This window comes from Rhinoderma darwinii, chromosome 3 (assembly GCF_050947455.1).
Source record: "Rhinoderma darwinii isolate aRhiDar2 chromosome 3, aRhiDar2.hap1, whole genome shotgun sequence".
In the NCBI taxonomy this organism is placed as follows: domain Eukaryota; kingdom Metazoa; phylum Chordata; class Amphibia; order Anura; family Rhinodermatidae; genus Rhinoderma; species Rhinoderma darwinii.
The window spans coordinates 291,268,347-291,412,525 of NC_134689.1; the positions used below are offsets into that span (position 1 = coordinate 291,268,347).

At 42.9% G+C, this 144,179-nt stretch overlaps 2 protein-coding genes across 2 annotated transcripts; one reads left to right on the forward strand and one right to left on the reverse strand.

Moving 5' to 3' along the window:
- Positions 1-417: 417 nt before the first annotated feature.
- On the forward strand, positions 418-20,449 carry HDC (histidine decarboxylase). Its single transcript, XM_075855230.1, has 12 exons — positions 418-481; positions 1,797-1,969; positions 4,385-4,498; positions 6,132-6,254; positions 7,768-7,902; positions 8,829-8,972; positions 9,201-9,267; positions 9,441-9,603; positions 10,454-10,544; positions 12,659-12,757; positions 17,050-17,151; positions 19,200-20,449. Exons 1-12 carry the CDS (start codon positions 454-456, stop codon positions 19,896-19,898), a joined length of 1,938 nt encoding a protein of 645 aa, XP_075711345.1. The 5' UTR covers positions 418-453; the 3' UTR covers positions 19,899-20,449.
- Positions 20,450-37,896: 17,447 nt separating this feature from the next.
- Positions 37,897-111,741, reverse strand: SLC27A2 (solute carrier family 27 member 2). Its single transcript, XM_075858059.1, has 10 exons — positions 111,196-111,741; positions 63,350-63,559; positions 58,862-59,020; positions 57,961-58,085; positions 56,437-56,631; positions 55,414-55,504; positions 54,113-54,311; positions 52,930-53,027; positions 41,638-41,768; positions 37,897-40,697 (listed from the first exon to the last, which is right to left on the reverse strand). The coding sequence occupies exons 1-10, from the start codon at positions 111,671-111,673 to the stop codon at positions 40,521-40,523; spliced, it is 1,863 nt and encodes a 620-aa protein (XP_075714174.1). The 5' UTR covers positions 111,674-111,741; the 3' UTR covers positions 37,897-40,520.
- Positions 111,742-144,179: the final 32,438 nt, after the last annotated feature.

Sequence of the window (144,179 nt, forward strand, 5' to 3'; positions counted from 1 at the left end):
ATTATAATCTATCCTAACTGGATAATTAATCTATTATACTGTATAGGTCAACTTGTATTTTTGCTAACCTTGTTTGTACAGTGAGTACTAATTCATATTTAACTATTATCACAACTGGTTTTATGTGATTCCAGAAGTGAGTGGGCAAAAAAATCGGTCCTCAAGCAACCAGTGAGCTGATTATGAATGGGGCTGGTTGTGTAGATACAGCTGAAGACATCAAAGATAACAGGCAAAGCAAACAGTGCTCAAGAGTTTCTTTTATTTCGAATCAACATGATGGAGTGGCAGCTGAAATAAATGGAATAAGATAAAGTGTTTACGTAGGCAGAAATACATGTATATGACGTATGACTGAGAGATAACTGGGGTATATAATCTGAGGTTTGAAAGGAAGAGACAGACAGACGGCTCTTTCACAGCCAGATTTCACAACTTTATATACATTCTGCCATGGAATCTGAAGAATACAGAAAAAGAGGTATGTTATACAGAATTCTATCTATCACAGGGAGATTTGCTGCCGACTAGAAATATTTTTTTTTAGCTACATAAAAGATGTGATCTGCCGATGAATAAGTGTTTGCTTGTTCATCGGCTGATCGTTGCCCTATTTACACAGGGCAATGATCGTGAACGAGCGTTCTTATGAACGTTAGTTTGCTCAATCATTGCTCCTATAAAAGATCCTTAACACAATTCACTTAGGACAATCAATTGATAATCAGTAACATGTACAAACATTTTTAAATACCCGATTAAAAAAATCCTGTGAATAGAGGGGATCCCCTTTTCAGATCCCTCATCTATTAGCCAGAGCAGGGAGCGGCTACTAAGAGTGTATCTGGACATCCCATTGACTGCGCTGCGGAATGTTTGATTCCCCCTGCGAAGGTGCTTAAGGAAAATTGAACACTTGCTGCCATGTTCGTACACAGATTACAGCTGAATGCTGGGGGTCCTAGCAATAGGAAGCCCTGGGATCAGCTTATCCTCAGGGGGCCCTTATAACACAAAGGAATTGTCCAAAGCAGAAACCCCTTTAAAGAAAAAAAGCAACATCAACACTAAAATAATATGTATGGAAGAGGAATACTCTATCTATCTATCTATCTATCTATCTATCTATCTATCTATCTATCTATCTATCTATCTATCTATCTATCTATCTATCTATCTATCTATCTATCTATCTATCTATCTATCTATCTATCTATCTATCTATCTATCGTCTTTATTTTAAGCTTTGCAGTCTTTCTTTATTAAATTACATTATCTTTTATTGCACTGAATTTCATTGTATTCCATGAACATATTACAAATAAATCAGATAAATCATACCATTATAATGATTAATCATAAGATTAGATTTTTTATTTTGCTAATTATAAATGTAGTGTAGGACTAGGGACATATTTGTTAATGTATCAAAGTGAAACATGAGCTATATTTATTTTCTTAAAGTATTCTAAATATTCTTATTATAAGAATAGTAGTACATCCAAATGTACAATTAAAGAGTGTTCTTCACTGACACATTAAAATACCTACTTGACTTGGCTTTAACGCAGTTGTTAGAATATGATTTTGACAAGTGCTAGAATTTTTGATTATTTGACTAATGTATATGTCAACTTAAGATTAAATGTATAAATCATGCATCAGAGTATGCGAGCGAGACGACTAGGATTTAGTACATTTAGATGAAGAGTTTGTGTCCACACAGATAAACTAGCTAGCTGGAGTGTTTTAGCAGTCTGTGATTTTCATGGCCTTCATGTTCTTTCTATATACAGGTAAAGAACTGGTGGATTATATCTGTCAGTATCTCAGCACCGTAAGAGACAGGCGGGTAAATCCAGATGTACAGCCTGGTTATATGAGAGCCCTTTTGCCTGACAGTGCCCCTGTGGAATCGGAGAGTTGGGACAACATATTCAGAGACATTGAGGACATCATCATGCCTGGGGTAAAATGGATTCTACTATTTATATGAAGCCTCTAAATATTAGATAATAGCAATAAATTACAGTCTTAGGGTATGTGCACACGATAACGTCAATTACGGCTGAAATTACGGAGCTGTTTTCAGGAGAAAACAGCTCCTGCATTTCAGACGTAATTGCTCGTACTCGCGTTTTGCGAGGCGTCAATTACGGTCGTAATTTGGAGCTGTTCTTCATTGGATTCAATGAAAAACGGCTCCAATTATGTCCCAAGAAGTGTCCTGTACTTCTTTGACGAGGCTGTCATTTTACGCGCCGTCTTTTGACAGTGACGCGTAAAATTACAGGTCGTCGGCACAGTACATCGGCAAACCCATTGAAATGAATGGGCAGATGTTTGCCGACGTATTGGAGCCGTGTTTTCAGGCGTAAATCGAGGCGTAAAACGCCTCATTTACGCCTGAAAATAGGTCGTGTGAACCCAGCCTAACTCTCCTCAAAACCCAGAAACTCAAGTTTTAGAGAAGTTAAATGAAGGGTGTCGTGAAATTTTTTTTTTTTATATCAATTTGCTTTTAGTGTTTTATTAAAAAATGTTTTATTTATTTGTGTATTTGTGTTTTACTTTTTTTTATTTTTGAACTTTTTCTTGTCTATGGTGGCTGCCATTTTTTTTTTCATCTCTGTATGTGTCGATTAACGACACATACAGACATGGAATATGGCACATACAGCCCCATAGTGAATGCGAACGGGACCCGTTCCATTCAATATGCTGTACGCCGTCTGTGTGGGAACGGCGCATGCGCCGCTCCCACACAGTCCAAATGGAAGTTCTTCGGCCGAGCGACGTCCGGCACGATTTTCTTGTGGACCAGAAGCCGCGGCCGGACAGTAAGATTACTACTTCCGGTCGTGGCTTCCGGACTTGTGTTCTAATGCAAGCACTTGGAGCGGAGGGAGCAGACGGACCGGAGTGAGCGGCGGCGGCAGGAGCAGGTAAGTTATTTCTGTGTATGTACGTGTTTTAGTGTGTGATTACTACTGTATGTAAACCTACTACACTGTGTATTCGCTCAAAAAATGGCGACACACAGTATACACAGTCTTCTCAAATTTTGCAGCATAAAGCAATGTGGTTGCTTTACCACATGCCAATGCTGCAATTTTGGGAATTGCTCCATCTAGTTACCAGCACTGGGAAATGTTATAAATTAGAATCTAATTTATAATATTTCCTGACTCGTGAAAAAAAAAAAAAAATTAGAACAATGTTTAATCATTTATACACTAACTGTTTAACTAAAAACGTTTGGATTAATTTGTGTGTTTGTGTGTTACTTTTTTTTATTTTTACACTTTTTCTTCCCTATGGGGGCTGCCATTTTTTTTTCCATTTCTGTATGTGTCGATTAACGACACATACAGACATGGAATACAGCAGCCCCAGTCCCATAGGGACTGCGAACGGGGCCCGTTCCATCCACTATCGTGTACGCCGCTGTGTGGGAACGGCGCATGCGCCGCTCCCACACAGTCCAATTTGAAATGCGCGCCGTCCGGCACCATTTTCCTGTGGACCGGAAGTCGCGGCCGGACAGTAAGATTACTACTTCCGGTCGCGGCTTCCGGACTTGTGCACATGGAGCAGCGGCAGCAGACGGAGCGGATGGACCGGAGGGAGCGGCAGCGACTGGAGCAGGTAAGTGATTTCTATGTATGTTCGTGTTTTACTGTGTGTTTACTACTGTATGTAAACCTACTACACTGTGTGTTAGCTCAAAAAATGGCGACACACAGTGTAGGAGGTTAGACCGTTCAAACCCCTCGTTTCTCCCGGCACTAGCCAGGATAAAGGAGGGGGGGATTCTGGGAGCTCACTAGAGCGAGGGATTTTTACCCAATTTTGCAGCATAAAGCAATGTGGTTGCTTTACCACATGCAATGCTGCAATTTTGGGAATGGCTCCATCTTGTGACCAGTGCTGGGAAATATTATAAATTGAATCCAATTTATAATATTTCCTGACTCGTGAAGAAAAAATAAAAAATTGGAACAATGTTTAATCACCTACACACTAATTGTTTATCTAAAAAAAACAAAACATGTTTTGCTGGCAACACATTCCCTTTAAAGAAAAAAAGCAACATCAACACTAAAAGAATATGTATGGAAGAGGAATAATCTCTGTATCTATCTATCTATCTATCTATCTATCTATCTATCTATCTATCTATCTATCTATCTATCTATCTATCATCTATCTATCTATCTATCTATCTATCTATCTATCTATCTATCTATCTATCTATCTATCTATCTATCTATCTATCTATCTATCTATCTATCTATCTATCTATCTATGTGTGATTTCAGTTTACATTGTAGCAATTTAACAAATAATGCAACACCCACTTATGTCCTGTGTGTTCCTACAGGTTGTCCATTGGCAGAGTCCTCATATGCATGCATACTTCCCAGCACTGACATCCTGGCCTTCCTTGCTTGGAGACATGCTTGCAGATGCTATAAACTGCCTAGGATTTACATGGGTAGGTTGTACCCTTACATGGGTGTATTTTAGCACGTATTTTGAATTTATGAACCTGCTGTTTCATTAATATCTACTTTAATGTGGTTTGAAATCCACGTGAAATCCACTCACAAACCGCCTACCATTCTCTTCAATGGGAATTCTGCATAAATGTTTAAATGACAACAGAAATTTCCAATGCTGATTTTAAATCTATGTCAATAAGTAACAAGTCACTTATTGACGCATATTTCGCACGGGAAAGCCTAGTGGATTTCCATACACGGATTAACAGCTGGGCGGATTCGCGGCGCTTAAATAGAAATCTGCATAAAAAATCCACGTATAACATGCGGATTTCTAACACAGTTCTCCCTTAAAAACTGCGTCAGATGTGTCCGCCTCTCGAATCCGTCGTGTGGACATGGCCATAGATTGACTTACAGGGGTTCTATAGTAAAATATTTCTCATCTTATATCTCCATTACCATTACCTAATTGTTTGTGTTGTTGTATTTTTTCACTACTAAAACTTTTTTTTTACACAATCTATTAGTCCCCATAGGGAACTTAAACCAGCGATTGTTAAAACGCTGGTACAATACACTGCAATACTAATGTATTGCACTGTACAGTAATTTTTACCGGCCACAGGCACGGCTTAGCAGAGGCAGAGTGAAGGCAGTCCTGGGGGCCTTCATTAATCAACTGGGCTGCCATGACAACTATCGGCACCCCATGATGGCATTGTGGAGGCGCCGATGAGCTGTCAGAGTGGGCCGCCCTCTTCTCTATAACGCCTGAGATGCGATTGACCGCAGCATTTTATGGGTTAAACGACCAGGAACAGCGCGATCGCTGTTCCTGGCAGTTAGTGCCGGATGTCAGCTGTAACACACAGCTGACACCTGCAGCGTATGGTGCATTCTCAATGCGTCAGCGCTCTCCATACTTCTCGCCCTGCACCTTGACGTGCACTTATGTCAAAGTGCGTTAAGGGATTAAAGTGAATGAGGCTGAGTTGGAATACCACACATAACATGTGAACAGGTGTGAGGCTGTTTCTAAAAGAAAGCAGACATGTTTTTCTAGTCCTGTACAACCCCTTTAATACTAGATTCACACATAGATTTTTTTGTTCCAGATTTTGATGCAGTTTATTGAGCCAAATCCAGAAGTGGATTCACAAGGAATGGGAAATATAAAGGAAAAATGTATACTTCTCCTTCCTCCTGGATCCACTTCTGGCTTTGGGTAAAAAAACTGAATCAAAATCTGCAACAAAAACTCAATGTGCGTTTCCAACCTTACACTCCTCTGTAGCCTTACTTATCAACAGAGGAACGGCACAAAACAGAGTTCTAAGAAAATATTTTCCAGGATTGATTTTTTTATGGGGAATACAAATATTTACTAAAACAGACATATCAGGAAAGGTGATCGCTCCTCTTTTATTATATATGTCCACACAGGCTGCTCTGGATAAGTACATTGATTATTGTGTATATTATTTGCATGTTATGTTCCAGTTACTTCCAGATTTTGATTTTTACCTAACAAAGCTTTATTAATTAGAAAGATATCCAGTTAATGGAATAAACATGTCTGATCTCCTTGTACTGACTCCAATTTATGTTTTATTTTATGATAAGGCTTCTAGTCCAGCGTGCACTGAACTAGAAATGAATGTGCTGGACTGGTTGGCTAAAATGTTGGGCCTTCCTTGTCATTTTCTTCATCATTACCCAGAGAGCAAAGGTGGAGGGGTACTGCAGGTAAGTTATCATATGTTTATAGATTGTACAGAATGATTAAAGGGTTTTTCCCATCTCAGACATTTATGGCATATCTACATGACATTCCATAAATGTCTGATAGATGTGGGTCCCAGCACAGCACGAGTCTCTCCCCATTATGTTCTATGGGAGCCGAAAACAGCCGAGCAGCTCTACCCCAACACATTAGACTCTCTCCCGCCATCGAAACATTCAAAATCAACCTGAAAACCCAACTCTTCAGAAAAGCTTATAACCTACAACACAGATGCCTCTACTCTACTGGGTGAGCTTCTACCCTCATGTACCGTCTCCTTCCCCCTTTCCTTGTAGATTGTAAGCTCTTGGGCGTGGTCCTCTATCCTTCTGTACAAGTCCTTCCTTAAAAGGGTTGTTCACGTTTAGTAAAACGTGCCTGCTTTCTTCCAATAAAGTGCCATACCTGTCTACAGGTTGTGTGTAGTACTTTAATGAGGCTGAGATGCAATACCAAACAAACCCATGTACATGGGTGGCGCTGTTTCTGGAAGAAAGCAGCCATGTTTTTTTGTTTCGGAATAACCCTTTAAAGCTCAGGTTTATTGTATTGGTTGTTTTTATTGTCTCATGTCATGTATTTAAACCTTTTTTTCATATTTACAGCGCTCTGAAATTAATGGTGCTTTAAAATTAACAATAAAAATAATAATAATACTAGTAATATAGTATAATGCTCCATCTGCACAGACATCCTTCTGATGGACCAATCTCAAATGACAGAGATGCAGCTCCCAGTGTTCTAACACTATGGGCACTACAATCAGTTTGGCACTGTGGGAACTGTTAGCATTATGGGCATTACTATGGACACTTGTATGAGTATTGTCATTATTATTTTGTGGATATAACCAGGGGTTGCTTAGATGGTGTGTTTGGGGTTTACATCTAAAAGCACTTGGGGAGAAGGGAAGCACCATTTTGCTTTCTACCTCAGGCAACAGAAAGGGTACAATTGACCCTGTGACTAAGTGCCTTTCTATTAGCAAAAAGTGACAATAGACAAGTTGGTGACAACCTAGTGGTTGGACTGACTACAGTCTATTGCTAGACCAAAATCACATTCTTAATCCAGAAGCAACAGTTCAATCCTTTCTTGTTCTTAGTCTGTTTCAATGCTGCTGGGACTAAGTTTGTAAGGGTATGTCTAGGGCCTCATGCACAAGGGAAAGCTTTCTTGTGGAGCTTCGCACTACGGAAACGCAAGGACTCCATGTCCCGCCAGACTACACTTTATCAGGTGCCGTATTACAGCATCCAATGGAGGATACCACAATTTCTTTCTGTCATTTTCGTACAGAACCCTGTATGCCCCTGTATGAAATTGGAGGCATATAGAGGTATAGTTAGGGCCCGGTAAAACAACATACTACAAAATAGGATAGAAATAATTGATATGCAGACAAGACTAGATGTTCATGTCCTGCTAGGCTCCAACTCTTTACTATTATATTAAAATACGTCTTTACAATTGCAGAGTACTGTGAGTGAGTCAACACTTATAGCTTTACTGGCTGCCAGAAAGGACAAAATCCTGGATATGAAAACTTCTGAACCTGATTCAGATGATTCAAGCCTCAATTCTCGACTCATTGCTTATGCCTCAAATCAGGTAAGTCAGTTACTGTAACTTACATACATTACCAGAACCAATCAACTGACATGTTTCAGACATTTATGTTTGCATGGCTGTATATGCCTCAGATTTTACCCTGGCCGAGTCGCCTGACAGATGCCCTTTAACAGTGAGGCACAGTAGATGTACAACTATGGAGATACATTGCTCATATACATGTATCTGTATCCTAAATGTATTTCTTAGGCTCTTTTCACGCTGCTCTTGGCTAAATACTTTAATAACCAAACGTATGCCAAAAGAGTGTCCATTTGGTATTTCCTTTGTTGGTTTACTGTTTTTTACTGTATTGAAAAGGAAAGTCAACCGTACTAAAGGGGCATACAGATTACACAATCTGAGAGTCACTTTGTGTTGGAAGAGGGGATAGACAACATGATCTTTATGCTGCATATTCATGGTATTGCCCCCAAAACAGACCTGGGGCGTTGACTATTTGGTTTCAACTGTGTTTTTATTGAACATTTTTCAAAAATATACATATAACTTAGAGCAGCATGAAGGGCCATGCAATTCACATAGTAAGACAGTAACTTTCAATAGACAGACAAAACATCTGGGAAAAAACACAGGGGTTTAAGGGGGTGAGGGGGGGGGGGGATAGTCGGAGCTCCACCGGCGTTGACTATTTGAATGTATGAAAGCTTGATATTTCGAATGGTACCCCTAACAGCCTAAGCTGGATAACAAATATACCATACAGCTACCTCCCCCCAACTCTGGCTTTGAGAACTGTATTGCTTTTAGAACAATATTTTAGTCCTTTCTGGCAAATTATAGATGTATAAAATGTCTCTATTTCATGATCTCATATCTCCAATATCATATTAAAATAGTTCTAGTGGTCATTTGCTAGTGTATACTTATTTTTTTGTAATAAAACTCATATTTCATATATGCAGGCTCACTCTTCGGTAGAAAAGGCTGGTCTGATTTCTCTAGTAAAGGTCCGATTTCTTCCAGTGGATGAAAATTTTTCTCTTAGAGGAGAGACATTAAAAACTGCAGTGGAAGAAGATAGAAAACGTGGACTTGTTCCTGTCTTTGTGAGTTAGAAAATTTATTTGATTAATTTCTGTAAAACAATGTTGTTCAATGACAATGTCCTCCTGAATTATAAGGAAGTCATTAATATCATCTAAATCTATCCTCACTATGATACCTGGCCATCTAACTAGTAGCAATATCACAGCAGATTGACATTTGACTTTAGAATCAAGGATCTAGTATCCAGCGCCAAAATACTAAGTCACTTATACATTTCATCCTTATAGGTCTGTGCAACACTAGGAACAACTGGGGTGTGTGCCTTTGATAATCTTGCAGAATTGGGCTCAATATGTAAGTTAGTACATTTGTAAATAGAATATATACATATATATATGTGTGTATATATATATATATATATATATATATATATATATATATATATATATATATATATATATATATAAAAATCAAAATATATTTTTTTCTATTGATTTCTAACACTAATGTTTTACTTTACTGTACAGGTGCCAGAGAAGGATTGTGGCTCCATATAGATGCAGCATATGCTGGCACTGCCTTCCTTTGCCCAGAATTCAGAACACTATTCAATGGAGTGGAATATGCTGATTCCTTTACATTCAATCCATCAAAGTGGATGATGGTGCATTTTGACTGCACCGCTTTCTGGTGAGAAACTATATGGATATAACTCGGCATGATATCTCAGTTTATTACCAGTGGTCTTATACAGGTTTTCCAAGTCTGAAAGAGTTAAATAGAGAATCGGAAATTGATCACCTAGGGACAGACGACCGACCGAATTTTATTGTACAAAAATAATGTAAATGTATGATCAGACCTCAGAGTTTCTGTTTTAGAAAATTCTGTAGTATTAGAGACTTGTATCATGAACCATGTGACATTTTATTAACTATTTTGCAAGAAATTAATAGCAGTTTACACAGAACTACAATCTGTCCCTACATGAGTAATAATAAATCTATCCCATTGTGTTTCCGGTATGTAATGTACGCTATATGATTATATATAGATGATATATTGGCTTAAAAGGAAGGAACCTATAAAAAGTGTTAGGTCCCTTGATTTGGGCAATACAGACCAACTACATTGCCTAAATCAGTACACTTTGAGGGTAGATTTATTTTACAAGTATGAAGATGAAGAAACAGGATTATTGGGGCAGATTTATTATTTTTGTCTAAAATAAAGGCACCGTAAACCTAGAAGAGACAGGCAAAAGATACATTTGTCTTATCACAGTGGTGCATTCTGTGTGATAGATTTAGAACATCTTGATAGAAATGGTAGAAACTTTTCTCTAATTTACGCCACCTCTTGGTTAAGTTACTTCAGACCAGTATTGTGCGCCAAAATTGAGGCGCACGTCAATAATAAAGTTGGTGCATTCAAGGGCTCCACTTAGCCATGCCCGCTTTTCTAGACACTTTTGAATAGTGTTTTGTTACTACCAACCTCATAGCCAAAACTTTGGGTTAACATTGTTTTATTTCTTTAGGGTGAAAGACAAATACAAACTGCAGCAAACATTTAGTGTCAACCCCATCTACCTCCGGCATGCCAACAGTGGAGCTGCAACGGATTTCATGGTGAGCGACAATACTAAGAAAATATTTTAACTTTTGTCTTTTTATGGTAATATTGTAACTGCTAAATAATCTAGATAATTGTAACTCAATACTAAAGTATATACCAAAGCTAGAGTTTAGTATAATCCCACCTGAGTCAACCTCTGAGACCCCCGGAAAATAGCTTATTTTGTAGAGGGAAGTTCTGTCTGCTGCCCACTTCTTGGGCAACGGCCACTCAAATGGAAGGCCATCCATATAATACATGGCAGATCCAGGTCTGCCAGAGCAAGAGCAGCTGCTTGTTGGCAGTCCTCATATTGGGGTGTCCTGAGTGAGGAATCCCCCTCTATAGCTCTTAATAGGGCATATGGAAAGGGGTTTCCAAATGTGACAGCCCCCATAACTAACATCATGAATAATCATGCTGGTAGAGACGGGATATTGTGGACAACTTGATGCCTTTTCTTTTTATTTACTAGTGTTATCAGTGACTAATTCTCCTGCCATCATTGACAGAAGAAATACACATTAAGGCGGTATCCGTTGTGCAAATATCTGGGTAGGGGCATGTGTACAAATAAGCAGGTTATAGAGGAGTCTTATACAAAGACACATTTTTCTTTTTAAGTTTCTAAAAACATTAAATGGAAATATTTCTTTAGTTTGAAACCGGTAACAAACATGTTATTAGATGCTTTATTTTAAAGTGGACCTGCCATCATTAGACGTCTTCAGTAATTTTACCTGAAAAAACTCACATAAAATTAGTGTAATAGGATATTGAACAAACAGGACAACCTAGAAAAATGTAAGAAATATAGTAGGCAGGTACTAGTGGCATAATTCTATCAGTTACAGAGGTAGCAAACACAAACAACCGCCAGCGCCTTAAGGGTCCATAGTCCTCCAATGCACGTAAAAAAGATACAGGATAAGAAGGTGAAGAAATGACGCTATGAACATTTATGTGATCATATATAGAGCTATCTCAGTATATACATATTATAATATATATAGAGGCAATAGAGCATGTCATCATTAGATACAGGATATGTTAAGACATTAAAAATAAGGTGGAGGTCACATGTATAACTTTTTCCACTGGCACCCAAGACATCCAAGTTATGGTAGCCATTAAACCATTAGGAACCTATGCAAAGTAAGGTACATAATATATTGAACCCTAACCAAAAAAATATTATCCTTGTGAAAATAAGGCTAACAATTGTTAGAGAACAGGAAAAGGAGGAAAGAAATAAAACAATATAAAAAAGTGGTAGGTAGGTAGGTGGGTATTAAAGAAGGGAAGTTTTTCTGTCGTTGACCCTACTTCCCTGATGAGAAGGTATCAGAGACATGTGAGAAGACTTTAGTTAAGGTTGGGGTGTGTGTAGCCCGCACACTTCGAAAATTTTGATATGGAATCATTCAGGATTCTAGTTAATACTTGATCAACTATGAAATCGTTCCAGGCTATCCTCAAGGTTATGTTAACATAGGGCGGATACAATACGCTTACAGTAGCAGCAAAGTAGATGAGGTTTGAATCAATCTCATCCACACTCTGCGGAAAAAGTCTGATCAGAATACATGGGTAAAATGACATGCATGTGCATTTAGGTTGGGAATTCGCCGCAGATTAGTTGCAGATTTTTCCCATTGAGTTCAATGGCTGGGCTCTATACAGGCAGTCTCCTATGAGAACGTTTCATCACATGTGACTACAGCAGCCAATCATAGGCTGCAGTAGAGACATCTGACGACGTCATCGCAGGAGGCCTACATTCTTACAGAATCTGCAAGCATTTTGCCAGCAATGCATGTGAAAAGGTTATATAATACGCCATTCACATGCTGTGAGTATAAATCTACGCAGAATAATGACCGCAGTTTGGATTTGCAACAATCTGCAACATGTGGATTAGCATACCTAGTAAAAAATTCTGACCTTGTAAATATATCCTTAATGTGCAGGCTGGTAAAATATGATCCAATATGTCTGAAGATAGTGAGTAAGGAGGATAGTCCTTCACATCTAAAATAACGATTAATGCTTTAACTGGATTGTATTGTGTTTGTTCTATCAGAAAATGCAATTGCACAGAGCTCATTTTGTTGTTTCATAATTGTAGCACTGGCAAATTCCACTAAGTCGGCGCTTCCGCTCCCTAAAACTTTGGTTTGTAATCCGTTCATTTGGGATTAAAAATCTTCAAGCACACATCAGACATGTGAGTATTTTGCAGAATTTTACCATGGATTTCACCTTTTCGAAATCTTGCAGAGAACCCGAGAGTTAATTTCCTTCTGATCCCTTCCATTTTCATCTGGCAGATATCTGGTGAAGGCGAAAACTTAATAAGGGGACAGAGCTCTCCTATTGTAGACAGAGCAGTGAGGGAAGGCTCCTGCTGCAGCCTGTTGCCTTGCAGCTAGAGAGAGGTGTGGTCTGAAGTTTGTTAGAAAAATGTCTGATCTCCTTGGACACATAAAAAACTTCTTTCTCACAGTTTTTTTCTTTCATATTTCTCACAGTTTTGATTGCAATGAGAGACAGAATAGGATCAAAGGAAAGGAGGATATTTAGGGAGAGCTTTCTGGGATTGTTTTGTGAATATTTTGTACACATAGCCTAGGGGAAATTAATCATGCTGTTTGTACCAGTCTGTTATGCACAAAAATGTGCAACTTTTTTTCACTTTTATTCCGCTCTAGCCCCTTTTATGCCAATTGGCCCAAAAAATGTACCAATTAGCATAAATTTTAGAGGAAATCTATACCAGCTAATAGTATGTGCCTCCTAATAAATTTGTTGCATCTTAGGGCGGGTTCACACATGGCGGAATTTCACTTAAATTCCGCTGCGGACACTCCGCAGCGTTAATCCGCAGCGGAGCCGTTTCTACATTGACTTTCACTTTAATTTAGCAGTGTTCGTTTACACGATGCGTACAATTCCGCTGCGGAGCATAGGCTGCGGAGCGGAATTTGGTGTCCGCAGCATGCTCTGTCTGTTGCGGAGCAGTGGCGGACTCATGGCGGAATTTCTCCATTGACTTCAATGGAGATTCAAAGTTCCGCAATGAAGTCCGCAGCTGTCATGCACATGTCATGTGTGCTGCGGATGCGTCTTGCTTTTTTTACTTGACATTTCTTCATTCTGGCTGGACCTATGTATTTCTAGGTCTACAGCCAGACTGAGGAAGTCAATGGGGCTCCCGTAATGACGGGAGCGTTGCTAGGAGACGTCAGTAAATAGTCACTGTCCAGGGTGCTGAAAGAGTTAAGCGATCGGCAGTAACTGTTTCTGCACCCGGGACAGTGACTACCGATCCCAATATACATGTATCTGTAAAAAAAAATGAAGTTCGTACTTACCGAGAACTCCCTGTTTCTGTCTCCAGTCCGGCCTCCCAGGATGACGTTTCAGTGTAAGTGACGGCTGCAGCCAATCACAGGCCAAGCACAGGCTGCAGCGGTCACATGGACTGGCGCGTCATCCAGGGAGGTCGGGCTGGATGCCGAAGGAGGGACGCGTCATAAAGACAACGGGCGGTAAGTATGAATTTCTTTTACTTTCACTAGGGAAAGTGCTGTCCCTTCTCTCTATCCTGCACTGATAGGGAGAAGGGAAGCACTTTTCCCGCAGTCCGCAGCAGCTAGTCCGCATCAATTTTCTGCACATTTTGTGCAGATCCGCAGCCGTAATCCGCAACCCGGATTAGGTGCGGCATTGATGCGGACAGTTGCGGAGGAATTCCGCCATGTGTGGTCATGCCCTTACTCCAGCGGGTTTCAGCCTTAGACTGGCGTTTAAAATGCCAGTCTTAGTAGATCTCGAAGCATTCACTCGTGCAGGCTTTAATCTGGTTTTGTACCGTTTTTTTTCATACAGTTTTTGAAGCCAAAACCAGAAGTGGATTTACGTAAGGGAAGAAGTAGTATCTGTCCTTTATATAGTCTCTACCTTTATGATCCTCACATGGTTTTGATTTTAAAAACTGCATAAAAAAAAGCTGCACAAAACCTGCACATGTGAATACACCCTTAGTGTTCCTTTAACATGTCTACTTCCGCATTGTTTAGTGCAGGAGCTTGTGGTACTTTGAGTCATATGCACAGGCATCATTCCAAATTGAGATTTGCTTCTCAGTTGGTTTGCGTCTTGGATTGAGCAGCAGTTACCTAATGACTACTCAACCATACCGTATTAATGTGGAACTGTATGCATGTATGTATGGTTATCAGGGACTATTGGAGAAAAATTGAGTGCTGTAACTTTTGATCTGGATTTCCTCCATTGTAAATAAAGATTTACAGAGTTTCTGCCTTTTTAGGCTAAGACTATGTGTAAACAACGCATAAAAATTACGCTGTCTAACCGGCATAAATATCTGTACGAAAATCTACAATGAAAAAACGTATTTCATTGTTGATTTTGGTGCGGAAGCTAGCTACAGTTTTGCATTACTTGTATTGCAATGAATGAAATCTGTGGTGATAATCTGCAACATTTCCGCAACAGATAAGGCAAGACGCAGATTTGAAAATCCGCAGCATGCCTACAATCTGCAGAAAATTGTTTACGCTGTGATTGAATTGGTTATGTTAAAACCCTATTTATTGACATTGTACTGCACTTTGTTGCAAAATTTTGGGTGCGGATTCCGCAACCAAACAGTTGGCCGCAAATACACGATGTGTGAACATAGCCTAAAGCTCTCCAGATCACAATTTCAGGACAAACATCCAGTTTCTTCAAATAACCCAGGAAAGTGAAGTGGCCATTGCCGCCTGCTGTTATGGTTAGATGATAGCCACATATTACAGTGCATTTAGAAAGTCTTCAGACCCTTTCACTTTGTCTTACATTTTATGTTGAGACCTTGTGCTAAAATAAAAAAATCACGTTTTTCCCGCCTTGTGCTAAAATAAAAAAATCAAGTTTTCCCCCATCATTCTGTACTCAATGACAAAGTGAAAACACAATTTTAAATTTTTTTGCAAATTTATTAAAATGGAAAAATTCAAATTTTGCATGGACATAAGTATTCAGACCCTTTGCTATGACACTTGAAATTTAGCTCTGGGGCCTCCCGTTTCTCTAGATCATCTTTGAAATATTTCTACACCTTGATTGCAGTCCACCTGTGGTAAATTCATTTGATTGGACATGATTTGGAAAGACACACTCCTGTCTATAGAAGGTCTCACAGATGACAATGCATATCAGAGCAAAAACCAAGCATGTGGAGGAAAGAACTGGAAGAAACCAGGCACTGCTCATCACCATCCCAATGCCATCCCTACAGTGAAGCAGCATCATGCTGCGGGGGTGTTTTTTTAACAGCTGGGACAGGGAGACTGGTCGGGGTTGAGGAAAAGATGAATGGAGCAAAGTATAGAGATATTCTTAATGAATACCTGATCCAGAGTTCTCGGGACCACAGACTGGGCCAAAGGTTCACCTTCCAACAAGACAATGACCCTAAACACACATCCAAGACAACACAGGAGTAGCTTAGGGACAACTCTGAATGTCCTTGAGCAGCCCAGCCAGAGCCCTGACTTGAACCCAATCCAATATCTTTGAGAGACCAGAAAATGACTGTCCACAGACCATTCTCATCCAACCTGACAGAGCTTGAGAGGATCTGCAGAGAAGAAAGGCAGAAAATCTCCAAATCCAGATGTGCAAACCTTGTGGCATCATATCCAAGAAGACTGGAGGCTGTTATCACTGCCAAAGGTGCTTCAACTAAGTACTGAGTAAGGGGTCTGAATACTTATATCAATGCAATAGTTTAGTTTTTCCTTTTCAATAAATTGTTAGTAATCTTTGCTATTCTGTTTTCACTTTGTCATTATGGGGTATTTTTTATTTTAGCACAAGGCCTCAAGATAAGAAAATGTGAAAAAATGTAAATGGTCTGAAGACTTTCCGAATGCATTGTATGTACTGATGGAAAGGGGCAAACCACAATCAAATTAGCGTCTGCTGGTCTAGTCTGATTTTTATTGCGATCTTAAAGATATATAATGTGTAATGCAAAACTTTTATTCTCATATTTATCTCATATTGCACATTGGTAAATGTGAAAAACATTTGTCTATTCTGTTAATTAGAAATTGTATATTAATTCTAGTAGACACCACAAGATGGTGCTAGAACATCTTTTTTGCTTGATACCAGACTTGCCCAGGACATCTAAGGCTGGGGGCACACTGCCTTTAGAGGCTCACTTTGGTCGCCAGTACCGCCAAAATTGACAGGAAGAATAGCACTGTCAGTGGGCTCCGTCGGTCGCTGGTGATATTCATCGTACGAAGGATCCTGCAATGCGTTGTGATTTCCGTTATAAACAAAAACCACTACGCAAGTGTGAACGTAGGCTTGTCAACATTTTATTTAATATGGAAAAAAAACAAAAATATGTACATAGTATATGCTGTGTATATATTGAGAGCTGATTTATCACCACACTGTATCTCTTGGATATGTTTATCTCTGTTCTACTTTTAGGGCACAGAGATGGCCAGGTATTTTGAGTCATTGGTTAAAGCGGACCAGATGTTTGAAGTTCCTGCAAAGAGACACCTTGGTCTGGTTGTCTTCCGGCTAAAGGTAATCTGATGTTTTTTTTCCCTTCCAGTAAGACTCTGCATTGTTTTTCCAGTGGTTTTGATACATTTCTTCTTCCCCTTGCAATGATTATTTTGTAAGGATTCATGAATATCCTGCTGCTTGATCGGATGGTCAAAACACAGTATTACAAATGGAGTTTAATCAGAGCCCATTACGTTGGATGCGGTACCTTCTGTTGGCAGCCCCATATGGAGTACTGTCATACAGTGTACAAACAATCAGGCAACAATGGCTAATTGAGTATAGTGCCCAAATAACAGTGCCATATGTTGGCCTAATGACACTTCCTTACAGTTGTCTAAATAACAATCCAGTGCCGCCACCACCACCATACTGCAATAATAATATACTGTACAGTGACTAAACACACACAATCAATATGGAGGACAACCTAAATACCCCTTTAAGTGGAATGACTTTCATCTATTGATTGTATCATGTTTACGGGGAAAAAGGGCATATAATAATGCCTATGACTGTAAATAACATCAGCAATGACTCCTAAAATATCTAGAACAAAAACCTAAAAAATGGAGTCAACACAAAGCTATAGCTGATAAAAGGATAATTTTTATTGATACAAAACATAAAACATGAAAAACTCACATATTAAAATCAGAGATGACTGCCACAGTGTGGAACAAATGGAAGCCAGACAGATATACATAACAGGAAAAATGGCAATGTGTATGTTAAAGAGTATGATACACAAGTAAGTAACACCAAGAAGGACTTAGAGAAATGTTCATTACTCGAAATTATGTGTAAGGTCCCAGGTCAAGTAAACAGTTGTAAGCATGAGTGCATTAAAGGACCTAACCCACCCACATGATTATGTGAGAAGGTGCATGTAACTTGATGTTAATACCTTACCCATGGTATATTATCCTGCTGTCTGGCGTCACACCCGACGCGCGTTTCGGCCCATTTGTTCCACACTGTGGCAGTCATCTCTGATTTTAATATGTGAGTTTTTCATGTTTTATGTTTTGTATCAATAAAAATTATCTTTTTATCAGCTATAGCTTTGTGTTGACTCCATTTTTTAGGTTTTTGTACAGTGACTAAGCAGCATTGCCACAAAATACCACCATACAGTGCTCAAATAATACTGACAGTGCCCAAATGAAAGCTGAATAAATACAGTAATCTATTATCAGTGCGATACAATGGCTAAATAATATATTTATGGCATATCCACATCATCTACCTGGTAAGGAAACTGCTGGCCTCTGCATCCAGGTTGAGCATTGCCCTCTCTATTCTGTTCTATGGGGGTTGCGAAAAATGCTGCTTGCTCGGCTGTATCCGCAACTCCCATAAAGGTGAATGGAGAGGCCTCCTTTCCAATCATCCTCCGCCTGAATGCGGCAGTCTGCGACCTCCTCACCAGAAAGGATGGGGGGGGGTGTCGGATGACCCCCTTTCTGGGCATAGAAGCGGGTTCAAGGGACCTGCATCTATCAGGCATTTCTGGCAGTCAGCGCATGTGCACCACAGGCCTCAGTGTAAAACAGCGGGATCGTGTGCAGTCCCTGTCTCAATTTAATATACCCTTACTTCTCTGCATGATTATACAGAATAGAGGGGCTGTTATCTGACAGCTTCTCTGTCCTCTCTTTCCTGCATCAGTACTAGGAGTCCTAGTTTTGGCTAAACATGATATGTGGCCCTCTGATGAAGTTAAGGGACACATTTGAGGTCAATACAATGTAGATAATAAAAGCCATTATAATTCTTTAGAGAATAGACTAATAATAATAATAATAATTTATGAGTTTCTTGTCTATACAATCAGCTTGCCACAAAAGTCTATTGAACTACAAAGTATGTGAGTAAACCACATTTTTTGGGGGTATTTTTACTGCTTTGGATACTGAAAAACACGATACACGCAAATGCGATGAACGAGTGTTTACACCTTAATTGTTGTCACATCTGGAAGTAAACTATGTATTTGTATTGTAGACTGTATTTTGCACGTCCCATGATCTATATCAACGCCATGTTCTCTTTTCTTAAACCAGGGTCCAAATTTTCTGACGGAACAAGTGCTGGCAGAACTGACCAGATCTGGGAACATGTTTCTAGTTCCAGCCACCATATATGACAAGTTTATCATCCGTTTCACCGTCACCTCTCAGTTCACCACAAGGGAAGACATTCAGCGTGACTGGAACCTTATTAGAGAAGCTGCAATAAACGTCACCAATCTGCATCATAGCTCCATAGCCAATGACTGCACTAAATTACTGAACCCCCAAACAACGGAAGGTGAGGACGAAGAAGACAACTTCCAGAAGATCACCGTACAACCCAAGCAAGCAGATTTCAGCCCTAAGGATTGGGTTGGGCAGATATCTGAAGATAACATGGATCCCTTTGATGACTGTTTCCCCGAGAACGTGCCTGTGGCTAGTAAACATAGACAAGTGTCTTCTATATATCGATACTGGTCTGCCCAAGACAAGAAAAAGAATGCTCGTTCTCTTAGTTGTAACAGTGTTCCCGCACATAATAGGGAAGCAATTGTAGAAAAGATGGTGCCACAATTTGAACTTCAGAAAGATGGCAGCATACTCTCCAAGCTCCCAGGGAAGGTTATGATTCTAGAGAAAAATGCCTTCCGGAAATTAATCAAGTTTTACAGTGTGCCCAGCTTCCCAGAAATTAGCATTCAGTGTGGGCTTAAACTGCCCTGCTGCCCGCTCCAAGCACTAGTGTGATCTACTCAGCTACACGCGCAGCCATTTTATTTTGGCTAACCCAATACTATATTGATACATTGAGAACTGATGACATCACTGTGTGTCTTTAACCCAGTTTAAGCATGTAGCCAATTGTAATGATGGTTCAGTCTACGCAATGGCTGCCTGAGCTGTGAGAACGTGACAGATCTACTTTGATATTCCAGTCAGCTGGATTTCCAGTGTAGGGATATTATATTATAGACAATTGCACATTTCATAAGCAACAATGAATGATAACGTCATATGCAATCTAATTTCTTATCATGTCTCAGGTGAGACATCATTTAATCTATGTATTACTATTTATATATTTAAGAATAGCATTAATATCTCTAATTATTCACCAACACCACCAGAGTTCATTCTGTACCCCAGCTTGCCTCTACGCTCACCAAAAACCAATGGTAAATTGAGCAGGACTATCAATCAACACCTTTATATAATTTCAATTGGAACGGATCTATATTTTCTGTCCATGTTTAAATAACCAGATTTAACACTGATTTCTAAATGTGACAATAAACACTTTCTATGATGCAAGTCTAAATTGGGTTTTCTATGTTGTTCTTATTTTGATAAAGAGGTTACCTTTCATATGGTAGACTATCTACTTCAGACTGGTTGTTAATCATCCCGGTTACCATCTAACTTCACCCAGAAATTGTGTTTTTTTTTACAGGCAGTGCAATGAAAAAAAGTAAAAAATAAAGAGCATACATGGCACAACATGCAATTCGCAACATAGATAGGCCAGATTCACACGAGCGTAGGGAAACACGGGCGTAAAAAATGTGACGTTTTTCACATCTGATGTGCCCGATTGCGGGTCCCGTTTTCACTGATCCCCATGGACTTGAGCCTTTGAAGGGATCCGTGAAAACGGAAGATAATAGGACAGGTTCTATTTTTCAACGGACCCTTCACACGGTACATTGAAACAACGTGTGAACGGCCCCATTGAAAAACATGCGTCCGTGTGACTGCCGTTTTAACAGCGATCACACGCACGTATTCAACGCTCATATGAATAAGGCCATACACCTGAGCAGATACCAAATGTACACAAAAAGGCACAATCAAAAGAAAAGGCTGTTGCAAATACTACATGAGGGTATGCTACATGACTATCTGCACATGACCTGTTTTTGGCCGTTTTTTGGGCCGTAAACGTCCCGAAAAATGGCTGAAAAATCAGAAGCAGAACGCCTCCAATCATCTGCCCATTGATTTCAATGGGAAATACGGCGTTCTGTTCCGACGTGGCTTTTCTTGTAAAAAGACGCCTGCGAAAAGAAGTGCATGTCACTTCTTGAGACGTAATTGGAGCCGTTTTTCATTGACTCCATTGAAAAACAGCTCCAATTATGTCCGTAATTGTCGCCGCGAAAAACGCGAGTACGAGCAATTACGTCTGAAATTCAGGAGCTGTATTCGCCTGAAAACAGCTCCGTAATTTCAGGCGTATTGGACGCTGCCGTGTGAACATATCCTAAATGAAGCCTAGAAACGACATGTTTGATTCCAGCCTAAATCTAGCCGATTTAAATAAAAATAAAAAAAGCTGCAAAAAAGCAGGGTGTGATTGTTTGGGATATTTTTCCCATTCACTAACGTTCTAGAAGATGTTTTTTAGGCAAAACACCACAAAAACCACCAGTGTGAACCTGGCCTAAAGAGGAGGGTTTGCTATTCAAAAGAGTCTCTAATTTCTAGAAGCTCCAGCACACGGTAAAACATTGTCCATGGAGCCTCATAACAAAATACGAAACAAGAACGGATACAATATGGAATCTATGCTGCAGGTTCTGTGTTGAGATTCTACGTGTTTGGACCATAGACTTGATTGGGAAGCATAAATTCTGCACTAAAATACTAAAGTTGAGTTTTGGACAGCGTTTAGCCAGTAAACGCTGGAAATGCCCCACATATAGACCCCCCCTGTAGATAGTGGCCCACATATAGACCCCCCTGTATATAGTGGCCCACATCCCCACATATAGACCCTCCTGTAGCTAGTGCCCCACAGTCCCACATATAGACCCCCCCTGTATATAGTGGCCCACATCCCCACATATAGACCCTCCTGTAGCTAGTGCCCCACAGCCCCACATATAGACCCCCCCTGTATATAGTGGCCCACATATAGACGATCCACCTGTAGATAAAGCCCCCACTATAGATAATGCCATTAACAGTTTAATTAGAGAAAAAAAACAAGAAAACTTTACATACTCACATGATCCCGTTCCTGTTCGCTGGCGATGCTGATCTGCTCTCTTCTGAGCGGGTCTGCAGGAGCTGAATGAGCGTTGTCCAATGACGCTGATTGGCGTGGCAGAATGACTTGCCCCGTCAATCAGGGCCTTTCAAGCATGGAAGCGGCGTGATGACGTCATCGCGCCGCTAGCCAATCAGCGTAATTGTAAGGCGCTGAATGGTCGGAACATGCCCGGCCATTCAGCGCTAGTGCATGTATTTGGCTGTCGCTAGCACCAGGGCCACCGGTGCTAGCGACGCCTAACAGGCATGAGAGGGCCTGTGTCGCCCGGCCCATACTTGTTGGAGGCTCGGAGGCGCGGGCCCCATAGTAGCGGCGCTACTGCTTTAGCAGCCATAGCGGCTGCTAGCGGCGCCACCGGCCATATGGGGGGGGCATGTCATAGGCTGCAGCGTCACATGGCCTGCAACGTCATTATAGGAGGCCGGACTACATGCAGAAAAGGGGGAGGGGGTACGTTTTTTAGCGCTGCTTTTCGCAGCCAAAATTCCCTCCGACTGCGCTATTGATTTTGTCCAAAAAAGTGAACCCTTTCACAATGGTGACAAACGGAAACCATTAGCAAAGTATCCGTCACCATTGAAATCAATGGTGATGTAAACGGAAGCTATGGTTTCCGTTTGCTTTCCGGTGAGGGGTTCCCCTGACGGAAAGCTCATGCAGAACCCATCAACGGAAAGACAACACTAATGTGAACAGGCCCTTACCTAGCTTTATGTTCATGTTCCTAAGGCCTCATGCACACGAACGTATTTTTGTCCTCCCGTAAATACTGGCGTAAATACGGGTCCTTGGTCACACGTATTCGACCCGTATTGCACCAGTATTTACGGACCCGTGCCCGTAAATATGAGACCGGTGTCACCAGTATTCCACCCGTATTTACGGGCATGTTTTCGCTGCAAAATTGCACTGCAGTAATTGGCAGCCCTTCTCTCTATCCGTGCAGGATAGAGAGAAGGGACAGCCCTTTCCGCAGTAAAAGTAAAAGAAATTCATACTTACCCGGCCGTTGTCTTGGTGACGCGTCCCTCTCTTGACATCCAGCCCGACCTCCCTGGATGACGCGGCAGTCCATGTGACCGCTGCAGCCTGTGATTGGCTGCAGCGGTCACATGGGCTGAAACGTCATCCCGGGAGGCCGGACTGGAGGAAGAAGCAGGGAGTTCTGGGTAAGTATAAACTATAAACTTCTATTTTTTTTACACGTTGATTTATAGTGTGATAGGAAGTCACTGTCCAGGGTGCTGAAAGAGTTACTGCCGATCAGTTAACTCTTTCAGCACCCTGGATAGTGACTATCCACTGACGTCGCCTAGCAACGCTCCCGTAATTACGGGTGCACACACGTAGTCACCCGTAATTATGGGAGCTCCATAGACTTCTATGGGCCTGCCCGTGCCGTGATTACGGCCTAAAATAGGACATGTTCTATATTTTTCAACGGCACGGGCACCTTCCCGTAAGCATACGGGGAGGTACCCGTGGCCAATAGAAGTCTATGGGCCCGTAATTACGGCCCGTGATTCTGGGCGTTTTTACGTTCGTGTGCATGGGGCCTAAGGCTATGTTCACACTGATTTTTTTGCAGGTAGATTTTGATCTGCCTGCACGCAGTTTGCCGCGCCCATTGAGCGCCACGGGCAAAAACGCCACAAAATACGCTTTCTCTGCCTCCAATTGATGTCAATGGGAGGTCAGAGACGTAAACGCCGAAGATAGTTCATGTCGCTTCTTTTTCCGCTCAATGGGAGGCATTTTCGGACGTTTTTTGGCCGGTTTCCGCGTAAAAAAACCTCAGTGTGAACTGGGCCTTAATGACCAGACACATTCATAAAATTTTGCACACATAGAGAGATTTACTAAGCAAAATGTTATGCATCAGATTTATTATGTATTTTAGACACTTCTTAACCCTTTATTCACAGTTTTGTGTGTCTACAAAAAGGAGCCTGGCACCCCATGCACACGACCGTATATTTCATCCGTAATTACGAACCCATTAATTTTTATTGGCCTTGAACACCTTTCAGTATTTTTACGGATGGGTGTCTGTGCTGAAAAAATAATAGAAGCTGTCATATTCTTGTCCGTAATTACAGAACGGACTTCCCCATAGAAGCCTATGGGCGCTTCCATAAATACGGATGGCTACGGATATGCATCTGTAAACCATCCGTACTTACGGAAGCGTTGCTATGCAACATGTTGGTGACATCATTTGCAGCCTCCCTCTTTTTTACGGATCCGTATATACTGATCTAATACGGATGCAATACGGAACGTATTTACGGATAGATGAAAATACGGTTGTGTGCTTGGGGCCTAAAAGGGGTCGTAAACTGCACCAGATTTGTTAATGGTGTGTGCCATTTTGTGGTGCAATATATTGATATAAAGTACGCCATTAGGTGGTATAAAGAAAAGTGTCTAACATGTCTAGCAAGATGCGCTAACGGACCTATGTTATTCAATGTGGCCGTTCACATAGACTCTCAACTATGGTGGATGCGTGACATCGTGTCCCGCAGCGCTGAGCACGGATGCACCTCGGACATGAAAAACTGCAGGTTTTCACGTCCGAGATGCGCAGCGCTCGTGTGAATCAGGCCTAAATCTGTCACATCTCTCCGCTGGCCGTGCGCCACCCATCCCCTCCATCGGGTTTCCTCAGTATGCTGCAGCTTATACAAATTCCTGACACCGAGTAGCGTCAGGATCTTATATGCACCGCAACACAGAACGTCCTGAGTGCTGCGCCACATACAACATCCTGATGCTGCCCGACGTCAGTGCGTTGTATCAGCTGCAGCATGCTGAAGGGACCTTGAGCGGAGAAGAGGAGCGGTGAGTTTAGTGGAGGGGCACAGGCATGTACCGTGCTATGCTGCACAGAGTGAAATCTACGCCATATTTCCGCTATGAATTACATTTTCTGCCGTAAGTTATAATAAATTTGTCGGACTGTGGTGATGACGCACCCATTTTTATAAGCCACACCCATTTTTTTAAAAGTGGCAAGGGCGGCATAAAAGACCCAAAAGCTACAAACTTTCAACGCAAATTGCGACTTTTAGGCCTTTTGTCGGCCGCTGTGCCAATCTGTATGGCTGACCTCACTCGTCTTCCTGACACCATCAGTCTCTCCATAGCAGTGCACACTCTGCTACTTCTTAAAGGGACAGGCATGTTAATTAGTCAGTTCTCATTCTGTGACTGATCACCTCTAATTATTAATAGGGGTTGTACAGGATTAGAAAATATGGCTGCTTTCTTACAAAAAGAGTGCTACACCAGTTTACAGGTTGTGTGTTATTGCTGCCTAGCCCCATTCACTTGAATGGAGCTGAGCTGCAATACCAGACACAACCCATGGACAGATGTGGCGCTGTTTCTGGAAGAAAGCAGCCATGTATTTCTAATCCAGTAAAATCCCTTTTAACCTGCTAAGGCTATTGTTACATCTAGACTTTTTATCACTCACTACATAAAAGTAGCAGCTACCAGGGGTGCACCTAGCCATTCCGCTGCTTGGATCAAACCAAATGGTGGGTGTGGGATATATAGGACAGGTAGCAAAGAAAAAAACAACTATATAATTTTATGTTCACTCGTTATGGTAATATGTTTAATACAAGTGTATAGGATATCTAAAAATCCTGATCACATGCTGCAAAAAAATATTACCTACATGCAAATAAATTACATATCTAGCTACCTACACTTACTATATAAATGATTATATTTTGTAAACCGCGGTAAAAACGCATGTGTTTTTCAGTGCACTTTTCGGCCACGCTGTCAATACCGTGACAAAACCACACCGTGTAAATACACCCTTTAAGGGCATAGCCAGACGTGGCGGAATTGCTCTGGAATTCCGCTGCGGTCAGTCCGCTGCGGAAATCCGCAGCGGACATTTTCTCCATTGGTTTCCACACCTTTTTAGTTAGGTTCGTGAAAACTCCGCTGCGGACCATAGGCTGCGGTGTGGAATTTGGTGTCCGCAGCATACACTGGCTGTTGCGGACGTGTAGCAGACTTGTTGCGGACTTATTGCGGAATTTCTCCATTGACTTCAAATTTCCGCAATGAAATCCGTAGATGTTATGTGTGTTGCATTGCGGATTGGTTTTACGAACAGGATATTTCTTCATTCTGGCTGGACCTACACTACCGTTCAAAAGTTTAGCGGCACTTAGAAATATCCTTATTTTTGAAAGAACAGTTTTTTTCAATGAAGATAACATTAAATTAATCAGAAATACACTCTATACATTTTTTATGTGCTAAATGACTATTCTAGCTGCAAACGTCTGGTTTTTAATGCAATATCTACATAGGTGTATAGAGGCCCATTTCCAGCAACCATCACTCCAGTGTTCTAATGGTACATTGTGTTTGCTAACTGTGTTAGAAGGCTAATGGATGATTAGAAAACACTTGAAAACCCTTTTGAAAACAGTTTTGCTGTTTAGAGGAGCTATAAAACTGACCTTCCTTTGAGCTAGTTGAGAATCTGGAGCATTACATTTGTGGGTTCGATTAAACTCTCAAAATGGCTAGAAAAAGAGAGCTTTCATGTGAAACTCGACAGTCTATTCTTGTTCTTAGAAATGAAAGCTATGCCATGCGAGAAATTGCCAAGAAACTGAAGATTTCCTACAACAGTGTGTACTACTCCCTTCAGAGGACAGCACACACAGGCTCTAACCAGAGTAGAAAGAGAAGTGGGAGGCCCCGCTGCACAACTGAGCAACAAGACAAGTACATTAGAGTCTCTAGTTTGAGAAATAGACGCCTCACAGGTCCTCAATTGGCAGCTTCATTAAATAGTACCCGCAAAACGCCAGTGTCAACGTCTACAGTGAAGAGGCGACTCCGGGATGCTGGCCTTCAGGGCAGAGTGGCAAAGAAAAAGCCATATCTGAGACTGGCTAATAAAAGGAAAAGATTAATATGGGCAAAAACACACAGACATTGGACAGAGGAAGATTGGAAAAAAGTGTTATGGACAGACGAATCGAAGTTTGAGGTGTTTGGATCACACAGAAGAACATTTGTGAGACGCAGAATACATGAAAAGATGCTGTAAGAGTGCCTGACGCCATCTGTCAAGCATGGTGGAGGTAATGTGATGGTCTGGGGTTGCTTTGGTGCTGGTAAAGTGGGAGATTTGTACAAGGTAAAAGGGATTTTGAATAAGGAAGGCTATCACTCCATTTTGCAACGCCATGCCATACCCTGTGGACAGCGCTTGATTGGAGCCAATTTCATCCTACAACAGGACAATGACCCAAAGCACACCTCCAAATTATGCAAGAACTATTTAGGGAAGAAGCAGGCAGCTGGTATTCTATCTGTAATGGAGTGGCCAGCGCAGTCACCAGATCTCAACCCCATAGAGCTGTTGTGGGAGCAGCTTGACCGTATGGTACGCAAGAAGTGCCCATCAAGCCAATCCAACTTGTGGGAGGGCCTTCTGGGAGCATGGGGTGAAATTTCTCCTGATTACCTCAGCAAATTAACAGCTAGAATGCCAAAGGTCTGCAATGCTGTAATTGCTGCAAATGGAGCATTCCAAGACGAAAGCAAAGTTTGAAGGAGAAAATTATTATTTCAAATAAAAATCATTATTTCTAACCTTGTCAATGTCTTGACTATATTTTCCAGTCATTTTGCAACTCATTTGATAAATATGTGTGAGTTTTCATGGAAAACACAAAATTGTCTGGGTGACCCCAAACTTTTGAACGGTAGTGTATGTATTTCTAGGTCTATAGCCAGACTGAGGCCCCATGCACACGAACGTAAAAACGCCCATATGGGGCTCCCGTAATTACGGGTGACTACGTGTGTGCACCCGTAATTACGGGAGCGTTGCTAGGCGACGTCAGGAGATAGTCACTGTCCAGGGTGCTGAAAGAGTTAAACGATCGGTAGTTACTGTTTCAGCACCCTGGACAGTGACTACCGATCACAATATAGATCAACGTGTAAAAAGAATAGAAGTTCATACTTACCGAGAACTCCCTGCTTTTTCCTCCAGTCCGGCCTCCCGGGATGACGTTTCAGTCCATGTGATGGCTGCAGCCAATCACAGGCCAATCACAGGCTGCAGCGGTCACATGGACTGCCGCGTCATCCAGGGAAGTCGGACTGGATGTCGAAAGAGGGACGCGTCACCAAGACAACGGCCGGGTAAGTAGCAATTTCTTTTACTTTTACTACGGAAAGGGCTGTCCCTTCTCTCTATCCTGCATTGATAGAGAGAAGGGGCTGCCGATTAGTGCAGTGCATTTTTGCAGCGAAAACGTGCCCGTAAATACGGGTGGAATACTGGTGACACCGGACCTGCATTTACGGGCACGGTTCCGTAAATACTGGTGCAATACGGGTCGAATACGTGTGACCAATGACCCGTATTTACGTCAGTATTTATGGGAGGAAAAAAATACGTTCATGTGCATGAGGCCTGAGATTAAATGTTTTAAAAGACGGCAGGAAGTACTCTTCACCTGAATACGCAACGGCTAATCCGCATCAATTTACTGCACATTACTGCAGATTATGTGCGGCATTGATGCAGACAGTGTCTGCAAGAATAGGCCACGTCTGGCCATGCCCTTAGGCCACGTTCAGACGTGGCGGAATTGCTGTTGAATTCAGCTGTGGACAGTCCAAAGTGGAATTCTGCAGCAGCTGTTTTTTACATTTGTTTCTATACATTTTTAGGAAACTCCGTTCAGACGTTGCGGAAAATAACGATGCAGAAATTAGGATGCGGTGCAGAATTTTCCCTCCGCAGTTTGCTCATGACGTTGCGGAGAAAAAGCGGAATTTCACTGCGGATTTCAGCCTTTGCAATGCAAAAACTGAAATCTGTGGCAAGTCCGCTGTGATATCCGCAACGTCTGAATTACCTGTCAAAAATGCAAATGTTGGTGCAGATTCGTTGCGTAATTTCCCCGAATCTGCACCAACATTTGCAGCGGAAAAATTCTGCCACAGGTGAATGTGGCCTTACACTCATCATTGTAGACCTAGCTATCTTCACTCACTATATGAAAGTCATCCATTATACATACATATGTGAATATTCAGTATCATAGGTGTGCACTGTAAGAAGCAAGCTCATTACATAAATTCTGTATGAGAACCAAGGTAAATTCTCAAATATGGAACCAGAACTAAACTCAATATTTAAATACAGTATCAAAGCCAAGCACAATAAAAAAAATATGGAACTAGAACCAAGCTTATACTAAGTCCAATCTCCGTAGTCATGGCGAAACGTCCGTCTTTTGTTCATGCAGCCCAGCCTCCTGGGATGGTGTTTCATCCATGTGACCGCTGCAGCCTGTGATTGGCTGCAGAGATCACATGGGATGAAACGTCACCCCAGGAGGCCGGCCTGGATAAAGAGGTATAGACAAATGGGTAAGTATAAGCTTTTTTTTGTGAGTCGAGTCCCAACACTTGCTATTTGTCGCGGGTTTGATCTCCTCATTGAATTCAATGGGGAAAACCTGCAATGGAAAAGCAGCGATTCTGAAGTATAAATCGACATGCTGCGAATTAAAAAAAAAGCAGGTCAGTTTATGAACGTTTTTTTCAGCAGATTTTTTATGCAGCAGCAATAATAAGAATATGCTGGGAGTTGTCCTTTCCAAAAATGGTACCACCCGACCATACAGTGAATCCATTACAGATCAGGATATATCCATCCTAAGCAGGTGCTAGTTCCTGCATAGCGATGGATATATCCGTTGCTCTGATCTCGTGGGTACTGCCAGTGTACCTACAAGATCAGCGGCAGGAGGACAACTGTTATACACAGCCTGGCTCCTGCCCCAACTGCCGATATCGAATCGCTTTCTCAGATTCCGGCAGTTTAACCCATTAGATATCGCTGTCAATAGAGACAGCGGCATTTAATGTGTTTGGCACCCCGTGACTAGATCACGGGACGCCCCTGGGTTTCCATGGCAGACGGAGCCCTAACAAAGGCCAGAAGCATGGCCTAATAGATTGCCTCTCAGTTTTAGGCCTCATTTACACGAGCGTGTGCGTTTTGCGCGCGCAAAAAAACGCTGCGTTTTGCGTGCGCAAAAGGCAATTGACAGCTCCGTGTGTCATCCGTGTATGATGCGCGGCTGCGTGATTTTCGCGCAGCCGCCATCATAGAGATGAGGTAGTCGACGCCCGTCACTGTCCAAGGTGCTGAAAGAGCTAACTGATCGGCAGTAACTCTTTCAGCACCCTCGACAGTGAATGCCGATCACAATATACACCAACCTGTGAATAAAAAAAGACGTTCACACTTACCATGAACTGCCTGCTTCCTCCAGTCCGGTCTCCCGGCCGTTGCCTTGGTGACGCGTCCCTCTCTTGTCATCCGGCCCCACCTCCCAGGATGACGCGGCAGGCCATGAGACCGCTGCAGCCTGTGATTGGCTGCAGCCTGTGCTTGGCCTGTGATTGGCTGCAGCTGTCACTTGGCCTGAATTGTCATCCCGGGAGGTCGGACTGGAGGAAGGAGCCGGGACTTATCGGTAAGTCAGAACTTCTGGTTTTTTTTACACGTATATGTATATTGTGATCGAAAGTCACTGTCCATGGTGCTGAAACAGTTTAAGTCTTTCAGCACCGTGGGCAGTGACTGTCTCCTGACGTCGCGTACCCGAACATTTTTTGCCGGGTTCGGTTAAAACGAGTTCGGCCGAACCCGGTGAAGTTCGGTGCGCTCATCTCTAATTTGACACTCCGTTTGGATGTTTGTAACCAGAAAAGCACGTGGTGCTTTTCTGTTTACATTCATCCTTTTGACAGCTCTTGCGTGATTTTCGCGCATGCAACGCAGGACCGTCAGTGTGGCATGCGTTGTTTTCACGCACCCATTGAAGTCAATGGGTGCGTGTTGCGTGAAAAACGCAAGAATATAGAACATGTCGTGAGTTTTACGCAACGCACTCACGCAGCGCAAAATTCACGCATCGTCTAAACAGCCCCATAGACTATTATAGGTGCGTACGACACGCGTGAAAAGCACGCGCGTCGCACGCGCGTATAATACGCTCGTGTAAATGAGGCCTTATACTGACAGGCAATAATGCTTTGGTATGTACTAAGTATACCAAAGCATTATATCAGCGATCAGAAGATCGCAAAGTAAAGTCCCCTAGTGGGACAAAAATAAAAGTAAAATAGTTAAATAAAGTTTATGAAAAAATAAATAAAAAGATTACAGTGGTTTTATTTTGTAAAAGTGTAAAAAAATAAAATAACACATACACATATATGGTATGGCCACAATCATAATGGCTCGAACAATAAAGTAACACATTAATTAAACCGCTGGGTGAACGGCATCCCAAAAAAGTGCGGAAAAAAACAACGACAAAATTCCTTTTCTCCCATTCCCCCCATAAAAAATAAAATAAAAATGGATCAATAAGTACCCCAAAATACTACCGATAAAAACGACACCTTGTCCTAAAAAAACAAGCCCACATACGGCCACATCGACGGAAAAATAAAACGTTACGGCTCTTGGAATGCGGCGATGCAAAAACAAGTAATTTTTTTTAAAAAGGGTTTTTATTTTGCAAACGTAGGAAAACATATAAAACCTTTACATATTTGGTATCCCCGTAATCATGTCGACCCATAGACTAAAGGTAACATGTTATTTACGCCGCATAGTGAACTGTGTAAATTTATGTGAAAATCAATGCTGGAATAGATGTTTATTTTTAATTCTCTCCTAAATTAAAGTTAATAAAAGTTAATCAATATACTACATGCATCCAAAAATGGTGCAATTGAAAAATACGACCCGTCCCGCAAAAAACAAGCCCTTATACGGCTATGTCGACGGAATAATTTTTTTTTAAGACTCTTGGACTGCGACCGTGAAAAAACAAGAAATAATCCTTAGTCATTAATTCGCAAAAAGGCCTGGCCCAGATAATAAAAGTGAATATAGTAAGCTGCCCCTTGTGGTGGCTGCAGAATAGAATGGACTGTACAATATGTATTTTTCTCATGTAAATATGTAGTGGCGGCTGAAGAATATGTATTTATTTATTTATTTATTTTTTTTTGTGTGGCTGCTTTAGCTTTTCTTTTTTTATGTCATACAAATGCTGTCCTAAAAATAACAACTTTCATCTCCACCTTCCCAAGCAGAGATTTTCCCCAATGATGCCCTGAGTTTGCTAAATTTAGATCTGCCTCTAATTTGGAGTGTATACTTGTGCATTTTACACATGTACTGTATGTTTGTTTTGGTAACCTGGATCCCTGGTGTACAGCGAAGAAACCTTGAATAAATTAACTCCTGTGGGATCTGGAACATTCTCTGAGGGATCAATAATGCTTTGTTAGAAAAAGTGCACAGTGAGGACGGACAACGCTCCAGTTCCCAAGTACATTTGCCAGTGATTTGAGTAGCAATGTATCTTCTGTCCAGTAGAGGGGGCCCTTTTTTACTTGTCCAGCTATGTCTCCTACTGTATGTATGTACTCAGGGCCTATTGCCCACAGAGCTGGAATGTTTTATTGTTATAACCCAAACATTGGGTTGTATATTGAAGACACTTCACACAACATTTTAGGGATTTTTTTAAAAATTTTACCATGTCACACTGGAGCAAATTTTGGCCTTCATGATGTAGCTGATATTTTTGTCTTAGCTTCCAATAACTTTTTAGTTTATGTTTTAGATTATGCAGCTATATTATAGGTTGTTGTGTTTTTGTTTTGTTTTTTGGATTAAAAGGTGTTTTCCAGTCCCTAAAAATGTATGGCCTATATTCAGGATAGGCCATCAATAGCTGACCACTCGGGGTCCGTCTCCCGGGACCCCCGCCGATCAGCTGTTATGAATGAACGCTGCTTCCCCTTCATTTCTACTTGCTCACTGTGAATCGTCGACTTCTCTGTTACGCAACTTGCCCGACTGGGACAAAAAGTGTAATTACAATGCCCTCCCCATCCCTATATCGCATTGGTAGCAGTTTTCAAGTTTCAAAACTGCTGACAGATTCCCTTTAAATCCCATCTTTATTGCGATATATTATCATTATTGCTGATTTCTTTGCTTATGTTAGGGAATTGCAACAAAATACTTTGCCAGCATTTAATGTAATAAAGTGTTACTTACCCCTCCCTGTAGCAGCGCATGTCCCTGCTGCTCCATTTTTTCTAGGCAACCTGACTACCCTCTCCTCAGCTCCTGGCAGGTTATTTAAAGGGGACTTCAGCCTCACCATCACCAGCCTGCGGAAAAGGTATTTCCAACTACTTGAACGCACTCTTGTATCTGTATTTTACCTGAACTTGACCTTGATTCTTACCTTGGCCTTAATCCTGGATTTTACTATTGTCTGGCCTTTGAATTGTTTGCCTCGTACCTGCTGTTACACCCTTGGCTATCCCCTGACTATGTTCCCGTTTCATCCTCTGGCCTTTCACATCCCTGACCACTTCCCTGGAGACGACCCTTGGCTCCTTTCCTGAATACGCTACTGCTCCTTCAGAGATCCTGCCACCAAATGGGGACTATTCTGGGAACCACAACCTGGGAATCCGACTGGAAAACACCATACCTCCTTGCAAGGGTTAAGTGTGAATAACGGGGAGGTTCCTTAGACTTGGTACCCTAGTCTAGCCAGCGCCACTCCAATTGTGGCTTAGAGGATCCACATCTCTGGTGAGAAACGTAACAGAATCAGTAGACCATGGCTCCTAAAAGCTTCAGTGGCTACTACCCTGCCTGTAGATGTTTACAAACTTGCCAGTGGGCCAGCAGGTCTACTGCCAGCAAGAAATTATACAGGCCCCCCTTGGAATTTCTAATAGTCTGAACGTTTTGCAACCAACAGCCTTCGTTCCATCCACTGTTTCAGTGGTCCAGCAAACCTTAATTGTGACCACCCTATCTGCGCCTTCTACTTCGGTCCCTCTGCTTCATCTTCCTGCACCTCCACGGCTCAAAGGTGATCCTAGGCTCTGTCAAGGGTTTATCAACCAATGTAACATTCACTTCGAACTATGTTCTCAGCAATTCCACTCCAACAGAACCAAGGTGTACTACATGACATCATTTTTAGATCATAGATTTACTGCTATCTGGGTGGTCGTAGACCGGTTTTCTAAAACAGGGCTTCTGAATCTTTTTTTGATAGGGACTGACCAGCCAGAACATGGTGATGCCTGGGACTCACTAATGGATCAATGTCCCTGAAAAAATTGTAATTGTATTCTAGTTTTTTATCTTTCATTTGTCTCAGTATAACATTGCACTCTGTAGAACATTAAAATAGGCACAAATTATGTTGTTAAACCAATATTTAGTGCAGCTAATGATCACATTTGTCAAAATTGCCTCCTCATCTGTGTCTCACCAATAATTGGTGGGTGTCTCACCAGTGAGGCCTGCCTCACAGTAAAAGAAGCAATGTTCTAAAATGACCCACTTCGTACCCCTGCCTAGATTTCCATCGGCTCCACCGTTGGCTCCTATATTCTTCAAAGAAATATTTCATATTGATGGCCTCCCTTGTCACATTAGCTTTGATTTTGGAGTACCGTTTGAAAGATCTACCTGGATTTTGTCTCTGGTTATTAACCTTATAGTAAAAGTGAGATGGAACATATCCACCAGGTTCTCAAGCAGTTCCTTCGAATTAACGCCCATCCACTATAGCGTGTCTCCGCGTCATCTGGTAAATCTCCCTTTGGGACAGTCTATGGTCGATGTCCAGGCATTCCTCTTCTCATTACTACTCAGTCTCAGGTACCAGCTGTTGCGGAAGGCGGTAGAAATTTCCAGGATATCTGGACAGAGGTATATAAGGCTGGGTTCACACGACCTATTTTCAGACGTAATGGAGGCGTTTTACGCCTCGAATTACGTCTGAAAAAACGGCTCCAATACGTCGGCAAACATCTGCCCATTACTTTCAATGGGTTTTACGATGTACTGTGCTGACGACCTGTCATTTCACGCGTCGCTGTCAAAAGACGGCGCGTAAAATTACAGTCTCGTCAAAAGAAGTGCAGGACACTTCTTGGGATGTTTTTGGAGCCGTTTTCGAATAGACTCCAATGAAAACAGCTTAAAAAACAGCCGTAAAAAATGCCACGAAAACGCAGCGAAAAATGCGAGTTGCTCAAAAAACGTCTGAAAATCAGGGGCCGTTTTCCCTTGAAAACAGATCCGTATTTTCAGACGTTTTTTGTTAAGCGTGTGAACATACCCTAAGAGTTTACATTCTGTTGCTGCTAATACCAAGACAGCTTCTGACAAACATTGACACACTGGTACTAGAATACTTCTGGGGGACGAAGAATGTCCAGCTTAAAGAGAAGCTCTTGTTCCAGGTCCCTTTTCAGAATAAGCGGTCATGTGTGTGTGCGCATAAGGAAGAACACTATTTCTGGCTATTGTAGGACTTGTATATTGCATTTTTCACCAGTTTTCCTCTCTGTATGCTCACTCTCTAATTGTCAGTTTTCCCTGAGCTCAACTCAAGAGGGGGCAGAGGTATACACTGCACAAAAGAAAAAGAGTTCCTGCTTCCCTATCTCTCTCATACACTTAGAAACAGCAGCAGCATGGAAAACATTATGCAGCAGTAATAAACAGTGTAGCTGTGAATCCATTACTGGGGTGAAATAAAGTGCATTCTAGAAGCTGCAGCAGCTTCTCTATTTCTCACTGCCTCTGTCTCCCTCACCTTCTCCTCACCATAGAATTCTATGGGCAGCATGTAACCTGATCCTTTAGTGAGCTGATAATTTTAAGCAGTGAATTGAGAGTAAATGATCAGTGCAGGAGGCAGGAAGAAGAAGTGGCTCATAAGTGGAGAAAGACAATTTTCTGTAATAAGTTATATTACAATGTATCTTATATTCGCTTTGTTGAATATAGCTTGTTGAAACGACAGTGACCAATTTAAATTCCATCCTATAAACTTTCCTAGCACTAGCACTTGTATCGGTATTTTACCTGAAGAAAGAAAAGAAAGAAAGGTGAATGGAAACGTTGCTCACTTTGTGGTGAATAAACCAACATCTCTCCATCAACCTTGAAGTACTGGTGCTGTTACTTGCCCTCTACCTATATTATATATATATATATATATATATATATATATATATATATAAATTAATAAATAAGTAGCAGCTGCAGCTATATGGGGGAGATTGTACAGAACTACAGGGCAGTGTATCGGAGAATCCAACACTGGGGTGACATAATAGTCTTACCAGCAGCCTGTTTCTACTCTTCTCCCCCTTCCCCTCTCCATAGACTTCTATGGGAGCGTGTCTCTGTCTCCTCACTACTCCTGCTCTCTCCACCTGCCCCCTCCCGTCCATAGACTTCTATGGGCAGCGTGTCTGCGTCTACTCAATCTGCTTCTGCTCTCTCCACCTGCTTCCCCCTCCCCTCTACATGGACTTCTTTGGGCAGCGTGTCTGTATTTTTCTCCCTGCACCTCCTTCCCTCTCCAGAGTCTTCTATTGGCAGACTATAAATAGAAACTCCCCCACTTCCTGCAGTCTGTCTCCTCTGCTCTGTAACTAGAGACAGATTTTGGTTGACAACAGGGGGTGGACAGCAGATTACAGGAAGGGAGACACCCAGTGGCAGTAACTTCACACAGAATTTGCATGGACAAAACAACTAAATTTGAATAGTAAGAATATTACAAGTTGATATAGATCAGGTATACTATAAGATTAGAATAAGTTGTTTGAAAAGTTAGTGTCCATTTAAGGAGTCCATCTCAATATCTTTAAGAGCTAGGGCGCCAGGATATCATCAGGGTCGTCACTGGACATCCCAATTTGCTTTCATAATCATTGTAATCAGAAATCGACAGCAGTGTTTTATAGAGAAGACTGTGGAGATTTGATTTTCTCTGATAGGAATCTCTTACATGACATGAGTCCAATGTTTTTTAGAACAGTCCATTCTAGTGTATTAGTTATGGATGATATTGCAGCTTAGCCTCATTCACTTCAATGGAGCTGCACTATAATACAAAAAAGCCCATAAACATGCATGTCGCTGTTTTTAAAAGAAAGCCGCAATGTACAACCCCTTTAAACAGCTGCTTGTAACGTCCGTGGTCGCTGACCACGAACTCCTTCCATTCAGTTGACGCCCCTCTCTCCAGAGATGTCTGCACATGCGGTCGTCCTGTTCCGCAGTGACCACCAGGGTGCGTTCGCGAGCTCAGTCCAGACTTGAGAAGCCAAAGAGCACCCTGGGATATAAGACGGTCCCAGCCCTATACTTCCATGCCTGAGCGTTGTTTGTCGTATCCTTGTTTGTCTTGCAAATGGTCTCCCAGTGTTTTCCAGTTCCAGTGTTCCTGTATCCCGTGCTATCCTGCTCCAGTGCCGTGTTGTGCTGTGCTGTACCTACGCCTGTCCTGCTGATCTACGCCCGACGTCTACCTGCTACCTAGTCCCAGGCGAGCCTGCCTTGCTACTGTCCGAGCTGCTATTTCAAACCATAGATTGGTGCAGCCAGAGAAAAGTCTGTGTAGTTTATGATCATTTCTGTGCAATCTGTCACCGCAATATACCTCACAATATGAGATGCATTGATTTGGATTGTAATCTTCATTTGGGCAACGAAATGCAGTGTTATTTAAATAAAGGAAATAATAGCAGAAGTTTTGAGTTTACATATTTATTATTATTAATAATGTTATTTATTATTATCATCAATATTATTATAGATAAATATTACAAAAAGCAAATTATTCACTTCTATAAAAACAATCACTTTAATAGTGAACAGTAAACATTTGGTTTGAAAAAAAGAGGTTCAGGGTAAACCATCTTAAACTGCATTATCAGTCCCTGGGTTTTTAATTAAAAACGTTGTTTTGCCAATAGTAAAAATTACGGATATCTCTTCCTACTAATAAAATCACTACAGGTTTGTGCAGCCCTGAAAAGTTGGGGCCTGTTCGCATCACCATTTGGGTTCCGTTCATCCTTTCTGTCAGAGGAACCGATGAAGGGAAAGCCAAACGGAAACCATAGCTTCATGAAATCAATGCTAACGCTTTAGTTTGAATTTGTTTCTGTTCCGCGTAGCCAACTAGGCTATTGTTTCCGTGAAAAAAAACGTAAACTTTACGGAACCAAACTGAAACGGAAGCATTACTATTGAAATCGATGGTAATGCAAACGGAAGCGATAGTTTCTGTTCGGCTTTCCGTTCATCAGTTGCTCTGATGGAAAGGTTGAACGGAACCGATGAACGGAATTCGAACGGTGATGCCATCAGGCCCTTACTGAATGTAACCCTTTCTTCAACAATAGTTTTAGGCTTCATTACTCTTTTAGCATCATCTGCTATTTTATTTAAAATGCTATTATCTCTTACATTTTTGGAAAAATAATTGGCTATGACTTATTGTTTTTATAAAACTATCAAGAAAGAAAATTTTTAAAGTTGGTAACAATTGATCATATTATGGCTAAACTGTAAGGCCACATGAACAGGATGCGTATTAATCTCAGCTACACGTTGTAGAATTTCTCACGTAGCGTGACCTCCGGTGTGGATTTTAGGATCCACACCATGTCAATTTATCTTGTGCATCGGTCTCAAAATTGTATCTGACAAGTTTATAAAAAAAACTGCACCAAAATAGGTAGCATAAACTCTGCATCTGTTTCCACAGCAAAATGTAAACAACGCACCTAAAAACACATTAAAAAAATGCAATATTAAGTGCAGATTTTTTACTTGTGAAATTGGCTGCATTTATTTGCGGCTTTGATGCAAATTTTCCTGCGTCAAATTTCGCAATGTGTGCATGAAGCCTAAATGGTAAATATCTCAATCTGTCTAGCCAGGCCAACCTGGAGATACATGGTGGCATAACCCTCTTTAATGTGCACGTCAACAAATATTTCCATTAACGGACGACTAAGCAGCTTTTAGGCTGGATTCACACATGCAGTTTTGTGGCAATTTTTTTTATATAGTTGTTTGGGCCAAACACAGGAGTGGATACAAGAGAGAGGAGATATATTAGCTTTTCCTTTATACCTTTCTTTCTTTTTGGATCCACTCCTGTGTTTGGGTCAAAAAACTGCCACAAAAACTGAATGTGTGATCGCAGCCTTAGTAAGCTGTGCCAGTGACCACAGATATTACATTCTCCACAGACCATGCTGAAAATGGCCAACAAAAAACAAATATGAATTCCTAATTTACAGGTAATGGTACACAGGTAACTTTTCCCCTCTGCTTGTATAATAATGAGAGAAACTCCTATGTGGGCCTGAAAATTCACCCCAAAAAAATCTATTTATTATAGTAGTCAGAAATGTTATATAGTCATCTATTTTTTTTTTGCTAAGAATTAATAACGTATTTGTAGCCTGTGCAACATTAACCTTAATACTGCCACACATGACCATACAAGATGACACCTGGGAATATTGAGGCTTGAACCAGGTAAATCATTAATGCTTTTGGACGGTGACTTGTTCTTGTTTTGATCTTTTACATACATTTTCCAACATTTTTCAGAATGATTATCTTGACTTCAAGATGGGGTCAACGGGCCACAATCCTGCAATTATATCAAACTTTGTGGCAGGTATTACTGCTTTAAATGCTCAACCAACCTGCATAGATAATAATCATAGACATCAGTTACCGTATATAGTTCTAGTTAAAGGGGTATTCCCACCTTAGACATTCATGGCATATCCACGTGATATGCCATAAATGTCTGAGACATGCAGGTCCCAAGTATATGTCACCAGAACGGGAGTAACTATCCCGGTCCTGCCTGGTCAGGTGGAGAATGAATGGAGAGGTGGCCGTGCGGAGCGATAGACTGATATGCCATAAATGTTTAGGGTGGGAATATCCCTTTAAATCTACTTGGTAACTCTAGTCCTTCATGTTACACTGTGTTTGTTTTTCTAGTTTTTCTTTTAAAGGGCAAGCAGTATCATATTTTGTAATGTATTACAAAGATTGCTCTAAATGAGCAGTGCTGAGTATTGCAGCTGTATTACAACACATTCCCCTCATGTTGTTTATTTTTGTAACCAGTTCAGAGGGTCACCGCTTACAAATTGGCCCCAGTGGGGCGCTAAATATCATCCTGGTGGAATTGATGTTGTTACTAAGTAACCCTCTTAAGAAAAGTACAAACATAAACTTACATTACAGGTCCCTTTTATATAAACCAATCTAGCCACAGTGTCAACATCCAGGGTATGATGAATTCAGAGTAACCAAAGTTCCCCAGTCGTTCATAGCCTCACACTTTGATTCTTTTATTTCTTATATCTTCATAAATAGTCTGAGTCATGGGAACATATTTGTTTTCTCTCTCATCCAGGAAATAAAGGGGGTCAGGAATATTAGACGGATCGAACCCTTGTTTTACAAGATCCACTTTGCGTTGTTTGAAGGTTGCTGTGATCTCTAGTTCTTTCTAATAAACAAGAGAAACATCTGATGAGAACATAAAACTTTCATTGTGAAAGAGTCCATCTTCAAACACACAACTGTGCATAAGTACAAGCGCATATCCTAAGGCTACATTCACATGAGCGTATCAGATTCACGCCTGTGAAAAATGAACGTAAATCTGGTCCGTGTGCTGCGTTATGCATCATGTGCTTTGCGAGAGCGTGAAAAACGCATGCCACTCGCAAAGCACACTCTTTTTTCAAACTAATAGATACGCAAATCACGCACCACACACATATGTGCATCCGTGTGCGGTGCGTGGTTTTCAGGCACCCATTGGGTACATAGGTGCGTGAAAAACGAATCGATATAGGACATGGTGAGTTTCACGCCACAGACACACGCTGCGTGAAAACTCCTGCATGTGTGAACAGCCCCATTGAATTCAATGGTTCCATGTGCTGTGCGTGATTTTCACACGCAGAACACGGACGAGTTTTACGCTTGTCTGAATGAGCTCTATGTAGGGAAGAGCCTCATAGCATAATAAAAATGCTTCCACCCTCGTGGTGTGTATGTTGGAAAATATCTGGCTGTATCAACACTCATCCACCCTCAACCAGTCTGTTAGCACCTTCCCACCATCCCCAGACCATACATATATCTGCCACAATATTCACCATCTCCATGATCTGTTCATGTTCTCAGCCAACAGCCTGTATACATGCCCACCACCACTACTCCCATGTTCCTACTCGAACAGCAGCTCCTATATTACAGCTTTTCTGTACCCAACCCCTATCGGGTTCATCAGCGCTGCTGGTGCACAGGTAAGATAAGTATACACAGTGGAACACTTACAGTATTCCTGCCTTCAGAGACTGGCATGGTGCATTTTATAGTAATCCATTACATACAAATTACATATACTTAACGGTTTAGGAAAGAAATGTGCACTGTACCTGAATCCTAATGAAGCGTGGTCTTGCATAGTTTGGGAGGAAGTCTCGGACATGAGCGTATAACTTTCTACCATCAAAGTTCTCGTACTTTCTCAATTTAAGAGTGGCCATTCCTATTCTGCCTTCATGATCTGTTAAAGAAAGCAAATCATTCAGACTACAACCAAATACAAACTACTGACGATAATACCGTGTTAAAATATGAAGCCACTCATTGACAGGTTCATTCATCAGTACTCCATATTAAACATTAATCTACGTAGATGTACTCAAAATTAACAAAAAAAACAGTCCAAAACATTTTTTTATGTAAATGCATGCTGTGAAACGTTTGTAAAAGTCCAGTTATGCTCTAAATGTAGATTATAGCAGACCTCTACTAGGTCAAGGGCAGCACGGTGGCTCAGTGGTTAGCAGCGCTGGGGTCCTGGGTTCAAATCTACTTCAACCAAGGACAACATCTGCATGGAGTTTGTATGTTCTCCCTGTGTTGGGTTTTCTCCAGGTACTGTGGTTTAGTCCCACATCCCCAAAAAACATACAAATTGAGGACCTCTGTTGGCGCTATATAAGAAACTGAAATAAACCTTTCATCATACATATGACCACAGATAGTACTATGCATCTGCCACAGACGAAAACTTTATTCCTATGAAATGCCACTGAATATGGGCACTTGCAGTAGCACTACCAGAAGTTGCCCATTTAGCTCAAGGCTAAAGAATTTTCCAGCTCTATTTACACCATCATTCCCTTACTCAGTAAATATGTAACATAGCAGCCAATATCATGATGTAAAAGATTGAGGAAATAGCTGACCCCTAGTGGATATGTACATTAAGTACAAGTCGAGGAAAAAAAAGGATACATTTAAACGTATATATATATATATATATATATATATACACATACACACACACACACACACACACACACACACACACACACACACACACACACGTATATACATATACACACACACACACTGGATATAAAAAGTCTACACACCCCTGTAAGGGTATGTGCACACGATAACTGGCTTTTACGTCTGAAATTACAGACTGTTTTCAGGAGAAAACAGCTCCGTCGTTTCAGACGTAAAAGCTCCTCCTCGCATTTTGCGAGGCGTCATCGACGGACGTAAATTTGAACTGTTCTTCATTGAATTCAATGGCAAACGGCTCAAATTACGTTTCAAAGAAGTGTCCTGCACTTCTTTGACGAGGCAGTCATTTTACGCCTCGTCGTTTGACAGCTGTCAAACGACGACGCGTAAATGTCAGGTCGTCGGCACAGTACGTCGGCAAACCCATTCAAATGAATGGGCAGATGTTTGCCGACGTATTGGAGCCGTATTTTCAGACGTAAAACGAGGCATAATACGCCTCGTTTACGTCTGAAAATAGGTCGTGTGAACCCAGCCTTAAAATGCCAGGTTTTTGTCATGTTACAGAATCAGTACAAGATGAATAATTTCAGAATTTTTTCTTCTCTTTATGGTAGACTTGGATACTGATACACCTACTTCCAGGAGAGTGTTCTTCACTTGGGTAGATGTTGTGAAGGGGTTTCTTCACCATGGAAAGGATTCTGAAATCATCCACCACTGTTCTCTTCCGTGGACGTCCAGGCCTTTTGGAGTTCGAGATCTCCAGTGCGCTCTTTTTTTTCAAGAATGTACCAAACTGTTGATTTGGCCACTCCTAACATTTGTGCTATCTCTCTGATGGATTTCTTCATTTTTTTCAGCCTAACAATGGTCTCTTTCATTTGCATTGAGAGCTCCTTTGACCTCATGTTGTGGGTTCACAGCAACAGCTTCCAAATGCAAATGCCACCCCTGGAATCAACTCCAGACCTTTTACCTGCTTAATTGATGATGGATTAACGAGGCAATAGCCCATGCAGCCCATTAAATAGCCTTTGATATAATTGTCCAATTACTTTTGGTCCCTTGAAAAAGAGGCAACTACATATTAAATGTAGCTGTAATTCCTAAACCCTTCCTCCAAATTAGGATGTGAATACTCTCAAATTAATGCGGAGAGTCTGCACTTTAAGCCCATATTGATTATATAACTGTATATTCAATATATTTTGGTAAACCGCCAAAATGCCAAAACTTGTGTCACTGTCCAAATAATTCTGGTCCTAACTGTATGTGTGTGTAATATATATATAGAGATAGATAGATAGGGTATGTTCACACGAGGGCGTCCGTAACGGCTGAAATTACGGGGATGTTTCAGCCTGAAAACATTCCCGTAATTTCAGCCGTAACGGCATGTGCAGGCGCTTGAACGCCGCGTCCATTAGGGACGTAATTGGTGCTGCTATTCATTGGAGTCAATGAGTAACGGCTCCAATTACGGCCAAAGAAGTGACAGGTCACTTCTTTGACGCGGGCGTCTATTTACGCACCGTCATTTGACAGCGGCGCGTAAATATACGCCTCGTGTGAACAGACAAACGTCTGCCCATTGCTTTCAATGGGCAGATGTTTGTCAGCGCTATTGAGGCGCTATTTTCGGGTGTAATTCGGGGCAAAAACGCCCGATTTACGTCCGTAAATAGGCCGTGTGAACATACCCATATAGTAGACACCAGAATATTGTATCCTTATGTGCTTGTTAAACATAATTCCTGAACCAAGGTCATTAGTACAATGTTGCTCCACCGTTTGCTTCCTTCCACTATTTTGGGAAAGCTTTTTGCCACAGCGATTCATGTCCATTCAGTCACAAGAACATTAGTGAGGCCAGCACTTATAGCATTGTTTTCCTGTTAACTGCCAAACTCTGATTTGTTTGTGAGACTGATGAAATGTGATACACTCAGATAATGCATTTCCACTGTTCCTATTCCTTTACATCACTCCAGTCAACCCTTGGTATTATGCATGGTGTTCTCAGGCTCGTGTGTGGCTGCTTGGGCAAATAAATTAAACCCAAGATCTAACAATGGAGGAGGGAGGGGATTGTCGCGAGCAGCACAGGCAGTGGTTTCCTGATGACGTGCCTGTGCCACTTGCACTCTTAGTGTGGAATCAGGATAGCGCTGCAGTGTACAGTGACAGCCCAGCCCCAGGCAGGTATTAGTTATAACAGAATAGCCTGAAATAAAGGCACTAGAGTAGACACTAGTATTTTTTTGCAGCCAGCATTAAGGAACATTGGGGTTAATGTGACCCACATTAACCCCAATGTTGCAATTATGTGAGGGAAATGATGAAGTCACTTAATATTAATGTGAGGCACAGGGTGTTAAGAATTCAATGATGATGAGTCACGGCCTAGGATTAGAGTACAGGACAGTTTTCCCGCAGGGAGGCAGTGACTCCTAGCATCATAGATAGCTGATGCCAGGAGCCCGGCTTCTTAAACGGTGTTCGGTGCGGGAAATGCAGGCGACATACGATCCATATATCATGGACCAAACGCAGCCATGTGAATAAGCCCTAATAGTAATTAACCCCATCATTTCCCTCACAGATTAACCAATGTTGCCCATTAAAGTAAGAGATCCCATGAAGTACCTTGCTCAGTCATAATGGACAACATTGGGTTAATGTGTGAGGTACATGATTGGGTTAATTACTATTAATGTGAGGCACATGGAGGTTCAAAATTGATAAGACCCTGTGCCTCACATCAGAAAACGGAAGGACATTTTTGTTGGTTTTTTATTGTTGGCAAAGTATCTTTTGCGATCGAGTATCGCAATACTTCATGAAGTATAGGTATCGAAGTCCAAATTCTGGTATCATGACAACCCTGGTTGTTTAATGTAAATACTAATTGGTAGCTTAATATTCCTGACAGTATTTAATAATAGAAAAATGATGGATGAGAAAAGAGATCAATCTATTAAATGCCTTCTCCTCTACAGTATTTACACAGGAAGATACAATAAAAGGTCAAAAGAATAGAGATAAAGTCAATTCTCTATTAAATGTCACCTACTTAACACAGCAAGAAATGCAGTGATTTAAAAGTCTGCTTTAAAAACTCAAACTCTATCATGACTGGGTCTGTTTCACAGGACTGGCGCATAAAAAAAATGTAGTGACAATGATCAAAAAGGGGTCAAAGGCGGTCAGGAAACTATAGGCCTGTAAGTTTAACCTCCATTGTGGGTAAAATATCTGAGGTTTTCTAGGAGATGCTAGTCTCGAGTATCTAAATGGTCCTGTCAAACTAATCTCATCAGCTTCTATGAGGAGGGAAGTTCTAGACTGGACCTGGGTAACGCTGTGGATCTGGTGTATCTGGACTTTTCAAAGGCATTTGTTACTGTGTCACATAAAAGGTTGGTATATAAAATGAGAATGCTGGGACTGGGGGAAAATATGTCTAATTGGGGCAACAACTGGCTCAGTGATAGAAAACAGAGGGTGCTTATTAAAGGACCAGTGTCACGAAAAAAAAAATTTTTATATCAATTTGCTTTTAGTGTTTTATTAAAAAAAAAAATATTTATTTGTGTGTTTGTGTTTTACTTTTTTTTATTTCATCTCTGTATGTGTCGATTAACAACACATAGACATGGAATACGGTACATACAGTCCCATAGTGAATTCGAACGGGGCCCGTTCCATCCACTATGCTGTACGCCGTCTGTGTGGGAACGGCACATGCGCCGCTCCCACACAGTCCAAATTGAACTGTGCGACGTCCGGCGCCATTTTCTTGTGGACCGGAAGTCGCGGCCGGACAGTAAGATTACTACTTCCGGTCGCGGCTTCCGGACTTGTGCACTTGGAGCGGAGGTAGCAGACGGAGCGGACGGACCGGAGGGAGCGGCGGCGGCAGGAGCAGGTAAGTTAGGTCTGTGTATGTACGTGTTTTACTGTGTGTTTACTACTGTATGTTAACCTACTACACTGTGTGTTAGCTCAAAAAATGGCGATACACAGTGTAGGAGGTTTGACCGTTCAATCCCCTCGTTTCTCCCGGCACTAGCCAGGATAAAGGAGGGGGGGGGGGGTTCTGAGAGCTCACTAGAGCGAGTGAGTTTTCTCAAATTTTGCAGCATAAAGCAATGTGGTTGCTTTACCACATGCAATGCTGCAATTTTGGGAATTGCTCCATCTAGTGATCAGCGCTGGGAAATGTTATAAATTAGAATCTAATTCAGAATATTTCCTGACTCGTGAAAAAATTAAAAAAATTAGAACAATGTTTAATCAACTATACACTAACTGTTTAACTAAAAATAAATAATAATTTTTTCTAGCGACACATTCCCTTTAACCCCTTAAGGACGCAGCCTAGTTTGGGCCTTAAGGCTCAGAGCCCATTTTTCAAATCTGACATATTTCACTTTATGTGGTAATAACGTCGGAATGCTTAAACCTATCCAAGCGATTCTGAGATTGTTTTCTCGTGACACTTTGGGCTTCATGTTCGTGGTAAAATTTGGTCGATATATTCAGTCTTTATTTGTGAAAAATTGCAAAATTTAGAGAAAATTTACAAAAAATAGCATTTTTCAGAATTTAAATGCATCTGCTTGAAAAACAGACGGTTATACCACCCAAAATAGTTACTAGTTCACATTTCCCATATGTCTACTTTTGATTGGCATCGTTTTTTGAACATTCTTTTATTTTTCTTGGACGTTACAAGGCTTAGAACATAAACAGCAATTTCTCATATTCTTAAGAAAATTTCAAAAGCCTTTTTTTGAAGGTGCCAGTTCAGTTCTGAAGTGGATTTGAGGGGACTATGTGTTAGAAACCCCCATAAAACACCCCATTTTAAAAACTAGACCCCTCAAAGTATTCAAAACAGCATATAGAAAGTTTTTTAACCCTTCAGGCATTTCACAGGAATTAAAGCAAAGTGGAAATTAAATTTGCAAATTTCATTTTTTCTGCTGAATTTCAATTTTATTCAATTTTTTTTTAGTAACAGAGAAGGTTTTACCAGAGAAACACTACTAAATATGTATTGTCCAGATTCTGCAGTTTTTAGAAATGTCCCACATGTGGCCCTACTGCGCTCGTGGACTAAAACACAAGCCCTAGAAGCAAAGAAGCACCTAGTGCATTTTGAGGCCTCTTTTTTATTAGAATATATTTTAGGCAGCATGCCAGGTTTGAAGAGGCGTTGAGGTATCAAAACAATGGAAACCCACCAGAAGTGACCCCATTTTGGAAATTACACCCCTCAAGGAATTAATTTATGGTTTTTGTTATCATTTTGACCGCACAGTTTTTTCACAGCACCTATTTGAATTGGGCTGTGAAATGAAAAAAATGATATTTTTTCCAATAAAATGTCATTTTTGATCAAATTTTCTTATTTTCACAGGGAACAACATACCCCATTTTGTTGCCCAATTTGTCCTTAGTGCGGCAATACCCCATTTGTGGTGATAAACTGCCGTTTGGGCCCATGGGAGGGCTCAGAAGGAAAGGAGCGCTATGTGTTTGTTGGAGTCCAGATTTTGCTGGATTGGTTTTCGGGTGCCATGTCGCATTTGCAGAGCCCCAGAGGTATCAAAGCAATGGAAACCCACCAGAAGTGACCCCATTTTGGAAACTACACCCCTCAAGGAATTCATTTATGGTTTTTGTTATCATTTTGACCGCACAGGTTTTTCACAGCACCTATTTGAATTGGGCTGTGAAATGAAAAAAATTATATTTTTTCCAATAAGATGTCATTTTTGATCAAAATTTCTTATTTTCACAGGGAACAACATACCCCATTTTGTTGCCCAATTTGTCCTTAGTGCGGCAATACCCCATTTGTGGTGATAAACTGCCGTTTGGGCCCATGGGAGGGCTCAGACGGAAAGGAGCGCTATGTGTTTGTTGGAGTCCAGATTTTGCTGGATTGGTTTTCGGGTGCCATGTTGCATTTGCAGAGCCCCAGAGGTATCAAAGCAATGGAAACCCACCAGAAGTGACCCCATTTTGGAAACTACACCCCTCAAGGAATTCATTTATGGTTTTTGTTATCATTTTGACCGCACAGTTTTTTCACAGCACCTATTTGAATTGGGCTGTGAAATTAAAAAAATGATATTTTTTCCAATAAGATGTCATTTTTGATCAAAATTTCTTATTTTCACAAGGAACAACATACCCCATTTTGTTGCCCAATTTGTCCTTAGTGCGGCAATACCCCATTTGTGCTGATAAACTGCCCTTTGGGCCCATGGGAGGGCTCAGAAGGAAAGGACCACCATTTGGCCTACTGGAGCTTTTCTGGTGCTAAGTCATGTGTGCAGAAGCCCCTGAGGTACCAGTACAGTTGAAACCCCCGAGAAGTGACCCCATTTTAAAAACTACACCCCTTAAGACATTCATCTAGAGGTGTAGTGAGCATTTTGACCCCACAGGTACTGTGTAAAAGATAATGCGCAGCAGATGGTGCAGTGTGAGATTTGCAATTTTATATATGTATATGCCATTTCAGTGTCCAATATAGTGTGCCCAGCATGCGCCACCGGAGATATACACCCCTTAAATTGTAATGTGGGTTCTCCTGGGTACGACAATACCCTACATGTGGCTGTTATCAGCTGCCTGGGCATACGGCAGGGCTCAGAAGGGAAAGATGAGGGGGGTAAGCTGTGCGGAGTGCATCAGGGTAAATTGAAAATCAAGGGATGTATGATACATTTTAAAACAATCTTTTATACAGAGCCCTGGTTTTTCGGGACACGTGTCACATTGGTATATTGTGTTCTTCCTTATCCCCCTCTTATAGCAGACTCTGCACCTCTTTTGACTCTTTCCCTTTCCACCGGTTTGGGGACCTTCTCCTGGAAAGTGTTGCCCTGGTACGATGCGCCCCCCCTTCCTGGTCCCTAAAGATTAGATCTTGAAATTCCAGGAAAGTTCCCCTCTGGCCTGCACATCGACGTAGCACATACGCATTGTACAAAGCCATCTGTATGATGTGCCCGGCCAGCTTCTTATACCTCACCGCATGGCGCTGTAGGGCTTCAGGACTTGATTTGACAAGTCCATCCCTCCCATGTACCTATTGTAGTCCAGGATGCAGTCTGGTTTGGGGGTGGCCTTTCCTTCATATATCCTAAATCTGTAGGTATACCCTGATGCACTCTCGCAGCTTATACATCTTCACGCCATACCTTGCCCTCTTACCTGGCAGGTACTGGCGGAATTGAACCCTCCCTTTAAAATGTACCAGGGACTCATCAATAGAAAAACACTTCTCGGGGGTGTATGCTTGGGAAAACCGGGCACTGGAACGGTCTAATAGGGGTCTCCGTTTATACAAACGGTCAAAACTGGGGTCATCTCGGAGTGGGCACGGCTCATTATCAGTATAATGTAAGAAGCGAAGTATTGCCTCATTTATTTATTTTTTTAGGTTCCAGTTCATTTCTGAAGTTGCTTTGAGGGGCCCATATATTAGAAACCCCTATCAAACACCCCATTTTAGAAACTAGACCCCTCAAAGTATTCACAACAGCATTTAGAAAGTTTATGAACCCTTTAGGTGTTTCACAGAAATTTAGAGCAAAGTAGAGGTGACATTTACTCTTTTTATACCATTTTTTTTATAACACAAAAGGATTTATCAGAGAAACGCAACTCAATACTTATTGCCCAGATTCTGCAGTTTAGAGAAATATCCCACATGTGGCCCTCGGGCGGTAATGGACTGAAGCACCGGCCTCCGAAGCAAAGGAGCACCTAGCGGATTTTGAGCCCTCTTTTTTATTAGGCACCATGTCCGGTTTGAAGAGGTCTTGTGGTGCCAAAACATTGGAAACCCCCCAAAAGTGACCCCAATTTGGAAACTAGACCCCTTGAGGAATCCATTGTAGTTTTCATGGGGTGCATGCGGCTTTTTGATCAGTTTTTATTCCATTTTTAGGTGGCGTGGTGACTAATAAACAGCAATTCTACTATTGTTTTTGTATACTTTTTTTTTTACAGCGTTCACCGTGCGCTATAAATGATATATTAACTTTATTCGGCGGGGCGATACGATCACGGCGATACCAGATGTTTATAGTTTTTTTTTATGTCTTATGGCGTTTGCACAATAAAATACGTTTTGTAAACAATCATTCACTTTTTGTGTTACCTTATTCTAAGAGCCATAACGTTTTTATTTTTCAATCAATAAAGCCGTGCGAGGACTTATTTTTTGCGTAACGAACTGTATTTTCCATCAGTACCATTTTTAGGTACATGCGACTTTTTGATCTCTTTTTATTCCATTTTTTGGGAGGTGAAGTGACCAAACAATTGTGATTGTGGTACGGTTTATTAATATTTTTTTTTACGGCGTTCACCGTGCGGGATAAATAACAAAATAATTTTGTAGTTCAGGCCGTTACGGACGCGGCGATACCAATTATGTATAGTTTATTTGTTTGTTTATATATTTTTATTAATAATAAAGGCCTGATAAGGGAAAAAGTGGGACTTTTACTTTTATTACTTTTAAAACTTTTATTTTCTTATTTTTACACATCTTTTTTTAACTTTTTTTTTACTTTATTACTTTGTCCCACTAGGGGACATGAGGGCAGGAGGCCCTGATCGCTATTCTAATACACTGCACTACATGCGTAGTGCAGTGTATTAGAACTGTCAGCTACTCACTGACAGCAAGCATAGTGGGTCCTGACGTTGTCAGGACCCACTAGGCTTCCGTCTATGGCATAGCCGGACGCCATTGTTTGGTGTCCGGTTGCCATAGTCACCATCGCCGGCCGCTATCGCGTAGCAGGCCGGCGATGGCAGCTTAACCCCTAAAAAGCCGCGATCTCTATAGAACGCGGCTTTTAAGGGGTTAATCAGCGGGGACACAGCGATCGGTCCCCGCTGTAGGAGCTGTGACAGCTGCTGAACAAGACAGCAGCGTCACAGCTCCTGTATGTGTCGGGAGGACGGCCGAAACGGCCGTTACTCCCGAGACGTACTATTACGGCATGGAGCGCGAACGATACAGCTGCCATGACGTAATAGTACGTCAAGGAGCGGGAAGGGGTTAATGGTACATCCTCAGGGTGGGTCGCAGTTACCAGTGGGGTTCCACAGGGGTCAGTATTGGGCCCTCTTTTTAATATATTTATCAATGATCATGTAGAGAGATTACAGAGTATAATTTCAGTATTTGCAGATGATACTAAGCTCTGTAAAGTAATCAACACAGACAAGGAAAATGTAATACCACAGAGGGAATTGGGGAAGCTGGAGGTTTCGGCAGAGAAATGGCAAATAAAGTTTAATGTGGATAAATGTAAGGTTATGCACGGGCCTGGGAAACAACTTCTACAATCATGCATTAAATAATAAAACACTGGGTAAAACTGCCACTGAAAAAGACTCTGGAAAATTAGTGGACAGTAAATATTACTTTAGCAACTACTGCCAGGCAGCTGCTGTTCGCAACTGCCTCATAGGAATATTTGCCTTCTTCTGGATCAACACTGTATATTTATAGATTGAACTTGATGGACCAAAGATAGTGGAGATAGAGCAGAAGTTTACTTTTACAAACTTTGTAGCTTTGATGAGAACTTTGTGAGAACTATGCTACAAAATGTAGTTGCACTTGTCACAGGATACCTTTCTTAATGTTTAAAAGATACTCTCTATTCCTGATAAACTGACTAGTATAAGTCATAGGAATCAAGTATAAAACAGTTGGAATCAGGATTACTTAGAAGCTTTTCACAGGCAGCGCCATTTATTTGCCATGTATAAGTCTGCTCACCGCACACAGTTTTCCTGGAGGAGTCAGAGAAAGGCATATCATATTCCACCTGGTATACTGGTCAAACTTTCAGACAAAGGTGCGATCTATTTACTATGTGTTTATACTGTTCATTGGCATGGGAAATATGTCCCCTGGTAATTATAGGATTATCTTAAGCACTATGGAAAAGAAGTGATTGCCATAGTGTAATGTTGGCACTGGTACTGCTGTGTCATTTCATCTCACTGTAATGTAAACTGCTGGTATCACAATGACAACCTCAACTCTCAGGACTGATGAAATATAATGCTATACATTTGCAATATGTAATGAAATGCAATTTTAGTGCCAAACGCAGCCTCAAGAAAGTACACCAGACAGATCGAAAGAAAAACATAGCACGTATAAGATCACATTGACATTTAGAAGGTACTAGTCTACGCTTGTTTATATATATATATATATATATATATATATATATATATATATATATATATATATATATACACATACACATAGTATAATTATATATATAGCTAGTTTCTGTTATGTTAAATACCGAACACTATCATGTTCTAAACACAGTGCTCCTTACTTGGGACAGGTACTCCATACACATTCACTTCTTCAATGAAAACCACAAGACCAAGAATATCAGCAACCTCTGTGGTAGCGACATTTTCTCCTTTCCACCTGAAAAAGCAGATTTAAAATTAGAGCAATCTTGTTACTGCAGATAGTAGCAGTGGCAAAAAATATATATCAAATAACGCTTTATTTGATTTAAAAGTAATCAAAAAGCTTGTACTTACCCCGGCCATTGTCGTAGTCTGGCCTCCTGGGATGAACTTTCATCCCATGTGACTCCTGCAGCCAATCACAGGCTGCCTCGGTCACATGCACTTCACTCAGCAAAGACGGACGCATCACCATGACAACGACCGGGAGTAAGTATTTTATTTTTTTGCCGCGGAAATTCCGCTCAAATATTTACAGCACAATTTGGTGCATTTGTGCATTTTTTTGTTTTGAGTTCCCCACGGGTTCTTGGTCAGATTCGCTGCGTGTTTTATGTGGGAACCCAGCCTTAGAGGGGTAGCGAGAGATCCGGGACCATGGAGAAGCTAAGTGAGTTGTGTTGCCTGCAACTACTGCAGATTTGTCAGCTGCACATTAATGTTATGAAGTTCCAGTTTCTCCACACTATTGGATTCAGATCTAGTGACTATGCGGGTCACACAGCAATCACATCATCATGCTACTGAAATCAGCTTGAGAAAATGGGGGCAGAGCTGCACCTCACCTCTGACTATGGGTTATCCCCCCTTACTTGCTGGACCCCATAGCAGATGCTTTGCCCGTTACACTGGTAGCTATACCTATGCTCGTTACTTATTGCACTTGCTCCACATCTTTGCCTTCCATATATATCGCCATGTGGCTCTTCCCTCTGTCCTGCTCTATGCTAGGCTTTCAGAATATTTGAGCCCACTTCCAGCTTAAAGCTCTGGTTCAAATTTGCAAGTCTCTGTATAATTCGCCAATAAGTCTTTTACTAAATGTGAGAAGCACATTGACACACAAACCAACAGGAAAGCTGTTTTTAAGACTCCAGTAAGGAAGCCAGCAAACATGCTTCATTGGTGGTCTGACAGCGAGATCTTCTGGTTTCTGCTCTAGGGATACCTGTAGATCGTAATCTACTTTTGTCCACCACTGACTTAAACATATACAATGTCTACACTATATAGTTAAATCAAAGTATTTTATTTAGTCACCTGAAAGTGTCTCCCACTCGGTCATGGAAATAGATAAACTTTTGCTGATCCACCATTAAAATATCCCCAGTGTTAAAATACATGTCTCCTTTCCGGAACACGTCCCTCAGGATCTTCTTTTCTGTATCAGACTTGTCTCCAGCATAGCCTCCAAATGGAGATAGCGTTGTGATCTTGCTGATAAGAAGTCCAGGCTGACCTAATAGGATACATAAAGTGTAAGTAAATTGTCATTATTAATAGTTGTATCAATGATATACAAGGGGGTTCTGGCCAGAATAAAAAAGGAACACTTTTTGTTTCCAGGTTCTCCCCTGAAGGAGTATACCAGCCATGAGCACTCATCACCAAAATATCAACCATCTGGGAACCCTATCACTTTGTAAGTGCTTTTACATGCACTCTTTCACTCGTGTTCATAGGGGTACATGGTGAAACAGAGCTGCTTGCGTGTCGTAGTAAAATTGCGGTATTACTGCGACTCGCGCGTGTTTCCTCAATTCTTTCCTGTAGAATAAAAAAAACATCCAACTGCAAAAATTCTGAGATGGTCAGAATTTTTGCAATTGTTGCCAAGTCGCCTACAACTTATATTTTTATAGGGAAACACAGACATTGATTTGGGTGAAGTTATTCTTTAATTATGTATAATATGTTTCAGGTCATAAATGTAAATAATTCAATCCAGTGATGCTAGTCACGGTCATATCATCGTAAGTATGCGCACACTTCCTTGTATCCTGTTTTTAGCTTAGAAGATACCCCAGTAGTTGTTAGTCGTTTAGCTTCTTGTATATGGGAAATGCTCATATCCCAAATCTGCAGATGAGGTTAATATATAATGCAATGAAAATGATTTGGGACATGGGTGACAAGTGACCTCTTCTAGCATGGAGTCCTCAGCAGGCTGCCTGGAGCAGGTTGGTTATCACTAGGAAGGATAGACGTAGAAACAGTCAGTTTATTCACCTAGGTGTACACTTATTATTTTTTTCCATCGTGTTTCCATTGCTTTTGACAGTTAGAATAAAGCGGTCATTAAACCTGACAGACTTATTAGTGCTCAATTGGGGGAAAATGCATCGTAATAAATCATGACGAATTATGTAGCATTGTGGTTTGTCTGCATCCTGCTGGGAACTGGTGTTTGTGCCTGCCCTTACGGTAGAACAAAATAGCATGTACTCTTGGCGTTCAATCTACATGTTACTTTGAGCCATACGGAGGGATAATGCTGTAAATAAGACATCAAGAAGTATTTTTTATAGTAGTCCATATATAATGGTCCAAGCATTGCATACCCTTCTTTGCTCTGATACAACGTCCCTTGGCATCTTTAACAGGCTCATCCATTTCAATATCATATTTAATAAATTCATATGGTAAAACTTTCTGTTAAGGGGGAAAACAGGAAAGTTAGTATTGTGGAATAAACAACAGAATTTAGAACAATATGTAGACACTGGTATTAGTATAAATGTATCTAAGCATACAGGATAAAACGTAACAAAATGTTAATATTCATTAGGCTGAAAAAATAAACAAACGCAGAATAAATACAAATAAATGTGTCCAACTAACTAATCATATCTATACAGCATACAGTACTGCAACTGAGGGGCGGCTTATGGATAATTAGACAGCGGGTCAGACTAACAGGCTAGACTGACCAGCAGTGACGATAAATGTCTATTGTGCACAGGACTGATTCCTGGATTGCTGTAGTTGGAAAGCAAGTCCTCAACAGGCTCCATACAACTACATTTCCAATGTTTTGTGGCTACACATGTTAACAAATAAATCTCTGCTCAGTGTAGAGAACGTTCTCAGAACAAGTGCATTCATTTTCAACTCAATGAGCAGTAAATATAAGTACAATAGTGTTCATATATCAGTAGCCAAAGTAAACACTGACCCTGCAAAGAGTGAACACAAGTTCTGCTGTGGTTACCGTGGTTACTGTAAACAACAAGATACAACGACTCTAATTTTGCAATAGCAAATGTATGTATTTATATATTTCATACACATAAACATAAACACATTGAAATAGACGTGACTGTGTATTATCTGGCAGCTGCAATTTCTATTATGTATGGGTGATACTCTGCTTCTATAATTTATATTTCTATTATATTAACATACGCAGTGGGAAATACCATTATTTAAATTCATTAACTAAAGTTTACCAATTCTATATGTTTTAGTATAAATATGTGCCATACATATAGCACATTTATATAAGCAGTATCCTTGCGATACAATTGTCGGATAGATCCCAATGCGCTCTATGCATGTACAATACTGGCCTTCTATAAACATACCTTGTATAAGAAATTTACTCTTCCCACTGCACCAACTGTGTTAGTGTAATTCAAGAAGAGAATATTTCCTTCAGTGGCTGCATAAAACTCATACATTTGAATGTCACCAAATCTTCTCAGAAACTCACTCCACACGTCAGTCCGCAGGCCGTTCCCAATAGCCATCCGAACATTATGTGACGCATCGTCATCTGTCTGAGAGAAACCAGATATAAGACATCAGCACTTGCACATCAACCACAAAGGATACACCTACCATCATAGAGCATGGTCCAGTTATAATAACATAGATATCTACCACATGACATTTTTACATTGTAGTTTGCTACAAATCAGTATTGTTACAATGAAAATACACTTTATATAGTAATGCTACCACATCAATCCAATATGAAGTGATTAGCACATCATTAGTATGGTCAGGCAAAGACAAGAAAGAGAACTAGAAGAAAAGATTGCAAACATAGTAAAATGTATCTGTGCCAAGTGGCCTTTAAATGCTCTACTACAGAATTCTGCATTAATAGAGGTGATCCCTCATATAGGACCCCCACCTAATAACCAGAGTGGAGAGTTACTACAAAGAGCGTCCCTCTTCCATGTGTTACACCAATAGGCTATTTATTTCAATAGGAACTGTGTAAAACTTAATTTCCTTTGTGGTGTCGGTGCTACAGGGAAATTGCACACTTGCTGCCAGGTTCCTTTACAGATTACAGTCGATTGCTTGGGGTCCCAGCAGCGAGACAACCAGTCATCAGCTTTTTTTTTTAAAGACCCTTCTAACAAAAATAAATTGTCCTAAGTGGAAAACAACTTTAAAGATTGTAACTACCCTTAACTAAGTATGGAGCTGACCATATATAAGTATTGCGTTAAAATCTGATCATGACGATGATTAACGATTACCATTATATTAATGTTACAATATAAAGTATATCAATTGTCTTTGAAGACTGAAAAAGTTAGCATTCGAATGAGCTACAAACGCTGCGCAGCCCGCTGGAGAGCGCATTGTTCCTAAATAGAAGCGCAATTATATTTATTCCATCCAAGAGACAACAGGTCTGTTTTGACAGGCCTCCTTCATAGCACCAAAAGGAGGGAGAGAAGCAGACTTGGTCACCAACTGACTAAGCTGGGACCCAGAAAAGACCCCACATAATGGGCTGGTAAAAGTCAAGTTAGTGAAAAGGGGTGTAAGTGGATCAGGTTTCTTGGACAGATGGAGTGAAAAGAAAGGGTGATTCCATGCCGCCAAAGGCAGTGAAATTAAGGAGGATCTTATGGGAGGAAAGAATGCCAAATCTATTCTTCTAAACCAACCCATTCAGGAGTGGAACATCTCTAAACTTTAAACAGATACATGGAATTGCAGGTGAATGTCCTCATTAGATGAGATTATGTAAGACAACCATATAAATATACTTTCTGAACGCTGAACTACTGTCTGAATAAAATTCTGAATATGAAGCACATCACACCACCGATCCATCATATAATTTACTAGAAGATAAAAGGTACCTTAGGGACGTTACAGAGATATCGTAGCACTTCCCCAATGTATTGCACAACAGTAACATTGTGTTTTCTGCAATCATTCCAAAACTGGCTGGCTGAAAACTTCTTGCGCAAGACCATAGTAGCCCCTAAGAACAACGAGAAAAAAACAGAAACTTGACAAATCATGAAACATTCTATACATCAATGTTATTCAGCAGCGTGTTGAAATAGCTCGGTGCCATGAACTCAATCCTTCAATCAGACATGATGCAATAGATGCACTGATAAAGTACAACACACTGAGCTGATATTAGTTTTATAGTGACCTGGCTTCTCTCCTGTAAGGGTTATATAGCTGATTCAATGTGAACTGGCGGCCTATGTGTTATGCCAAGTTGAATGGGAATTCTGTTGCTCAGTTTTAGATGGAATGAAGTTAGGTTGAGACCATAGTGCTCAGTCTGAGCAAATTGATGTGCAATTTACTGGTCGGGCTGCGCAACGGAGTTTCCTTGGTTGCCACATAGGCCTACAGGGCAGGTTATCACACACATGCCAGTCAATCTGCACCCTGCTTAGCAACCTGTCTAATAATGTAATGATTAGGGGATTTGTTTGAAAATGTAATTCTGTGATGAATTTTCTGTTAAAATGTTGTTTTTTCGCTTTTAATTTGCATTAAATTGTTAGAAATAAGGTCTTCACTCATTGACTAGCATTCATTGAAAATACAACAGGCCTCAATCATCAAAACCCTCAGTGGAACGTAAACTTCTTCCCCATTCCAACCATTGTGTTCGGCCTTCACTTTCTTAATTGTGTTGAAAAATTGAAACATGAACTGATTGGTTAGCATGAACAACAAGGTAAATTTTTCTCGGAGACAGTTGCATACAGAAACCATTAAAATAAGTGATGTTACCTTTAAGGATACAGCCGTGGACGCCAATCAACATAGCTGAGCTGTGGTACAGTGGGAGGGTAATATACACAATGTCTCTGGCCCGGACGTGGCAAAGTTCAAACAGGCCACAAGCCATATTGATGCGGTTGTGATTTATAATAGCTGCTTTTGGAAGTCCTGTTGAGACATAACATGGAATCTCTCAGAAAAATATAAAAACTTGTTCATGCCCTGATCATATCCCAGCAAACAAAAAGTATGTTCCTGCACTCCATGACACAATCTTAGGACTTTATTGTAGAAACATTAAAAATCCACTCAGCACACAAAGACAGGGGATTAGTACGCTTTTGCGTTTCGAACGCCAATTGCGTCTTTAGTCATAGCCCACCTAGACTACTGTAACGTCCTCTTGTGTGGCCTTTTATCGAACTCTTGCACTTCTGCATTCCATCTTCAACTCTGCTGCCCTGATACTCCACTTTTGCCCTCGTTGCTCTAACAGCTTTCTTTCCTGCCGATTCCTTCATCGGGTACCAATTGGCCAGCGAATTCATTTAAAAATATGAACAATGACATACTGTACAAGGCTGTCCACAACCTATCCCATCCATACGTCTCTGCCATAGTCTTTGATACTTCGCCACACATAATCTCTAGTCCTAGCAATATCTTTTTCTCTGCTCTCCTCTGGTCTGCTCCTCCCATCACCGTCTTCAAGATTTCTCCTGTGCATGCCCCGTACTCTGGATCTCTCTACCCCCAACACATCACTCTCCCACCATGGAAACCTTCAAAAGCTACCTCAAATACCACCAAAGCTTACAACCTGCAATAACCTTGTCTTTACTATACAACTACAAAAGCAGCTTCTACCCTCACCTATGGTCTCTTTCCCCTTCCCTCGTAGACTGTAAGCCCTCGTGGGCAGAGCCCTCTCTCTTTCTGTACCAATCTGTCACTCAGTAATGTCATGATCATTGTATTTTAGATCATTTACTTGTGTTATGTACTTAAACCCCTCTGTATTACATATCTGCAGCGCTCTGGAAGTTAATAGCACTATAAAATAAACAAAAAGGGTGAAATGTATATGGGAAGGGCATTTTAAACAAACCAACGTTTGATTCCCCCAGCGCGGCGATCGCAAGTGCCACTCTCTGCTCTGAGTAACGGCTCTAGATCGCTACTTCGAGCAGAGGGACGGGTCTTGCAACTTGCAGTGCAGGAGCACTTGCACATCAAGTCCCACCTCAGTGGCACTGGCGATCAACGCACCAGGGAAACAAAACCTAACTTTCTTGGTCATGCAACTTGCATGACCGAGAAAAATGGTAAGTTTAAAATGCCTTTCCCCTTCCCTCTATCACCTTGTTAGCAGTTTTAAAAACTCAAAACTGCTGACAGGTTCCCTTCAAGTAATACAGACATAATTAATGACATCTCCTCCCCAAAATGCCCCAGTATAGGCAACAAAATGACAGAATATGCCTTATAGATGTTGCCTGCACAGATATGTCTGTTTATACAGATGTATCTTCCCTTAGGCCCCTTCACATCACGTTTGTGCCCTAGACATACACGATAAATGTGTCCATAGGGCTCATTAGGTGTACTTTTGGTCTCCATCGGGATGGTATATGTTAGTACACCATTTTTTGTTTTTTTTAAAGGACTGATTAGTGTAGAAGACTACAGTATTCCATTCTGTGGGATCCCGCAAAAAAAACATAATCCACGCTGTTTACGTTTTTATTAACATGGGAGTCTATATGCGATGAATGCCACTGTATTGCATTCGTCACAGGTATTTGTTAAACATATACGTCAGGAAGCTCCTGACATCACGTTGTAACACTCCTGACATCACTGTCCATATATGTCAGGGGCTTCTCCAGAGTTGGAATCCCTGGCAGGAGATCTTTTAAAGCTCTGGCTGGAACTCCGGCATTGTAGCTCCTATGGACAGTGGCATAAGGGGCTTTTCCAGAGCCGGAGTCTCCGTATACCTCAGACAAGGAAAAAACGTGATGTGAAGGGGACCTTATTTTCTCTCTAAATCCGACATAACCCGAAATGTATAAGTCACAGACATCCAATAAAAAACGTATACGTGATACATATACGTTTTTTAACATGGGAGTGTATAAATGACAGATGGCCGATTGAAGGCATCCGTCGCACATAGACTTCCATGTTAAAAAAAACTTATACGTTTACCATTTATGTTTTTTTACTGTATGGCTGTGACAAGAACACAGAGAAAAAAGAGCTTGTAGCCAAGGGGGTATATTAAACATACAAAATGTATTAATAACATATACAGAAAATACACTCATATAAAAATATATGTATATGATACAATATATTAGAAGGACGAGACTCTAGAAGAAAGTTTCAAAGAACAGGTATCGGCAATATAATTGTGCATATTGGGCAAGCTATAATGTCAAATGGAAAAAGTCTCTCAAATTTATCTGATTATGTCACTAGTCTAAGACATGGTCAAGATTACAGAGTCCCAGTACAAAAAGACATCATTTGTATGTATCTAGATATCAAGTACAGACTCCAAGTTACCAACATCTAACAGACAGAGAGAGAGTATATTACACAAGGCTTACCCATGTACGATTGCAATAAAAAGTCCGATAAGTGCTCCAGCACAGAAGCCCCAACGCGCGTTTCGCTGTAGTATTGCTTCCTCAGGGGGATGTGTGTGTGTGTGTCCTGTGTCTCGAGGCCCTTATGTACTGTGTGGTTCAACAAGAAACAGCCGATGATTGTCGGCGCATGCCCAGAGCCACGGCCGGAAGCGAGGACTGCCCCACTTCCGCCTCCACATGCTGGAGCGCACATCCGGATACCCGACGCGTAGCGGGATTTCCGAGCATGCGCAGTGCATGTACAGAGACGGAGCGGGGACAGCATCGCATCCTCGGTCGGATCCGGGCATGCGCACACATCGCGCTGACAGATATGCAGATTCAGTGAGTAGAAAGATATACGTCTATGTGTAGTGTGTGTGCATTGTCAAAAGTCGTCCTAGTTATGTTGTTATTTCATGAATATAAAGGATATCATAGCATGTTGTATTGCAGTGTCTGGGTGCAAAACAAGAAAAATAAAGTGACGTTAAAGCGACAGTCTAATGTAAGAAGCCGTTTTAAAATAAAAATTACTAAATGACTATAAAGATGGGTATCTAAAATGAAAATAAATATAAGCAGAGTTTTCATATATATCTATTAAGTGTACAAATGAGTATAATCTCACTGTACTCGGTGTTTAGTTTGGATAGGACGGTTATTGCCTACAGTCATTGCAGACTGGTCGACATGGATAGTGATTAAAGAAAAAATCATTTAAAATGGGGCTTTTCCAGAGCCGGAGTCTCCGTATACCTCAGACAAGGAAAAAACGTGATGTGAAGGGGACCTTATTTTCTCTCTAAATCCGACATAACCCGAAATGTATAAGTCACAGACATCCAATAAAAAACGTATACGTGATACATATACGTTTTTTAACATGGGAGTGTATAAATGACAGATGGCCGATTGAAGGCATCCGTCGCACCTAGACTTCCATGTTAAAAAAAACTTATACGTTTACCATTTATGTTTTTTTACTGTATGGCTGTGACAGTTGCCTCTAACGGATGCTATCCGTCGGGCAACCATTGCCCATAGACTCCAATATTAAAGGGGTTTTCCAGCCAATAGAAATGAATGGCCTATTCTCAGGATAGACTATCAATAGCTGATCGGCGGGGGTCCCGGGAGTCGGACCCTGACCTATCAGCTGTTTTGAAGGGAGAAAAGACTGCAATACTTTTGAATCGCCGCTAAATGCGTGTCAACGATTCACAGTGAACAAGAAGAAATGAAGGGGAAGCAGCGCTTGTATGAACGTTGCACCCCCTTCAAAACAGCTGAAAGGTGGGGGTCCCGAAAGCCCGACCCCGACAATCAGCTATTGATGGCCTATCCTGAAAATAGGCCATTCATTTTATTTGCTGGAAAACCCCTTTAATAAAAGCATACTTTATTTTACTGGATGGCGCGAGATTGTATTGAATTGGTATCATGACAAATTATATAACTTAACGCAATATAAGACACATCTGTATCTACCACTTGTGTTACAAAAAACTTCTATAGTCATGGTCACACGTGGTATATTTGCTGCAAACCTTAGGTGCGTAATGATGTCTTACATGATGTCCACATATAAATGCTGCAGAAAAAGCAGCACAAATTTTAATTCATATTGTGGATTTTCAAATCCGCAGTATGCATTATATGTTGTGGATTTCTTCCAAATTTTCACCTCAGATATAAACCTTTGCAGTGCAAAGGGGGAACGGAGATGTAAAATTCATGGCACAATAGACTGCAGATTTGAAGTCATTCACTGTGGAAAGTTTCTACAAAAATATATTCAGAATACAGAGCTTTGTCAGGATTTCAGGTCCAAGATACGAGATACCAGGAGAAGTATTACCTGTGGTTCCAGATGTGTAAATGTACATTGCCAGTGTTTTTCCCCCAACAAATGACCTCAAGGATTTCGGAACAGAGTCACATGAAGCTGCTTTGACTTTGTCGAGGAATGTTTCTGTTCCTTCACTGACGGGTGTTTCAGTGATGTAGAAAACCCTGGCATTTTCTTTCCTGAGCTCTGGCATGATTTCATCTATGGCATCCTTGAGCTCTTTTAGGGAAAGAATGAAAAAGCTATAAGAACATTGCATGAAATGAAAAGAAAAAACAAGCAAGTTTGGTTTGTTTCAAAAAGTAAATAAATACATGTCCTATGGAGCTGAATTTTAAGATTACAATAAAACAAAACACAATTTGTATAATAAAGACACTACTACTTGGAAACCATCACAAAACTACTGGTGACAGATCTGTTTTTCTTATTATGCCCCTCTATTTAGAACTTTGAGGGCACAATGATGTCCTACTGAGAATTGGGTCACAAAAAGGATATTCCAACTACTGACATTTATTTATCACATATCCACAGATGTCTCATGACTGACAGCCAATCTCTGCTTGGCTATTATACATAGTAAATGTCCATAGTTAACTTAGGTTGAAAGATGACACATGTTTATCAAGTTCAACCTCCCTCAGATCAATTATATATCATTCAGAGCTTAGTTAAAAGGTAACTCAACTTTTAAAAAACTTTTGACACGTCAGAAGTAACATGTCAGAAGTTTCGATCATGGCAGAAGTTTTGATTGGCGGGGGTCCGAGCACTGAGACCCCACCAAATGCTAAAACAAAGTGTCAGAAGCACTCGGGTGAGCGCTGGGCTACTTAGTTTCTGATCAGCTTTGAAAGCTGAGCGAGTGGTGTACAGATTCAGACTTTCTACTGAGCCCGTTCATCGCTCCGAGGAAAGAGGATCAGAAGCAAAGAGGCACAGCGCTCACCCAAGCACTTCTGTGGCTTTGTTTTAGCGATCAGTGAGGGTCTCAGTGCTCGAACCCTCACCGATCAAAACTACAGCAAGAAAGGACAGTCCCGGGACTAAAGGATGATCCGTTAGTCCCGGGTGGATCGCTTGCATGATGTACTGCAATACTAACGTACAGCTATACTGACAGTCTCCTTTGAAGCCATTCCAGAGGCAGTACTTAAAAGGAATACATAGATGGCAGACCTGGAGGCCTTCATTAGGCCCCCAGGCTGACATGACTATTATCGGCACTGCGCAATCGCGTCGCTGGGGGGCCAATGGCACGTCGGGTGGGTTCGCCCCTGATTCTAACAATTTAAATGCCACGGTCGTGATAAACCATGGCATTTTCTGCATTTTTATATATCCCAAATTGCTGTTATTGATCACCTTCGCTCTCCAGAAAAATTAAATAAAAAAAGTGATCAAAAAAAGTCTTGTGTACCCCAAAATGGTATCAATAAAAACTACAGTTCGCCCCGCAAAAAATAAGCTTTTACATTGCTCAATCAACGGAAAATGAAAAGTTATGGAACTCAGAATATGGTGACATTAAAAAAAAATTCTTTAGCAAGTATTTTTTTTCTTCATAAAAGTGGTAAAACATAAAAAAAAAACATAAATTTGGTATACCCGTAATCATATCAATCCGTAGAATAAGGAGAACATAACGTTTTTAACACTTTATTGATGCCATAAAGACAAAACTCCCCAAAAAACTGGCGTAATGGTTGTTTTTTCCCATTTCACCACACATATTTTTTTTCAGTTTCTCAGTACATTATGCGGTACAATACACGGTTTGATTCCATGGATGTATAATATGATACATTTGTTGCTCCAAGATACCACTACCACGTTTTTATTATGTGTTGTTTTATATTGTATGTGATGGTCTATGTATGTTTTTAAATATTTTCCAAATAAAGATGTTTTTTTGACATTGGTTAGTGCTTTACTTGTGCTATGGTTATTTACACTTCTAGTATTGTTGTCTATATATGTCTTCATAGGTATTCTATATCCAGTATTGACGTATATGGATGTTATTGCTGAAACAGGTTTTCGGTCTGGCCTGGACTTTATAGGGATTGCTATAGGGCGACTTTGGCCACATCACCACACAGGTCGCACGGCCAAAGATCACGGTGTTATCGCAGTGTTGCCCTGGCTGAATCGCAGTGTTAGGAAACGTCTGTCACTTTTAAGTTTCCATGACTACTAGTCAAGGTTCTGGGTGGTCCTGGTTTGAGTTGCAGAGCCACTCCCATTTCTCATTCTGCACCTATCAGGTCCAAGGGTGGAGTATTTGAATCTGTTCAGTTTTCTCATTGTTGCTTGTGATTTCTTATGTCTGCATGTGTCTTATCAAGCTCCTGGTTACACCCTGTATCACCATGACTATTTGGAGTCTGAACTGGACTTCGGCTTTGTCTTTGAATTTACCCTCTGCTCACTGATTTGGCTGGTTTTGACCTCTGCTACTCCTGGTATTCTCCCGCTTTGTGATTTGGACTTTTAGTATCTCCTGGTTGTGAACTCTGATTGCTGATTATCCCTCTGGCTTGTCTGGTTATCCTTCTGGTTTTCTGTTCTGGTTTTTCCTGCAGGTGCACCTCCTGTCCAACACTGTATTCTGTAAAAGCAACCTGGGTTCTATGCAGCCAAATCCAACCTGCCTTGCGGTGGGCTCTGGTGAAGACCACAGAGTAGCCTTAGACTCTGCTGACCAGAGTGGTGATGGACTTGAGGTAGCAAATTTACCTACACGCTTGATCCAGACAGTCTACAGCTGTCTTTGTGGAATCGCTGGTATAGCAATTCCATAAACTTTCAAACTGGAAAATTGCTCAAGTAGTGATTCCATTACACGCAGTAATGATAGTTAACGTGGCCACGTTGTGACCCGCATGTTGCCGCAACTGCAAACTTGATGGATTTCTTGTAACAATCTTGTTGCAGCAACCTGCGGATCGCAACGTAGCCATATACACTTTCATTACTGTGATGCATCCAGCGTGATAACACAGCAAACTTTTGCCACACGACCAAAGTCGCCGTGTAGTCCAACCCTAACCTGACCTTGTCTAAAAAAAAAAGCAAATTAATTGTGTAAGAGAGTATATGTAAGGGATAATAAAAAGTTCTTAACAGATCAACATGTAAAATTAGAAAACTGTATGCAGTAATTGCAAATATTACAATTTGTTTTTCTCCTCTTGCTGCTTTTGGTGACCTTTGTCACTGAACTTTTATCTGAACTTTGTCTATTAAACATTAAAATAACATCTTCCTACCTTTGTCTCGTGTAACTCTTAGTTTCAATAAATATTATTGGTATGAAACAGAAAACTAAATATTCCTTATTGTGACAAGTAGTGCCAGCAGAACAGTAATAATAATATATAAAAAAAAACAGAACATGGTGGCGACAACTGCTAAGTGGATCTTGGGACAAATCAATTGTTCTTTATTAACACCTCAGATTTAAAACTTTTATATCGTTGTCAGAAGTAGGAATAGACTTTACCGTATTTAAAGTAAAGCTTTTGTTTGGAACCATCTTAAATAATATACTAAGGGATTACATTCAAAAGGAAAAATCTAAGTATTTGCAGAAGCCGTGTAGAAAACATCTGCAGAGTACAGTCCCAGTTTCTGTGAATGGACCACTGGCAGAGGTTGTTCTAATGGCCATCATCACATTCTCTCCCGCAGTATCTGTGAGCAGTCCATTCATAGAAAACTTGCTTCTGTAAATGGTGCTTTAATTCAGCTGATGGCACCTCTGAAAACGTAATTTTACATTTGCTACAGTTTGTAAGGAGTGATTCTGATGCAATTCCCTGTAATATTTAAGAGGGTTGTCCAGTAAAGAAAATTTATTTTTGATATACCCTATTAGAGGAGGGTCCCCTGTTAAAGATCTTTATCTATTGGCCAGAGTGAATAGCGGTTACAAGGAGCGTCTATCGCTCTGGAGGATCTGTCCTGTCCTTCATGACACAGACAACCTATTGATTTAAATGGGCACGGTGTAATGCTTAACTTTCCCTGAGGTGACGCTGAAGGGAAATTAAACATCTACTGCCAGATTTTCCCACAGTTTACTGCGGATCGCTGGGGTTCCAGGAGGGAGACACATTGTGATCTGCTTATTGTCAAAGGACCCTTCTAAGGGTATGTTCACACGTAGTGACCAAAAACGTCTGAAAATGCGGAGCTGTCAGGCGAAAACAGCTCCCGATTTTCAGAAGTTTTCTTAACAACTCGCGTTTTTTACAGCGTTTTTTTACGGACGTTTTTGGAGCTGTTTTTCAATGGAGTCAATGAAAAACGCATCCAAAAACTAACAAGTAGGAATTGTCCAAAAGGGAGAATCCTTTTAAAATCTGGGACAGAAAGAGGCTTCTTTATATTAGGGCATCGATCACATACCCTAATATAACCAGTCGGCAATTCACGGTGGGTGTTAACAGAGCGATCAGGTGTCTCAGAGTGGCGCTGAAACCCGGATCGCAGTGTTACTGCCTACCTCTGGTCCTGGAGACATGATCAGAACCCGATTGGTTCAGATCCCGATCATGTGACATTGCAGGAAAAGATTGTTGTAGCAACAAACTTTCCCGGAATCGATCGTGGGTGTTGCCGCTGGTTGTCATGGCAAAAAAGTACACATATTTGGTATCACCGTGTTCATAAAGACCTGAACTATAAAAATATAATGTTTTTTCCCACACGGTGAACACTGCAAAATAAATAAATAAATAAATCAAACAATTCCAGAATCGCTATTTTTTGGTCACCACCCCTCACAAAATATAGAATAAAAAATGATCAAAAAGTCACATTTCTCCTAAAATAGTACCAATAAAACTACAACCCGTACCACAAAAAAATAAGCACTTACACCGCTTTTTTGACTGAAAAATAAAAAAAGTTACGGCTTTCAGAATATGGCGACACAAAAAATAAATTATTTTGTAAAAAAGTGATTTTATTGTGCAAACGCTGCAAAAATTAAAAAAAAACTATATACATATGGTATCGCTGTAATCGTACCGACCTGCAGAATAAATTAAAATTGGCATTGTAGCGCACGGTGAACGCCGTAAAAAAATATCTGTGTTTTTTTCGTCACCTTCGCTCAAAAAAACTTTAATAAAAGTGATCAACAAAATTGTATGGACAAAAAATCAAAGAAAAAAAAGAAATAAATAATTATGCCTCTCAGAATGTGGTGAAACAAAACATTTTTTTTTAACAAATAGTTTTCTCTTTGTAAAAATAGTAAAATATAAAAAAAAAACTATATAAATTTGACATCACCATAATCGTATTTAGCCACAGAATAAAGTTAAGTTGTCATTTTTACCACACAGTGAAAGCGGTAAAAACAAAACCCAAAAACAATGGAGGAATCACAGTTTTTTCCAATTTCAGCCCGCAAAGAATTTTATTTTCAGTTTCCCAGTACATTATATGATACTTTAAATGGTGTCAATAGAATCTACAACTCCTCTCTCAAAAAATAAGCCCTCACACCAGTCTATTGACGAAAAATAAAAAAAAGTTAGGGCTCTTGGAAGGCGGGGAGTAAAAAACTAAAATGGAAAAGCAAAAAAGGATCAGTCCTGAAAGGGTTAAATTTAATTTCTAATGAAAAACCATTTATGACCACATTAGGTATTGCCCTAATTGGGAGAAATTGCTTTACAAACTTTTGGGGTGCTTTTTCTTTATGAAACTGAAAATGTCAACATTTTAGTGGAAAAAAAAAGTTGATATTCTTTTTTACAGCTTAATTCCACTAAATTCTCTAAAAAAAACCTGTGGGGTCAAAATGTTAACTATACCTCTAGAAAAATTCCTTGAGGGGTGTAGTTTCCAATATGGGGTCACTTTTGGTGGGTTTCCACTGTTTTGGCACCACAAGACCTCTTCAAACTGCACATGTCACCTAAAATATATTCTTAAAAAAAAAAAAAAAAAAAAAGGAGGCCTTAAAATCCACTGGGTGCTCCTTTGCTTTGGAGGCCTGTGTTTCAGTTCATTAGGGCACTAGGGCCACATGTGGGATATTTCTAAAAACTGCAGAATCTGGGTAATAAATATTGAGTTTCTTTTCTCTGGTAAAACATTCTGTATTATACCAAAAAAATGGATTACAAATGAATTTCGGCCAAAAAATAAAAAAATTACATTTGTAAATTTCACTTCTACATTGCTTCTAATTCCTGGGAAATGGCTAAAGGGTTAAGAAACTTTCTGAATGCCGTTTTAAATCCGTTCAGGGGTGCAGTTTTTAAAATGGGGCGAGTTATGGGGAGTTTCTAATATGTAAGGCCCTCTAAGCCACTTCACAACTGAACTGGTCCCTGAAAGAATAGCCTTTTGAAATTTTCTTGAAAATGTGACAAATTGCTACTGAAGTTCCAAGCCTTGTAACATCCTAGAAAATTAAAAGGATGTTCAAAAACCGATGCAAACAAAGTAGACATATGGGGAAATGTTTAGAAAAATTCTAATTTTTGCAAATTTTCTCTAAATTTGCGTTTTTTACAAATAAATACTGAATTGAATTGACCAAATTTTTCCACTAACATAAAATACAATCTGTCACGAGAAAACAATCTCAGAATCGTTAGATAGGTAAAAGCATTCCAAAGTTATTAAAACATAAATTAACATGTTAGATTTGAAAAAATCGTCTGTGTCCACAAGGCCAAAACAGGCTGTGTACTGAATTGGTTAAGCACTAAAGAACCCATTCTGCATGTAAGATTGTTCACATTAGTGTTATGACTTCAGTTCTTAATGGAACCATGACCAGTATGACAAGTCCATGTTCAAAAGAATCCCAATGACTTCTTGATTAATCCTATTGACAATTAGTTGGGTCTGTCAGGTTTCCATTAGCTTTTAATAACAGCAATATAGACTACGCTTTTTGCGGGAAAAAAAATATCTATACCAGTGCTTTTGAGAGTGTTACTAATCGATTCAGATTGTGAAAAATTATCTGGCACATGTCAAGCTCTACATTGGGAACAGTCTGACCTTGGTTTATAAGTATTATATATGTGGAAAACTATTTCTTACAAAGAAAAACAAAAACCATTATCCAGAACTGGAAAATGTTAAAAAGGATGACTGGTATGTGTTAGACTGGGTTCACACCTGCGTTGTTGTGTTCTGTTGTTCTGCTCCATCAGAGGAGCAGAACAATGGAATGACAGAACCGACGGTTCCGACGGAACCCACTGACTTTAATGGGTTCCGTTGGGGTGTCTGTGATTTTACCGGAAACAATAGCGCAGCATGCTGTACTATTGTCTCCGGTAAACTCCGGCAAAACCTGCCGGATCTGCGACGGAGGCCCCTGATTGAGCCTCCGAAGCAGATGTGAACATAGCCTTAGAGGAATCATATGGGGTCATGACTGGTTGGCTATAATTACTTCAGAATATGTATATTATTGGAACAATATTGATATCTCATACAAACGTAGAACTTCATTTTATGGCCATGATTTACTTCATGGTTAAACAGAGGCGCATGTTATCTACTATTTTGTTGAACTTTGAGCTAATGATGTGTTTAGCAACTGAGCAAAAGTCTACTGTAGCTGAAAGTCTCCAATTACACAATAATAAAAATAGGTGAAAGGGACACAAGGATTAAAGCAGGACAGTACCTGACTGCAGGAAGAGTCAAATACATTGTTTTGGAAATGACTGCAATATTTGAAGATACGTTTTATTGTCTGATTTTTCTTGTAGAGCTATGCTCTGGTAAATATCTAATAAAAAGAAGTTCGGAGTTAAAACATTTCTAGTGAAAATAGATGCTCTAGAGCAAAGTTCCCCAACCAGTGGCTAAGGGGCCACAAGTAGCTCTCGGCCCCCTGCTCGCTGCTCCACAGCTGCATGCTGTACTCTAGGGATGTCACAGAATTGCTAAATGTCTAGACCCATATCTATCTAGGTGATATCTATGGAAGATATTTTGAGGACCACTGATCTACAGTATAGTACCTCCCTTCTTCACAGCCTACTACACAAAAAAATTTAGCGTTTTTTTAATGACATGTTCTCCATTCATATCCATAGCTACATAGCTGGCTATACACATCGAAAATGAACGCTTGTTTATCCGGCAGCTATCTCCCCTAACTATCCTTTAAACATGGACACACTGTTTGGGAGAGTTCCTCACTCGGATTACAGCTGGAATAGAAGCGCAGTAGATGTATATGTGTTCCAGCAGCGTTGATGATCCATTGCTTGGTGATAGACAACAGTCGATGACACCAATTAATTTCCATTCTCCTTTGGAGATTCACCTATGTCATCCACTATATTAGTAAAGGGCTCCTAGTGCGTATGATATTAGCAGCCCAGAAATAAAAAAAGATGTCCGCCAAACCAAAGTGCTGGAACGTGAATTTATAATGAGTATTTTTTTATTTTAAACATGGTGGTTCAATAAAGCTTTGGGGTGGAGGGGTTAATACAAAAGCATTTTTTACCTTCTGGAATATTTAGGCCCTATTCACACGACAGGGGTTCCAAATTGGGCTATTCACACGGCCGATTTTTTGACGGCCCGGTCAAAAAATGGGACATGCTCTATGTTTGGCAGTTCTCCCGACCGCCTGGCTCCCATAGAAGTCTATGGGGCTGTGAAAAGAACGGCTGTCACTTGGATGTGATCCAACTGACGGCCGAGCTTTCTGTCGCTTGTTCGCTCTCTTCTCCTCCTCACAGTGCGAAGTGCATGTGAGGAGGAGGATATTTTTTTGCTCCCTGTAGGAGCGGAATCCCTAATCCCCGGCCACAGCGTTGCTGAAGCTGTGGCCGGGGATTCCGCTGCAGGAGAAGTCCCTGACTTCACTCTTCATATATGGACATTGAAGTCAGGGACTTCTCTTGGAACAGTCCCCTACAGTGGCGCTATATACAGGAAGGTAGGGGGTGCCATCTATGGGGGGCGTGCTATATAAAAGGGAGCTGTGTAGCGCTATATAAAAGGGAGCTGTGTAGCACTACATACAGGGCGGCCGAGTGGCATTACCTACAGGGGGGCCGTGTGGCATTACCTACAGGGGGGCCGTGTGGCATTACCTACAGGGGGGCCGTGTGGCATTACCTACAGGGGGGGCCGTGTGGCATTACCTACAGGGGGGGCCGTGTGGCATTACCTACAAGGGGGCCGTGCGGCACTACCTCCAAGGGGGTCGTGCGGCACTACCTCCAAGGGGGCCGTGCGGCACTACATACAGGGGACTGTGCGGCACTACCTACAGGGGACTGTGCGGCACTACCTACAGGGGATTGTGCGGCACTACCTACAGGGGACTGTGCGGCACTACCTAGAGGGGGTTGGGTGGCACTACCTACAAGGGGGGGCTGTGTGGCACTACCTACAAGGGGGGCTGTGTGGCACTACCTACAAAAGGGGCTGTGTGGCACTACCTACAATTGGGGCTGTGTGGCACTACCTACAAGGGGGCTGTGTGGCACTACCTACAAGGAGCTGTGTGGCATTACCTACAGGCGGCTTTGTGGCCCTACCTACAAGGGGGGCTGTGTGGCGCTACCTACAAGGGGGGCTGTGTGGCGCTACCTACAAGGGGGGCTCTGTGGCGCTACCTACAAGGGGGGCTGTGTGGCACTACCTAGAGAGGGCAGTGTGTGGCACTACCTAGAGAGGGCAGTGTGTGGCACTACCTACAGAGGGCAGTATGTGGCACTACCTACAGAGGGCAGTATGTGGCACTACCTACAGAGGGCAGTATGTGGCAAAAAAATTACAAATTAAATTCATCCGGTTTTAAAACAGAAAAGGGAAATAAAACGGATGCAAAACGGGTCAAAAATCGGCCGTTAAAAACGGAATCACTGCCCCGAACGGAAACGGATGCAAAACTGCCTGAGAAAAATGGACCAAAACAGCGTTTCTTTATTGGCCGACACTCAGACCCTGTCGTGTGAATAGAGCCTTACTTTCTTAAATCTGCAACTATTTAGCAAATTGAAAAAAAAACATGGAAAGCCCAATTCCACCATGCTCAATTCTATTGTTGAAAGATTCATAGGCATGTAAGGATTTTCATTATGCAGTCAGGCATGTACACTGTAAACTACAGACTATACACCATTTGTGTATGCTAGGGACATACTTAACTGTTTGACAACAGAGAACTGAACGTTGAGCTGTTAACTGACATCTAAAAAGAAAACAAAGCCGGTCCTGACGAATAATAGAAGTGAACAAGTTTATCCAGGATCGTTTCAGAAGTGGTGGGTTAGGTGATCAAGAAGGCATGAAAAAAATGTAGACGTTCAACTGCCTTTCCCTCTAATGAAAACTATTCATATTCATTTATTATTACTATTTTTTTACTTTAACTTTTTTTATTACGTTTGCTTAGTTTCCTGATAAGTGGAAATGTTATACAGGAAGAGATCTTCAAAAACGAGTACCAAAAAACCCAAAAAAAATTGTGCCATGTATTAACATCTCATCCTGTTAGTGCCCATAGCCATAAAGTTGTCACACAAGCATCTGTTAAACTTTAGCACATTGCGTGCAATACAATGTGCATGAAATCACATGCTGCCAATTAGGCTTCAGGTGACAAGTTGGTGATTTACACAGACCTGATACTAGTTATTCTCCCTGAACTCCTTCAGTCAATCCTAAAAAATACAGGTTTCAAAAGTAAGGACTCATTCACACGACAGGGTCCGAGTGTCGGCCGGGAAAATCGGCCGTTTTTGGCCAATTTTCCCGGCCAGTTTGCATCCGGTTTGCATCCGTTCCGATTCCGTTCCGGGCCGTGTTGCCATTTTTACCGGCCGATTTGGACCCGATTTGCATCCATTTTTTTCCCTATCCGTTTTAAAATCGGATGAATTTCATTTAAATTTGTTGCCACACACAGCCCTTTGTAGATAATGCCACCCAGCCCCCTGCAGGTAATGCCACCCAGCCCCCTGCAGGTAATGCCAACCAGCCCCCTGCAGGTAATTCCCCCCAGCACCCTGCAGGTAATGCCCCCCAGCACCCTGCAGGTAATGCCACCCAGCAGGTAATGCAACCCAGCACCCTGCAGGTAATGCCACCAAGTCCCCTGTAGGTAATGCCACCAAGTCCCCTGTAGGTAATGCCACCAAGTCCCCTGTAGGTAATGCCACACAGCCTCCTGTAGCTGATGCCACCCAGCCCCCTGTAGGTAATTCCACCCTGCCCCCTGCAGGTGATGCCACCCTGCCCCTTGTAGGTGATGCCACCCAGCCCCCTGCAGGTGATGCCACCCAGCCCCCCTGCAGGTGATGCCACCCTGCCCCTTGTAGGTGATGCCACCCAGCCCCCTGTAGGTGATGCCACCCAGCCCCCTGTAGGTGATGCCACCCAGCCCCCTGTAGGTGATGCCACCCAGCCCCTGTAGGTTGCACCCACCCCCCCTTCCAGGAGAAGTCACTGACTTCAATGTCCATATATGGACAGTGTAGTCACTGACTTCTCCTGGAGAGGAATTCCCTGCCACAGGTCGGGAATTCCGCTTCAGAAGTGATGTCACTGTGTCCATATATGGACAGTGTAGTCACTCACTTCTCCTGTAGAGGCATCCCCGGCCATAGAGTCGGGGATTCCGCTGCAGAAGTGAGTGACTTCGCTGTGTCCATATATGGACAGTGTAGTCACTCACTTCTCATGTAGCGGAATCCCCGGCCACAGAGTCGGGGATTCCGCAGCAGAAGTGAGTGACATCGCTGTATCCATATATGGACAGTGTAGGCACTCACTTCTCCCCGGCCGGGGATTGGGGATTCCGACTCCTACAGGGAGTAAAAAAAGACCCTCCTCCTCCTCACATGCACTCTGCACTGTGAGGAGGAGGAGGAGGAGAGAGAGCGTGAGCGACGGTAGACCCAGCCATCACTCGGGACACATTCCGGTGATGGCCGTGTATTACCCGGCCCCATAGACTTGTATGGGAGCCGGGCGGCTGGGTACCCGGCCGAAAATAGGGCATGTCCCATTTTTGACGGCCGGTTTTCCCTGTCGTGTAAATTCCGCCTAACTCCCATATTCACCTTCTCCACCCAAGTAGACTCACAGAGCTGCTTTCTGCCTTGTGCCTGCAGAACTTATATATAGATGGATAGGTGATCCCCAGTCAATTTCTTGATTATTATTAATTATTCCCACAAATAATCAGTTAAGTCCTAAAAAAAAAAATGTTCAGACTTATTAGTCATGAAGAGCCGTTACTTTGTTAGGAAAATAAAATCAGTGGTGACTCCTTTTTACCTCCATGTTGCAGTCAGACACAGGGACAGTTAAAGGGAACCAGTCACCAGCATTTCACCTATTGAAATCTCCTCACCACTCGCTGGCCACTGCGGTCAAAAGTTCATTGGCGTTATCCCCTCTCCTAAACTTCTCCTCCGATTGTAAATAACGGACTGCAAACATTTTGCGTCTTTTATGGTAATAATCCAGCAATCTCGTTCGTTCCGCTTATTGTGTCTGCCCACCGGCAAAAATTGGTCCACCATGAATACCGAAATCTCGCCTAAGATCGCACGCATGTGCCGCCTCATGTATGGTCCGACACCCTACCCTGCTTCATTCGGGCCTCAAATCTAGTTATTGCGCATACGCCACTATGGTGTCCAGTTGTGCGCACGCACCAGAACATCGATGCGCAAAAGCAGGACTTCGTGTGTGCTGGGGGGAGGAGAGGAGCTGTCAATCAAGAGTAAGGAGGCTGGGTTAACTCGGAAAGGCTTGATGAATGAAGATATGATTCTTTCCAAATGAAGATATGACTTTCATGCTCATTAGCATACAGCACGGGAGAACTAAATAACTGAATGCTAAAAGGTACAGAGCCGACTTACAAGATAATTATAGGTTACATAACAAAATGATTTGTCACCCACTTCCACCAGGTACTGCTGGTTTAATAGGTGAAATTCTGGTGACAGGTTCCCTTTAAACAGCCCTATTATACAAAGAGCTTGCATACAGCAGTCCTTTAAGGGGTAGAGATGTGCTTTAAACTGAAATGAAAAGAATTAAAGCATTTATCCAAAAATGGTTTTAAGTGAAGCTAGCTGAGTCTCTGTTCTAACAGGCAGAAAAACATTATAGGTGGGATTAAAGGGGTTGTCTAGTTTAGACAGCCCATTTTCATATGCCCTATTAGGGAATTCTAAGTTAATAGAGGATCCTCAACTCCTGGCCAGAGTGGTAAGCGGCTACAAAGAACGTCTCGCTCTGGAGGACCTGTTCTGTCCTGCATTACACAGACAACCGATTGAATTGAATGGGCACCGTGTAATGCCTAATTTCCCCTGTGGTAGCACTGTGGAGAAATTCAACACTTACAGCCATGTTTTCCCACAAATTACATCTCCTTGCTGGGGGTTTCAACTGGCGGGTATTTTCTGATATGCCTACTGTCAAGGGATCCTACTAATTAGTAGGGATTGTCCAAAGTGGAAAACCCCTTTAACTTAAATTGCTCACGTTGTCACAAGTAAGTGATATATTACGTTTTATCATGCTACTAACAGAGGTGGAGCAATAATGACCTCAAAGTAGTTATCACAATTTTAAAAAAAATAAAAATCAAATCAAATGATAAGTGTGTAAATCGGGCAGATCTTATGAATCTCTCATCAGGAGCAAAGTGGTAGGTAAACTCAAAATAAATTTGACCAGTTAACTCCCATTCCTCCTGTAATAAGATCACCATATGGGTCTACGGATGTTAACTGGTTCCCGACCGCTGGCTGTATATTTACGGCCTGCGGTCAGGGTCCTTAAAACCCGAGCCATAGACTTTTTACGGCTCGGGTTTTAACTTGCTGCCCGCGCGATCGGGCAGCTGAATGTCGGGTCTCCGGCTGTCAGTGACTGCCGGGGACCCTGAGGAGAAGATAGAAGCAGCTTTCACTGCTTCTGTCTTCTCCGATGTCTTTTTACACAGCGCTCAATGAACTCTGTGTATAGGAATAGAGACAGCAGCAGCGGCGCTATCTCTATTCCTCCCGGTGATCATGTGACTGGTCACATGATCGCCGGGTGCCGTTAGTGACAGACTGCTGCTGGGTCTTACAAGACCCAGCACAGCCTTATTAGTGACAATAGTCACTATGAGAGGGCTGATTTCCCCTGTAACTGGGGCCGCTGTGCAGCCCCATTTACAGTGGAAAAACATGGTGTAAAAGAAAGAAAAAAAATATATAAAGTTCCCCAAAGGTCTTTTTTGACCTTTGGGGGACAGACCATAGTAATAAAAAAATAGTAAAGTCAAGTGAAATTTTTTTAAAATAATAAATACACATAAAATACCCACCCCAAAAAAAAACTTTCCCCACCCACCAATCATTTTTGTAACGCTAGCGCTGACCCAATTACCCTAATATAGACATGTAATATATTAAAATTTACAGTAGACAATGTCAATCACAAATAAAAGGTCTATTTTAGGGTAAAACTATGTTATTACCAAAAAAAATAGCTGAAACGTAAAAAAACTTATTTTTTTATTATTATTTTCAAACTTTATGAATAAAAATTCTAAAATAGCAAAAAAGGTGTGTATAAAAACGATAAAAAAAGAAACCTGTATTGTCTACGGAAAAAAAACATTGCAAAAATCACGTCGTTAGCCCAAGAAATAAAAAAGTTATAGCCATCTAACTAACACGTGCTAAAAATGGCCAAACGGTGTCTGGTCCTGAAGGCTCAAAATAGCCCGGGCCTGAACTGGTTAAAACTGCATCCATATTATTGCAGTTTGAAACTGGCCATAGGGTGTTATTTATGATATTTTGTTGGAGAGGATGGGTGGATAAAGCATCTTTCACATGTTCTGCATTATATGAGGTAAAATGCATGTGTTTCCTCTGTGTTCGAGTTTCCATCACTGACTGTGGAAACTTCAAACTGGACCGCAAGGAACTTTTATTGAGTCCCTCTCCACTCTTCCTCCGGACCCTGGGACCTTGATTTCCAAATGAAAAGCAAAATTTACTTTGTGAACTTTCCACAGTCAATGATAAAGCAACCTGGGCTTCATGCAAAAGGAGCCCCACCAAGTATTGAGGGCATATACTGTACTTACTTTTCAGTAGGACAACATTTTGGTATTGAAAATCATTTTTGAAATTGGGCTTATATAAAATTCTAATTTTCTGAGACTCTAAATTTTGTGTTTTCATTAACTGTTAGCCATAATCATCAATATTAAAAGAAAAAATGCTGGAAATAGATCACTCGGTATGTAATGAATTTATATAATATATGAGCTTCACTTTTTGAATTGAATTACTGAAATAAATTAACTTTTTGATTATATTCAAATTCATTGAGAAGGACTAGTGTAATCCGTATCTCTGGTTGGTGATGTGAGCAAAGGGTGTGTTACTGAGGAAGTAAAATATTACTTACTGCACATATGACCGGAGATTGTTTTTTCTCCATGCACACCATTTGATATCGTTTGTACAATGGCAGTTCTGCTACGTATGACTTTCATTTTACGAACACCATGTAACATTGTTTGTATTGGGCTCTGTCATGTTTACAAACTAATAACATTGTAGCTTTTAGTACAGCGCAAGTTTATAGTGCAGCACAATATTGTGAGTAGTAATTCAATCATGAGAAGATTTGGAAAGATTGCTATAATGCAATTACAAAACTAAAAAAGGTAAAAACCAAACCATTTAACCGGATCCCACCGTATACTGAATGCTCCTGTAAAAAAACAAATAAATACATGGCTAAAAAAAAGAAAAAACACAATTTTTTAGATTTATATGTTGCTGTATACATGTTAAATAAATACAAAAAAAAAAAAGTGCTAAAAGAAGTAATTGCTTATACTTTGAAGTTTGATCACTCAAAAACACATCAGTTGGCGTCAATTCAGCATTCAGTTTGAGTTCACATATTGCGTTTTTTGAACTGTTAGGGCATGGCCAGACGTAGCGGATTTGCTCTGGAATTCCGCTGCGGACACTCCGCAGCGGCCCCGTTTCTCCATTGCCTTCCACAGCTTTTTATTAGGGTTTGTTTGCACGTTGCGGACAATTCCGCTGCGGAGCATAGGCTGCGGTGCGGAATTGACTTCAATGGAGATTTTAAGTTACGCAATGAAGTCTGCAGATGTCATGTACATGTTATGTGTGCTGCGGAGCGTATTGGTATTTTAACATGACATTTCTTCATTCTGGCTGGACCTATGTATTTCTAGGTCTACAGCCAGACTGAGGAAGTCAATGGGGCTCCCATAATTACGGATGACTACGTGTGTGCACCCATAATTACGGGAGCGTTGCTAGGCGACGTCAGTAAATAGTCACTGTTCAGGGTGCTGAAAGAGTTAAGCGATCGGCAGTAACTGTTTCTGCACCCTGGACAGTGACTACCGATCCCAATATACAGCAACCTGTAAAAAAAACAGAAGTTCATACTTGCCGAGAACTCCCTGCTTCTTCCTCCAGTCCGGTTTCCCAGGATGACGTTTCAGTCTAAGTGACGGCTGCAGCCAATCACAGGCTGCAGCGGTCACATGGACTGCCGCGTCATCCAGGGAGGTCGGGCTGGATGCCGAAATAGGGACGTGTCACCAAGACAACGGCCGGTAAGTATGAAATTTGTTTACTTTCACTAGGGAAAGTGCTGTCCCTTCTCTCTATCCTGCACTGATAGAGAGAAGGGAAGTACTTTCACCTCAATACGCAGCGGCTAGTCCGCATCAATTTATTGCCCATTTTGGGCAGATCCGCAACAGAATCTGCAACGCAGATTGTGCGGCATTGATGCGGACAGTTGCGGAAGAAATCCGCCACGTCTGGGCATGCCCTTAGGGGAGAAAACGCATCCAAAAACGCATGCTTTTTTTTTATTACGCTTGCATTTCTGCTGTAAGCCTATGACTAGTAAATTTAAAATCAGATTACAGAGGAAACCCTTTGTAAACGTGTGGCTAACTAAAATAACGCATGCGTTTTTACCAAAGCATTCTTTTAGATGCGTATTTCTCCCCAGCAGTGCCAAATCGCAACAAAAACACAGCATTAACGCAGCATGTGAACCCAGCCTTAAAGTCAGAATACGATCAGTCAAAACATACATATAGAGGAGAACTTCAAATCAGAACAAGACTGTACATATGTTATTTTAACCCCTTCCCGTCGTAAACAACTTTCAGATTTTAATTTTAGTTTTTTCCTCCTCACCTTCCAAAAGCCATAACGTCTTTATTTTTCCGTCGATATAGTACTATGAAGGCTTGATTTTTGCGGGGCGAGTTGCAGTTTTTCGTAGCACCATTTATTTTGCCATATAATGTACTAGGAAACGGGGAAAAAATTATTTGTGGGGTAGAAAGTGAAAAAAACAGCGATTCCTCCATGTTTTTTTGCGCGCCATTCTTACGGAATTCACTGTGCAATTAAAACAAGTTAACTTTATTCTGTGGGTCAATACGATTACGGCGATACCAAATATATATAGGTTTTTCTATGTTTTAGTACTTTTACAAGTAAAAACCTAAGTGTAAAAAAGAGAATTTATTTTGTGTCGCCAAATTCCGAGAGCCACAACTTTTTTATTTTTCCGTCGAATAAGTGGTATGAGGGCTGATTTTTTGCGGGATAAGCTGTAGATTTTAAGAATACCATTTTGGTGTACATGCGACGGTTTGATCAGTTTTTATTTCATTTTTTGTGGGAGATTAGGTGACCAAAAAATAGACATTTTTTCTTTTACGGCGTTCACCGTGCGGGTTAAATAATGATATATTGTAATAGTTCAGACTTTTACAGACGCGGTGATACCAATTATGTTTATTTATTTATTTTTTTTACTATGCTCTAGGGGGAAAATGGAAAAAGTTATTTTTTTTTTACTTAAAAAAAATTTTTTACACAAAAAAACAAACAAAACTTTAATTAACTCATTTTTTACTTGTCCCCCTAGGGGACTTCAACCAGCCCTCGTTAGATTGGTGTACAAAGATGGCGGACCTGGGGGCCTTCATTAGTCCCCCAGGCAGCCATAGCAACTATCGCCCCCCCCCCGCAATTCCATTGCAGGGGGCGCGATGAGCTGTTAGAGAGGGCCGCCCCCCTCTTTCTAACGATTTAAATGCTGCGGTCGCTATTGACTGCAGCTTTTAACGAGTTAAACTAGCGGGATCGGGATCGCGCTCGAGCGTGATGCCGCTCGTTACTCTGAAGTGTCGGCTGTAACATACAGCCGACACCCGGATTGTATGGAACGGGTTCACTCAGTGAGCCCGCTCCATACTTCCCCTACCCGGCTATGACGTAACTGTATGTCATATATCCGGAAGGGGTAAAAACATCAGGTGAGATACAAGGTACAGTCGGAACAGTATCTATGTATTAGAACAAACACAAACAAAACCAAAAACAAAGAAGCAAAAAGGAAAGAAAATGGATTAGAGTTTGAGTTACTTGTGACACTTCGTCAACTTATTACATAAGGTCAATTATTTGAGCTTGAAAGGGAACCTAGAATGTAGGTCAGACTGCGTATTTACTTATGAAGTTTGAGATGTGTTATGTGATAGAGTTGAGCAGTTATGAGTACTTGTGAGCCACATATCCCATTGTTTGAGAAAATAATCTTTTTTGTGGAAAGCAGAAGTGAACATACCTTCATACCAACAGTTGTCATTGACTCTTTTTATCAAGTTTGATACAGATATGGAGGGATTCCACATTATTATTTTTTCCAATTAGCTAGAAATAAATTAGGAATGGCAACTTCTAGGGGGTCCAAATGATCATAAGTATCCAAACGGACCAGTTGTTTTTTGTCAGATATGATCGGCCATAGGGTTGATATACTCGTATGGTAGAAAGCGAGTGATGAGTGTCCAAGATGTTACACAGCCACTAAAAAGTGTTTAAAGTGGTTTATCTTCAGAGACTGAAGTTCGATTTGTACCCACCGTTTAGACATATCTTTAGACCATAAAGGACGAATCTGATCCAATATGGCGGCTCTATAATATTGTAGGATAGATGGGCAATTCAAACCCACTAGTCTGGTAGGTAAATACAAAATATCCGATTTTATACATGCTTTCTTCCTGTTCCAAAGGAACTGTAGGATTAGTTTTTGGAGATTTTTTTAAATATGAAATAGGAACAAAAATTGGGATATTACGAAACAGGTATAAGGTTTCTGGTAGGATGATCATCTTTACTGCCGCTATCTTCCCTAGCCACGATATTCTGAGTACGAAGGTTAGTCAGGTTTTTTTTCCAGAAGGGGTAAATAATTCAATTTTAAATAAGTTAGAAGGGGAATAAGTTAGTTTAGTACCTAAGTGGGATAGTAGTTCTTTCACCCATCTGTAATGGAATTTGCGAGTTAGGTCAAAACGTTGTGAATTTGGAAGGACAAGGTCTAGAATTTTACTTTTGGAAAGGTTAATTTTATAATAATATGAGGCATTACTAAAATGTTGAATTATGGGGCGTGGCCTAGCGGTGAATGTGAGAGGACGTGTGTGACCGGAGCTCCCGCTGTACTCATCCTTTAAGGTCCATATATCCCGTAAAATTCGGGGAAAATAGCTTCCCCAGGGTCTTACCAGAGTCTGGAGGTGGAGGAGCACGAGTACCCGGCCATAATGACGCGCTCCAAGAAGCAGAAGTCGCCGCCAGCGAGTCCCGGGTCCCGCGCTCAAGATGGCGCCGATGAGAAGGAAGGCCGCAATAGAGGCCTCCGGCAGGAAGTTGTGGAGAAGCTGGAGAGGTTCGCCCGCACGCCGAGAGCAGGGGGGGCGGCTGCACAGCAGCGAAAGTCGGCTGGAGATCAGGCAGCTGGAGGCTCATCATATGGATCCAGGTACTCTCCTTTGGCGGGGGACATGAGAAGTGAGGAGGAGGAGGAGGAGGAGATGAGTGGCGCCATGCAGGATCAGCCAGGTGCTGGAGGGAAAAGTGGAGTAAGGAAGGAGGAACCCTCCCTAAAGGACATTTTGGCAGCGGTGAAGCAAAATTCTATGGTCCTTAATACCTTAGCATGCCAGATGGGTGGATTGAAGGAGGACATTTTGCTGCTCAGGAATGATTTGCAGAAAGTTGCGGAACGCACTACGGCCGTGGAAGGGAGAGTCTCAGACATGGAGGATGCGATTCCTCACATAAAGCAGGATGTACAGGCACACTCGCAGGCAGTGGCGACATTGCTGGCTAAGACAGACGATATGGAAAATCGGCTGAGACGGAATAACGTGCGCCTTGTGGGGGTTCCGGAAAGAGTGGAGGGAACGAATCCGGATGACTTCTTCGAAAAGTGGCTGATAGACACATTTGGTAGAGAGGAATTGACCCCTTTATTTGCGGTGGAGAGAGCGCACAGGGTGCCGACCAGACCTGGCCCTCCGGGAAGGCCGCCGAGACCGGTGCTGATAAAGATTCTACATTATAAAGATAGAGACAAGATCCTGAGGAAAGCTAGAGAGCGTCAAGACATCTCCTTTAATGGGGTGAAAGTGTCCTTCTTCCCGGACTTCTCTATGGAAGTGCAACGGAAAAGATCACAGTTTATGGATATAAAGAGACGTCTAAGGGCATTACAAGTGCAATATTCAATGATGTATCCTGCCCGTTTGAGAGTGGTGGCGCTGGGCACGACTTCCTTTTTTGAGACACCGAGAGAAGCGGTTAGATGGTTGGATAGCCATGAAAGTCAGCTGAGACCGGCAGAGGGACGGCGTTGATCCGGAACAGACCGGCTGACAAAAGGAGGCTGGGGATGCGGGACTGAACCAGGTGTCGTAGGAAAAATTGCAAGATGTGGCATATGATTGGACTTGGAGTTGGAGGGCATGGTTGCGGGGACCGCGGAAGACCGGAAGAGGAGGAATGTGTTTATGGACATTGAGGGGTACAGATATGCTGAAGGGATGGTAGTTTATTTGCAAGAAAATGGCAGCGGGAGGGATGGTCAGTTAAGCGGGAAAAGCACATAACGAGTTATGGTATTGTTGAATGTACGGTGGGCGGAGTTGACCTGCCGATGCTTGTTATGGGTAATGGCAGACATGTTCTGTTGCCCCAACCCTTGGAAAGGGGTAGGTTTACGGGGGAAGTTGCAGGGGGGGGAGGGGAGGGAGGGAAAGAAGACCCAGCCGGTCGGATATGTAAAATTACGAGAACAGGATAGGATGTGTTGGGATATGTTGAGGGATGATGGGATCACTTAATTGTTTGTCCTGGAATGTACGGGGCCTGCGGGAAGCCAGAAAAAGACAGGCGGTATTTGATTTTATTAGGAAACAGGAGTCGAGGGTGATAGGACTACAGGAGACACATATGACTAGGGATTCAGTTTCCATGATGCATAGGGCCTGGGTAGGCCATAGTTTTCATTCTTACCATACTACATATTCAAGGGGGGTGAGTCTTCTCATACATAGGGCAGTGCCATTTGTATGTCACGACTCCTTCCAGGATGGGGAGGGGCGGTATGTGGGGGTACACTGTACGATGTATCATTGGAATTGTGTGTTAGTGGTGTTGTATGTCCCCCCTCCGTTTTCCAGCGGATGTATCAAGAAAGTGGTGGAGGAACTGGCTAGGTACCCGGAGGTGCCGTTACTAGTGATGGGGGATTTTAACGCAGTATTGAATACCAATATGGACAAATTCGGCATGACAGGGGGAGGTGTAACAGCTTTTGGCCATCTGGTTGCTGAAATGGGTTGGCGGGACATATGGAGGGATAAACATCCAAATAGCTTTCAGTATTCTTGTGCGTCTTCCACATATCAGTCTTTATCCAGGATAGACTTAATCTTGTGCTCACCGGCAGCGGTACCATTTGTAGCACAGATAGAATATTTGCAAAGAGCGTTGTCGGATCATTCTCCTTTGTTAATGAAGGTAGAGACGGAGGGGAGGACAGGGCGGGGGCAAGGGTGCTGGAAACTCAATGCCTTTTGGCTAAAGCTGATAGACAATAAACAAATTTTAGACCTCATAAAGGAATACTTTCAGTTCAACTCAGGAACGGTACCGCAAGAGATACTGTGGGACGCGATGAAGGCGTGGCTGAGAGGGGTGTTCATCCAGCACATTTCAGCAGTAAAAACACGGTCTAGACAACTAGGAGAAGCGCTGTTGGAAAGGGTAGCGGAGACAGAAAGGCTGCATATAATAGATAACACACCAGACACATTGAAGCATTGAGGAGGGGGAAACCACTGGACGGCTGTTGGCAAGAATGGCGCAGGCGCAGAGGGAGAATAATTATATACACACTATTAAAGGGGAGGGGGGGAAGTTGGAGACTGATACAGGACAGATTTTGAAAGTGTTTCAGCAGTTCTACTCGGATTTGTATGCCTCTAGGGCAGAGCACACACCTCGGCAGCTGGAGGAGTATATAGGGGAGATAGAATTTCCTAGGTTGGGAGGGGAGGAGAGAGGGACATTGGAGGAGCCAATATCTCTGGAGGAACTACAAGCGGCTATAGGGATACTAGCCAGTGAAAAGGCGCCGGATGGTCTCCCGGTGGAAGTTTTTAAGGATTATGGGGAGGAGCTTGCGCCGCAGTTATTGGCCACTCTTTTAGATAGCTTCGATAGGGGGCGGCTTCCAGAAACAATGTTTGAAGCGACTATAGTAGTTCTGCCTAAAGAGGGGAAGGATCCTCAGCTCCCGGGCTCTTATAGACCAGTCTCACTGCTGACGGCGGATATTAAAATCATGGCGAAAGTATTGGCGCTTCGACTAGCTAAAGTAGTAGCTGGGGTGGTACACGGAGATCAGGCCGGCTTTATGCCATCCAAATCGACGGCGGTGAATCTGAGACGGCTGTTCTTGAATTTACAAGTTCTGCCGGATAATTGTGGGGGGAGAGCCATAATGTCCTTAGATGCGGCTAAAGCATTCGATTGCGTGGAATGGAATTATTTGTGGTCAGTTCTGGGAAAAATGGGATTTGGCCCTAATTATATAAAATGGGTAAAGTTGTTGTATGTGGCCCCAACAGCAAAGATAAGGGTGAATGGGGTGCTATCGGATCGGTTTGCGCTGGAGCGGGGAACGCGTCAGGGATGTCCATTATCTCCATTGTTGTTCGCGTTGGCGGTGGAACCCTTGGCGTGTGCAGTGAGACAACATGAACATATTCAGGGGTTGAGATATGGGGGGGTGGAGGAAAGAATTGCATTATACGCAGACGATATGCTGTTATTCATGGCGGATACCGAGCGCACACTACCGTTAGTGATGGCCCTCATTAAAAGGTTTGGGAAATATTCAGGATTACTCATTAATTGGTCAAAATCGGCTCTAATGCTCATGGATCCGGGGGTTATCCAGAATGGGGAAGAGGAGGTGGAGATACCTGTGGTTACGGAGTTTAAGTATTTGGGGGTGAGGGTGACGGCGAAAGTGCAGGATTATATGTCCCTTAATGTAATGCCACTGTTAACAACGATAAAAGCCAAAGTAGAGGCGTGGAATAAGTTACCGCTATCGGCTCTGGGTAGGACAAATTTGATTAAAATGATCCTTATGCCCCAGGTGCTGTATATCCTACATAACTCACCGGTATGGATCCCCAAATATTGGTTCAGGAGATTGCATAACCTTTTTAGGGACCTAGTATGGAAGAAGGGGGTACCTAGGATTAAACTGGAGAAATTACAGCTGCCAAAGGAGGAGGGGGGCCTGGCTGTGCCCAATGCTTGGGTGTATTATTTAGCTGCCCAATGTCAGCATTTCTGGGGGTGGGAGCAGGAAGAGACATGGGGGTCCAGTGCGCGCATCCTATCATACCTGGGGGGGGGGGAGAACCCGTTGGCAGGACTGGAAGCGCACAGCTATAAACAGATGGCGAGTACCAGACCTACTCTGCTTCTCATACACAAGGTGTGGTGGCAGTGCAAGCAATTGCTGGGGATAGGAGAGTGCACTAAATATACACCGCTCTGGAGGAATGCTTATTTGGGGGAATTGGGTAAATTGGAAGGGATGCAGGGGTGGGAGCAGCGAGGCATAATACGATTGAGTCAGTTGTACGAGGGAGACATACTCAAATCTTTTCAGCAAATGAGGGAGGAGTTTCAACTGGACTCCCGCATGTTCTATCAGTACCTGCAGATTCGGCACGCTGTGCAGACACAAGCGGTCAGTGTGGACCTGACGATGCATGCAGCGGGGGTGTTGGAGCATATTGCAAAAGCAGTAACATCAAAAGGATTAATTTCATTGGTTTATCGCAGGTTATTGGTGGAACATCTGGGAGATCCTATGGCACCAGTGAAAGCTATATGGGAGAGGGATGTGGGTCCTATTACAACAGACCACTGGGAGGCGGTATTGGCAGCAACATGTACTTTGTCCATTAATGTAGCACAACGAAGATCGCAGTTGTTTCTGATACATAGGGTGTATAGGACCCCGTGGGTGCTGAAACAAATGGGATTAAGAGAAGATGCCAAGTGCCCTAGGTGCCCGGAAGAAAAAGCAGACATCCTTCATATGTTCTGGACATGCGGGAGGCTGGGGAGTCTGTGGACGGAAATATTGGAACTAGTGGGGAGAGTGTTTGAGGTACAGATCCCATGGGATCCTGTGGTAATGCTGCTAGGGTATGTTGGAGATTTGGTGGGAGATAGGATGTCAGGGCTGGCAATTGCTAAAATACTGTATCAAGTTCGGAAAGGAATAGCAAAGCACTGGCTGGATGCGGAGCCACCATCAAAACAAGAAATCATAGGGGCACTTAACTCACAGGTTCTGATGGAATATAGGATATACTCCAAGAGGGGGTCCAGGGGCAAGTTTGACAAACAATGGGCTAGGTGGATTGATCAATCTGGGTATGCTTCTGTGGAGCTAATGACACTAAGGCAACAAGTGCAGGTATAGGGCCACTGACGGGGGGATGCATAAGGTGAGAGGATCGGAAAAGTGGTATTGAGTAGACCGGCTGGGGGGATACAGGGGGGAGTTGGGGGGAAGGGAATGTTTGGTTGAATGCAAAGAATTGGGTCTGTTGAAATTTACTTGTACACTGTTTGAGAACGTACAATGACCTGTAATAATGTGGAGTTTTTTGAATAAAATTGAACTGATTAAAAAAAAATAAATGTTGAATTATGTTCAGAATGGCTTGTAGAGATATACTAGGATTGGAGACGGATATCAGCATATCATCCGCGAACAATCCTATATGGCGTTCCGCGTCACCAACTGTTATACCAGTTATAAGGGAGGAAGATCTCAGACTGTGCAAAAGGCTCCATCATAAGGGCAAAGATGAGGGGTGACATAGGGCAACCCTGTCTTGTCCCATTAGAAATTGGGACTGTGCGAGACAAGAAACCTGAAGAGTAAACTGTAGTGCTGGGTGAAAAATATAAGGAGAGAAAAGCTGAAAGAAAGGGTCTTGAGAAGCCAAATTTGCCCAGTACTATACGCAAATAACCCCAATGGACTCTGTCGAACGCCTTCTCCGCATCCAGGGAGAGTAACAGAGAAGGCGTCCGACGCGAGTGTACAATGTCAGTGATATCAACAAATCTCCTTGTACCATCCAAGGTCTGCCTGTTTTTAATAAAACCCACTTGGTCGGGGTGGATTAGGGAGGGAAGAATATTGATAAGTCTGGACGTTAACAATTTGGAAAATATTTTCAAATCTGTGTTTAGTAATGAAATTGGTCTAAAATTCGCAGGTGAATCTGGCGATTTGCCCGGTTTGGGTAGTGTAACAACTAATGCATGCAACATTTCTTCTGGAATTTTCCTGGAAGAAGTGATAGCTTGGAAACATTGTAGGAGATAGGGGGCTAAGGTATTTGAGAACTTTTTTAATTATTCGTTTGAAAAACCATCTGGTCCTTGAGATTTGTTGAGTTTTAGAGTACGTATAACATCCAAAATTCACTTATGGAGATATCTCTGTTGAGGGTTTCCAGATGTTCAGAAGAGAGGGTTGGTAGTTTTACGCCTTTTAAAAAATCTTGTATGCACTCCAACGATGGTTTGGGGGTCATCTTTAAGGTTGTATAAGGAGGTATAGTAAGTGGCAAATTCATTGGCGATTGCTTGAGGGTTTAGGATTTTATGGTTATTGCGGTCCAAAAGATATGGGAGTCTTGATTTTGCTGCTTTTGTTTTTAATTTGTTTGCTAAAAGTTTTGAGGCTTTGTTGCCTTGCCAATAATGTGTGACTTTCGTTCTGCGAAGGTAAAGTTCGTAGTAATTTTGCATAATTAAATACAGCTGGTGTCTAAGAGATTTTATAATTTTAGATATTTGGCTCGATATGTTATTTTTGGTTTTATCTTCTAAATCTTTTATTTTATCTGTAAGTTTTTTTATTTGGGAGATTCTATTTCTTTTTTCTAAAGAAGCCATTTTAATAAAATTACCCCTAATCACCGCCTTATGAGCGCACCACAGAGTTATTGAGTCTCCAAGGGGAGGATGGGTGTGAGTTATAAGCTTCTTTAATAAATGCAGATACTGGAGCATGGTCTGACCATGTGATTATGTCAATATTAGTATTGGCAATTTTTTGGAGCAGCCATTTATCTACTAAAATTAGATCAATTCTAGAATAATTATTTTGCGGGTGGGAAAAGTAAAATCTTTCTCTGAGGCATGGGTGACTCTCCATACATCATATAGCACCTCTTTATGTAGTAAGTTTCTCAAATTGCAGTTTTTATCTTTAGATAGATATCCCTTTAATTCTAATGTAGGGTCTATTATTTTATTGAAGTCTCCGCAAATAAGTAGAGATGCTTGTTTGACTGTTTGAATTAAGGAAATGTTTTATTTTTTTAAAATTTATGTTGATGGGTATTGAGTGCATATAATGTTGCTATGGTGAAGGGTGCATTCTTTAGGAGGCATTTGACTATTAAGTATCTACCATCTGGATCCTGAACAGTGGATATAAGTTGGAAAGTGATGGAATTTTTGAATGCTATCAAAACACCCCTCTTTTTGTTTAGTGCGAAGGAAAATAAAATGTTCGGAAAATTCTTATTCTGAATTCGGAAGGAATCACTATCGTTTATATGAGTTTCCTGCACACATCTAATGTCGCATTGCTGCTTCTGACATTCCTTCCAAAACAGAGATCTCTTGAAAGGGCTGTTGAGGCCCTTGACATTTAAAGTGCAAATTTTAAAAACCATCTTGAGTAAATATCAATGCTTAGAATATAATGACATGGCCAATGCCTGATCTCTTCATTAGTCCCTTGAGGGATTTTCGGTGTCCGGAGAAGGAGGTATGTGTCCGCTTTGAGCCGCTTTTGTCCCGCTGGTACACGGAGCTCACCACTAGTGCTGCTGCTCCGGTTTACATCCGGCCCTGCCCGTTTTTCCCCTTATGTGCTGCAGAAAAGCTTATATGGATCAATAAAGTATTTCAGTTAGAAATGTAGCATTGCTTAGTCCTCATGCACACGACCGTAAGGCCTCATGCACACGACCGTAGTTTCGGGTCGGACGGCCATGGAGTGTCACCTGCGGCCCGCCCGCAAATCGTGGGCCGTGCACATGGCTGCGTGCATTAATTTATATAAGCCTGGACCGCAAAACACGGCTGTAATAAGACTTGTCCGTTCTTTTTGCAGTCCAGGCTCCTGGGCCATGCACGGACCGTGAAAAACACGGTCGTGTGCATGGGCCCATGGAAATGAATGGGGCCGCAATTCGCCCACAGATTTGCGGGTGAATTGCGGCCGCAAAAATACGTTTGTGTGCATGGGGCCTAAGGGTTTTCACTGTCCGCAAATACGGATCCGTAAATACGAATGCACATCCGTAGCCGTCCGCAATTGCAGAAGCGCCCATAGAAATCTATGGGCGAGTCCGTGCCGCAATTGCACACAATAGGACATGTTCTATATTTGTCGCTTTATTTCTATGGCCTGGACACTCATACGTAAATATACAGAAAGGTGTCCGTGGCCAATAGAAATTACTGGGTCCACAATTTCAACCGTAATTACAGATAAAACTATGGTCGTGTGCATGGGGCCTTACTGTATTAAACTTTTGCCTTTCCATTTCCATTTTTTTGCATCCCCCTCCACTAGTCCATTCAGTGCAGAACTCTGCTGAGTAAGACTATAATGGTGTCCATCATGAGCTTCATAATGCTGGCTGAACTAGTATGGGCAGAAGCAGAGCTGGAGTGAGTTAGAGAGGATTTTAGACGGCCAAGTTTCTTCTACAAACATTGATGCCCTAGAGCTGTTGTAAGCATGACATAAGATAACCCTTCAGACAATAGCAGTATTCTGTAATGAAGAAAGTTTATCAACCATGCAGCGTGACACAGAACACAAGGAGCCAATCCAGGCATCTATATTTTTACGTACAGTTGTAAGTGAATCCTTTGGAGCTAAGGCTCTTTTACACCGGCCGATAATATCACCGGTGCAGTGAGCGCTGATCAATGAGACATCGTTCATAGGCGCTCGTTTGCTCCTGTCACACGGAGCTATGGATGGGGACGAGCGGTCATTACTCCAATCGCTCATCCCCATCCATTATCATCAAGTCCGCAGCACAGGGAGACGTGCTGCCGATAACTATAATATTTAACTTTTTTAAAAGGATACGACCGGCAGATAATCGAGTGTTTGCTCGTTCATCTTCTGATTGTTCCCGTTTACACTGAGCAACTATCAGCAACAAGCGTTATATGAACGCTCGTCTGCCCGATAATTGTCCTGTGCAAAACCCCCTTTATCTGGATTTTTGCATGGATTACCAATAAAATGTGGTCGGATTGTTATCTAAGTCACAATTATAGACAAACACAATGTAACTAAAATAATATCACACAAACAGTTGTAATGGTCCTGTCTTTTATTGAGTAAACATCCACAGTGCAGGAAGAAAAAGTAAGTAATAACCTCCACCAAACATCTCCTGTATCTGCAAATAAGATTTGCACAACGTTGAGCAATTTTGGACCATTCTTCGCTGCAAATGTGTAATTTCAACAATATTTCTGGGACGCTTTGTGTGAACAGCGTTATTTAGGTCATACTACAGCGTCTCAATAGGGTTAAGGTCAGGATTCCAACTTGGTCATTCCAAAACACAAATCTTTTTTCAACCATTATTTAGTTGATTTACTTGTGTGCTTTGGGTAATTTTTTTCTTGCATCACCCAACGTTTCTTCAGCTTGAGGTCATGGACTGCTGCCCTTACATTCTCCTGTAAATGTTGTCATACACAATTGAATTTAGTATTCCCTCAACGATCACAAGGCGTGCCAGGAAGCAGCCCCCAACCATGATGCTCCCTCCTCCATGCTTCAAAGTTGACATGAGGTGTTGGTGTGCAGTCTTCTTTTTCCTCCAAACTTAGGCCTCATGCACACGACCGTAAAAACTCCCGTTATTACGGGTCGTAATTACGACCCGTAATAACGGGCTCATAGACTTCTATTGGCGACGGGTGCCTTCCCGTTTTCTCACGGGAAGGTGCCCGTGCCGTTGAAAAAGATAGAACATGTCCTATTTCAGGCCGTAATAACGGCACGGACAGTCCATAGAAGTCTATGGAGCTCTCGTAATGACGGGTGGCTACATGTGTGCACCCGTCATTACGGCAGCGTTGCTAAGCGACGTCAGTAAATAGTCACTGTCCAGGGACCTGAAAGAGTTAACTGATCGGCAGTAACTCTTTCAGCACCCTGGACAGTGACTACCGATCAGAATAAACCTGTAAAAAATAAAAAACGTTCATACTTACCGAGAACTTCCTGCTTCCTCCAGTCCGGTCTCCCGCCCGTTGCCTTGGTGACGCGTTCCTCTCGACATCCAGCCCGACGTCCTGGATTACGTTTCAGGCCATGTGACCGCTGCAGCCAATCACAGGTCAATCATAGGCTGCAGCAGTCACATGGACTGCCGCGTCATCCAGGGATGTCGGGCTGGATGTGAAGAGAGGGACGCGTCACCAAGACAACGGCCGGGTAAGTATGAATTTCTAACTTTTATTACAGAAAGGGCTGTCCCTTCTCTCTATCCTGCACTGATAGAGAGAAGGGGCTGCCGATTAGTGCAGTGCTATTTTGCCGCCAAAAACGTGCCCGTAAATACGGGTGGAATACGGGTGACACCGGACCCATATTTACGGGCACGGGCTCATAAATACTGGTGCAAAACGGGTCGAATACGTGTGACACCGGACCCGTATTTAGGCCAGTATTTACGGGTGGGAAAAAATACGGTCGTGTGCATGAGGCCTAAGGGTTGTGCCTTTGTGCGAAAAAGTTCCACTTTTGTCTTATCTGTCCATATAACATTTTTCCAGAAGCATTGTGGAACATCCAAGTGGTCTCGAACAAATTTAAAATGGATTACAATGTTTTGTTTTTTTTGCACAGCAGCGGCTTCCTTTGTGGTGTCCGCCCAAGAACACTCTTCTTATTCAGTGTTTTTCTAATAGCAGACGCATGACCAGAGGTTTTAGCAATTTGTAGTTTTCAGTGGATCTTTTGTTGTTAATAAGACATGAACAGTACAACTGTTAAGGCCCTATTACACCGGCCAATTTCAGCCAGTGCAACGAGTGCCGATCAACTAGACAGCTCGTTGATCGGCGCTCCTTTGCTCCTGTCACAAGGAACTATGTACGGGGACGAGCCGTCGTTACTCCGATTGCTCGTCCCCATACAGTATTATGTCGGAAGCGCGTATCAGGGATATGTGCTGCCGACAACTAATATATTTCAGTTTTTTTAAAATGATACGATCAGCAGATGAACGAGGTGAGGTTCTTAAAGGGAGAGAAAATATAAAAGGTCAGATATGATTATATTATACTATTTCTCCTCTTATTTGAATCCACTCTTGGTTTTTAGTTTCAAAAACTATATAAAAAAAACCCTGAAAAAATCCTGCTTATGTGAATGCCCCCTAATACGGACCTAAAATGTCTCAGCTCCCTCTACTCATCCTGGTATCTTACATAAAACAAACTAATGCTTTATGGAGTTTAGTCAGACTGCCAAGAGCTAACCTCCGATGGCAGCTAAGGGGATAAACAGTTAAAGTGTCCCAGGTTCCCACATCCCGTAGGAGTCTATTTAGTCAGGGGGCCCTATTTTAATTAGCTGCCACTACAACACTCCTGTTACCATTATTATCCTGTTGCTGAGTTGTGGATAGTAACCCTTTCCTTACACACATCAAATGCAACTTACAGTAATAAACTATTCAGTTCTTACTATTTTTCATTATTTCTTATATATTTAACTGCAAAGTTTAAAGGTGTCGTCTGGTAGTTTAAGGGTGTGTTCACAAGGGCAAGTTGCAGGTGTATTTCGAAACATAAAACGCTTCGTAATACGCCTTGAAATATACTTGCAATACGCCTAGAAACAGCTCCCACTGAATTAAACGTGTAATACGCTGTGCAGTTCTGACGCGGCATAGTTTTATGCGTCTGAATTAAAATGCTCCAGGACCGATGCTTTGTTGGTCCCTGTTGACCTTTGTTTATTTTCCTGGAGTGATGATGTGCTGAAAATCAAGTGGCGGATTAAGTAGACCGTAGGCTGTTACCCAAACTGGGCCCCCCATTCTCCACTGCCGCCATGCCGCGCCATAACTATTGTTACCGCTACCTTTTTTGTGCAAGCATTAACAAATGGGTGTTACGATTCCCCATGTAAAGGACTGTGTCCCTACGTACTGATCGTCTCCAACCATCGCTGACAGTAACACACTGTGTAGGGACACATCCTCCTGACAATGGGAATGGTAACACGCATTTGTCTATCAGTCCTGGACTGCACAAAGACTTTGTCAAATACAATGATTTCCTATAATAAACATGTCAGGAGACTTCTCAGTTTCGAGTAGGTTTTTTTTTCCTCTTTTCTTCTCCATCTGGTCCAGACTTCATGAGAACTTCTCCCGGCCATGACCCATTTCTGCAGAATTTGCCACGCAGATGTCTTCGACTCCTCACTTTTCCAACATTTCCACACCTACAGTGAAGGAAATAAGTATTTGATCCCTTGCTGATTTTGTAAGTTTGCCCACTGTCAAAGACATGAACAGTCTAGAATTTTTAGGCTAGGTTAATTTTACCAGTGAGAGATAGATTATATTAAAAAGAAAATCACATAGTCAAAATTATATATATTTATTTGCATTGTGCACAGAGAAATAAGTATTTGATACCCTACCAACCATTAAGAGTTCAGCCTCCTCCAGACCAGTTACACGTTCCAAATCAACTTGGTGCCTGCATTAAAGACAGCTGTCTTACATGGTCACCTGTATAAAAGACTCCTGTCCACAGACTCAATTAATCAGTCTGACTCTAACCTCTACAACATGGGCAATACCAAAGAGCTTTCTAAGGATGTCAGGGACAAGATCATAGACCTGCACAAGGCTGGAATGGGCTATAAAACCATAAGTAAGACGCTGGGTGAGAAGAAGACAACTGTTGGTGCAATAGTAAGAAAATGGAAGACATACAAAATGACTGTCAATCGACATCGATCTGGGGCTCCATGCAAAATCTCACCTCGTGGGGTATCCTTTATCCTGAGGAAGGTGAGAGCTCAGCCGAAAACTACTCGTGGGGAACTTGTTAATGATCTCAAGACAGCTGGGACCACAGTCACCAAGAAAACCATTGGTAACACATTACGCCGTAATGGATTAAAATCCTGCAGTGCCCGCAAGGTCCCCCTGCTCAAGAAGGCACATGTACAGGCCCGTCTGAAGTTTGCAAATGAACATCTGGATGATTCTGAGAGTGATTGGGAGAAGGTGCTGTGGTCAGATGAGACTAAAATTGAGCTCTTTGGCATTAACTCAACTCGCCGTGTTTGGAGGAAGAGAAATGCTGCCTATGACCCAAAGAACACCGTCCCCACTGTCAAGCATGGAGGTGGAAACATTATGTTTTGTGGGTGTTTCTCTGCTAAGGGCACAGGACTACTTCACCGCATCAATGGGAGAATGGATGGAGCTATGTACCGTCAAATCCTGAGTGACAACCTCCTTCCCTCCACCAGGACATTAAAAATGGCTCGTGGCTGGGTCTTCCAGCACGACAATGACCCGAAACATACAGCCAAGGCAACAAAGGAGTGGCTCAAAAAGAAGCACATTAAGATCATGGAGTGGCCTAGCCAGTCTCCAGACCTTAATCCCATCGAAAACTTATGGAGGGAGCTGAAGATCCGAGTTGCCAAGTGACAGCCTTGAAAGCTTAATGATTTACAGATGATCTGCAAAGAGGAGTGGGCCAAAATTCCATCTAACATGTGTGCAAAACTCATCAACTACAAAAAACGTCTGACTGCTGTGCTTGCCAACAAGGGTTTTGCCACCAAGTATTAAGTCTTATTTGCCAAAGGGATCAAATACTTATTTCTCTGTGCACAATGCAAATAAATATATATAATCATTTTGACTATGTGATTTTTTTTTATTTTTTTTTAATATAATCTATCTCTCACTGGTAAAATTAACCTAGCCTAAAAATTCTAGACTGTTCATGTCTTTGACAGTGGGCAAACTTACAAAATCAGCAAGGGATCAAATACTTATTTCCTTCACTGTATAAACGAAGATAAAATTTACATGGTGCCCCTGCCTGTGCCCTTAAACATAAAAGCACCATACACTACCCCTGAATAAAATTGTGTCAAACACTGAAGTAAAGCACCACATACACAGTGCCCCCTGTACATAGTGGGACACACAGCCCCTGTAGATAGCATCAGACACAGCCCCCTATAGAAAGCGTCACACACAGACCCCTGCAGATTGCGCCACACACAGCCAGCTCCCTCCTGTATATAGTGCCACACAGCCCCCCTTGTATATAGTGCCACACAGCCCCCCCTTGTATATAGTGCCACACAATCCCCCCTTGTATATAGTGCCACACAGCTCCCCCAATTGTATAAAGTGCTACATAGAAACCCCCCCCTGTATATTGCCACATAGTCCCCGAAAAAAAATAAATACTATATTGTACTTACCTTGAGCCATTCCCGTGACGGATGGAGCGCTGCACATCCTCCAGACGGGACACTTGCGCAGACCAGCGTGATGCAGTGACGTCATCACGCCGCCCTGCGCAGAGAGTCTTTCCAGCGCCTTATAGGCTGCAGGCCTAATGTGGCCTGCAGCCTATAGTATTAATTTATATCTGCGTCCTGGGGATGCAGATACAAGTAAATGTGGCTGTCGCTAGCACCAAGGCCCCCTCCGGTGCTAGCGGCGCCACCCGAACCGCCCTTATGAGGATCTGCCACTGGGTGCATCCACATGACAGTGAAAGCCAAATCACTAGCCTCAGCAGGGATGCTAGCATGTACGGCATTGAAAAAGGCGCAGAGAGGCACAACATGCAGTTCTACCGAACTATAGCTAAAGCAACATAGGTTCCTATGGCGGTCTGTGTCCGGTTCAGTAGAACCACAGGAGCATTGCAACACCAAGGGTCTATTCACACGTTGCGGTTGAGAAAGGTATAATGGTATGTTCACACTGCAAACTAAAAACGGCCATAAAATAGAGAGCTGTTTTCAAGGGAAAACAGCCCCTGATTTCTTAGATGTTTTTTAAGCATCAAGCGTTTATGTGGTTTTTTTTTGCAGCCGTTTTTGGAGCTGTTTTTTTATTGACACAATGAAAAACTGCTCCAAAAACAGCTGAAGAAGTGACATGCACTTCTTGTTATGGGGGCGTTTTTTTTACTCACCATTTTTCCAAATCGATGCCCCGTCAGAACAAAACGCTGTTTTTCCCATTGAAATCAATGGGCAGATGTTTAGAGGTGTTTAGCTTCTGTTTTTTCAGCCATTTTTCGGGGCGTTTATGGCTGAAAATAAGCCGTGCGAACATACCCTAAAGAAAAGATTGATGAATCCCCTTTCTTTCGTGTCCACTCCTGAGTTTGGTTAAAAAAAAAAAAATACCTGCCCGGCGGAAAAGGACATTTCTTGCATTCGCCGAGTCCATAGGGCACTATAAATAAGTGCAGAATATGTGCCGGGAGCATCTCCCAATTCATACGCTGAACATACACATCAAACATCAGCCTAATATGAATAAAAAATGTAGACAAATTTTAGTACGTTTGGTGTGAAAAATTTAATATATTGTTTTTCTAGCCCTGTAACATTATTTACATTGCACAAAATTAATTATTTACATAAATGCGGTTAGCGCTGAGTTGTTATGTGCAAAAACAATCCCCTGACAGAGATTTTTATGCTGATTTTGATGTGTTTTATGCTTCGGAATCAGCGTAAAAAATACCCCATATCTGCCTCCCATTGATTGCAGAGGTGTTTTTTTTTTACTGCTATATCTTGGGGCGGTTTCTGCTCTTAAACCGACATAGATTTTGCAGATGAATAAGGGTATGTGCACACACACTAATTACGTCCGTAATTGACGGACGTATTTCGGCCGCAAGTCCCGGACCGAACACAGTGCAGGGAGCCGGGCTCCTAGCATCATACTTATGTACGATGCTAGAAGTCCCTGCCTCGCTGCAGGACAACTGTCCCGTACTGTAAACATGATTACACTACGGGACAGTTGTCCTGCAGCGAGGCAGAGACTCCTAGCATCGTACATAAGTATGATGCTAGGAGCCCGGCTCCTTGCACTGTGTTCGGTCCGGGACTTGCGGCCGAAATACGTACGTCAATTACGGACGTAATTAGTGTGTGTGCACATACCCTAAGTCTCCCAGACAAAAAAAAAAGCCAAAATACACCTTGAGAACTGCCTGCATTTTAAAAACTGCCCCAAAAACCTTAAGGCCTTATTCACACTGACGTGTCCGTTTTGCGCACGCAAAAAACGCTGCATTTTGCGCGTGCAAAAGGTCCGTGTGGCATCAGCATATGGTGCGTGGCTGCGTGATTTTCGCGCAGCCGGCAACATGATGACACTCTGTTTTTATGTTTACAAACAGAAAAGCATGAGGTGCTTTTCTGTTTTCATTCATTTATTTATTTATTTTACTACTGTAGCGCGCATCACGCGCGGCACCCAGAAGTGCTTCTGTGGGCCGTCTCCGATTTGCACGCACCCATTGACTTCAATGGGTGCGTGCTGCGCGAAACACGGGCAAGTATAGGACATGTCGTGAGTTTCACGCAGCGCACATACGCTGCATGAAATTCACTGACAGTCTGAACGGCCCCATTCGCTAACAAAGGTCCGTGCGACGCGCGTGAAGATCATGCGCGTATCACGGGAGTATAACACGTTTGTGTGAATAAGGCCTAAGGCTGGGTTCCCATGGGTCGGATACGCTGTGTAAGGCCTAATTCCCATGATCTTTTTCGGTCTGTGATATACGGTCCGCATGTCGGCCGCATTTCCCAGACCGAACACACTGCAGGGAGCCGGGCTCCTAGCATCATAGTTATCTTTAACCATCAATAGTTTTTTATTGAAAAATTCTGTCAAGATAACATACATAATACAATAACCACAAACACATGGTTATACAAAGATGCAATGTATCACATAGTATACATTATACACAGAATTTGCATATTGTCGCGGATGGAGAACTCAGAACAACTCTAAGCATCTCCACACATATGTGAAGTACTAACCATGCGGAGAGAGAAAATACAGTAAAACATGTCGCATATGGTAAACACACACAAAAGTGCCCTTCGAAATAGGGCATAAAACATAAGGATAGAAAACAGAAAATAGAGAGAGTTTCAGGTTTAAATACCTCAGTTTCAAATATGCATTACGAGAGTATACAATTCTGAGGAAGGAGATACCAGTCCTTCCAGTTCTCCATATATTGTGGGTATCTATGATCTTTATATGCCATCATCTTTTCGTAGGCACACGTAGTATTTAGCATGTCATAAATTTCACCGATAGAGGGAAGGGTCACACTCTTCCAATACCTGGTTATCCCCAACTTAGTAGCCAAGAGAATATGTGCAATAAGCACCCTACTGTCCAGTGGCGGATTATCATATGGACGATTCGGGCGGCCGCCCGGGGCCCGAGGCTCGCAGGGGGCCCATGGCAGCCCGAACCGCACATCGACATGTAACCCTATTCAGCGCGCTAGCGCTGCTAACTTCCGAAGATGGGGAGGAGCAGGGAATTGGCCGGGATCCAGGGGTAGGACACGCCTCCCTGACAGTGCGGGCGCCGCCATTGAGTAACAGAACAGCGACGGACGGCTGTTCTGTTACTCCAAAGCTGCAAGAGAAGAGCCAGGCGGGCGGTCACCGGCGCTTAGGTTAGTTGACTTAACCCTACCCAACTGGTTCCCGACCGCTGGCTGTATTTTTACGGCCAGCGGTCAGGGTCCTTAAAACCCGAGCCATAGACTTTCTACGGCTCGGGTTTTAACTTGCTGCCCGCGCGATCGGGCAGCTGAATGTCGGGTCTCCGGCTGTCAGTGACTGCCGGGGACCCTGAGAAGATAGAAGCAGCTTTAGCTGCTTCTGTCTTCTCTGATATCTTTTTACACAGCGCTCAATGCGCGCTGTGTACAGGAATAGAGACAGTAGCGGCGGCGCTGTCTCTATTCCTCCCGGTGATCATGTGACTGGTCACATGATCGCCGGGTGCCGTTAGTGACAGACTGCTGCTGGGTCTTACTAGACCCAGCACAGCCCTATTAGTGACAATCGTCACTATGAGAGGGCTGATTTCCCCTGTAACTGGGGCTGCTGTGCAGCTCCAGTTACAGTGGAAAAACATGGTGTAAAAGAAAGAAAAAAAATATATAAAGTTCCCCAAAGGTCTTCTTTGACCTTTGGGGGACAGACCATAGTAATAAAAAAATAATAAAGTAAAGTGCAAAAAAAATGTAAATAATAAATACACATAAAATACCCACCCCAAAAAAAACGTTCCCCCAGCCAATGATTGTTGTAACGCTAGCGTTGACCCAATTACCCTAATATGGACATGTAATATATAAAAATTTACGGTAGACAATGGCGATCACAAATAAAAGGTCTATTTTAGGGTAAAACGATGTTATTACCCCAAAAAATAGCTGAAACGTAAAAAAGCTTATTTTTTTACTATTATATTCAAACTTTATGAATAAAAATTCTAAAATAGCAAAATAGGTGTGCATAAAAACGAAACCTGCATTGTCTACGGAAAAAACGTCGCAAAAATCACGTCGGTTTTATTTTTTTTTAATAAAAATGTGTGTTTGGTGCAACTTTGTAATTACGTTTTATTAAAAAATATTTTCGCTTTTTGAGATACAGCTGCTTTGTATCCTGTATCCGTCAGGTCAGCAGGACTGACGGGATCAGTGAAACGGGCCCTGCGCTAAATTATAATCTTAGATGTGATAGATTTGAGGTGGATCCTGCGTGTCACTGATCCTGTCAGTCCTGCTGACCTGACGGATACAGGATACAAAGCAGCTGTATCTCAAAAAGTGAAAATATTTTTTCATAAAATCAATCAATCACACTGATACACACACATACTATATATATATATATATATATATATATAAAGTTTTTAAATGTGTACATAACCTTGTGGCACTATATACAAGGGGGAGCGCTGTGAGGTACTATATACAAGGGGGAGCGCTGTGTGCCACTATATACAAGGGGAGCGCTGTGTGCCACTATATACAAGGGGGAGCGCTGTGTGCCACTATATACAAGGGGGAGCGCTGTGTGCCACTATATACAAGGGGGAGTGCTGTGTGGCACTATATACAAGGGGGGCTGTGTAGTGGTATCCACAGTGGTATGTGTGTGGCGCTCTTTATAAGGGGGGCTTTTTGGTGCTATTTACAAGAGGGGGAGGGCTGTGTGGCGCTCTCTACAGGGGGGCTGTATGGCACTATCTATAGGGGGCTGTGTGTAACGCTCTCTACGGGGGGGGGGGGGGGGGGGTGATATATAGAGGGGGCTGTGTATGGCGATATCTATGGGGGTGTGTAATATCTACAGGGGCTGTGTGTGGCACTATGTACAGGGGGCTGTGTGTGGCACTATGTACAGGGGGCTGTGTGTATGTGGTGTTTTACAGTGTGTGGTATTATTATATTCAGGCACGCAGTGTTTGGTGCTATTATATTTAGGGGCACAGTATGTGGCACCATAATAACTTTATTTTCGTTTATAGGTGTGGAAATGTTGGAAAAGTGAGGAGACGTCTGAATGGCAAATTCTGCAGAAATGAGTCATGGCCGGGAGAAGTCGTCATGTGCTCTGGACCGGATGGAGAAGAAAAGAGGAAAAAAACTACTAGAATCTGAGACGTCGTCACCTGTGAGTCACTAGATTTATAGAGAATCTGTCACCTCTCCTGACATGTTTATTATAGGAAATCCTTGTATTTCACAAAAAGTCTTTCTGCAGTCCAGGACTGATAGACAATTCCCCTTGTCAGGAGGACGTGTCCCTGCACAGTGTGATCCTGTCATTATGTAGGGACACCGCGCTGTGACAAGGGAAATCGTAACACTGTTAATGCTTGCCCAAAAAGGTAGTGTTAAAAATAGTTACGACGCGGCAGGGCGGCGGTGAGGAAGGGGGGCCCAAGTTTGGATAACAGCCCAGGGCCCATGGTCTACTTAATCCGCCACTGCTACTGTCTATAGGCATCTCATTTATTCAGAGAAAGAGAAGTGCTAGGGATGGTGATAACGGGATGTCCATGTTACAAAGCTTGGAAAGCAGTTGGAAAATCAAGGACCATAGGAGTGAGACAAGGGCAGGACCATAATATATGGATGAGAGTGCCTCTGTGCCCACAATTCCTCGAGCAGAGACCGGAAAACCCCGGGTACATACGGCTCAATCTATCGGGTGTATAATACCATCTTAGAGCAGTTTTGACAGCAGCTTCATAATGAGATACACATTTAAAAGTAGAAGCAATACATTTCAAAGAGTAAGTCCATTGAGAAACAGCAAAGGTCTGACCTAGATCTCTCTCCCAGGCAAGGAAGGGGGAGGTTTTAACAAACAAGGATTTAGAGCCCAGTACAGAGTAAAGAGGCTTAAGGCGGACTAGGGTATCCGAAGGAGCTGACCATAATTGAAACACCTCCGCATTGGCTGAAAGTACGCTCAGATCCATATTAGATAAGAGATGTCTAAGGCTGGGTTCACACGACCTATTTTCAGACGTAAACGAGGCGTACTATGCCTCGTTTTACGTCTGAAAATAGGGCTACAATACGTCGGCAAACATCCGTCCATTCATTTGGGTTTGCCGACGTACCGTGCCGACGACCTGTCATTTACGCGTCGTCGCTTGACAGCTGTCAAACGACGACGCGTAAAATGACTGCCTCGTCAAAGAAGTGCAGGACACTTCTTTGCAACGTAATTTGAGCCGTTCTTCATTGAAGTCAATGAAGAGCAGCTCAAGATTTACAAGCGTCAAAGACGTCTCGCATAATGCGAGGAGGAGCTTTATTAAGTATTAACTTGAAGTATTACGGTTTTTCCTGCGGCTTCCACGGTGGATACGCTATGTACATTTACGCAGCGTATCCGCCCTGTGTGCAGTTACCCTTGTACTTTTCCTTCTTTATGGATCATGTGTGATTCCAGTATGGTGCATTTCTTTTTTTTAGTCAAGGCCAGTAGTAGATACAAACCAACAATAGGGTTTTAGTCACACACTGTTCTTTTCTTGGACCAAATGGGGTTGGGAACAGCACAGCAATCCCTGTTATTTGATACAAAGTCCATCCCTGTTGGATCAGTTCCAATGCAAAACATCAAATCAGCCAAGAAATGTAAAAATGACCGTTAGCATAACCTTGAAGTGTTTTATTTAGACAAAAGTAATCAAACACCAATAAAGTTATTGGTTTCTAAATTCTGTAAAAAAAACTTAAAGGCTATGCTTGACGCCCATCTCTACATTTCGAAACGGTTATTTTTTGGTCTTTTTTAACTGAATGAAAAAACACCTATAAAAACACCTATGAAAACACTAGTGTTTCTTTAATATGTAAAATTTGTTTTTGGTGGCATTTTTTATTTAGTGTCATTTTGTACATTACTTTTTTGTGGGGGGTTGGAAGTCCTATAGAGCAGTTATCCTTAAACACCGGGTCGCGGACCAATACCGGGCCGCGGTATATGGTATCCGCCCCGGAGGCCTCAGGGAATTTCAGGCGAAAAACCGCACCAAACTGTGGTGCAGTTTTTCGGCCAGGATGTCAGCTGCGGAAATCTGCTGAACAGGCCTCATCCAGGCCGGCCTCTTGGGATGATGTTTCATCACATGAAACTGCCGCTGGTCCCAGTTCCAACTGAATCTGTATCCTTAGGATGCAGATACAGTTGAATTGAATGCTGAAGCGAAAGTGACGGCTCCTTGCCCCAGCATTCACCCTGCCGTGAGTGGCTCGGCGGAGGCAGGCACGATGTTGTGACGTCATTGCGCCTGTCTGCGCCGAGTCACTCATAGCACAGAGTGGAGGAGAAGGATCCTCCACTCATCGTGGGAACGGGGATAGGTAAGCAATTATGTTATTTTTTATTAACCACATATGGGGGCATTATACTGGGTATGGGAGAGGGGCCTGATATGGTGGCAGCTATGGGAGCATTTTAGTGTATGGGGCAGCTAAGGGGGGGCTTACACTGTATGGGAGGCCTTATACTGTATGGGGGGCATTATACTGTGGGGGCAGCTATGAGGAGAATTATGCTATGGGGGGCATTATACTGTGAAAGTGGCATTATACTGTGAGGGGGCAGCTATGTGGAGCATTATACTGTGTGGGAGCAGCTATGGGGAGCATTATAGTATGCAGGCTTTATACTTGCGTAGGGGAAGCAATGGGGAGCATAATACCGTGGGGGGGGGGGGGGGGGGGCAGCTATGGGGAGCATTATAGTATGCAGGCTTTATACTGCGTAGGGGAAGCAATGGGGAGCATAATACCGTGTGGGTGCAGCTATGGGGAGCATTATACTAGGGGGCATTATACTATGTGGGGGCAGCTATGGGGAGCATAATACTGTGTGGGGGGCAGCTATGTGGTGCATTATACTATGGGGCATAATACTGTGAGGGGGCAGCTATGGGGAGCATTATACTATGGGGGCATTATACTGTGTGGGGGAAGCTATAGGGGGCATTATACCGTGGAGGCAGCTATGGGGGCATTATACTGTGGTGGCATCCATGGGTGGTCTTGGGTAGGGGGGCTCAAGCTGAATTCTTACACCAGGGCCCATGAGCCTTTAGCTAGGCCCCTGCTGCTATTTGTTGTGGATTTTACCTCCCATTGAATTCAATGGGGAAAACCTGCAACAAATAAGCAACGTTTACGCAAATACAATTGACTTGCTGCAGAATAAAATTCTGCACCGCAGGTCAATTTCTGAGCGTTTTTTCCACTCAGTATTTACACAGAGTGTGGATGAGACTTGTTTTATCTCATCCATTCTGCTGCTACTGTATTATGCTGTGGATTTTCCACAGCGGAGAAAAGCCACCCAAAAAAAAAAACCGCACATAAATTGACCAGTGGTGCGGTTTCCTCAACGGCAGCATGTCAATTAATACTGCGGAACTGCAGCTCTTCTGTTGCCGGTTTTCCCCATTGAATTCAATGGGGAAAATCCATATCAAAGTGGTGTGTTGTGACATTTGCGTCGGAATCACAGCAATTCCGCCGCAAGAATCACAAGTAAGAAAAAAATAAATAAAGTTATACTTACCCAGAGATCCCTGATTCTTCTCCAGTCCGGCCTCCTAGGAGGACATTTCAGCCCATGTGACTGCTGCAGCCAATCACAGGCTTCAGCGGTCACATGGCCTGCAGCGTCATCCCAGGGGGCCGGACTACGCTGAGAGAAGAGGGAGGAGGTAAGTATGAACTTTTCTTTTTCCGGCGCTGCTTTACGCAGCAGAAATTCTGCCGGAAAAGCGCACCACAATGTGGTGCGATTATTTGGACGGCATTCCCTGTGGTGTTCAGGGTGGATATGCTGCGCAGCTTGACGCAGCTAATCTGCCCTGAACACGCTGTGTGTTTGTACCCTTAAAGGAAGTCTATAATGAGATTTTAGGCTAACAAACGGCTCACACTTCTAGTTAGCGGTAGAGTAAAGGAATAGCTACATACCAGTGTGGAAGATCTTATGGCTTGCATCAGGCTCAAAAAACAACTTTTATACCGCTGCGCGTCGTATGGAAATTAGGTTCGCTGGGCTCCAAGCACTCCACCTTTGCAGTTGAATGATGGCCCTGCTAATCTTCATCGTCATACAAGCAGAGCTGTCAATCATCTGCAAAGGAGTGGGGAGGGGAACGGTTGAAGCTCAAGACGCATGACCATTCCTAGTTCGGCAGACGCTCCAACCTAATTTGCATACGGTGCGGCAAAATAAATGTTATTTTAAACCTGATGCAAGCTCTAAGATCTAAATACATAATTACACCACACAAATATTACACCACTATTCGTATATATATATATATGACACTACTATCTGTATATGGCACCACTACGCATACCCAACACCACTATCCGTATATGGCACCACTACCCGGATATGACACTACTATCTGTATATAGCTTTTGTATACAACTGTATATACACGACTCCACTATCCGCATCTGACACTATTATCCATGCCTTTATTGCTTCAAAGTTAAAAATAGTTACGATCTATGCATTACTGCGGTTTACTGTCAACAAGGTGGGGGCTGACTTGGCTATAGGGCCCATTGAACTCTAGTCACGACCCTGAATCATGTATAAAGAGGGTAACAGAATGATGCTGCAGATACATATTTCCCCGATATTACGTGCGCCTCCAGTTTAACCTGAAGATGATCAGGGTGTGCAGATTTATTTTCAGGTTTAGTTCCAGAAACAAGTGTTTGCACGCCTACCAGGAGAACATAAAAGGATTAATCTTTGTTACTTCAGCAATTGCACATATCGTTTCCTTTATAAAAAGCTGTTTCACAATGGAGCAGGATGACGGCACTGAACTCTGAGCTGAAGATGCAAACGTTAAGGGCCGTCCTTATCCTATTGACTACAGACTGTCCGTTGAATGTTATTCAGGGTAAAGTTGACTAATGTGCTTTGGACTGAAATTGTTTGTTGTCAATGGAGAAATGTCAATATAGTAGTCAGTAGATACAGTAAACAGCTTAGGGTTAGGCTTCATTCACATCTGCGTCAGGGCTCCGTTCAGTCGTTCCGTCTTCGCTTTTCGTCAGGGGAACCTATGAACGGAACCCTGACTGAAACGATGGAACCCTTGCATAACGGACACAAACGGAAACCATTTGCACCGGATCCGTCACCATTGAAAATCAATGGTGATGCAAACGGAAACCTATGGTTTCCATTTGTCTCAGTCAAGATTCCGTTCATGGGTTCCCGTGATGGAAAGCTAAGACGGAACGTGTGAACGGAGCCCTGACGCAGAGGATACACCATATGGACAAAAGTATTGGGACAAACCTCTTATTTATTGAATTCACTCTCATTGCCACAGGTGTATAAAATCAAGTACCTAGTCATGCAGTCGCCTTTACAAAAATTAGTAAAAGAATGGGTTGTTCTAAAGAGCTCATTGAATTCCAGCGTGGTACTAGAATAGGATGCCATCATTGCGATAAGTCAGTTTGTGAAATTTCTTCCCTCCTAGATATTCCATAATCAATTGTGGCATTATTGCAAAGTGGAAGCGTTTAGGAACCACAGTAACTCAGTCACGAAGTGGCAGACCACGTAAAGTTACAGAGCAGGGTTGCCGAGTGCTGAGGCGCATAGTGCATAAAAGTCGCCAACGCTCTGCTGACCCAATAACTGCGGAGTTCCAAATCTCCTCTGGCATTAAAATCTGCACAAAAACTGTGCGCCGGGAGCTTCATGGAATGGGTTTCCATGGGTGAGCAGCTGTATGCCAGCATTACATCAGCAAGCATCGGATGGAGTGGTGTAAAGCAAATTTTTTTTGCCCTTAAATTAAAATTGATCGACATTTCTTTGAGAAGACACTCCAGCCTATTATATCTGGTACGAATAAAACCGATGTCATCCAATTCATGAAACAGAACTATTTACTTGTAAACAATCTGGACTGTGGTAACTGTCATCAACCTCTGCGTTGGATCGCTCGTCGCCAATGTTCTGATGGATATTCTTGGAAGTGCATTTACAAGAACTGTGCGTCATCCTGGGTATCCATCAGGAAGGGCTCTTTCTTTAAAAAGTCGCACATCTCTGAAAAAGTGGCTACACATTACTTACCTCTGGTGTTTGGAAACCTCGGAAAAACAAGTAGCACAATGGACTGGAATATCCAAACGCAGGGTGACATAATCTTCACTTGATCCATGTATTCATCTCATTTTTGTCAAGTGAAGTTTATGTCCTAGGGGGACATAATCTTCACTTGATACGGGTTGTTTTTCAGGGTTTGGCCTAGGCCCCATAATTCCAGTTAAGGGAAATCCTAATGCTTCAGAATACCAGGACATTTTGGACAATTGTAGCTTCCAACTTTGTGGGAACAGTGTGGGGAAGGCCCTTTTCTGTTTCAGCATGACTGTGCCACAGTGCACAAAGCAAGGTCCATAAAGGCATGGTTGGGTGAAATTGGCGTGGAAGAACTTGACTGGTCCGCACAGAGCCCTGAACTCAACTCCATCGAACACCTTTGGGCTGAACTAGAATGGGGATTGCTAGCCAGGCCCTCTCGTCTAACATCAGTGTCTAACCTCACAAATGCTCTTCTGGATGAATTGGCAAAAATTCCCACAGACCCAATCCAAAATCTTCACCATATGAGTGGAAACGGTTTTAGCAGCAAGGACTCTATATTTATGCCTATGGATTTAGAATGTGATATCATAGAAGCACCTGTAGGTGTAATGTCTAGGTGTCCCATTACTTTTGTCCATATAGTCTACATAGATGGCTAACTAAGAACATAACAGAATCCTTTCTCACTGCATTTTTCATAAGGCTGCATTCACACAGCCATAATAGGGCTCCATATAGTTAAAGCCAAAGACAGAGTCGGACCCTATCATGTGTAACCAGGATGCCCTCCCTAGAGCTTTTTTTTTAATGGAAAGGATCTCCTGATTAAGAGATTTAGTTTCGTTTTTTGGCTTAGAATATATGACTTCCAAACAGAGCAGCCTTACTACCATTCACTTCATAGGGGACATGTTATTGGATGTAATGGGGCCCTATAAGCTGGCACACCGATGATCACACTTTCCTGTGATATATCTGCCAGTAGCTAGTGCAGCCATGAGAACAAATTATTTTAGGGGGGCCCATTTTTTATATATATTTGCCCTGGGCCTACCAATGTGTTAAATTAATTATGGCCACTTAATAACCGAATGAACAACTGAAATATTAAAAAAACTATTCTATTTAGAATGAAATTTTGAAGATATCTTGTTTGTGACAAATTAAATGTAAGGAAAATGTCCATTTTTGACGATGACTTTTTGCTATAAGGGTCCCCGCTATATTAAGCTCATTACAGTGTATCCCAGTGGTGGGACCCCCAGCAATCAACTTAAACCTGTAGAACCTGACAAGTCTTCAATTCCCCTGCAGTGCCACCACGGGAGACATGGAGAATTACATGTTGACCATTGTGTAAGGTTTATTCCTAAAGTTACGCCTTTCATTGGCTAATTGGAATTGAGAGTGTTCGTCAGGCATGTTGCCATTGAAATGAACACGCTGCTGGGTCCTCCAGAGACAGAGATGCTATTTGTATTCACTCTGCTTTCTGTTCAATAGACGGCGGTCCAAAATAAGGCCCCCCCCCTATTAACTCAGAGAACTCTAATAGAAAATTTTAATACTAGCAAACCCCTTTCAGATGACCATAGATTTAAAAAAAAAAAAAAAAGTTAATTACAACATTATATAAAATGTATATCAGAGCATGATTGTCCAAAATAAAACTGCAAATCCATGGCTTGTATATTCAATGGGCCCCAAGTGTAAATTATTATTCAGGACTTGTAAAATAAAATGTCATGATTACAATAAGTGCTATAAAACTTTCCTGTACATTTTCCTAACTATTGTTTTGGTACTCCAGGCCACAATAATTTTCAATTGGATTTAAAATTATGTACATAGCAAACTTTACTTAAAGAGGCATTCCACCCATAGATGCTCTGGACAAGTTAATCTGATTTGTCAGAAGAGAACATCAGCGGGGGTCTGAGAAATGTGCAGGGACATGTGCGGGGGTCACTTGCACAGGACATTGGTGGAGATTCAAACTCCTAGATCCCCATTGATGTGTTGTCATCTGTGATTGTTGGCATGTCATAGCATTCTGGTGGACTACCCCTTTAAGGACAGTTCTAAACGCTAGGGTTCAATGGTAACTTAGAATCACATCTAAATGGTATAAGATAGTAGTTGCATGTACTGTGGTACGGTCTCGCATGATGCAAAATGCATCGCAGAAAATCGCATGCCATTTTTTATGCCGTTTTTCCAGTGTGGAGTCTACTTTTAGCAGATCCAAAAATAAAAATGTAATTCTGTAAATGTTGGATTTTATGTGATTGAGATATTATCGTCACGTTAAATTATGTGCACATATACGTTTACATAGGATACCATACATCACAATCATCATGATTTGGGGAAAAGATGGTAGAAGTTTTATAATTGGAAATTACTACGACCTTTCCCCTATAGAGAATAATAGAGGTCGCAGGCAGAGGAACTATAATGTAACTGGGCACTGGGCATCAGGGAAGAGTTGTAAAGTGGTATGCCAGGGGGCACTTACTTACCAGGCTCTGCTAGGATGATCTTGGCACCGCTGCACCTGAAGCAGTGCAGGAATGACTGGGACCTGATGTTACTATTGAGGCAGGACAATGCACAGCCCAGTTTCGCCACCCCCAGCCAGATCCAGATGTAAGCGGGGGCATTGCTCATGTATATGGCCACACAGTCGCCAGACTTGACCCCAGCATGTTTGCGCAGAGCCCGGGCTGCCTGGTTGCTGAGCCGGTCGATCTCGGAGTAAGTGTACACGTCCTCCTGGTAGAGGATGAACGGCTTGTCCGGAGACTTCTCCACCTGCTCCAGGAAGACGTCCACCACGGTGTGCGCCGGGGTCTTACTGACCTGCTTCTTACTCCTGATGCCATAGCGTACCACGGTGATGAAGTGGGCAATGTCCTGGAAGATGTACGGGAAGATGAAGCTGATGAGCAGGGGGAGAAGCAGCAGCCCGGGGAGGGCAGTGAAGAACACCGTGATCATCGGGACGGGCTCAGTGAGTAAGTGATCCGGAGGACTCTGCTCAAGAGAACATTAACCATTCTGTGCGATCACAGGTGACAGCTCTGTCACTACAGGGGGGGGGGGGGGGAGAAGGGGTGTGGACTTATGCACTGCCCTCCCACCCCACATACAGGTACACTCAGGAGGGGGAGGGGTGTGGACCAGTGCTCTGCCCTATTCCAAACCAGTGCACCAGGTGTGGGAGTGAACAGCCTGCACATTGCTGGTTAATTACAGAGGTGTTATATTATACCCATAATACCTTATTATAGGAAATGCACTGGGCTCCTGCCAGCTGCCTCCATAACTTAGTGTACTGAAGGGTACCCTGAAGAAGAGGCAGTGCCATCACCTTGTTAGGGATCCTTGCACCAGATCAATATTAAAAAACTGCTCCAAACCTAAAACGCAGTAGGAGGTAAATATTCAGTTACGTCTTTTAGCGCATTTTTTGAGGTGGTTGTTGCAGGCAAAAATGCTGTATAAGTGCTGAGCAGACGGAGCCAGGGTTCATATGTTCCAATCAAAATGCGTGTTTTTGCAGCAAATTGCGGACAGGGGTGAGACGCACTGTAAAGCGGTAGTGTAGAAACAGTATATGGGCAGGGGGCAAGGGACGAGACTAAGTGGCAGGGCTCTGTGGGGATGAGGAGAGGGCTGGGGAAATGGAAATTGTCAGGGCTGGAGGGAAGCTAGGGACGACGCAACCTGACATAGGTTCTGTGGAGGGGCAGGGAGGAGACAGATGTGTAGGGGGGGGGGGGCAACAGAAAAAAAAATAATTGCAGAGCACAGTCATTTACTAAGATGCAGTGCTGGCTGCTGCTTGTGTTTTCTGATGGCTCAATATTCTCCCACCGCAGCTGCACACCTGGACGTCATCTTCTCACACACCCACCTCACCTGTGTGGACCACAGACCAGATACCTAACTTAATTCAGACCCCTGACCAAACCGCAAAATTAATTCAGGTCCTGGACTAGTACCCTAAATTAATTCAGACCTTAGACCATGCCCCTAAATGAATTCAGACCCCAGCTAGAACCCAAAAATGACTCAGACCCCAAAATAATGCATGCCCCCGACCAGACACCTTAATTAATTCAGATCTTAGTCCAGACCTACCACGATCCGCCCGCTCAGTAAACTTTAAAGCCCGGGCACTGTCACGGGCTGCCGGCGGATGCAGTGGCACATCTATCTATCTATCTATCTATCTATCTATCTATCTATCTATCTATCTATCTATCTATCTATCTATCTATCTTGCATAAGACATTAACAGGTCGGCATCTTGAAATTTTATGTTAAATATTTTGAAGTCTCAGGTGATTTTTATTTCTAACCAGTGTTCCCTATAAGGTGTGCGGCCGCGCACCTTCCACGATTCGCTGCGGGTGGATGCAGTGGTGCCGCTAGCACCAGAGGGGACTCCGGTGCTAGCAACAGCCACATTCACTTGTATGTGAGTCCTCAGGACGCACATACAAATGAATACTATAGGCTGCAGGTCACGTTAGGCCTGCAGCCTATAAAGCACTAGGAGTCGCGCAGGCCGGGGTGATGACGTTACATCATCACGCCGGTCTGCGCATGCGTCCCGCCGGAGAGGCAGTGTAGCGCTCCGTCTATCGCTGGAACAGGGCAAGGTAAGTACAATCATTTTTTTTTTTTAAGGAACTGTGTGGCAGTATATACAGGGGGAGGGGGCTGTGTATCGCTAATATACACTGCATTCCAAATTATTATGCAAATGTTATTTTTCACTGATTTTCCTAAATAGTCGATGCAAATGACAGTCAGTATAATCTTCAAGCCATCAACCGTTGGAGTATAATGCAAATTTTAGTGAACAAATCTCCTAATGATAACAGATTTTTTTTTAGAAGTAAAAAACTAAAAATGCACTGTTTCACATTATTATGCACAACAGAGATCAAAACATTTTAAAGGTTGTAAAGAGAACTAAAATGGTAATTTGTTGAATTTGCAGCATCAGGAGGTCATATTTACAGAAATCAAAAGCTCTTTCAATCAAAAAAAACTTAACAGGCCAAGTTACGTGTTAACATAGGACCCCTTCTTTGATATCACCTTCACAATTCTTGCATCCATTGAATTTGTGAGTATTTGGACAGTTTCTGCTTGAATATCTTTGCAGGATGTCAGAATAGCCCCCCAGAGCTTCTGTATTGATGTGAACTGCCTCCCACCCTCATAGATATTTTGCTTGAGGATGCTTCAAAGGTTCTCAATAGGGTTGAGGTCAGGGGAACATGGGGGCCACACCATGAGTTTCTCTCCTTTTATGCCCATAGCAGCCAATGACACAAAGGTATTCTTTGCAGCATGAGATGGTGCATTGTCATGCATGAAGATAATTTTGCTACGGAAGGCACGGTTCTTCTTTTTTTTTATCATGGAAGAAAGTGGTCAGTCATAAACTCTACGTAGAGGTCATCTTCACACCGTCAGGGACCCTAAAGGGACCTACCAGCTCTCTCCCGATGATTCCAGCCCAAAACATGACTCCGCCACCTCCTTGCTGACATCGCAGCCTTGTTGGGACATGGTGGCCATTCACCAACCATCCACTATTCCATCCATCTGGACCATCCAGGGTTGCACGGCACTCATCAGTAAACCACTCGGTTTGAAAATTAGTCTTCATGTATTTCTGAGCCCACTGCAACCGTTTCTGCTTGTGAGCATTGTTTAGGGGTGGCCGAATAATAGCTTTATGCACACTTGCAAACCTCTGGAGGATCCTACACCTTGAGGTTCGCGGGACTCCAGAGGCACCAGCGGCTTCAAATACCTGTTTGCTGCTTTGCAATGGCATTTTAGCAGCTGCTCTCCTAATCCTATTAATTTGTCTGGCAGAAACCATCCACATTATGCCTTTATCTGAACGAACCCGTCTGTGCTCTTAATCAGCCACAAATCTTTTCACAGTACGATGATCACGCTTAAGTTTTCTTGAAATATCCAATGTTTTCATACTTTGTCCAAGGTATTGCACTATTTCACGCTTTTCGGTAGCAGAGAGATCCTTTTTCTTTCCCATATTGCTTGAAACCTGTGGCCTACTTAATAATGTGGAACGTCCTTCTTAAGTAGTTTTCCTTTGATTGACCACACCTGGCAAACTTATTATCACAGGTGTCTGAGATTGATTACAATGATCCAAAGAGCCCTGAGACACAATACCATCCATGAGTTTCATTGAAAAACAAATAATTAAATTTTTATGAAACTTAAATCCAATGTGCATAATAATTTGGAACACGGTGTACAAGGGGAGCAGGGGGGCTGTGTAGCACTATATACAGGGGGAGGGGGCTGTGTAGCGCTATATACAAGGGGAGGAGGGTGCTGTGTATCTCTATATACAAGGGGAGGAGGGGGCTGTGTAGCCCTATATACAAGGGGAGCAGGGGGGCTGTGTAGCACTATATATAAGGGGAGGGTGCTGTGTAGCGCTATATACAAGGGGAGGAGGGTGCTGTGTATCTCTATATACAAGGGGAGCAGGGGGGCTGTGTAGCACTATATACAAGGGGAGGAGGCTGTGTAGCGCTATATACAAGGGGAGGAGGGGGCTGTGTATCTCTATATACAAGAGGAGCAGGGGGTCTGTGTAGCACTATATACAGGGGGAGGGGGCTGTGTAGCGCGATATACAAGGGGAGGAGGGGCTGTGTAGTGCTATATACAAAGGGAGCAGGGGGCTGTGTAGCGCTATATACAAGGGGAGGAGGGGGCTGTGTATCGCTATATACAAGGGGGCAGGGGGGCTGTGTAGCACTATATACAGGGGGAGGGGGTTGTGTAGCGCTATATACAAGGGGAGAGGGACTGTGTAGCACTATATACAAGGGGAGGAGGGGGCTGTGTAGCGCTATATACAAGTGGAGGAGGGGGCTGTGTAGCGCTATATACAAGGGGAGAGGGGCTGTGTAGCGCTATATACAGGGGCAGAGGGGGGCTGTGCAGCGCTAAATACAAGGGTAGGAGGGGGCTGTGTAGCGCTATATAGAGGGGGAGGGGGGCTGTGTAGCCCTATAGACAAGGGGAGGAGGGGAGCTGTGTATCACTATATACAAGGGGAGAGGGGGCTGTGTAGCGCTATATACAAGGGGAGGAGGGGCGCTGTGTAGCGCTATATACAAGGGGAGGAGGGGCGCTGTGTAGCGCTATATACAAGGGGAGGAGGGGACTATGTAGCGCTATATACAAGGGGAGAGGGGGGCTGTGTAGCACTATATACAGGGGGAGGGGGGCTGTGTAGCGCTATATACAAGGGGAGGAGGGGGGCTGTGTAGCGCTATATACAAGGGGAGAGGGGGGCTGTGTAGCGTTATATACAGGAAGAGAGGGGTGATGTGTAGCGCTATATACAAGGGGAGAGGGGGCTGTGTAATACTATATACAGGGGGGAAATGCTGTATCGCGCTATATACAGGGGGGAATTGCTGTGTATCACTATATATAAGGGGAGGGGGGCTGTGTAGCGCTATATACAAGAGGAGAGTTGGGCTGTGTAGCGCTATATACAAGGGGAGAGGGGTCTGTGTAGTGCTATATACAAGGGGAGAGGGGGGCTGTGTAGCGCTATATACAAGGGGAGAGGGGGGTTGTGTAGCGCTATATACAGGAAGAGAGGGGCGATGTGTTGCGCTATATACAAGGGGAGAATTGCATGGTAGCACTATATACAAGGGGAGGGGGGTGTGTAGATCTTATATACAAGGGGAGAGGTGGGCTGTATGGCGCTATATACAAGGGGAGGAGGATCTGTGTAGCGCTATAGACAAGGGGAGAGGGGGTCTGTGTAGTGCTATATACAAGGGGAGAGGGGGGCTGTGTAGCGCTATATACAACGGGAGAGGGGGGCTGTGTAGCACTATATACAGAAAGAGAGGGGGCTATGTAGCGCTATATACAAGGGGAGAAGGGGGCTGTGCAGCGCTATATACAAGGGGAGGAGGGGGGCTGTGTAGCGCTATATACAGGGCGAGGGGGCTGTGTAGTGCTATATACAACGGGAGGAGGGGGCTGTGTAGCGCTATATACAGGGCGAGGGGTCTGTGTAACGCTATATACAAGGGGAGGAGGGGGGCTGTGTAGCGCTATATACAAGGGGATAGAAGGCTGTGTAGCGCTATATACAAGGGGAGAGGGGTCTGTGTAGCGCTATATACAGGGGGAGTTGCTGTGCAGAACTATATACAAGGGGAGGAGGGGGCTGTGTAGCACTATATACAGGGGGGAATTGCTGTGTAGCACTATATACAAGGGGAGGGGGCCTGTGTAGCACTCAGTGGCGGATTAAGTAGACCATGGGCCCTGGGCTGTTACCCAAACTTGGGCCCCCCTTCCTCACCACCGCCCTGCCGCACCGTAACTATTTTTAACACTACTTTTTTGGGCAAGCATTAACAGTGTTACGATTCCCCTTGTCACAGGGCTGTGTCCCTACATACTGACAGTATCACACTGTGCAGGGACACATCCTCCTGACAAGGGGAATTGTCTATCAGTCCTGGACTGCAGAAAGACTTTTTGTGAAATACAAGGATTTCCTATAATAAACATGTCAGGAGAGGTGACAGATTCTCTATAAATCTAGTGACTCACAGGTGACGACGTAGTTTTTTTCCTCTTCTCCATCCAGCCCAGACTTCATGACGACTTTTCCCGGCCATGACCCATTTCTGCAGAATTTGCCACTCAGATGTCTTTGGCTCCTCACTTTTCCAACATTTCCATACCTATAAACAAAGATAATATTATCATGGTGCCACACACTGTGCCCCTAAATATAATAGCACCAAACACTGCGCCCCTGAATAAAATAGTACAAACACTGTGCCCCTAAATATTATAGCACCATAGACTGCGCCCCTGAATATAATTGTGTCAAACACTGTAGATAGCACCACACACAGCCCCCTGTAAATAGCGCTACACAGTCCTCCCCCTCTGTAAATAGCGTCACATAGCCCTCCCCTCTTGTATATAGTGCTACACAGCAATCCCCCTTAGATATAGTGATACACAGCGCTCCCTTCTATATAGTGCTATACAACAATCCCTCCTTGTATATTGTGCTACACAGCGTCTCCCCCCTTGGACCTGCAGCTCTTGTAATTGCTCAGTATAATGTCCCCCGTAGCTGCCCCCACAGTATATTGCCACCCATAGCTGCCCCCACAGTATAATGCCCTTATACTGTGTCGCAGCTATGGGGGCATTATACTGTGTCACATCTATGGGGCATTATACTGTGTAGAGGCAGCTATTGTACATAACTATGATGCTAGGAGCCCGGCTCCCTGCACTGAGTTCGGTCCGGGACTTCCGGCCGAAATACGTCCGTCCATTACGGACGTTAATGTGCTCGTGTGAACCCAGCCTTATTCCAAAGAAGGTCAAAATTTCTAATATGAACTGTGGCTCCTCCCCCAGTTCCCCCTTTTCCTTGTGGGGTATAACCCTGGCGGCATTATTGGAGCCTATATCCGGGACATCCTTATCCTTCTCAATGTCCACATTTTTAGGGCCACTATTAGAAATATTAACAAGGGACTAATGGCAACTTCACCCACACACGGAGCAAACAAGAACTTATCAATTTTTCCAATATTGACATCCGTAGATTAGTCCAAATTTTTTTGCTTTGGCGCCTTGAGGTGAAAGTGCTCTTTTTCTGGCATGGGTGTTAGCAGTGCTGTTATTTTTCTTAGTCATATTCCATTTGCTGAGCAGTCCCAATCAAATTCTGCAGAACCTCCCGAAAATTAGTAAGCGACAGTCAAAGGGAGTATAAACAATCCTTTAGGACACATGCACACTAACTTATTTATTTCCTCCCGTAAACACTCGCATAAATACGTGTCCTTTGTAACACGTATTCGACCCGTATTTACGGACCTGTTTTCTCTGCACTAATCGGCAGCCCCTTCTCTCCATCAGTGCTGGATAGAGAGAAGGGGCAGCCCTTTCGGGCAGAGTTTCCGCAGTGACTGAAAGTAAAAGAAGTTCATACGTACCCCGGCCGTTGTCTTGGTGACGTGTCCCTCTTTTGACATCTAGTCCGACCTTCCTAGATGACGTGGCAGTCCATGTGACCACTGTAGCCTGTGATTGGCCTGTGATTGGCTGCAGCGGTCACATGGGATGAAAAGTCATCCCGGGAGGCCGGACTGGAGGAAGAAGCAGGGAGTTCTAGGTAAGTTAACTTTTAATACTATTAACAGCAGTAGTCACTGTCCCGGGTGCTGAAAGTGTTACTGCCGATCAGTTAACTCTTTCAGCACTCTGGACAGTGACTATCCCACACAGGGAGAGCGGCGCACAGACTAGTTACCTGCTGGCCCGCCTCCACCTCCTCCTCCTCCAGAGCGTAGCTGTGTAAGGAGAGGGGGAGGAGTCCAGTTGTTGCGCGGCGGCAGGAGTTCTACGATCCCCGCCATTTTCTGGAGCCTGGAGGTGAAGGACTGGACATCTGGATCGAAGACATCGCCTGACGAGGACTGGAGTGGGAGCCAGCAGTTCTTCTAACATAGTGAGTAAAGTGTCTCAAAGTGCTGTTTAAGTATGGCCCTGTTCACACAAATGAGAAAAAAAAAAAAGGCACTTTTTTAAATTTATAAAAAAGTTTAGACTTGCCCCGGCCGTAGTTTAGGTGACGCATCTCTCTCTTCTGAACGTAGCCCCGCCTCCTGGGATGACGCTGTAGACCATGTGACCGCTGCAGCAGTCACATGGGATGAAACGTCATCCCAGGAGGCCGGGCTGCGCTAAGAAGAGAGAGATGCGTCACCTAAACTACGGCCGGGGCAAGTCTAAACTTTTTTATAAATTTAAAAAAGTGCCTTTTTTTTCTTCTCATTTGTGATTTTTGCGGCAGAACCGCAGCATTTCCGCAACAGAGGAGCAGCAATTCCACAGAATACATTGACACGCTGCGGCTTAAAAAGCCAAAAGCCACACTGCAGGTCAATTTTTTTTTGCAGCGTATGAATGAGATTTGTTCAAATCTCATCCACTCTGCTGCGACTGTAAGGGTATGTTCACACGGCCTATTTACGGACGTAATTCGGGCGTTTTTGCCCCGAATTACGCCCGAAAATAGCGCCTCAATAGCGCTGACAAACATCTGCCCATTGAAAGCAATGGGCAGACGTTTGTCTGTTCACACGAGGCGTATATTTACGTGCCGCTGTCAAATGACGGCGCGTAAATAGACGCCCGCGTCAAAGAAGTGACCTGTCACTTCTTTGGCCGTAATTGGAGCCGTTCTTCATTCACTCCAATGAATAGCAGCGCCAATTACGGCCGTAATTGACGCGGCGTTCAAGCGCCTGCACATGCCGTTACGGCTGAAATTACGGGGATGTTTTCAGGCTGAAACATCCCCGTAATTTCAGCCGTAACGGACGCCCTCGTGTGAACATACCCTAATACGCTGTGGATTTTCCACAATAAAATGTGTTGCATAAAATCCGCAGTGTTCATGCCTAGTGTGTTCCTACCCTAAGGCCGGATTACACAAGCGTGTGCTTTTTGCGCGTGCAAAAATGTGGCGTTTTGCGCATGCAAAAGGTACATAACAGCTCCGTGTGTCAGCAGCGTATGATGCGTGGCTGCGTGATTTTCGCGCAGCCGCCATCATTATGACACTCTGTTTGTATGTTTGTAGCACGTGGTGCTTTTCTGTTTTCATTCATAGTTTAACCCCTTAGTGACCAGCCCATTTTAGGTCCTAATGACCAAGCTATTTTATTCGTTTTTCTATAGTCGCATTCAAAGAGCTATAACTTTTTCATTTTTTCGTCTACATAGCTGTATGAGGACTTCTTTTTTGCGGGATTAGTTGTACTTTTTAATAGCACCATTTTAGGGTACACATAATTTTTTTAATAACTTTTATTAACTTTTTTGGGGGGGATTATAAAAAAAAACTGAAATTCCACCATTGTTCTATGCGTTTTTAAATTGACGCCGTTCACTGTGCGGCGTAAATAACATGTTACCTTTATTCTATGGGTCGGTACGATTACGGCGATACCACATATGTAGAGTTTTTTTTATGTTTTACGACTTTTGCACAATAAAAACACTTTTGAACTAAAATTATTTGTTTTTGCATCGTTGCTTTCCAAGAGCCGTAATTTTTTTATTTTTCCATCAATGTAGTGATTTTTTCGACTTGTTTTTTGTGGGACGAGACGTAGTTTTGTTTGGTACTGTTTTGGGGTGCATGGGACTTATTGATTCATTTTTATTATGACTTTTTTGGGGGGCAATGGAAAAAAATTGAAATTTCGCCATTGTTTTTTGCGTTTTTTTTTTACGGTGTTCACCTTGCGGTTTAAATTACATATTAACTTTATTAATGGAGTCATTACGGTCGCGGCGATACCACATATGTGTACTTTTATTTATTTTTTACACTTTTACTAAATAAAACCACTTTTTATGGAAAAAAATGGTTTTATTAATTTTTTTACTGTACTTTTTATTAATAATCTTTATTTCACATTGATTACTTATTTTATTAGTCCCACTCGGGGACTTTACTGTGCGATCTTCCGATCGCTGCTATAATGCTTTGGTATACTTCGTATACCAGAGCATTATTGCCTGTCAGTGTAAATCTGACAGGCAATCTGTTAGGACGTGCCTCCGGCGCGTCCTAACAGGCATATGTCCAGGGCAGACCTGGGGGCTTTTATCAAGCCCCCGGCTGCCATGACACCCCATCGGAGACCCGCGATTGCATTCGCGGGCCTCCGATGGGTGACAGACGGAGCGCACTCCCTCTGTAAACAAAGTTAAATGCCGCGGTCGCTATTGACGGCGGCATTTAACGGGTTAAACGGCCGCGATCGAAGTAAACTTCGATCGCGGGCGTTGGAGCAGGAGCTCAGCTGTCATCAGACAGCTGAGCCCCGGCTCCAGCCTGCACGGGAGACCCGTGCAGGACTTAGACTAGGCGAACGTGAAAAGGCGTCAGCCTAGCCTAAGGCCCCTTAGTGACCGACGTGAAAAGGCGTATTGGTGGTCACTAAGGGGTTAAACTGCTGCGGAAGTGCTGGGCGTGATTTTCACGCACCCATTGACTTCAATGGGTGCGTGATGCTCGAACAACGCACAAATATAGGACATGTCGTGAGTTTTACACAGCGGTCACACGCTGCGTGAAAATTACTGACAGTCTGAACGGCCCCATAGAGTAACATGGGTCCGTGCGAGGCGCGTGAAAATCACGTACGTTGCACGGACGTATTACACGTTCGTCTGAATAAGCCCTAACAATAAGGCCCAGTTCACAGGGTTTTTGGGCCTTGATATTGACTCAGACACTGCGTCAGAATCAGCAGGGCCGCCATCAGGAATTTCAGGGCCCCATACAGCTACATTTTCTGGGCCCCCCTACCGTGGAACCGCCTGTTAACGGTACTCCGTTCAGCACTATATCATGCTACCCAGGGCCGCCATCAGGGGGTATTAGGGGCCCGACCAAACCTAATTGAAAGGGGGGCCCGGCAACTGCCGCGACTTGCCTTTGGTAGAAAAAAAACAGGCCCCTGCAATGGGGCTCGTTTTTTTCACCAAAGGAATGTCGTGAGCTGCGGGGCCCCCCCCTCTCGTCATGGGGGCCGTCAAACACCGCCCGCGTGACCGATCGCGCGCACCCGCAAACTCCCGCGCGTCAGCGAAACGCGCACCCGCGACCGCCCGCGCATGCGTCCACCACCGCGCACCAGCGACCGCACGTACCCGTGACCGCCCGCCCGCGCACCCGCGACCGCCTGGAACCGCGCACCGAATTTTGAGGCAGATTTTAACCTGCCCACACTATCTTGCCGCGTTTTTTGCCCGCAGCGATTGAGGACAGCAGACAAAAAAATGCAAGGAAAAATGCATTTTCTGCCTCCCATTGATTTCGATGGGAGGTCAGAGGCGGAACCGCGGCAAGAAAGGACGTGCTGCTTTTTCTTTTTTCCGCGACTGGCTCCCATTGATTTCAGATTAAATCAATGGGAGGCGCTTTTGGAAGTTGTTTGTTGCTGATTCTGACGCAGTGTCCGAGTCAATATCAAGGCCCAAAAACTCTGTGAACTGGGCCTTTTTGTTAGGGCTTATTCAGCCGAATGTGTAATACGTCCGTGCAACATGCGTGATTTTCACGCGCCTCGCACGGACCTATGTTACTCTATGGGGCCGTGCGGACTGTCAGTGATTTTCACGCAGCATGTGACCGCTGTGTAAAACTCACGACATGTCCTATATTTGTGCATTGTTCGAGCATCACGCACCCATTGAAGTCAATGGGTGCGTGAAAATCACGCCCAGCACTTCCGCAGCAGTATAAACTATGAATGAAAACAGAAAGTACCTTTTTTTTTTTTTCTCATTTTGTGATTTTTGCGGCAGAACCGCAGCATGTCCGCAACAGAGGAGCAGCAATTCCACAGAATACATTGACACGCTGCGGCTTAAAAAGCCAAAAGCCACACTGCAGGTCCATTTTTTTTGCAGCGTGTGGATGAGATTTGTTCAAATCCCATCCACTCGGCTGCGACTGTAATACGCTGTGGATTTTCCACAATAAAATGTGTTGCATAAAATCCGCAGTGTTCATGCCTAGTGTGTCCCTACCCTAAGGCCGGATTCACGCGCAAAAAACGTGGCGTTTTGCAAAAGGTCCATAACAGCTCCGTGTGTCAGCAGCGTATGATGCGTGGCTGCGTGAGTTTCGCGCAGCCGCCATCATTATGACACTCTGTATGTTTGTAGCACGTGGTACTTTCTGTTTTCATTCATAGTTTATACGGCTGCGGAAGCGCTGGGCGTGATTTTCACGCACCCATTGACTTCAATGGGTGCGTGATGCGCCAACCACGCACAAATATAGGACATGTCGTGAGTTTTACGCAGCAGACACACGGACACACGCTGCGTGAAAATCACGGACAGTCTGCACGGCCCCATAGACTAACATAGGTCCATGCGAGGCGCGTAAAAATCCCGCGCGTTGCACGGACGTATTACACGTTCGTCTGAATAAGCCCTAACAATAAGGCCCAGTTCACAGAGTTTTTGGGCCTTGATATTGACTCGGACGCTGCGTCAGAATCAGCACCAAACAACTTCCAAAACCGCCTCCCATTGATTTAATCTGAAATCAATGGGAGCCAGTAGCGGAAAAAAGAAAAAGCAGCACATCCTTTCTTGCCGCGGTTCCGCCTCTGACCTCCCATCGAAATCGATGGGAGGCAGAAAATGCATTTTTCGCTGCGTTTTTTGTCTGCTGTCCTCAATCACCGCGGGCAAAAAACGCGGCAAAAAAACGCGGCAAGATAGTGTGGGCAGGTCAAAATCTGCCTCAAAATTCTTTAAGGAATTTTGAGGCAGATTTTTTTTTGCCTGCAAAATACTGTGTGAACAGGGCCATACATAATCAGAACTTTGAGACATTTTACTCACTGTGTCAGAAGAGCTGCTCCCACTCCAGTCCTCTTCAGGCGATGTCTTCGGTCCAGACGTCCAGTCCTTCACCTCCAGCCAGGCTCCAGGTAAGTTTTGTCCATGTGTGTCCGCGGCTGCGCGCGCTTCGTTCGCGGGTGCGCGCGTTGGCGATCGCGATTGCGCGTGCGCGGGGGCGATCGCTGGTGCGCGCTTCCGGGCTTTTGCGGGTGCGCGCGCGGGCGGTCTCGAGTGCGGGCGTTCGTGGGTGCGCGCTCAGAAGTGCGCACGCGCGGGAGTTTCCTTGTTCGCGCGGGCGGACGGTTTGACTGCCCCCCATGACGAGAGGAGGGGAGGGGGGCCCGCAGCAGCAGCAGCAGCTGCAGCTCACCACATTCTTTTGGTGAAAAAAACGTGCCCCATTGCAGGGGCCCGTTTTTTCCTACCAAAAGAATGTCGCGGCAGTTGCCGGGCCCCCCTTTCAATTAGGTTTGGCCGGGCCCCTCAAACCAGTACCCCTAATACCCCCCTAATGGCGGCCGTGAGAATCGGCACCAAATAACTTCCAAAACCGCCTCCCATTGATTTAATCTGAAATCAATGGGAGCCAGTCGCGGAAAAAAGAAAAAGCAGCACGTCCTTTCTTGCCGTTGTTCTGCCTCTGACCTCCCATCGAAATCAATGGGAGGCAGAAAATGCATTTTTCGCTGCGTTTTTTGTCTGCTGTCCTCAATCGCCGCGGGCAAAAAACGCGGCAAGATAGTGTGGGCAGGTCAAAATCTGCCTCAAAATTCGGTGCGTGGTTCCAGGCGGTCGCGGGTGCGCCTGCGCGGGAGTTTGCGGGTGCGCGCGATCGGTCGCACGGGCGGCGGTGTTTGACGGCCCCCATGACGACCCCCATGCTACCCAGGGCCGCCATCAGGGGGGGTATTAGGGGTACTGATGTGAGAGGCCCGGCCAAACCTAATTGAAAGGGGGGCCCGCAGCTCACGACATTCTTTTGGTGAAAAAATTGGGCCCCATTGAAGGGGCCTGGTTTTTTTCTACCAAAGGCAAGTCGCGGCAGTTGCTGGGCCCCCCTTTCAATTAGGTTTGGCCGGGCCTCTCACATCAGTACCCCTAATACCCCCCCTGATGGCGGCCCTGGGTACCATGATATAGTGCTGGACGGAGTACCAGGCGGTGCTACGGTAGGGGGGCCCAGAAAATTTAGCTGCACGTAGCCACCCGTAATTACGGGAGCCCCATAGACTTCTAGGGGCCTGCCTGTGCCGTAATATTCCATATTTTTCAACCGCCCGGGCACCTTCCCGTAAGCCAACGGGAAGGTACCCATGGCCAATAGAAGTCTATGGACCCATAATTACGGCCCGTAATTACGGGCGTTTTTACGTTCGTGTGCATGAGGCCATAAACTGTGTCTATTTGGCAGAGGTAATTTCGTAGTGTCTCCCCTCACACAGTGAGTCGGTGTCTAGATTACTTATTATGTGGACACTGTATCAATGCCCCCAGAGTAGTGCGCAGGAGCAATATCACCCACATATGGTAGGGTTATTGGAAACCATATAGTTCTATTATTTAAAATAAATGAATGGTACTAATATTTTGATGCTGTATGTCACTTGTTTGTGCACTTTATGATGTTATTGTTTAGGTATTGTAAAGCAGTGTGATTTAGACACTGTCTGGTGGTAAAGTTTGATTGGTTTGTAATTGGTCTTGAGTTTATATTTTTTTGCTAACTTGCTATGATTATAGTTAGGGCATGGCCAGACGTGGCGGAATTTCTCTGGAATTCCGCTGCGGTAATCCGCAGCGGACATATTCTCCATTGCTTTCCACTGCTTTTTAGTTAGGTTCGTGCACACGTTGCGGAAAACTCCGCTGCGGAGAGGAATTTGGTGTTCGCAGCATACACTGGCTGTTGCGGATGTGTAGCGGACTTGTTGCAGACTCATTGCGGAATTTTTCCATTGACTTCAATGGAGATTCAAAATTCCGCAATGACATCCGCAGATGTTATGTGTGTTGCGTAGCGTATTGGTTTTACGAACATGATATTTCTTCATTCTGGCTGGACCTATGTATTTCTAGGTCTATAGCCAGACTGAGGCCCCATGCACACTAACGTAAAAACGCCCGTAATCACGGGCCGTTATTACGGCACGGGCAGGCCCATAGAAGTCAATGGAGCTCCCATAATTACGGGTGACTACGTGTGTGCACCCGTAATTACGGGAGCGTTGCTAGGCGACATCAGGAGATAGTCACTGTCCAGGGTGCTGAAAGAATTAAACGATCAGCAGTAACTGATTCAGCACCCTGGACAGTGACTTACGATCACAATATAGCTCAACATGTTAAAAAAATAGAAGTTCATACTTACCGAGAACTCCCTGCTTCTTCCTCCAGTCCGGCCTCCCAGGATGACGTTTCAGTCCATGTGACGGCTGCAGCCACTCACAGGCCAATCACAGTCTGCAGCAGTCACATGGACTGCCGCGTCATCCAGGGAGGTCGGGCTGGATGTCGAAAGAGGGACGCGTCACCAAGACAACGGCCGGGTAAGTATGAATTTCTTTTACTTTTACTAGGGAAAAGGCTGTCCCTTCTCTCTATCCTGCACTGATAGAGAGAAGGGAAGTACTCTTCACCGGAATATGCAACGGCTAATCCACATCAATTTACTGCACATTTTAGGCAAAGCCGCAACATAATCTGCAACGCAGATTATGTGTGGCATTGATGCGGACAGTGGCAGAAGAAATACGCCCTTATATCCTTCTCCGCACTATTCTTTTATTTTCCATTTTTTCTTCTTTTTTTTCTATTTCATAAGTTATACCTCCACAGTTCCTATTGGTTCACATCTCTGTCACTATACTCAAAATATGTGTCAGAACTAGTGCAGAGGAGAAGTACAGCAGTTACCCGTAGCAACCAATGAGAGCTAAGTTCTTATATTTTAGCAGCCCCCTGGAATAGGAAAACAACTTGATTGGTTGTTAATATGCAATTCATCAACTAATTCATTGCACCAGTTTTGATAAATGTCCCCCAAGGTGGCATTGTTTCATAATTTCCGCACCAAGTTTATAGTCTTAGTTCTTCACTTGTTATTCCCATGCACCCATATGTGTTTGTGTGTGTGTGTGTGTGTGTGTGTGTGTGTGTGTGTGTGCTGTGTACGTATATATACACACACACACATACATACACTACCGTTCAAAAGTTTAGGGTCACTTAGAAATGTCCTTATTTTTGAAAGAAAAGCACAGTTTTTTTGAATGAAGATAACATTAAATTAATCAGAAATACACTCTATACATTGTTAATGTGCTAAATGACTATTCTAGCTGCAAACGTCTGGTTTTTAATGCAATATCTACATAGGTGTATAGAGGCCCATTTCCAGCAACCATCACTCCAGTGTTCTAATGGTACATTGTGTTTGCTAACTGTAGAAAAAAGTGAACCACAATTCAGCGCTGGGTGAAAATAAAAAGGAACTCCTGTTCCAATTTTATTGGTATAACAATAAAAATAACTAAATAGGATAGTTCTGCGATGTGGAGAGTACAGGGATGAGTGATGTGTAAGGATCAAAGTTTTCCTTGTTGGAATGTGCCTACGCGTTTCTGACACGTCTCGTGTCCTTATTCATGGCAAGGAGTTCCTTTTTACTTTTACCCAGCGCTGGATTGTGGTTCACTTTTTTCTACTGTTGCTTGCCGCTGGCCGTGCGCGAATCCGGGCGCTGTCTGTTCCCAGACACAACGAATGGTGAGCTGGAGGTCCTCCTTCCCCCCTCTTCCCCACTTACAATATTTTGCTAACTGTATTAGAAGGCTAATGGATGATTAGAAAACACTTGAAAAACCTTGTGCAATTATGTTAGCACCGCTGTAAACAGTTTTGCTGTTTAGAGGAGCTATAAAACTGACCTTCTTTTGAGCTAATTGAGAATCTGGAGCATTACATTTGTGGGTTAAATTAAACTCTCAAAATGGCTAGAAAAAGAGAGCTTTCATATGAAACTCGACAGTCTATTCTTGTTCTTAGAAATGAAGGCTATTCCATGCGAGAAATTGCCAAGAAACTGAAGATTTCCTACAACGGTGTGTACTACTCCCTTCAGAGGACAGCACAAACAGGCTCTAACCAGAGTAGAAAGAGAAGTTGGAGGCCCCGCTGCACAACTGAGCAACAAGACAAGTACATTAGAGTCTGTAGTTTGAAAAATAGACGCCTCACAGGTCCTAAACTGGCAGCTTCATTAAATAGTACCCACAAAACGCCAGTGTCAACGTCTACAGTGAAGAGGCGACTCCGGGATGCTGGCCTTCAGGGCAGAGTGGCAAAGAAAAAGCCATATCTGAGACTGGCTAATAAAAGGAAAAGATTAATATGGGCAAAAGCACACAGACATTGGACAGAGGAAGATTGGAAAAAAGTGTTATGGACATACGAATTGAAGTTTCAGGTGTTTGGATCACACAGAAGGACATTTGTGAGACGCAGAACAACTGAAAAGATGCTGGAAGAGTGCCTGATGCCATCTGTCAAGCATGGTGGAGGTAATGTGATGGTCTGGGGTTGCTTTGGTGCTGGTAAAGTGGGAGATTTGTACAAGGTAAAAGGGATTTTGAATAAGGAAGGCTATCACTCCATTTTGCAACGCCATGCCATACCCTGTGGACAGCGCTTGATTGGAGCCAATTTCATCCTACAACAGGACACTGACCCAAAGCACACCTCCAAATTATGCAAGAACTATTTAGGGAAGAAGCAGGCAGCTGGTATTCTATCTGTAATGGAGTGGCCAGCGCAGTCAACAGATCTCAACCCCATAGAGCTGTTGTGGGAGCAGCTTGACCGTATGGTACGCAAGAAGTGCCCATCAAGCCAATCCAACTTGTGGGAGGGGCTTCTGGAAGCATGGGGTGAAATTTCTCCCGATTACCTCATCTAATTAACAGCTAGAATTCCAAAGGTCTGCAATGCTGTAATTACTGCAAATGGAGCATTCTTTGACGAAAGCAAAGTTTGAAGGAGAAAATTATTATTTCAAATAAAAATCATTATTTCTAACCTTGTCAATGTCTTGACTATATTTTCTAGTCATTTTGCAACTCATTTGATAAATATAAGTGTGAGTTTTCATGGAAAACACAAATTTGTCTGGGTGACCCCAAACTTTTGAATGGTAGTGCGTATGTATATATATATATATATATATATATATATATATACATATATATATACAGTGGATATAAAAGGTCTATACACCCCTGTCAAAATGCTAGGTTTTTGCCATGACAAAAAATCAGTACAAGATGAATAATTTCTGAACTTTTTCCATCTTTTAATGTGACCCATAATTTGTACAATTCCATTGAAAGACAAACTGAAATCATTTAGAGGGGAAAAATAAAAAAACTACAATGATGTGGTTGCATAAGTGTGAACACCCTCTTATAATTGGTGATGTGGTTGTGTTCAGAATTAGCCAAACACATTTAAACTCATGTTACCAGGTGGTATAAATCAGGCCTCACTACTCTGTAGAGCCTGCTCTGTGGCTTGAATTGCAAGTGGTTTGTATATTAAGTGGAGTTCCAAAAACCGGATTGATTTACTGTGTTGTGTGTGACAAAGTGGTGGGCCATTGTATGTGATATATGTATTGATTGCTTGCTTGCTACAAAGTTTGCAAAAGTGACATAATTTGTAACCTTTTTTTTCCTTTGCAGTTTCCTGAGTAGCTGAGTAAGGGGGAGGGCTTAGCTGCTACCAGGTGGTATAAATCAGGCCTCACTACTCTGTAGAGCCTGCTCTGCGGCTTGAATAGCAAGTGGTTTGTATATTAAGTGGAGTTCCAAAAACCGGAGTTCAAAAGAGGAGTTAAAGCCCAAGTAAGTGCTCTTCTACTTCTTTATCTTTTTGGTTAACACCTGTTCGCTGTTTTTTTGTAACTGGGATAATGGACAGCAAGATTGGAGGTTTTCTTCAGTGCACAGTTTGCCATATGTATGCACGACTGGAGCCGGAGTTCCAGGGTGAATATCTCTGTGGCAGATGTGAGCATATTGTTCACCTGGAAGCTCGTATTAGAGATCTGGAGGAGCAGAATGCAACACTGAGGAGGATAGACAATTTTGAACGGAGCTTGCTGCTCACAGAGCATGCAGTTAGTGGGTTACAACTGGAGGGTGAAGACATGGGTGAGCAGGATCAGGTAAGTAGCTGGGTTAATGTAGTTAGGGGCAGTAGAAAGGGGTCAAAGACAAGGAAGGCCGATCCGGTTTCTGACATTCCAGGCAAAATTGCCAAGTTGGGTGATGATGCGAGGGTGTCAGTCTCAGAAATGGCAGCCCTAGTGGATACTGATCTCCCTAACAGCCGGGAGAACAGCCCAGCTAGTAGTCGGCGGGATGGTAATGCAGGTAAGCCAAGACAATTGATAGTCGTAGGGGATTCTATAATCAGGAAGACGGATAGAATTATTTGTCGCCAAGACCACCTCAACCGAATGGTTTGCTGTCTCCCTGGTGCCAGGGTTCGGCATGTGGTGGAACGGGTGGACAAATTGCTGGGAGGGGCTGGTGATGATCCAGCTGTCGTGGTCCATGTCGGTACCAACGACAGAATAAATGGTAGGTGGAGGAGCCTTAAGAATAATTTTAAAGAACTAGGCTACAAGCTGAAGGGAAGGACCTCCAAGGTTGTATTCTCAGGAATACTGCCTGTGCCATGCGCATCACAGGAAAGACAGCGGGAGCTTAGGGAGTTAAATGCATGGCTGAAGTCTTGGTGTAGAGGAGAAGGATTTGGGTTCCTAGAGCACTGGGCTGACTTTTCATTGGGGTACAAACTGTATTCTGCAGATGATTTGCACCTAAATGGAAGGGGGTCCGCTGTGCTGGGGGAGAGAATTCTAGCTGGGGTGGCGGAGTATTTAAACTAGGGCTGAGGAGGGAGGTCAATGTAGAAAAAAAAGGGGTAGCCAGGTTAGAGAGGGGTCAGACTATATTGGTGGGGGGAGAAACAGAATGTGGGGAGAGGACTGGACAACAAGATAAGGAGATCCTTTCGTTACAAAACATCAGTGTAAATAAAAAGGACCGATTAATGTCAAATCACATTTCTGATAATAAAAGTGAAAAACTGACAGGCAAGTTAAAGTGTATGTTCACAAATGCCAGAAGTCTAGCAAGCAAAATGGGGGAGCTGGAGGCCTTGATACTGGAAGAAAATATAGATATAGTTGGTGTTGCTGAAACATGGCTGGACTCTTCACATGACTGGGCTGTAAATCTACAGGGTTTTACACTTTTTCGTAAAGACAGGACAAATAGGAAAGGTGGTGGTGTATGTCTGTATGTGAGAAGTGATATGAAGGCGAGTGTGAAAGAGACAATAGTGGGTGAAGACTGTGAGGAGGTTGAAACCTTGTGGGTGGAACTAGAAAGGGAGGTAAACACTGAAAAAATTACTTTTGGTGTAATCTATAGACCCCCCAATATAACTGAGGAGATGGAAGTTCAGCTATATAAACAGATGGAGCGGGCTGCACAGGCGGGTACTGTAGTGATAATGGGAGATTTTAATTTCCGGGATATTAATTGGTGTCATGGTTCGGCTTCAACTGCAAAGGGGAGACATTTCCTCAACCTGTTGCAGGAAAATTTTATGGGCCAGTTTGTGGAAGACCCGACTAGAGGTGAAGCTCTGTTGGATCTGGTCATTTCTAATAATGCAGATCTTGTTGGGAATGTCAATGTTCGTGAAAACCTCGGTAACAGTGATCACAATATAGTTACATTTTACCTATACTGTAAAAAACAAACTATTATTCAACTTATTTATTAATGATATAGAGGAAGGGATTAATAGCACTATTTCTATTTTTGCAGATGACACCAAGCTATGTAATATAGTTCAGACTATGGAAGATGTTTGTGTATTGCAGGCAGATTTAAACAAACTAAGTGTTTGGGCGTCCACTTGGCAAATGAAGTTTAATGTAGATAAATGTAAAGTTATGCATCTGGGTACCAACAACCTGCATGCATCATATGTCCTAGGGGGCGCTACACTGGCGGATTCACTTGTTGAGAAGGATCTGGGTGTTCTTGTAAATCATAAACTCAATAACAGCATGCAGTGTCAATCAGCTGCTTCAAAGGCCAGCAAGATATTGTCGTGTATTAAAAGAGGCATGGACTCGCGGGACAGAGATGTAATATTGCCACTTTACAAAGCATTAGTGAGGCCCCATCTAGAATATGCAGTTCAGTTCTGGGCTCCAGTTCATAGAAAGGATGCCCTGGAGTTGGAAAAAATACAAAGAAGAGCAACGAAGCTAATAAGGGGCATGGAGAATTTAAGTTATGAGGAAAGATTGAAAGAACTAAACCTATTTAGCCTTGAAAAAAGACGACTAAGGGGGGACATGATTAACTTATATAAATATATTAATGGCACATACAAAAAATATGGTGAAATCCTGTTCCTTGTAAAACCCCCTCAAAAAACAAGGGGGCACTCCCTCCGTCTGGAGAAAAAAAGGTTCAAGCTGCAGAGGCGACAAGGCTTCTTTACAGTAAGAACGGTGAATTTATGGAATAGCCTACCGCAGGAGCTGGTCACAGCAGGGACAGTAGATGGCTTTAAAAAAGGGTTAGATAATTTCCTAGAACAAAAAAAATATTAGCTCCTATGTGTAGACATTTTTCCTTCCCTTTTCCCTTCCCTTGGTTGGACTTGATGGACATGTGTCTTTTTTCAGCCGTACTAACTATGTAACTATGTAACTATGTAAATAGTAGTCTGTACACAGCTACCATTATTTAAAGTGATTCTGAGTAACCCCATATAAAGTCCAGCTGTTCTATTAGGATTTTCCTGACATTTTCTTTGTTGCATGTGACAGCAAAAGCCATGGTCCGTAAAGAGCTTACAACACATCAAAAGTATCTGATAGTCGAAAGGCATCAGTCAGGAGAAGGGTACCAAAGAATCTCCAAGGCATTAGATATATCATAGAACACAGTGAAGACAGCCATGAAGAAGTGTATTACATTTGACACAACAGTGACATTGCGAAGAACTGGACGTCCCTCAAAACTTGATGAAAAGACAAGACGAAAATTGGTCCGGGAGGCTACAAAGAGGCCTACAGCAACATTTAAGGAGCTGCAGGACTTTCTTGCAGGTACTGGATTTGTAGTGCATGTGACAACAATCTCCTGTATTTTTCATATGTGTGGGCTGTGGGGTAGGGTGGCAAGACAGAAGCCTTTTCTAACAAAGAAAAACATCCAAGCCCGGCTATGTTTTGCAAAGACCTACATCAAGTCTGCCAAAAGCATGTGGGAAAATGTGTTATGGTCTGATGAGACCAAGGTTCAACTTTTTGGCCATAATTCCAATAGGTATGTTTGTCAAAAAGCCAACACTGCACATCGCCAAAACAACACCATACCCACAGGGAAGCATGGTGGAGGCAGCATTATGCTTTGGGGCTGTTTTTTGGAACTGGGGCTTTAGTCAAGGTGGAAGGAATTATGAACAGTTTCAAATATCAGTCAATATTGGCAAAAAAACCTGCAGACCTCTGCTAAAAAGCTGAAGATGAAGAGGAATTTCACCTTTCAGAACGACAATGACCCAAAGAATACCTCCAAATCAACAGAAGAATGGCTTCACCAGAAGATCAACGTTTTGGAATGGTCAGGCCAGAGCCCATTTTTATGCAATCACATTATTTTTGTTCTTTATTTTTATTTTTCCATTTTTGCAAGTTTCGTCTGGGTGTTTTTCGCCCGCAGCCATTGATGTCAATGGGAGGTCAGAGACGTAAACGCCTGAAGATAGGGCATGTCGCTTCTTTTTCCCGCGAGTCGGTTTTTCCGCTCGCAGGAAAAAAACGCATCCGCCTCCCATTGAAATCAATGGGAGGTATTTTCGGCAGTTTTTTTGCGCGTTTTCCGACGCGGTTTCCGCATCAAAAAACGTGTAAAAAAAACTCTGTGTGAACTGACCCTGAGGCCCTGTTCACACAGAGTTTTTTGCCACGGAAACTGCAGCAAAAAACGGCCGAAATTGACTCCCATTGATTTCAATGGGAGGTGGAGGCGTTTTTTTTACCGCAAGCAAAGAAAAACGCTCACGGGAAAAAGAAGCGACATGCCCTATCTTGAGGTGTTCTCCGCCTCAAAAAACCCATTGAAATGGGAGCCGGAAATAAACGCCTTTTTTCAGCAAAAATCGCGAGCGGAATTTCACTTTGTCTCTTGAAGATGCCTTAAAAAACAGCAGCAAAAAATGCGCTTAAAATTGCGTCAAAAAAGCGTGTGGTGCAAAACCGGAGCTGATTTCTCCAGGCAGTATTTTCTGCCTGCAAAAAACTCTGCATGAACAGGGCCTAAAAGATTTCAATTTGTTTTTCAATACAATTGTACAGATCATAGGTGACATTGACTGTGAAAACAGTTCTGAAATGATTAATCTTGGACTAATTTTGTAACATGACAAATTTATATACACACACACACACACACACACACACACACACACACACATATATATATATATATATATATATATACACTGGTGTAGCTATAGGGGTGGCAGCGGTCGCAATTGCCCAACGGCCCCCCGCACCACATCAATAAAAAGTTACTATAGTAACTCGGGCCGAAGAGGAAGGTAAGATTAGCCCTGACTGGCGGGGTCCGACTCCCGGGACCCGCCAATCAGCTGTTTTGAAGGGGCCGCAGCACTCGTACGAGAACTGCTCCCCTTCATTCCGGTCACACTGTGAATCGGTGTCGGCGATTCACAGTGTGAGCGAGTAGTGAAATGAAGGGGAAGCAGCTCTCGTACGAGTGCTGCGGCCCCTTCAAAACAGCTGATTGGCGGGTCCCGGGAGACGGACCCTGACACATCAGCTATTGATGGCCTATCCTGTGGATAGGCCATCAATGTTTAGGGACTGCACAACTCCTAAGCCTACGATGTAGCAGGCTTAGGGGGCCCATGAGACAGCATCACAGATTGTGTGATCCTGTCTGCTGGGCCCTGTATCTAAGCCAATCACATGGTAGGCTTAGATACATGGCCGATGCGTGATCCTGTCTGCTGGGCCCTGTATCTAAGCCAATCACATGGTAGGCTTAGATACATGGCCCATGTGTGATCCTGTCTGCTGGGCCCTGTATATAAGCCTACCACACTGTAGGTTTAGATACAGGGTCCAGCACACAGTAATCTTATACCGTATAAGATTACTGTCTGCTGGACCCTGTATCTAAGCCTACCTTGTGGTAGGCTTAGATACAGGGTCCCACAGACAGTATCACACATGGGCCCTGTATCTAAGCCTAACACATGTGTTACTAATCTCTGTTTTTGTGGGTTTTCTTACAGGTTCGGTCGTTGGACTACGTCGGATTCCAGGACTACTTCGATGACGGCTTTTTTTTTATTATCAATAAAATGGTTAATGAGGGTTGTGTGTGTTTTTTTTTAATTTCAATTTCAATTTCGAGCCACTGTATCTAATCCGATCATGTGTGATACTGTCTGCTGGGCCCTATATCTAATCCGATCATGTGTGATACTGTCTGCTGGGCCCTATATCTAATCCAATCATGTGTGATACTGTCTGCTGAGCCACTGTATCTAATCCTATCATGTGTGATACTGTCTGCTGGGCCTTATCTCTAATCCTATCATGTGTGATACTGTCTGCTGAGCCGCTGTATCTAATCCTATCATGTGTGATACTGCCTTCTGAGCCACTGTATCTAATCCGATCATGTGTGATACTGTCTGCTGGGCCCTATATCTAATCCGATCATGTGTGATACTGTCTGCTGGGCCCTATATCTAATCCAATCATGTGTGATACTGTCTGCTCAGCCACTGTATCTAATCCTATCATGTGTGATACTGTCTGCTGAGCCACTGTATCTAATCCTATCATGTGTGATACTGCCTTCTGAGCCACTGCATCTAATCCTATCATGTGTGGTACTGTCTGCTGAGCCACTGTATCTAATCCTATCATGTGTGATACTGTCTGCTGAGTTATTGTATCTAATCCTATCATGTGTGATACTGTCTGCTGGGCCACTGCATCTAATCCTATCATGTGTGATACTGTCTGCTCAGCCACTGTATCTAATCCTATCATGTGTGATACTGTCTGCTCAGCCACTGTATCTAATCCTATCATGTGTGATACTGTCTGCTCAGCCACTGTATCTAATCCTATCATGTGTGATACTGTCTGCTCAGCCACTGTATCTAATCCTATCATGTGTGATACTGTCTGCTCAGCCACTGTATCTAATCCTATCATGTGTGATACTGTCTGCTCAGCCACGGTATCTAATCCTATCATGTGTGATACTGTCTGCTGAGCCAATGTATCTAATCCTATCCATATTTTATAGGGTCGTAGTGCTATAGATATGCTATGCTGTCTCATATACACATTTTTTTTTGGGCAGACACCTATGTATTGGTGCTATTTCCCCTGATATTTTAAGCCCTGAGGGAATGTTCACACGGCAGCGTCCGTTACGGCTGAAATTACGGTGCTGTTTTCAGGAGAAAACAGCACCGTAATTTCAGCCGTAATGGCATGTGCAGGCGTCTTTCGCAGCGTCCATTACGGACGTAATTGGAGCTGTTTTTCCATGGAGTCCATGGAAAACGGCTCCATTTACGTCTGAAGAAGTGACAGGCACTTCTTTGACGCGGGCGTCTTTTTTACGCGCCGCCTTTTGACAGTGGCGCGTAAAAAAATGACCGTCGGCACAGAACATCGTAAGACCCATTCAAATGAATGGGCAGATGTTTGCCAACGCTTTTGAGCCGCATTTTCGGACGTAATTCAATGCTAAAACGCCCGAATTACGTCCGTAAATAGGGTGTGTGAACCCAGCCTTAGTGACGCCCCGGCTGCTAGTGCTGCATTGTTGGGTCACTTAGGAGACCCAGCGATGCAGCTGAAAGCTGCGGACCGTCGGCCATGAGGAGTTTGCGGGGGGGGGGGGGGGCCCAATAAGAACTTTTGCATCGGGGCTCATGAGCCTTTAGCTACGCCCCTGTGTATATATATATATATATATAGATAGATAGATAGATAGATAGATAGATAGATACATTTATTTATTTATTTTTTTCTGACTGCAACTTCTGCAGCATGTTCAAGTACCATATCAGGGTCAAGATCCATGCGTTAAACCTCCATTCACCAGTGATGATCCTAATATTACTGATAAATTGTAATCCTGGGGTTAAACCTAAAAAGAAAATTTGCCAGCAAAACACAGGATTTGTTGATTGTATTGAAATTAATGTATTGTGGTCTGAACAGGTCATCAGACAGATGTCAGGTTGACAGGATTCTAGTACAAGAATAATTAGTACTGCTACAGTTCTCCCTAGTTGTAGAACTTCTACCTGCAGGTATAGTATACCATGACTATAGAAAGAATTAGAACAAAAAAGGATTCAATGACGGTCACTATCTTCCTGGGAACTGTGGTGTTTTCAGGGGGTTTGGACAATAAAACCAACAAATTAACCCCTTAATGACCAGCCTATTTTAGACCTTAATGACCAGGCTATTTTTTACATTTTTCCATCGTCGCATTCCAAGAGCTATAACTTTTTTATTTTTGCGTCGACATAGCTGTATAAGGTCTTGTTTTTTGCGGGACAAGTTGTATTTTTTAATAGCACCATTTTGAGGTACATATTATTTATTGATTAACTTTTATTAACTTTTTTTTGGGGGGGGATAGAAAAAAATCGGAAATTTCGCCACTCTTTTTTGCGTCCTAAATCGACGCCGTTTACCGTGTGATATAAATAACACAATAAGTTTATTTAGCGGGTTGTTACGATTGCAACGATACCAAATTTGTATAGTTTTTGTATGTTTTACTACTTTTACACAGTAAAAACCCTTTTTTTTCAAAATTATTTGTACTTGTGTCTCCATATTTGAAGAGCCGTAACGTTTTTATTTTTTCGCCGATGCAGTTGTATGAGGGCTTTTTGTTTGCGGGAAGACTTGTAGTTTTTATTGGTACCATTTTGGCGTAGATGCGACTTTTTGATCACTTTTTAATCAAATTTTTTTTAAGTCAGGATTCACAGAAAACATTTTTTCTGTGGTTTTTTATATAATTTTTTACGGCGTTCACCGTGTGGGTTAAGTAATGTAATAGCTTTATAGTCTGGGTCGTTACGGACGCGGCAATACCAAATATGTGTAACTTTTTAACTTTATTTTTGTTTTTTAATACTAAAGCAGTTTGTAAGGGGAAAAAGTGTGTTTTTCATTTTTTTCCATTTTTTTTAAATTAACTTTATTAAACTTTTTTTTAAACTTTTTTACTAGTCCCACTAGGGGACTTCACTATGCAATCCTCCGATCGCTATTATAATACACTGCAATACTTTTGTATTGCAGTGTATTACTGCCTGTCCGTTTAACACGGACAGGCATCTGCTAGGTCATGCCTGCGGCATGATCTAGCAGGCATTCATTACAGGCAGACCTGGGGGCCTTTATTAGGCCCCCGGCTGCCATGGGAGACACAGACACTCGGCGATCTTATCGCCGGGTGTCAGTGGGATGAGAGGGAGCTCCCTCCCTCTCTCCAAAAACATTCTGATGCGGTGCTCGCTATCGAGCACCGCATCTGAGGGGTTAAACGGGTGAGATCGATACTAATATCGATCTCACCCGGCAGAGCAGGGACGCTCCCAGCCCTCAGCTGCCTCTGGCAGCTGAGAGCAGGGACATTTGACAGCTCCCTGCTCTGTTTACTTATTCCGATGCCGCGACGTAAAAAGTCTATGGCATCGGAATAAGGTACGTTAGTGACCGACGTAAAAAGACTATGGGCCGGTCACTAACGGGTTAAATCCATCAGTTTTATTAACGGCCTTGAAAAACGGATAACAGACGGCCATTAAAAACGGACAGATGGACTGGAAATGGATGAAAATTTGGAGAGACACTGATGCAAAATGGCCATGAAAAACTGACAGTTGATCAGTTTTTAATGGCCATTTTTTCCCACTGTCGTGTGAATGTAGCCTTAGGCCCCATGCACACGACCGTGTTTGATCCGTGATATAATATCCGCATGTCGGCCACATGTCCCGTTCCGAACACAGTGCAGGTAGCCGGGCTCTGGTGTCACTGCCTTGCTGCGGGACAACTGTCTCGTACTGTAATCATGTTTTCGGTACAGGACAGTAGTTCCGCGGACAGACAGTGACACCTAGCATCATAGATAAGTATGATGCTAGGAGCCCGGCTCCCTGCAGTGTGTTCGGTCCGGGACATGCGGCCGACATATGGACCATATATATCACGGACCGAACACAGTTGTGTGCATGGGGCCTTAAAGGGGTTTTTCCACGATAAACATTTATGACATATCCACAAGATATGTCATAAATGTCATATAGATGTGGGTCCCACCTCTGGGACCCGCACCTATCTCCAGAACGGGGCCCCCTAAACCTCGTTCAGCCGCTCTGTGTTGCGGCTGAATGAGGTGAATTCCAACCATGAAAAACTTTTCATGGTCGTGAGTTACAAAAACAGCGTAGCTCGCTGAGCTACGCTGTTTCCGTAAGTCCCATAGAACTGAATAGTAGTGGCGAAAACAGCGTAGCTAGCATGCTACGCTGCTTCCGTAACTGCCATTCACTACTATGGGAGTTACGGAAACAGCATAGCTCAGGTTCTCATGAAATATATACAATGAATTGACAACAATTCCATCTGCTCTGCAATTTTGTTATTAGAAATATATTCTATACAATTACAGCTCCAGAACCAAGCTCTGAAATATATACAGTACCACAACAAAGCTCAGTACATAAATACAGCACTAGAACAAAGCTCATACATAAATACAGCACTAGAACCAAGCTCATACATATATACAGCACCAGAACCAACCTCAGTACATAAATACAGCACTAGAACCAAGCTCAGTACATATATACAATAACAGAAGAAAGATCAGTACATAAATACAGCCCCAGAACCAAGCACAGTACATATATACAGCACCAGAACCAAGCTCAGTACATATATACAATACCAGAACCAAGGTCAGTACATATATACATCCCCAGAACCAAGCTCAGTACATATATACATCCCCAGAACCAAGCTCAGTACATATATACATCCCCATAACAAAGCTCAGTACATAAATACAGCATCAGAACAAAGCTCAGTACATATATACATCCCCAGAACCAAGCTCAGTACATATATACATCCCCAGAACCAAGCTCAGTACATATATACATCCCCAGAACAAAGCTCAGTACATAAATACAGCATCAGAACAAAGCTCAGTACATATATACATCCCCAGAACCAAACTCAGTACATATATACAGCACCATAACCAAGCTCATACATATATACAGTACCAGAACAAAGCTCAGTACTTAAATATAGCATCAGAACCAAGATCAGTACATATATACAACCCCAGAACCAAGCTCAGTATATATATACAACACCAGAATATAGATACAGCTCAATTTAGTGCAACCCCTGCCGTATAGGTTTATACGGCATAAAACTACAGCTCCCAGCATGGCCCGAACAATAGTAATGATATGCTGGGAGATGCTGTTTCACAAAAAAAATCATACCACCCATCATCTCGCTGCAGATCATACAGTAACTACCGTGCTGATTAGAGGCAGAATAAACATTTACATTAAGAAGTGTCTCACTGGTGACGTCTCAGATTCTAGTTCTTTTCTTCTCCCTCTGGTCTAGACCTCTATGATGGATTTCTCCCGGCCACGACCCATTTCTGCAGTTTTCCACTCAGATGTCTTCAGCTTCTCACTTTTAAAACATTTCTGCACCAATAAACGAAGTTAAAATTCTCAACACCTCTAAATATAATAAAGCGCCATACACTGCACCACTAACTATAATAGCGCCGTACATTGTGTCCCTGATTATAATAGTACCATACACTGTGTCCCACACACACACACACACACACACACACACACACACACACACACACACACACACACACACCCTGCCCACTGTAGATAATGCCCCCATAGCCCCCTGTAGATAGAGACCCCCATAGAGCCTCTGTAGATAGTGCCTCACATACAGCCCTCTGTAGATAGTGCCCCGCATACGGACTCTAGAGCTGCAAGGCAATAGTGCTAACCACTGAGCCACCGTGCTGCACTACATATAGCTTCCCCTATAGATATATAGCCCACCTCTGTAGATAGTACCTCATATATAGCTCCCCCTGTTTAGTGTCCCACATATAGCCCACCCCTGTAGACAGTGCCCTAATTATAGCCTTCATGTAGCTAGTGCCCCACAGGTAACCCACCCCTGTATATAGTGTCCCACATATAGCTCCCCCTGTATATAGTGCCCCACATATAGACCGTCCCATAGATAGTGCCCCCACATCCCCACATAGACCTCCCCTGTATATAGTGGCTCACATCCCCACATAGATGAACCCCCCCTGTAAACAGAGCCCCCACTGTAGATAATGCCACTCAGTTTTAGTAGAAAAAAAAATAATAATTACATACTCACCCTGATCCCGTTCACCCTGAGCGTCGTTCAAAGGCACTGATTGGCAGGGCGGAATGACTTGCCCCGTCAATCAGCGCCTTTCAAGCCCGGAATCGTGCAAGTCATTTTGTCCCGCCAATCAGCATCATTGTAAGGCGGGGAATGGTCGGGCACAGAATGTGCCTGGCTATCCAGCACTATTGCATGTATTTGTACCTTCGTGCTATAGACGCAGGTACAATTACTGCAAGAGGGGGGGGCTGTCGGTAGCACTGGGGCCCCCTCCGGTGCTAGCGATGCCCCCGGGCATGAGAAGGCCTGTGTCGCCAGGCCCATACATGATAGGGGCTCTGTGGCGCGGGCCCCGTAGTAGCGTCGCTACCACTGTAATGGCTGCGGCATATGGGGGGGGCGTGTCGAGGGGGAAGCACGGCCCCCTCAAGCCTCAAACTACAGCTGCTAAATCGGTAGTTACACCACTGAACGGGGTTTAGGTGGCACCGTTCTAGAGATAGGCTGCTCCCAGAGGTGGGACCCGCATCTATCTAGCATTTATGACATAACCTGTGGATATCAAAAAATGAAAAGTATGGACAGCAGCAAACATCTCCAGAAGTAGCAGCAAAAAGGTGAAGTTTATTGTCAATGCATCAGAATAGCAAAAGCAACGTTTCAAACCGTATTACATGAAGGGTCTTTCTCAAGCCTAACAAAATGTCTAAAAACATCATCTTAAATACACAGGTGTAAAACAGCACATGGTGTAGTTAAACCAATCACAGTGTTTCTCATATACATTGATTATTATACAACGATTATATAACAGGTGTAAATATCTAGTCCATTGTAAAAGACATCATCAAAGTAATAGACATCGTACCAAACATATATAGGTGAGGCATTAAAAAATCCTAAGGAGGACATCAAGCTCACCATACCACAGCAGCACTCATCGCTGAAACAGACCTAATGTGCATGTCAGAAAATAGTATATATCAAATAGCACAGCACAAAAATGTATCAAAAGTGAATGGAGATGCACCATACTCAACTAACTTGATTATTCTGCGTGTTATCCAGGGAAATGCCATTGTATTCAATCATATATACACGCATATTCCGTGGTTTATGGTTTATGTATCTAGGGACGCTGTTGTCATGTGTATTAAAGAGAATGTGACGCTATGTATATTTTTTTTAGTTAAACAATTAGTGTGTAGGTGATTAAACATTGTTCTAATTTTTTTTATTTTTTTCACGAGTCAGGAAATATTATAAATTAGATTCTAATTTATCATATTTCCCAGTGCTGGTCACTAGATGGAGCAATTCCCAAAATTGCAGTATTGCATGTGGTAAAGCAACCACATTGCTTTATGCTGCAAAATTTGAGAAAACTCACTCGCTCTAGTGAGCTCTCAGAATCCCCCCCTCCTTTAACCTGGCTAGTGCCGGGAGAAACGAGGGGATTGAACGTTCGGTCAAACCTCCTACACTGTGTGTCGCCATTTTTTGAGCTAAAACACAGTGTAGTAGGTTTACATACACTAGTAAACACACAGTAAAACACGAACATACATAGAAATCACTTACCTGCTCCAGTCGCCGCCGCTCCCTCCGGTCCGTCCGCTCCGTCTGCTGCCGCTGCTCCATGTGCACAAGTCCGGAAGCCGCGACCGGAAGTAGTAATCTTACTGTCCGGCCGCGACTTCCGGTCCACAGTAAAATGGCGCCGGACGTCGCACAGTTCAACTTGGACTGTGTGGGAGCGGCGCATGCTCCGTTCCCACACAGACGGCGTACAGCATAGTGGATGGAACGGGCCCCGTTTGCATTCACTATGGGACTGTATGTGCCGTATTCCACGTCTGTATGTGTCGTTAATCGACACATACAGAAATGGGAAAAAAAATGGCAGCCCCCATAGGGAAGAAAAAGTTCAAAGATAAAAAAATGTAAAACACAAACACACAAATAAATATAAAAGTTTTTAATAAAACACTAAAATCAAACTGATGTAAAAAAATTTTTTTTCGTGACACTGTTCCTTTAAGTCACACGCATAGACAGCCAATGAAAAAGCCTGGAGAACTAGAGCATTCAGCAGCTCTTGTGAACACATTAAGATACACAGAGAAACTTCATCGTTATCCGCACTATGTATACATAGGGGGTATCCGCTTGGAATAGGAGCAGACCTATGCAAAGTAGGAGCAAATTGTCTCAAAAACTTGTCAAACTAATTCTCAGCATTTTCACAATAGATGAATCATAAAGGCAAATCTATTTGTTGAGGCAAAGTATATAAACATTTAATTTTAGTTACAGAGTAGCAACCAGCTATAACCTTTATCAAACAGAAGTAGTAAC

Excerpts from the sequence above, each read along its gene's own strand:
- HDC (XM_075855230.1), top strand. The coding sequence starts at position 454 with ATGGAATCTGAAGAATACAGAAAAAGAG. Across the intron at positions 7,903-8,828 it reads TTGCTTATGCCTCAAATCAG|GCTCACTCTTCGGTAGAAAA; the intron begins GTAAGTCAGTTA and ends TCATATATGCAG. Across the intron at positions 17,152-19,199 it reads TGGTTGTCTTCCGGCTAAAG|GGTCCAAATTTTCTGACGGA; the intron begins GTAATCTGATGT and ends TTCTTAAACCAG.
- SLC27A2 (XM_075858059.1), bottom strand. The coding sequence starts at position 111,673 with ATGATCACGGTGTTCTTCACTGCCCTCCCCGGGCTGCTGCTTCTCCCC. Across the intron at positions 59,021-63,349 it reads TTACACATCTGGAACCACAG|GACTTCCAAAAGCAGCTATT; the intron begins GTAATACTTCTC and ends ATGTCTCAACAG. Across the intron at positions 40,698-41,637 it reads CACGCTTCATTAGGATTCAG|AAAGAACTAGAGATCACAGC; the intron begins GTACAGTGCACA and ends CTTGTTTATTAG.